This window comes from Juglans regia, chromosome 15 (genome assembly GCF_001411555.2).
Source record: "Juglans regia cultivar Chandler chromosome 15, Walnut 2.0, whole genome shotgun sequence".
NCBI classification, from domain to species: domain Eukaryota; kingdom Viridiplantae; phylum Streptophyta; class Magnoliopsida; order Fagales; family Juglandaceae; genus Juglans; species Juglans regia.
In genome coordinates, this window is record NC_049915.1 from 14,080,013 (window position 1) to 14,224,191 (window position 144,179).

At 35.6% G+C, this 144,179-nt stretch overlaps 8 protein-coding genes across 13 annotated transcripts in view; 4 read left to right on the forward strand and 4 right to left on the reverse strand.

Moving 5' to 3' along the window:
- Positions 1-41,468: 41,468 nt before the first annotated feature.
- Positions 41,469-49,691, forward strand: LOC108986688 (inorganic pyrophosphatase TTM1-like). 2 transcript variants are annotated; one of them, XM_018959390.2, is made up of 12 exons: positions 41,471-41,817; positions 43,259-43,598; positions 44,416-44,530; positions 44,777-44,972; positions 45,092-45,205; positions 45,318-45,491; positions 46,379-46,573; positions 46,765-46,887; positions 46,954-47,066; positions 47,241-47,358; positions 47,711-47,983; positions 49,213-49,691. In XM_018959390.2, exons 2-12 carry the CDS (start codon positions 43,259-43,261, stop codon positions 49,429-49,431), a joined length of 1,980 nt encoding a protein of 659 aa, XP_018814935.1. In that variant the 5' UTR covers positions 41,471-41,817; the 3' UTR covers positions 49,432-49,691. The 2 variants fall into 2 exon arrangements, with proteins under 2 accessions (XP_018814937.1, XP_018814935.1); XM_018959392.2 differs by lacking the exon at positions 46,765-46,887 and having other exon boundaries at positions 41,469-41,817.
- Positions 49,692-60,802: 11,111 nt separating this feature from the next.
- Positions 60,803-84,853, forward strand: LOC108986685 (phenylalanine--tRNA ligase beta subunit, cytoplasmic-like). Of its 3 annotated transcripts, none has more exons than XM_035686037.1 (21): positions 60,803-61,070; positions 61,181-61,504; positions 61,605-61,660; positions 61,796-61,896; positions 68,184-68,313; positions 68,424-68,539; positions 68,991-69,057; positions 70,027-70,068; positions 70,791-70,832; positions 70,974-71,050; positions 71,415-71,541; positions 71,712-71,879; positions 77,322-77,450; positions 77,556-77,690; positions 77,828-77,962; positions 80,005-80,079; positions 82,244-82,351; positions 83,672-83,761; positions 83,871-83,954; positions 84,338-84,428; positions 84,566-84,853. In XM_035686037.1, the coding sequence occupies exons 2-20, from the start codon at positions 61,447-61,449 to the stop codon at positions 84,404-84,406; spliced, it is 1,809 nt and encodes a 602-aa protein (XP_035541930.1). In that variant the 5' UTR covers positions 60,803-61,070; positions 61,181-61,446; the 3' UTR covers positions 84,407-84,428; positions 84,566-84,853. The 3 variants fall into 3 exon arrangements, with proteins under 3 accessions (XP_035541930.1, XP_018814927.1, XP_035541931.1); XM_018959382.2 differs by having other exon boundaries at positions 61,424-61,504; XM_035686038.1 differs by lacking the exons at positions 83,871-83,954; positions 84,338-84,428; positions 84,566-84,853 and having other exon boundaries at positions 61,424-61,504; positions 83,664-83,739.
- Positions 84,854-87,889: 3,036 nt separating this feature from the next.
- LOC108986687 (protein MIS12 homolog) lies at positions 87,890-95,494 on the reverse strand. The gene is made up of 7 exons (XM_035686089.1): positions 95,220-95,494; positions 95,056-95,113; positions 94,550-94,669; positions 89,956-90,051; positions 89,519-89,657; positions 88,289-88,423; positions 87,890-88,171 (listed from the first exon to the last, which is right to left on the reverse strand). The coding sequence occupies exons 1-7, from the start codon at positions 95,339-95,341 to the stop codon at positions 88,110-88,112; spliced, it is 732 nt and encodes a 243-aa protein (XP_035541982.1). The 5' UTR covers positions 95,342-95,494; the 3' UTR covers positions 87,890-88,109.
- Positions 95,495-95,648: 154 nt separating this feature from the next.
- Positions 95,649-98,973, forward strand: LOC108986686 (plant cysteine oxidase 3). Of its 2 annotated transcripts, none has more exons than XM_018959384.2 (5): positions 95,649-95,891; positions 96,266-96,417; positions 96,761-96,923; positions 98,198-98,413; positions 98,571-98,973. In XM_018959384.2, exons 1-5 carry the CDS (start codon positions 95,684-95,686, stop codon positions 98,696-98,698), a joined length of 867 nt encoding a protein of 288 aa, XP_018814929.1. In that variant the 5' UTR covers positions 95,649-95,683; the 3' UTR covers positions 98,699-98,973. The 2 variants fall into 2 exon arrangements, with proteins under 2 accessions (XP_018814929.1, XP_018814930.1); XM_018959385.2 differs by having other exon boundaries at positions 98,198-98,397; positions 98,570-98,973.
- Positions 98,974-102,949: 3,976 nt separating this feature from the next.
- On the reverse strand, positions 102,950-117,580 carry LOC108986691 (putative disease resistance protein At1g50180). 2 transcript variants are annotated; one of them, XM_035685887.1, is made up of 3 exons: positions 117,462-117,580; positions 105,238-105,878; positions 102,950-105,150 (listed from the first exon to the last, which is right to left on the reverse strand). In XM_035685887.1, the coding sequence occupies exons 2-3, from the start codon at positions 105,821-105,823 to the stop codon at positions 103,169-103,171; spliced, it is 2,568 nt and encodes an 855-aa protein (XP_035541780.1). In that variant the 5' UTR covers positions 105,824-105,878; positions 117,462-117,580; the 3' UTR covers positions 102,950-103,168. The 2 variants fall into 2 exon arrangements, with proteins under 2 accessions (XP_035541780.1, XP_018814938.1); XM_018959393.2 differs by having other exon boundaries at positions 102,950-105,878.
- Positions 114,461-116,915, reverse strand: LOC108986690 (probable disease resistance RPP8-like protein 2). Its single transcript, XM_035685888.1, has 2 exons — positions 116,822-116,915; positions 114,461-116,734 (listed from the first exon to the last, which is right to left on the reverse strand). The coding sequence occupies exons 1-2, from the start codon at positions 116,892-116,894 to the stop codon at positions 114,753-114,755; spliced, it is 2,055 nt and encodes a 684-aa protein (XP_035541781.1). The 5' UTR covers positions 116,895-116,915; the 3' UTR covers positions 114,461-114,752.
- Positions 117,581-131,325: 13,745 nt separating the features above from the next.
- Positions 131,326-132,039, forward strand: LOC118344690 (ethylene-responsive transcription factor WIN1-like). Its single transcript, XM_035685802.1, has one exon. The coding sequence runs from the start codon at positions 131,326-131,328 to the stop codon at positions 132,037-132,039; it is 714 nt and encodes a 237-aa protein (XP_035541695.1).
- Positions 132,040-144,047: 12,008 nt separating this feature from the next.
- The window catches only part of LOC108986695 (senescence-specific cysteine protease SAG39-like), a 1,537-nt gene continuing 1,405 nt past the window's right edge, over positions 144,048-144,179 (reverse strand). Inside the window, exon 2 of the mRNA XM_018959406.2 lies at positions 144,048-144,179. This exon is cut by the window's right edge and continues 615 nt beyond it. The gene's annotated coding sequence lies outside the window, so the exon portion shown is untranslated.

A 144,179-nucleotide genomic window follows, 5' to 3' on the forward strand; every position in this document is an offset into this window, starting at 1 on the left:
AACCTCCAATTCTATTTGAGCATCCTAGTGCTCAGTGATTCTATTATCATAAAGCTCATTTATGATAAGACCAATAAAACAAAATTGATTTACCACCGTGCGTACATCCTTCAAGTCTTGACAGAAGAACAATGGGGAACTAATCCCTTCACTCCCAAAAGACTTTGTGCCACTGACTATTCCTACAATTGTTATGACTATATCAATGCTACGAACCGATTCATGTTCTTCCAAGTTCCAGATATGTGTCATTCTTGGTTTCTCAATTTTAACAAAAAGTATAAAGGAAAATTACCACTATGGTTCCTTTCATGGTGGAACCTCTATGGTATACTTCTTGAGAACTTCTCTGATATCCTAGCAAAGGCTTTTAAGTTTTACTGCTAAGCTGGATCGTCATATGGCCAAATTTCCCTATTGTCTTTATTTTTGCAGGCAATACAAAATTCCATAGATCATGAAATGAAATTCTGAAAGAAATGGCGATATTCTAGTTTGGCACTACTTCACAAAATGGTGGGACAAATATCCCTATACCCAAAACATTATTGACTATGTAATCAAAGATTTCCCACAGACTGCACCTGATCTTCAGAATGCAAAGGAATTCCCTGCTATCACACATGGCTCCCCTACTTCCACTGGATATCCCCAAATTCAGGCCCCTACTTCACCAACTGCTTCACAAAGAGGAACGACTACAAGTTCATCCTCCACTAAGAAATTCTCTAAGTCCAAAAAGAAGACTAATGTTCTAGAATGACTTGATAAAAAGGATTTAATCCAACTGCTTGAAAGATCTCTGCAAAAGTCTCATAAACATGATAATTTCTGATGACTCACAATCAGAAGCATCATCAAAGGCTTCAGTACCAGATCCTTATTCTAATACTTTTGGACATGACTCAGAAGAAACCCCAAGGTTATCTGATGACGATTGATCCATTATCACCATAGAAGAAGACAACCGTCCCCTGGATTGATTGAGTCTACTTTTGTCACATACCAAAGAAAAGTTACCGTCTCAAAAAGACTGACTAGCCGCCTTTGTCGTATTCCTATCACTTTATGCCGAAAGTAGATGCTCCGCAATCAATGCTGAAGACATAATGATGATACTACTTTCACGTGATTCAACAATAATCTCTATTGTTCACTCATGGCTTCATTTTACTATTGTAAATAGGAACTCCTTGCATTATAAAAGGAGAATCTTGCTTCCAAATTAGGCAGAGCTAAATTTTGAAAGCTTATTCAAAACCCTCTCCTATTCTCTACTTCCATCTGTTTCCACCATGTGTAAGTTATTGTTAAACTTATGTTATTGCAAATGAAGACTACCTTTGCATTTATCTTATTTTCATTAACTACTGCATGCATGCATATGGTCGGTAAAACCGCCTGCATATAACTGTGCATAGTTAATAAGCGGAAATAAGAAGTATGCAGAAGTAGAAGAAGATTACAATAGCTTTTCTATTATATTTAACATGTCAGCATTTGATCTTGCTAAATACAATAAATGGATAAAGTTATCATGTATTGTCCTAAAGTTCAATTGTAGGTACCGATCATACATCACAACTCGTGAAATCTATAATCATCTCTAATTATAAAGATGAATATATATCCAATCTTAGTATAATATATCAAATCTGATTTCATTAGCATTAAATAGAAAATGGTTGACGGTTAACGATCAATGATCGTATCTTTCTACGATCTTGACTAATGAATACAATCAAATTTGATCGACTAGATCACGACAATCACAATTTCGTTAGTAAGACTGTTCAACTGGGCCGGGTTTTTTTTCCGGCCCTGTCCGGAACCCAGAAAACCGGGATCCGGCACGGATTTGATCCGGGCCGGAACCCTGGTTGAAAAATCCGGACCTTTCCGGCCTGGATACGGGTTACAAACCCGGGTACCGAGTTTTAAATCCGGTACCCGGGTCTTTAAGCCTCCTAAGGAAAACCCCGAATCCGTCTCTGTCACTCTCTCTCTCTCGTTACGCTTGCAAAAAACCCTAAGTTCATGCCTCTTCGTCGCCGCGACCCCATTGTTGCTGCCGCATCTCCGTCGCCGTCAGCCTTTTCCTAAGTCCCTGCCTCCATCGTGACCCCGTGAGTCTACTCTCTCTCTCTTTCTCTCTCTATCTCCCTCTCTCTCTCTCTCCATTGGATTTCTGGGTTTGGCTTTCCAAGAGAAAAAAGTGTCGAGTATCTTTTGTTGAGTTTGGATTTCTGGGTTTCTCCGTGTATCTGATCTGGGTTTGGATTGAAAATTATTTGAGTATCTTTTGTTGTCTAATGGATAATGCTTCCTCTTCTACTCAAGTAGTTCTGATTGATTTCTATATTGTTGAGTTCATTGAACAGAATCATGTATAAGGTGGGTTTATATGGCAGTGATCGTGTAATAATTTCTATATTAATATCTAGGGTGTGATATTATGTTACTTTCTTGTCAATGTGAGCAACTAGGAAGACACAGTTCAATTTTTCCCTTAGAAGACATTATTTATGTTTGTTTTTCCAAGCAGGTTTTCAGTTTTTAGTTTCAAAGAAACACTTTTCAGATTGTGTTCCAATTCATCCTACCTACCCATTTTCATAAAACTTGATAAAAAGCACCTCCAAAACATTCTTTGGACCATCAATAGTAAGAATATCTAACACGCTTGTAGTTTAGCAACAATTATTTTTAACAAGTATTGGATCTAAAAGAATTACAAGTTATTTGTATTATGGTATCACTTATTAGTTAGAAAGTTTAAAGTGTTTTATTATTAAAAATCTTTGTTGAATCGGGTGATTTGTTAGATTTCAAATATAACTGTGTAGCACCTGCTTAATAAATATTGGGAGGGGTCACTAATGGACATGTGACTGCCTGCTCTTCATTAAAAAAAAAAAAAAAACATTATTGTAATATCACGTCGACTATTTCCTTTAATGTAATAGACAGCCTCTGTTTTACATGGCATTTTGTGTTAATCATACGGGGGACATAAAGCAATCTGAAGACTAATAAGTGCAAAAATGAAAGAAAGGTTTTTATTTTTAATAAAGAAAAACATTTTAAGCTGTTTTAATGCCTACAAAAAAACTGTTATCAGTTCTTTTTGCTAGGGTGGCTTCTTTAGAACTGGGTAGTTTTAAGTTTTGAGGCTTTGCTAATGCAAAATTTGCTAGTGGGGTTAACTCAGAAATGAACCTCCTTGAAGCCAAAAAAGACACTTGCCAAACAGACTCTTGAAGCAAAATCTGCAGTGTTAATGCTACATGATATCAGCAGCATCTGGCTGCAAAAAGACTGATCTGCTTTGTAAATTCAACATCCATCCAAAGCTGAATTTGCTTAGCTCTGCAATATATGACAACAAACTGTATCTAGATCAGGGTTCCAAACTACCTAGCAGATCAGGGTTCTCTTTATTTTATTTTTTGGGTAACTTGGTGTACTATAATATGGGTATTGATCATATGAAGAAGGTGTACAAAAGAAATGATATGGGCTCTTGGAATTGGGCGGCTTAAGTTGGGCTTGAATAGGTTTCTGAAAGTTCTAATTAAGATATCTCGAGCCCAGAAGTGAAATTGGGATATATTGGGCTCATCTGTTGATAATGTTACAAATCCCTAGATTTGACTGAGCCCAACCAAGCTCATGGCCCACTCGACGAGATTCTGTGTTTTCCTCGATATTCTTTCCACTCCCTCGGTTCAAAAACTTTGGCATTGAGAAGGGAATGGAATCCAGCTACTACTACATATAAAACTGTGGCATCGAAAAGATAAATTATTATAAAAGGTAAATGTTTTGTACAAAAAATGAATTATATAATATTTTATCAAATTTTTAATGTTGTTCGTAAGGAGAAAGGAATTAATTACTTTGTACCTTCAATTTGACAGATCAATTTTTTCTTCTGCACTCTAAACACTTACGTGCGTACGTACATTTGTCTGGGAGATAAATATCAACAAGTACCCTTTCAATAATGAACAGGGCTTTATAATAAAGGTGCATGTTGTTTGTTGAGTAAGAGAACTAAAAATTTAAATTTATTGATACTAGAGTTTATTATGTTGAATGTTAATCATTAGAATAATCTATGTTTGATTATTTATTATATTGTGTTTGGTATTTTTTATTACTCAATAACAGATGGAAGAATATTCTATGAGTTGTAATGTCGGTACAATCCAAGAGGTTGGTGGTGACTCCTCATCTATTCCAGTAGAAGTGGAGGAGCATGGGAGTCTTCTAACTCATTCATCCACATATACACAAGAGACTACTCATTCCATCCCACCTTTACCCAAGAAATAAAAAAAAAAAAAAAACTTAGTAACTAATTGGTGATTTGGGAACATTTTACTAAAGTGCAACATATTGACCACGATAACCCAAAAACTCAATGCAATTATTGCGCTAAGCTTAAAGGAGTTGGAAAAAGTCAATCTAGTGTTAAGAGGGATGCAGAGGGAAGAGTGTATAGCCCACAAGGTATAGTGAAGTATGATACAGAAAAACTTAGGGTGTCAACCGCTAAGTTTTTTATTAGGTATGAATTGCCTTTTAGGCTAGTGGAGTATGAATGGTTTGTTGAGTTCGTGACTGATTTAGAATCTCGATTTACTTTGCCATCCCGAATCACTTTAAAAATAGATTGTATTAAATTGTATAACGAAGAGAAGATACAATTAAAGAAATTATTAGATGGTCAAAGAATTTGTCTTACCACCAATACCTGGATGTCGGTGCAAAATATGAATTACATATGCATTACCGCACATTTTATTGATTGTAATTGGAGATTGTATAAAAAAATACTTAAGTTTTGCCAAATTCCTGACCATATGGGCGAAACTATTGGGAGGGTGTTAGACTTGGGATTGCATGAATGAGGTGTTGATAAAATTTTGACCATCACAATTGACAATGCCTCCTCAAATGATGTTGTTGTTGATTACATAAGGAGAATAATAAAAGACAATGATTGTACTATATTGGGTGGTGAATTTCTTCACATGCAATGTGTTGCCCATATATTGAATCTGATTGTTATGGACGGCTTGAATGATATTTATGAATTTGTAACAAAGATTAGGGATGCCTTCAGGTATGTGAAATCTTCGCCGTCAAGATTTGCGAAGTTCAAGGTTTGTGAACCCTACTAGTAATGATTGGAAAAATGCACGGATTTTTGTAGAGTTGTCAAAAATCTTTTATGATGTTACATTGAATATTTCTGGTTCTTTATATGTGACTGCTAATGTATATTTTGAACAATTTTGCACAATTGAAGATGTATTAAATGATTTGTGCTTGAGTAGTGATATTATCACTTGTACTATGGGCATAAATATGAGAACTAAGTATGACAAGTATTAGGGTAGCACAAATAGGTTCAACTTAATGATATATGTCGCTTTTGTGCTTGATCCACGATACAAAATGATGGTAATGAAGTTTTGGTTACAAAAGTGTAAAGGGTATGAGTTGGCGGATAAGATAGAGGATAAGGTTAAACTCCTTTTAGACTACTTGAACAAGCAGTATAACACATTTTGTGTGGCTAGTGTGGCTCAAGGGAGGCCAAACACTACTAGTGGGGGGGAGTTCTAATGAGCTAACACCGCCTCCGACTAAATTTCAGATCATGTTCTCCAAATTCTTTGAGAAGCAGGGTGTTCAGGCGTTTAGATCGGAGCTAGAGAGATATTTGTCTGAGACGTGTGTAAATGACTCGCTCGGTTTTGTTATCTTAGATTGGTGGAGAGTTAATGCTGCCAATTATCCTGTCCTTTCTGAGGTAGCACGTGATGTGTTAGCCACCTCCATTTCCACTGTTGCCTCGGAGTCTACATTCAGTACTGGAGAACGAATATTGGATCATTTTAGGAGTTCATTGTCTCCGAAAACTGTAGAAGCCCTCATTTGCACCCAAAATTGGTTAAAGACCAAACCTGTCGACATCCGAGAGTTGGAAGAATATGTAAAGTCGATGGACCTTGAAGGTAAGTTTGAAACTTGAAATATTTTTTTAATATCTATGTATCTCGGTTTATTATCTATCTAACTCATTTTTTTAATATTTTTTTAGATGATCATCTAGCTTCATTTTTAACAGAGGATGCTGTGAGTCTCTCTTCCCATTGATGCTGAAAAAAAATTAGAGTAAGTACTTTCTTCTCGCATAATTAGCCAACTCTTTTATTTGTATGATCAACAAATTTTGTTCATAGCAATTTATATTTTGTAATTAGTATTTTCTTTTTTTTCAAGTTCCCTAGTTTCGCATGACTTGCTGATGCAATTAGTAAACACTTGAAAGACACAAAAGCAGTTGAATAGATGACAATTTCAAACTTTCAATTGAAGCATTTTGTAATTTTCATATATTATAATTTTGTGTTTTGTAATGTAATTTAATTTAATATATAATGAATTACATTATTGCATGCATTTTACATGATAATGCATGGCCATTGAAGGTTAGAAGCAGTAGAGGTTAGAAGTACTACTACTTGATCGAACACTTTTAACAGTAGTATCATATTGGAATATGGAATATATTACATGTACATGATCATCTAATTTCAAATTATATATATATATATATATTACCAACTTTTTAGTAACATAGGCCTTTAGATTAAAAAAAAAAACTTTTTGAACTTTATTTTTTTTCTGAAAAAAAAAAGATATTGTAGGCTTTTATTTAAAAAAAAAACCCGGGTTGAAGCTGGAACCCGGATTTCCGAGTTGTAGAAACTCGGGTTCATCTGGGTTTCGGCCCTGGTCATAACCTGGGTGTACCCAAGCCAAAACCCGGCTCGGGTATACCTAGAAATCCGGTCTGGAATCCGGATGAATAGTCTTATTCGTTAGCATTAATTAGAAAACTGTTGACAGTTAACTATCAATGATGACGTGATGTTATAACTAATTAGGTTAGTCAACAGCACATGAATGGCTTCAATTATAAAGACAACAAAATGTGAAGTTGCCCAAACTTAATTGATCTTATCAATTACAGCCCTAAATGATTATGATAACGGTAAACGATTAACAGTCTTGTATTAATAAATATAAATGAATCGTTAGATGTTAACTTAATTCTATTAGTAGTAGTAAATAGAATTATATACATATAATGATACACATATAATAATGATGAACAATGTATTAAAATTCAAGTAGTATTAAATGTTAAGTCTTGGAGTGGGTATTTCCATTAATTTACTTGATGAATTAATATTCTCCTAACATCATATATAAAATCTACCAAATATTTTCTGCAGACAATATTATTTACATATCATTTGAAAGAAAACAATATCCATCATTATTGTAGCAATATATATATAAAATAAAATAAAATAAAATATATTTTCATGTTTAGAAAACTGTACTTAATGCATTGAATAGTTTAATCACAATTGAATCGCGTAGTAAGATTATAATTTGGTTTCTATAGATGGATTATTATATTTTCCATAGGAATATACTCAATATAGTTTTAGAGATTTTTTTATTTTATCGAAGAGCCAGTAGCCACCCACATAGTTTTTACAAAATAATGTGAATCTAAATTCCTTTAAATAAAAGTAAAGTGTGGTAGAAAAACTTAAAAAATCCCAAAAGTGTAGCTGTATTTCTTCCTTTTTTATTTTCTTTTTTTCCATCTGTCTTTCTTTTATTCAGTTATAGGATTTGACATTATAACATGCACGGAAGTGTTTGGTCTACTACACTCACGATTAACTCAAAGAAACAAGATCATAATTATATATACGGAATAAGGCTGCCGGCTAACAAAACTAGAAGAACTTGTTGATCAATTTGAGTGTATTTGCTCCATTTAATGATTTTATTTTACCATGAACTTAATAGATGTGACGTCTCCAACCTCTGTTTGGGATTTAGGGAATGTTTGGAAATAATTCTCATCTCATCTCGTTGCATCTCATCTCATCATATCTCATTCACTTCCCAAACATAATTAAAAAATAAACACTTTCAAACTAATTATTACAATATTTTTAAACTAATCATTACAACTTTCTCAAACTTTCAAATAAAAACAAAAAGCAATTCAACTTTCAAATTTCAAAACAAGAATAATATTAAAAAATTATATTCTAATAATATTTGAACTTTATAATTTTTTTTATTCAACTTTTTTTCTCTAGCTCCTTCTCCAAAATCTAAAAAATACTTAAGTTAAACTATCTCACCACTATTCATAAACTATTTTACTAGTATTCATAAAATTCTCATCACATCTCATTCATCAAGCATCCCCTTAACGGAGAAATCGCATTCAGGAATTGGAGTATGATCTTCATAAACTCCTCCAAGTCTAACTCCCTACTAATCTACTTCATCCAAGTGGGATTGTTCTTCTTCATAACTTCATGTCATAGTTTCTACCATTTCGGGTGTGAATGGTAGTTGGGACTATCAAGATAAGATTTTTGCAAATCTCAGTAAGTTATTGTGATACCCACAGTTCACCGCTTGAGATGTAATGGCGACTTGGAGCGTTGAGACATGCAATACATGATTACATATTTCCGTTCATGACAATTAATATGCAATGCATTCTAGTATGCAACTAGCAATATGCAATAATTGTTGCGGAATAAGAGTGACTTATAAAAACTTTTATGCCAGAATTAACTAAATATCTCAATAGATCAATTAACTATCAATAGATACTGCCTTACTTAAGAGGTCCGCATAGTAAGGCATAAGTTCAAATATAAAGTGAATCTCCTTAGTAAAAATATTGTATCAAATTCTCTCAGTCAAATCAATGCTCTCATCCGTTTTATGGTGTATAGAGCCATGACTATAATTACTAAAATCAAATCCAGCATTCGCTTAGGGTTGGGCTCATCCTCAACCATTTAAAGTCAACGGTTCATCTTGTTCATTGTATGCTAGTCCTGACATAACTTCTACCGTTTTGGGGGGAATGGTAATGGGACTACCACAGTGAGATTCTTTGAAATTTCAGTAAGTTAAATAACCAACATGCACTGAGATATGATATGAATGATTAATGATAAACATGAGATGCATGCATGACATGTAGAAAAGTCCATATCTATCTCCCATCTAGATTTCTCAACATTTTACAAAAAAAATTTAATGCACATTTTCTTGTAGAGAACATTTTTCACTTCATCATTTCAAAAACATAACATTTCATCATTATTAAAGCCATCATTAGCATAACGTATGGTATCGTCACAACTTCCCTATATGCACTATGAGTACCTGCTGGTGATCGTAGTACAATTCATGTTGAAACTACATCTTTGTCTGCAGACATCGTAACCCAATGCACTGGTATCATAACATTTCATCATAACGTATGCATACACCAATATTAGGTGTTATATACGACTTCACTCTGGCATTTTTTAAAAAGAATCCATTCAAAACCCATTGACGATTCTTTATCAACCTAAGGGTTATCATATCATTTTTACTCACTCCAGAGTGGACAGAGGAGTTTCACTAAGATAATTCATTATCCTAGCCTTTGAGATCGTGACAAAATTTATTTTCATGCAATGCTTGATAAATATATTTCATGACATGTGCGTATATCGTATATTTCATGAAAAATAACATTTATAGATGCAATATGCTAAAATGGTGAGAATTTCATGTCATGTAAGTAATCAAATTTTCAATGATGTTTCATATGATGTTTTATGTTCAAAATGACATTTATAAAATAAATGTGACGCTTATACAAGAATCATAAATAAATTATTTAAGAGTAAGTTATAACTTACTAACTTTCCGAGTACTTAGGCAAATGGTGTGGCTGTAATAAAATTTATTCTAAGTTAATAATTGTAAAACTAAGAAAAATGTTCATAATCAAAAGGGTTCAAACAATGATATTTGAAAAATTGCTCCTACATTTTTTGAAATTACCACTTAGGCCTTAAATTTTAACTATTTGCATTTTGGCCTCCCAAGTTTCACAAACCTCATATTTTCCATGTTCTAAATCCATATATGACCTTAGAATTACAAGAATTTCTAAATTCATCCAACCCATGGCATGCATATTTGGGCCTTTTTGTGATTTGAAGCCTATAACCTCTCTGGATGCATGTGTGATCAAGTTTCATCAAGTAGCAATCCTTAAATCTGATCTTGGAACCAAGTTCATAACTTAGGTTTAGGTCACACAAGTTTATCCCAACACTTATACATTGAATAACACTAGGCTTCGTTTGGTTACTAAACCTCTCTCAACTCATTTCAACTCATCATTATAATTTTTTCAAATCTCAACACAAAATATAATAAATAATTCAACTTTTTCAAATCTCAAAATAATAATAATATTAAAAAATAATATTCTAACAATATTTTATCATCTCAACTCAACTCAACTCAACTTACTTTAACATCCAAACACAACCTAAATCATCATAAAACCTTCAAACCGAGTGCATGCATGATGTTTCTAGCTTCGTTTTGCCAATGAAAGTTTTAAGACCTAAATGAATCATGGATTACAATCCATAACCTGATGATAACTAGTTTCTAAATGTTTATAAGGCCATACTTGAGGAAATAGATCACGATATGCCAATGTCACTATCATACAAGTCGAAACCAAATGCTTAGATGATCAACACAAGATAATGGCTTATATACCTATTATGACATGTTGTTTTCCTCAAATTTAAAACTTCAACCAAATATTCAAGATGCTAACTACACTTAAGATAACATATAAAGACATGTCATGGCTAAAGTTTCATACCAAAATAATTTATACATGCAAAACTTCAAATCTAGCTTGAAATGCATCACTTAAAGTAAAACCTTTTATAACTTAATCAAATCCTCATTCTCATGCCATAGTTCAAAACCTAACAGGTCAATCTAACACCCAACAAAAGATAAGGCAAGCTCACTTACGAAAAACGTGACCCTTGAGCACTCTCAACTCACTTTAAGAACCTCACTCAAGCTACTCGGCTCCAACATTTTTTCATACTTTGAGTGTTTTTCTCTCAAGAATACTAGAGGAAGGCTAGGGAAAGTTGTGTGAAGAAATGAGGGCTGAAAAGAGGTATTTATAGGACTCTATAGAGGGGTGAGGGGTGAAGGGTACACGGCATGGCTAAAGGGTGTGAGGTCATTGGTGGTTGTGGGCAGTGGAGGTATTGAGTGCATTCTTTCCAGTTGTGTCATGGCTTGATTAGTTGAATAGTGGCCTAAACCTTCATAATTACCTCAAGGTCAAGTGCTAGAATATGGACATAGGTGCAGGGCTGAGTAGTTCCTAAATTTTAGACAAAAACCACAAGGAAATACAAGTGATGGCCGATAGGTTTGGGGTTTCAAGGTTGTCCAGATTCTGAGTGTCCTTTGTCCCATTCCTTTTGTTTTATTTTAGGGCATAATTACCACTATTTAGTGGCTTTCTCAAGTGGGTAAAGAGGTGGTTTGAGTGCCAACTAGTTAAGCATAAGCAGAAAATGAAAATGAAGCTTGAATGTGGAAGGGTTTTGGTCAACATGAGCTACTCCACATATCCATTTGCGAATCAGTTTTTAGGCTTATAGAAGGGGATTGGCCAAGCTTGCAATTGGGTATTTTGGAGAAAATTTTCAGAGCTAAAATTCAAGGCTATTGGCATGTGGAGGGGGTGTTTTTGGTGCAAAAATATTTTTGAAAAAGTCATGGGCAGTTTGGCTTGGTCAAGTCCCATTTCTAAGATGAATAGTTGGGTTTTTGGCTTGATTTATGGGACTATTTTTAGCCAGCTATTAGGTCTTGTTTTTAGGGGATATCATAAGGTTTGAGTGGTGCAAAAATATACTTGAAAAACTCGTGGAAGGGGCATTGGTTTTGGTGGGTTGTTGAAGGGTTGCATGGTTTTGCACCCTTGCTGATTGGTGGGTTGTTGTAGCATTGACATGCCTTTGCTTCAAATGACGTGGGTTGGGTTAATTCTAACCTTCAAGGGTTGTCTAAGAGCGATGCAAAATAAGTAAAAAAAGACAAAGATTTCAAATCTAAAATTATGAAGAAAAGATTTTCAAGAAAACTATGCAAGTCATTATGCTTGAGTTACTATTCATGGGAGAGATGAATAGTAATTCTCAACCCAAGTTAGAAGCCTTACCATTGTCGAAAGTGAACCCTTGGGGCATGTGATTGGGGCTTGGGTAAGATGGAAACCAATGGTATGGTGTGACCAATGGCATGATGTAAGTTGGTCTCTAACCTACTCTTCGATAATAACTATATGATGATGTATAAACAAAGCATTCATGTATAAATTTTGATTTTGAGCATGAACTACCTTGCATTTATCGCATGAGTATTTGGATTCTATAAGGCATGTGATGTTTTACATATTCAAGCATTTTGAAAAATTGACATGTTCAAAAAGTTATGATAATTCATGCAAAGTTTGATTTCTTAAGCAAAAACACATGTCATTCAATATGTTTGTCATATGCATAGCAAGAAAAAAAATACTTTTATCACGACCCTAAATATTAGGATGGGGAAGTATCCTAGTGGAACTCTTTTGTCCATTCTGAAGTGAATACAAATGGAGGTGTAACGTCTGGGTTAACTAATAATAATCAACGAGCAATGGTTAGATCCTCTTTAAAGGATTCAGGGGTAATTGTCATATGTAAATGGTACATAGGGTCGGGTACAACTATGAATAAAAGTATGAAAGTTTAACTATGCATATATGATGAAATAAATCCAGCAGGTACTCACAGTGCAAAATAGGGAGTTATGATGTTACCATATGTTAAGGAAGATGTTTTCGAAAGAAAAGCAAAAGAAAAGAAAAGAAATGCAAAACTCTATTTCTTTGAATAAGTGTTCTCTATAAGAAAATGTGTTACATTGATCTGGAAGTTATTCAGAACCTGTTTCTACAAAGAAGTCTGAATAAACAAAAGAAAAGTATGTTTTTTGCATTCATGCATTTCCTATTTATTATTTATCATGTTTATGTTATCTCATTGTATGTTGGTTGCTAAATTACTGGGATTTTCATAAAATCTCACCCCTTTATTTTCTAAACTACCACGATAGAAGTTGTAGCAGGACCACAGGATAGATATGGACGTGAGTCAGCTGATTTGGACCATAGAGAATGAACTGGACCTGGACCGGCAGTTAAAGATGATGCTCATGTTTATAGAGATGGCCCTGCATATCATTCAGGTCATCAGACAGATGCTTTGAATAAGAGTCTTATAAAGCCCTAACCAAGAAAAGAATAAGGAGATATATATAAATCTCCATTTGTTAATGTTTAAAATGTAAACAGTCCTACGAGGCTAAACTATGGTTATCAAATGATTATGAGGTTATGTTTTAAATATTCTGGTGCAAAATTTTTATGAGCTTGACTTTTCGTTGCGAGTATTGCATACTACTAAATTAATTGTAGATTACAGTGCATGTTATGAATGGGATGCGTGACCAAGTGTTGCATATTCTGACGCTTCAAATCTCTGCCAAGACACAAGCAAAGGTTGGGGGTATCACAAGAATCACACAATGAGTTTAGTTAAAACTATTTAAGGATTTTAGTATTTTATTTTTTTAGAATAACTACCAAGAAGCCAATAGTGGTATGACACTTGGCATTATTGATGGGCTAAGCTAAAAGGCTAAGTGTTGGATGGATTTAGAAGTAGCCCAAGAATGGCTTACTTAGGGCCCTAATTCAGGACCTCTGCTCTGATACAATGTGAAATCACCACTTGTCTAAAAAATTTAAGCTAATGAGAAGAGGTAGATTTAATTATCTGTACTATATTCTTAATACTACGAAACAATATGTTTAAATTCTAATCAAATTTTCTCAATAATTTCTATATGAAATAAGATGGGCTAACAAACCCATGATCGATAGAGAATTGTAGGTGAAGGAATAAAATTATACACTAATCCATATTTTTGGTGTCTTGTTCATTGGTGTAGGAGAAAATGGGACTACATACCTGCACTATTTCTGATATAAAGACGCACAAAACTACTGATGATCAAAAGCAACAAGCTAGAGATTTCAAGCTTGTTGTATGTCTATATATGTTGAATCAAAGACAAAGAGATGGGATTTGCAAGGAACAAGGGGCGATCATCTCCAGCCATGACAACAACTATTCTTGGCTCAACCTCTTCCTGAGTCCTCATTTTGGTGGTGGTTCCAGGCTTTTCATTCGACGGCAAGGCTGCTGCAGGAGGCTGTTCGAGCATGCGGCAACGAGAGCAAGCAAGGACGAGCACCGCAACAGCCATGACTAGGAAAACAAAGGCAAGAGCTAAGAAAAGGTATGGGACTGGAGAGTCTGAGGACCATCTCAAGATGGCGTACCTAGATATTGTTGGAGTAGTACTTGCTGCTGTTGCGGCGACCATCCTAGCTAGCTTGGCTTTTTCCTTGATCTCCAATGAAATGGGGTTGCTCGATCTTCTTAGTATATTGATCTCATTCATATATATTGTACTTTTTGACAGAATTAAGATAAGTTTCAGTTAATGGAGTACTGGTGCAAATGTTCTAAAAGAGGATTGCATCCTTTTCTCCTAACGTGTTGTCGGGAATCAAAAAGAGGATTGCATCCTTTTCTCCAAACGTGTTGTCGGTAATCTATAACTTATCTGCTAAGTCATTCTTGAGTACTGCATAAGAGAAATAAACGCACAAATTAATACATAGAAAGTATTTAAAAATTTTCAAATAACATTAAATGATTACTAAATATTATAAGGTCTACTTTATGTATCTATCTATCATTCGTTTGAAATTCTTGAATTCAGATAAGGAACTGAGCATGTATTTTACCATAAGATGAGATGTTAAATGGTAGAAGTGTTGTCGGAAATTAAATCTATTTATCTGCTAAGTCGTTTTTGAGTATGAGAGAAATAAACACATAAAATAAGTAAAGAATCATAACACTTAGTTCAAACAAATGGGAAGTATTTAAGATTTTCAAATAACATTAAAAATGGTTAACAAAATTCTATAAAGTTTGGTTCATGTATCCATCTGTCTTTCGTTTGAAATTCTCGAATTTAAATAAGGAATTGAGCTTGTATTTTACTGTATGATGAGATTTCAAATGTTAAAAGCGGAAGGAATAACACATTTATTTTGCTTTGGAATAAGCATATATATATATATATATATATACATATATATAGAATCTATGGGTAAACAAGAATCAAATTCGTAAAGAAATATTTCTCGGTCACATACTGAGTACGTAATTCAATAAGTGGGAAAAGGAAGATGGATTAATACTGTATGATTTTTTTTTTTTTTTTTTTTTCATTTCTCTTATAACAAGTATATGATGTATAGATGATAAATAGAACAATTCAATTAGTTTAATAAGAATAAAATAAAATAAAAAATAATTTTAAAATATCTTATAAAGTATGTGATTACTGTAGTGTGGTATGATAAGTAGCATCCCTCGTTTGTTGATGGGCGATTACACAAACCCATTCAGCCTATTCCGAATCGATCCTTTCTTTTATTTAATCCGATTTGTTTTTTCTGGAAAAGGAATCCGGGTGTTGATCGGATTCTTATTCCTTATATGGATTAATCTTACTTTAAATTATTTAAACTTAGTGTATGCAAGCTCCGACTATTCTATTCGATTTGTTGGAGAACATGAGTACTTCCAATAAAAGAAAAATGGGGAAAATTATTTATCTTATATATTATAATTTTATAAACACTAATAAATATAAAGTTATTTAAATTTACGAGTTTATGCGAGTTGAGCTGATTTATTTAATAATTAGTTATTATATTGTTTTTACGAACGGCTAATTTAATAAACGAGTTGAGCCAAATTCGAATTTGACCACCTATCCAATAATTTTATATGTTTTCATGGACTCTAATTTCCATGGACCAATTTCGAATTCTCAAGTATGATAATTAGATTATTCAATTCGTATTCATTCTCAACTATAACATATTTGTAATGTGGTACCTAAACTATTGCTTTTTAGATTACATCAACGATGATAGAGCCACTAGGCCTCGTTTGATTATGTAGTTCAGTCGAGATGAAATGAGATGTTTTGTTGAAAGTTGAATAAAATATTGTTAGAATATAACTTTTTAATATAATTTTTATTTTAAGATTTGAAAAAGTTGAATTGGTTATTATATTTTGTGTGGAAGTTTAGAAAAATTATAATGATGAGATGAGATAATTTTGTACATCCAAACTGGGCCTAAACTGTTGTGTGTGTGTAATGAACCCCGCTAAATGGGTCCGACCTAAGTCAAATAGTGGAGCTGGAGAAGTACTTATGTAATGGACAAAGCGGATGGGCTCATATTATGTAGTCTTTTAGTGTTAAGTTTGTCTTCGTAGACGGGCCGAGAAAGTATTCCTTGGGCCGTTAGTGATATTTAGTCTACTTTGTTTAGTTGGTATTCCATAACTGGCATTCGGCCTTTTTGTTTGTTGGCCCATGGCCTTTGACGTTTTGCTAGTCTCTATTATCTTGCCTATCAGTATACGAGGGAAGAAGAGGCAGATAGGATATTTATCTTTGAATTGCTAAATTCTGGAATGTATTTAGAGGTAGGTTTGCCTAGAACAATCCTCTATCTTTTATTTGAATGAAGTTTGATTGACAGTAGCCTTGTTCATCCTCGTGGGTTCATAACAGTGTGTTAATACTTGAGAATCATAAACAATTCCTTACTAAGTGTCCAAACGTATCTTCTAAGTTTTGTTGGCTTGATGAGGCCAATCTCATAGCTTTTAAAAAGGCCCCTTATCTATGCCCACAAGAAATTAAACTCCTTCAACTTGGTACAACCTAATCAAGTTGGACAGAGCGGACATAAAAGCAGCTGGCCCAAACGGCAAGGGGAGCCGAGAAGACGGCAAGAAGAAGTCCCGTGATGCAAAGCGCAAAGAAGAACAGCCCACCCGGGGTAAAGCCGTACAGCATATCCACACCAACCTGGCTGTGGAGATCGAAGGAGACCCGAGCCTAAAAGACGAACAACGGTGGGACTTTAGCCACCCTAAATATTGCACCTATCACAAAACCAGCAGCCACTGGATGGAGGACTGCGTCCCGAGGAAGCGGAAGCTAGAAGAGATGGAAGCTCTGATAGACCAGCGAGGTGATGAAAGGCGTGGCTCGTGGTACGACAACCAAAGACAGCCACGGAGAAGCAAAAGCCCTGACAGGAGGAGGGCCGACGGGCGCGACAGAGCAAGTCCAAGACGAAGGAGCCCAAAAAGAGAAGAAGGCCCGGTGGGAGAAATACGTACAATAGTAGGAGGATACGCAGGAAGAGACGTCACCTCATTGGCAAGAAAGGCCCATGCTAGAAGAGCCAAATACGAGAAGGTGTTCACCGCATACAGGGCAGCCCTGAGCGCTAGGAGCCACGCTAGGGAACCCGCCATAACTTTCAGCTAGAAAGATGGGGAAGGAGTTTTGTGTCCCCATGATGATGCCTTTGTCGTGATCGTGTAGATCACCAACTACTTAACCAGGAGGGTCCTAATAGACAACGACAGCTTGACAGACATTCTATATTGGGAAGCATTCGTCCGAATGGGGATCACACCTGACTGGTTGTGTCTAGCTCTATCCCCGCTCGAGGGTCTTACCAGGGACACATTCCAACCAGTTGGGGCCATCACCTTATCCATTTTGCAACAGCTATGGTGGACTTCCTTGTAGTAAAAGCCCCCTCTGCCTACAATGCAATCCTGGGGAGACCGACCTTAAACCACCTTAGAGTGGTGACATCCACCTATCACCTCAAAATAAAATTCCCGACCCCCATGGAAGTGGGGGAGATACGTGGCGAACAGAAGCTAGCGAGGGATTGTTACGCTCGGGAGCTGAAGCCCGACCCTGCCAAGGTCCGAACCCTCGGGAAAGCACCCGAGGCTGCAGCTCCGCCCCAAGCATAGGAAGAATGGGGGACCAGGAGGGCCGCGAACCACCCAGTTTATGAGGAAATTTTTTGTTTAAGAAAATATGGGTCCGCCCAACCATGTAACATTCGAACATTTAAATGAAAGTATGACTTTGCCCCTGTTCATTCTTGTTGTTAGAATATCAAGCGCCACAAGCCCAGTCCCTTGGCTGGCCGCAATGCATTGGCTAAGGGCAAGAGCCTCCCGAGCTCTCTCCTTTATAGCCAGTCGGGCACAAGTCACATCACTCACCGACCTTCGTGCAATGCATGGTCGCGATACGTTGGCTAAGGGGCAAAGCCTCCCAAGCTTACTCTTTCACAGCCAGTTGGGCATAAGTCCATGGACTTGCTGACCTTTGAGCACCACAAGCCCAGTCCCTTGGCTGGCCGCAATGCATTAGCTAAGGGCAAGATCCTCCCGAGCTCTCCCTTTTACAGCCAATTGGGCACAAATCACCTCACTCGCCGACCTTCTCGCAATGCATGGTCGCGATGCACTGGCTAAGGGGCAAAGCCTCCCTAGCTTACCCTTTCATAGCTAGCCGGGAACAAGTCTGTGGACTTGCCGACCTTCACACACCACAAGCCCAGCCCCTTGACTCGCCGTGTTGCATTGGCTAAGGGCAAGAGCCTCCCAAGCTCTCCCATTTACAACTAGTCGGGCACGAGTCACCTCACTGCCAACCTTCGCGCAATACATGGTCGCGATGCATTGGCTAAGGGGCAAAGTCTCCCGAGCTTACCCCTTCACAGCCAGTCGGGATCATGTTCGTAGACTTGCCTACCTTCGCGCACCACAAACCCAGTCTCTTGACTAGCCGCATTGCATTGGCTAAGGGTAAAGGCCTCCCAAGTTTTCCCCTTTACAGCCAGTTAGGCATGAGTCACCTCACTTGTCGACCTTCGCGCAATGCATGGTTGTGATGCATTGGCTAAGGGGCAAAACCTTTTAAACTTACCCCTTCACAGCCAGTCGGGCACAAGTCCATGGACTTGCTGAGCTTCGCGCACCACAAGCCCGTCGCGCAAGATCAGGGCCTCCAAGATAGTTGATGACCAAGCTCTTGGCTAAGGGAATGTAAGACCACACAGATCGGACGGGAAACTCTTGGTGGTCATGTTCCCCCTCGTGATACTCTCATCCTGAGCTTGAAACAAAGAAGAACTTTCAAGACCAGTCTTTGATATGCGAGTGGCGCAACTCCAAATTGGCGATACGCCTCCCAGAGGTCGGGACTAGAAGCTGCACACAGCTAGGAATTCCCTGGCCGTTAGATCAGGATACTCCTCTTGGCCAAAATTTAGGACCCTCTGGTAGATAATACAACTCGCCACCAGTAAGCGCCAAGCGTTCGGGTGGAGCTGAGCGGGGGCCAACCCCAAGAAGTTAAGCACGTCATGGATAGGGTGGCAGAAAGGTAGCTAGAGCCCATTCGTAAACATCAGGGGATAAAGGGCCATGAGGCCCCCCATCCCGTGGGCATCAACAGGAGCTTTGCGAGGTCAGGCACCTCCAACTTCATCGTCGAGGGAATGTTGTACTTCAAGTGAAACGCCTAAAGGTCGTCAGTAGTGACCGACAAGACCCAATCCTTTCCAATGAAGTACAGCGGCTTGGAGGCCGAAGAACCTTTCGATGCCATTGCAACAGAGAGGGAGAGGAAGCAGTAAGGAATTGAAGAGGAGCTGGGAAGCAAGGACACCAGTAAGGATGGAAGACAGGGGAGGCTTCAACACAAAAAATGCGAACAGAGAAGAAGGAGAGGAGAAAGGACAAATGACGGAAGAGAGGGGCTTGTATAGGCTTGCGCGTGACCGAATGAGCAATTGATGTTATGGGTTAGTGACCTCGAGAACGCTAGGCGGCGCAGAATGGCAGAGACATGGGAACCTGGTAATGGACGCTTGTTCTACACCAACCAATGGGTGCCCAGGGCGTAAGCGAGCGTGACTTGCACAGCCTACCCATCGAAGACAAAGGAGTTTCGAGGACCCAAACGGCAGGATCCTAGGAGTTAATGACAGGGTCAAGTGGCCTTGAGAACCCCAAACTGCAGAGGATGACGAGATACGTGGGGACGCTAGGAAGGAGATGTCAGCACTAATGATGGGCCCAGCGCATTGACCAACGTGCGCCAACCCTCCAACTGCAAGGAGACAAAGCGACATGTAAACTGAGGCGAAAGCAGGAGGTCTAAGGAAGCCCAAAGACTCGAGACAGGCGAGTGAGAGTAACGAACCAAGGAAGGTACCCAGGGGAGGGAAATCTTCTGGAAATTCCCACAACACGCGTGTGCTAGGAATTCGCAGGGTAATGTGAGGGGAGAAATCTCCAAGGGCCAGGCCAAGGCCTAGGAATTGGCTCTGACCCAGGCCCACATGCAGGACTTGGGACGGGCAGGGGCAGACCCGGTAACCCAGGAGGCCCAAGAGAAATGGCCCAAGACAAGAGCTCCAGAAAAAGGACATGAGACCGAGCCATGTGGCTCCCTTGGTAGAGGTGCCCCTAACCCTGACACAACGGAACGACCTGGCACCCAAACACACATACTATCAGAGGTGTCCACATCCCTGGCATAGCTATCAAGATAGCACGGGAGGGAAAGTAAGTCTGTTCGGTATGGCAATGCCATGTCACATTCAAGCACCCTGGGGTCAGTACAGAACGACGCACCCACCTAGGTGTCAGCAACAACCTAGGGCGGACCTGACAAGTCTGACCAGGGCCAGGAAGTTGACAGGGACGAGTGATCCGATATGGATCCGCACACCCACCACATCCATTTCAGGGCAGACCCCATTTTAGGTATAAATACCCCTCTTCTTGCCAAGCAGGGGTTACTCTCTAATTCTTCTAAAAGATCACATTGCTATTTGATTCTAACACTCTTGTTCTCTATTCATCTTCCACAACCTTAGACTAACTTGAACGTCAGAGGTGCCACGGCCCCCGAGCTCCCCCGTTTTCCTCCTTGCAGAGAAGAGCCCGAGCACTGCCAGCGTGGAGTGGCCCAAGCACGCAAAACACGACATCAACACCAACATTTCCTTTATCTTCCACACTAAATTCTTCCCATGGCTTATCATGTGCAGACTGAGGTCATGTTATGGCAAAATTCAATCCATGGCGACCAATGTACCTACTCTTTTTTATTCGAGCTTGTGAGATTATTGGGGGTGAAACTGGCATTTAATGCAAATAAAAGACTTAAAAGATGAGAATAAGAGGCAGCAAGAGAAAATAAAAATAAAAATAAAAATAACCTAAAAGGGGAGGGCTATGACAAAAGGGAGAGAGACTTCACTTTCGGCTTCCACATCTTCTTCTTCCTCCTCCATTCTCAATTCTTTAATGTAATAGAGAGTTTAAGAATGGAAGAGTGGATGTATCAAACACTATTTTTATAGTGAATTTTACACTTCATACTGTGGACATGGGCATTAGTATAAAATCTTTCTGCCTCAATTTTTTTTTTTTTTTTTTTTTGCATTTGGTATATTTATCAAATCATGGATGCACACCACAACCACTGTAGAAAAAGCATGGTCATGTGATCAACTATTGGCTTTTGCTCCAGGATAATACACCAACAGAATTAGTGGAGATAAGGAGTCTCTCCTCTCTCCTACGGAATGGGAGCCTGAGGTGGAGTAGTGGGGTCCACTAGATTCTAACAGAATTCAGGTGGTGTGTGTGAGTGCGGGGTGGTGGTGAGTGAGTGAAAAAGTGACAGAGAGTGAGTGGAGTACGGTGGAGGGAATTTTTTCTGATGGTGTCTGCTGCTTGGAGGAGTTAGGAAAATACAGAAAAATTCAGAGGGGAAGGTTCGAAGAATGGATGATTTAGAAAAGAAATGGAATAATCTACATCTACTGGAAGATGAGGAAGCTGCTATAGTCTTTAATGAAGCTGTTGGAGAGGAGATTTCATACAAAGGGGAATGTAGCCTGGTGGGGAAAGTGTGCATGGACAGAAGAATTAGCAAGGAGGTGGTGGAGAATACAATGAAGAGAGTATGGAAAATAAGTAAGCCTGCAAAGTTTCTAGAAGTAGATAGTAATGTATTTACCATCACATTTGCAAATCAAGCAGATAAATATTGAGTATGGAGTGGAAGACCATGGTCTTTTGACTACCATCTGCTTGCGCTGAAACCCTTTGAGGAGGATACACCACCACAGAAGCTGAGTTTCATGCAGGAACAATTCTGGATTCAATTTCATAATCTACCTCTATCTTGCATGAATGAAGATAGGGGAAGATAGTTGGGTAACACCATTGGTGAGGTGGAGGAGGTGGATGTGAAAGTGGATGGGGAAGATACCTGAGGGTCCTAATTGTGATAGATATTCAAAAACCACTAGCTAGAGGCAGAACCATCAACGTGAAAGGAGAGAGGCTATGGATTCCTATAAGGTATGAAAAGCTGCCTAGATTCTATTTTCTTGTGGTTGCTTAATTCATGGAAAAGGGGTTTGTTTAAGCAAAAGTGATGGGGTTGAACAGTATGGGGTATGGCTTAGAGCAGATATGAAAAAAAGGAGAAAAAACAAAAAGAGAGAGGGATTATGGTAATCTAAAAAAGAGTGATGCAGGAGAAGAGGGTTGTAATGTACATATGGAGGAAGATGAAGCAGGAAAAAAAGAAATAGGAAATGAGGGGTTAGCTGGGGAAAAACCTTCTGAGATGGAAAATAGTTTGTGTGAGTCTGAGTTTGAGGAAATAAGTGGTAAGGAAAAAGATGAGGAAGACAGGTCTAATGAGGAAGTGCTGAATAAGGAGAAAATAGATGAAGCAGAGATATTAATAAATGGGGAGGGAGTAGTGAGGGAAGGGATAAGAAGTGAAGAGGACGCTAGAAATGAGGTGGAGGAGCAAAGGGGAGACCTGAATGAAACGATACAGGATTTGATTATCAAGAAGGGTGAATGGAAGAGAAGGGCTAGAGAAAAAGGAAAAAAAGTAATTAGAATTGGTGAATGTTTTGGTAAAAAAAGAAGTTATGAAGGTGAGGAGGGAAGAGAAACAAAAAGGCTGAAAGTTAAGAAACTAAGCAGAGATGGTGATGAGAAAGACAACAATTCCTCAAAAAGCATGGTGGTGGCTGTTCAACAGCCCCACCATTCCCAATGAAAATCCTTAGTTGCCAAGCCCTCGGACAGTTCAAGACCTTTGCTTTATGGTGAAGGAAAAGGACCCAGATGTGATATTTCTTATGGAAACTAAGCTGAGAAGTGAGCAGTGTGTGAGAATGAAGAAGAGACTTGGCTGTGTGGGTTGTTTTGTGGTGGAACCAATGGGGAAGAAGGGTGGATTAACTCTATGGTAGAATAACAGAGTTGAGGTAGAGATATTAAACTTCACACAAAGGCATATTAGTGCCTGGATTTCAAGAGAAGGGTTTAAGGAAAGATGGCTGATGACTGGATTTTATGGTCACCCTGAAACTAGCTGAAGAAATGAAGCTTGGAACTTGTTAAAATCCTTAAAACCTAGGTCCAATCAAGGTTGGTGTGTTTTAGGGGATTTTAATGAAATTACTTCAAATGATGAGAAGATGGGAGGTAGGCCAAGATCAGAGAGACAAATGGAAGGGTTTAGAGCTGCTCTAGAAGAGGGGAAGTTATTTGATCTTGGGTGGAGAAGGAATAAGTTTACATAGAGTAATAAGCACGAAGATGAGACATTTACAAAAGAGAGGCTAGATAGGGCAGTAGCCAATTCAAGGTGGTCACAAATGTTCAATGATCATTGGGTGGAAGTGCTGACAGGTAGAAGCTCAGATCATAGGCCAATCCTATTGACAATGAAGAAGCAAGGTGAAAAGGCTTGGAGGAAGATGAGAGTTTTCAGATATAAGGCTAGTTGGACCAAGGAGGAGGGCTGTGAGGAAGTTATTAGGGGTTTGGCATTCAATGCAAAGGGATATGCAGCACCAAAGGATACAAGCTAAGCTAGAGTCTTGTAAGGTAGGCCTTCAAAGGTGGAGCAGACAGATCAAGTTAGAAAGAAAAAAAGATATTAAAGAGAAATCTGAATTACTAAAACAGCTTCAAGACTCAGAGAGCAGTCATAATGTTGAAGATAATAAAAGGGTTCAGAGGGAGTTGGGGGCACTACTTGAGAAGGAGGATCTTAAATGGAAACAAATGGCCAAGAGAAACTGGTATGTGATGGGGGATAGGAATACTAAATTTTTTCATGTGTGTGCATCTCAGAGAAGAAGGAAAAACGTTATCAAAAAAGTTATGGATGAGCAAGAACAAACTTTCAATAACCAAGAAGACATTGAAGGGGCATTCAATAATTTTTTTAAGAATCTATTCACCTTGACAAGGCCAAGTGCAGAAGACATAGCAGTGTGTGTGCAGCAGGTGGAGTCTAGAGTTACAAGTGAGATGAATGGAAGATTAATCAAGCCTTTTAGTAGATTGGAAATTGAGGATGCTATCCAACAAATGGGTCCTTTGAAGTCACCTAGCCCTGATGGTTTTGGTGCTTGTTTCTACCAAAACCATTGGGACACTATAGGTGAGGATGTCTGCAAGGCAGTGTTAAGTTTTCTCAATGGTAATTCTCTGATCTCTTCTATCAACTTCACTTGCATAGCACTAATACCCAAAATAAAGAGCCCTTTATATGTTACTGAATTTAGGCCTATCAGCCTTTGTAATGTCATTTATAAAATTGTTTCAAAAGTGCTAGTAAATAGGCTGAAAGGAGTTCTATCGAATATCATCTCATCCAACCAGAGTGCTTTCATACCTGGTAGGATTATCACTGATAATATTATGGTCGCATATGAGGTTTTGCATACTATGAAGGTGAGAAAGAAAGGAAAGAAGGGAAGCATGGCCATCAAACTCGATATGTCAAAGGCCTATGACAGAATTGAGTGGGTCTATTTGGAGGCTATAATGGAAAAATTGGGCTTTTGCAGTGAGTGGATACAACTGATTATGAGATGTGTTTCATCTGTCAGTTACTCAGTTTTGGTTAATGGAAAGCCAGGTGAAAAACTCTATCCCTCAAGGGGCCTAAGGCAAGGGGATCCACTTTCCCCTTACCTGTTTATCATGTGTGCAGAAGGGCTTAGTACTTTACTTAATAATTTTGATCAACAAGGTGTTACTAGAGGAGTTTCAGTTGTAAGAGGGGGGCTGAGAATCAATCATCTACTATTTGCATATGATTGTGTTCTATTTGGTAGGGCCAATGTGGAAGAATGGAGAAAATTGAAAGGGATACTCAGCACATATGAAAGAGCTTCTGGTCAATTTCTTAATAAGGATAAAACAGACATGTTCTTCAGTTCGAATACTGATACAGAGACTAGAAGACAGGTCTTAAGGGAAGGTGGGGATATGGTGAAAGGGAGTTATGAGAAATATTTGGGGCTTCCTACTCTGGTGGGTTGTTCTAAGTATAACACATTTAGGTGCTTAAAAGAGAGGATCTGGCAGAAGATAAACAATTGGAAGAACTCCTTTCTTTCATGTGCAGGGAAAGAAATCATGATTAAAGTTGTTTTACAGGTTGTTCCTTCCTATACTATGAGTGTCTTTAGGCTGCCAAAGAAGCTTTGTACAGAACTGAATGGTATGCTAGCTAAGTTTTGGTGGGGCAATCAGTAAAGAGAAAGTTCTATTCAATGGAGGAGTTGGAAGAATATGGGGCAGTCAAAAGGAAAGGGGGGATTGGGATTCAGAGACATAGAGATCTTTAATACAACCTTGTTGGCAAAACAAGGTTGGAGAATGTTGCAGAATCCTCTTTCTCTAACTGCTAAGATCTATAAGGATAAATACTTTAGACATTCCTCTCTATTGGAGGCAAAGCTGGGCTACTCACCTTTACTGATATGGAGGAGTGTATGGGGTTCTCTAGGCTTATTGAAAGAGGGATTAAAGTGGAGGGTGGAAGGTGGGAGATGGTAACAGGATTAAGATATGGGGTCATAGATGGTTACCCACCCCTTCTTCCTTATGTGTGCAGTCAGCAATTACTTTTTTGAATGAAGATGCAAAAGTCAAGGAGGTTATGGTTGAAGGTGAGAAGAGATGGGATGAGAACTTAGTGAGATCTATATTCACAAGAGAAGAGGCAAATCATATCTGCTGCAATCCCTTGTGTAGAAAGGAAGGGGAGGACAAGTTGTTTTGGGGGCCTAATAGTAAAGGTTTGTTCAGTGTGAAAAGTGCTTATTATTTAGAACAAGGTAGATTAAAAAGGGCACAAGGGAAGGCCTCAAAAGAGGCAGATTTAGATAGTCAATGGAACCATATGTGGAAACTGAACTTACCTGAGAAGTTGAAATTGTTTATGTGGAGGGCAGGTAATGATTTGTTGGCTACAAAAAAGAATTTATTTGTTAGAAAAATCAATGATAATTCAAAGTGTCCCATATGCCTCCAAGAGGATGAGTCGGTTATGCATGTTCTTTGACAATGCCCTGCTGCAAATGATGTATGGGAGGGGTCTCTAAAGATTATGCAGAAATGGAAGAGAGAAGATGAAGTAGATCTACTGAGTTTATGGGGGAGATTGTCACAAAAGCTCTGCAATACTGAAATGGAGGAAATAGCTACCATAATGAGAAGCCTATGGATCAGAAGAAATGTTTTTATATTCGAGAAGAAGTTCACTAGTCCAAGTTGTGTTATCAGATCAGCAAAGGATGCTTTGAATGAGTTTCATCAAGCTCAGTTTCGACTAGAGGGACATGAGGGGAATAGAAGTGCAACAAGAGAGAAGAAAATATGGCTTCCACCAGAACAGAATATGGTCAAGGCTAACTGGGATGCTGCATTAGATGTTAAAGCAAGGAAGATGGGAGCTGGGGTTATAATCAGAAATGAAAAGGGAGAGGTTATTGCAACTTGTCTTGATCAGAAACATAATGTTTTTGAACCAGCTCTAGCTGAATGTTATGCTTTGAGAAAAGCAATGGATTTTTGCAAGGACCTTAATTTTGAGAAAGTAACATTTGAAGGTGATGCACAGGTTGTTATAAACGCTGTGAATGACCCAGTTGAAGATCTATCTTTAAATGGCAGTATCATTGAAGAACTGAAGACAAGAGACACTAATACAGTAGCTCACAGGCTAGCAAAAGCTGCTCTAAATTCAGAAGAGGAGAAAGTGTGGATAGAAGAAGCTCCAGTTTTTGTTTTAAATAGTTTACATTTTGACAAACACTGTATGGATCAGCAGTTTATATAAATGAATGAAGAATGGTTTATTTCAAAAAAAAAAAAAAAAAACAGAATTAGTGGAGATGGATACTCGTCCTATTGACTAGACTATTTTCCAACCTTTTGACAGGGAGTCATGGGTTAATCAATTATCTAAAAGGTTTGATTTAATTAAATCCTTAATCCTAACATTTTATTGCGCTAGTTTCGAGTCCAACATTTACAACGGTCTATGCTACAAACATACACTAACCAAATGGTAGAACCTCTTTCTTCTTTCTTTTTTGTGACTTTGTCACTCATTTATCATTTTCAATGTCTTAAAACTAAATTCATATCTAGTACCAAATCATTATAATCCAACTTATAGATTACCCTGTCTGTGATTTACTGAATCATGGAGGAAATAGGTGGAATGAGGAGTTGGTGAGGGAAGTTTTCATAAAGAAAGAAGCAGATCAGATATGCAGTATTAATTTGAGTAAGTTGGGTTCAGTTGACATTTGGGGGCCTTCTAATAGAGGTTACTTTACTATGAGGAGTGCATATTTTGTAGAGCAGGAGAGAAAAAGAGCACAAAAGGGCGAAACCTCTAGGGAGACTTGAAATGGAAGAGCATTTGGGGATTGAAGGTACCAAGAGGAGTTAAAGCATTTCTCTGGAAATTGGGGAATGATCTGTTAGCTACAAAGAAAAACTTATGGAAAAGGAAAGTGGTGGGGAATGCAACCTGTCAAATTTGTGGTCAAGAGGAGGAGACTGTTATGCATGTTTTGTGGCAATGTGCAGCTGCAAGAGATGTATGGGCAGTCTTTTAGAGCTGTTCAAAAGTGGTCCAGTGCAGAAGAAAAATTTCTGCTGCTATGGGGAAAGTTTATGGACAGATTGACTGATGAGGAGTTGGAATTTGTGGCTATCTTAATGCGTTTGATATGGCCAAGGAGAAATTCTTTTATTTTTGAAGATAAGTTCAAAGATCCTGGGTGTCTAGTAAGAACTGCTAGAGCAATGCTTGATGACCTTCGAGAGGCTCAAGTGAAGGAGAAGGCTAAAGAAAGTTTGTTATCAAATGGGGAAAGTGGTGGTAACAGAACTAGTCAAAGATGGCTAAAACCTATACAAGGTTTCATCAAGGCCAACTGGGATGCTTCCTTTAGTAAACAAAGCTCGGGACTAGGTATAGTCTTGAGAAATGACAATGGAGATGTTATGGCTTGTGCTTGCTATAAAAAACAACCAGTTGAAGATCCTATTGTGGCTGAAACTATGGCACTTTGGTATGCAATTGAGTTATGTAATAATCTTGGCTTCAACAGAGTAATTCTAGAAGGAGATTCTGAGGTGGTGGTGAAAGCAGTCTATATTGAGGATGAGAATCTGGCTTCTATTGGCCATATTATTGAAGATATAAGATGGTTTTGAAGGAGAGGAGCATCAAGAGTGCAGCATACTAGAAGAGAAGGAAATGAGGTGGCTCATTTGCTAGCAAAAAATGCTTTTAATTTTGATCAAGAGCAGATATGGACCGAGGAATGTCCAGATTTTATAGCTTTACAAGTTTTTAAAGATTCAAATTGTACTGTTTCAAACTCAGTTAATTGAAATATATGAGGTTCTTTTGATTCAAAAAAAAAGAAAAACTTATAGATTACTCCTTTCCATGACTCGAACTAATAATATTAGCTTATCTAGAACAAATGTTAAAAACCTATAAATTTTAGAACTGCTGGATATTGATTTAGTTAAATCGTTCACTCTTTACCACAATGGTACAAGGAGATGAAAATAAAGCTTGTGCCTTATAAGAGGGAATTGTTCCTTCCAGAAAATGCTCATGAAATTGAGGTCGGGAACCTGTCCACAACCACAAAAATATTAGTCTTTACCTTCGAATTAGCTAAATCCAAGATAAAAATTCATTGAGATGTCCCCTACAAGTGTATATTCTATGTTTTGTTGGCTTGAGGCCAATCTCGCAGCTTTTGAAAAAGCCCCTTATCTATGCTCACATGAAATTAAACTCCTTCAACTTGGAGCAACATGATCTTGTGAACCAGGCTATGAAATGGTTGAACTTTCCTTCCATCCCAGTCTCATGATCTTTCAGTTGTAAAGTCGTAATCCAATGAAATTCACAAGCCATGCACTTCCATTGAGATATGGTAGTGTCGATGTTCTGTTCCAAAACTATATCGAGACTTCAAAGATCATTAAGATTTAATAGACAAAAACTATACGATTATTAAACGTATGTTAATCACTCTGGTGGACAATCTTAGAGTCTCGCTCATCTTTGAATGCCGGTGAAAGTCGTCTTTGGGTGGCCGCTCTTAGGTGGCCGGCGGCAGCCACCCAACCGGGCAGCTCAGATCGAGCAGCCCATGGGAATGGCCATCGTTAGCCACCTCTTGGGTGACCCAAATTTAGACTCTTTGAACACATATATTTCTTTCCTCTTTGATATTTCACTTTATTGTTTTTGTTTTCCTTAACTTGTTGTAGAAATTTGTTTTTATTTGTCATTTATCTCTTATTATAATTTCTATCAGTTTGTTATTTAAAATTGTATTTATTATTTAAATTATGTGAGCTTACTTTATATAGAACATAATATATGTTGACCATGTTTTTTGTTTTTTGATAAACGACTAACTTTATTCATAAAGACAATTAATGTATCAAGGACGGCTAGTGCATTTTTTTCCTAGAGCATGAGCAGCTTTATTCTTTGCCCTTCCCGTGTCCTTCATGCACTGACCATGTATCAAAAGTTGCCAATATTGTTCTTGTATCTGCCACAAGTATCCCAGTGCAAGTGCCATGTTCTTATGAGCTTTGGATTCCATTGACCACTTGCATTGCATCACCTTTTAAGATTATGTTCTTGAAGCCTAAAGCTCTGCAAAATATGGTGGCTTGAAGAGCAACATATGATTCTACTAGCAGAGGGTCAGGATAACGATCTCTCTTCATTCTCATAGTTGCAAACACAGCACCTTCCCCATCACGAATAATGACACCAATTCCCACCTTAGAGCATTAGTAGTGGCTTAGCCATTCCTTAGCTAAAATTTAACTAGGAAATTTACTTTTTCTAATTTAGCTATCCACTTTTCAACAACATCAAATGACAAACTCTCTAAATCTATCACTATTTTATTAAAATATTGATTTTGAAATTTTCATTTATTTTATTTCTAATGGTAATTGAAATATTTATTTGTTATTAAAAAATTGCACATTACTTTTCTAACTTTCAAATTATTCTAACGGATATAATTTTCTAATGGTCTTATTTTTCGCTCACTTTTATATTTTTCTAACGGTCATATTTTTTCAACATATTCTTCTAACGGATATATTTTTTAATGATCATATCTTTCCGACAGATATATTTTTTTAATGGTCATATTTTCTAATGTTTAAATTATTCCAACGAATATAATTTTCTAACGGTCTTATTTTTCTAACGGTTATATTCTTCCACTATAAAAAATAACTGAATTTTATTAACTTCAACTCAATTAAATTTGTAAAATCATTTTTTTCATTTTCTCCCAATGGATTGTTTGCTTTTTCAAAAAATGTCACTAATTGATTCAGATTCTGACGAAGAATTTGACATAGCGAAACACCTTATTAAGGGAGAAGGTTCAAGCTCACGTGGTTATTCTAAAAAATCATACAGATTCATAAGGCTGCTGATCTGCCAATCTATCCTCACAAATACTTTCGAATGAGGTTTCGAATGAGTCGTTCTCTTTTTCTTCGTATCCAATCTGTAGTAGAATCTCATGAACCTTATTTTTCCAGTGATGAGATGGCTCTAGAAGGTTTGGTTTTTCTTCTCTTCAAAAGATTACAGCTGCTCTTAGAGTACTTGCATATGGTGTTACAGCTGATTTTATGAATGATACTTGAAGATTGGAGAGACTACTGCTTTAAGAAGCCTAATTTTTTTTTTTTAAAGCAGTTGTTTCACTTTTTTGTGAAAAGTATTTAAGGAAACCTAACAATAATGACATTGCTAGATTGCTTGCAATTGGTAAGACACGTGGATTTCCAAGTATGTTAGGGAGAATAAATTGTATGCACTAGAAGTGGATAAACTGCACAACTGCTTGGCATGATATTTACTCTAGTCATATCCACGAACCAACAATTATTTTAGAAGCAATGGCTTCTTAGGATTTATGGATTTGACATACTTTTTTTGGATTACCTTGATCTCATAATGATATAAATGTGCTTGATAGATCATTTATATTTTCTAACTTTGTTCGAAGGCATACTCCGACTGTCAATTATACAGTTAATGGTCATAACTATGTAATGAGGTACTATCTTGCTTATAACATATATCTGCAATAGGCAACATTTGTTAAAACCATCTCAACTCCCCAAGGAAACAAGAAAAAAACTTTGTTGCAGACCAAGAGTTAGTAAGGAAGGATGTGGAACATACTTTTGGAGTGATTCAAGCACGATTTGCTATAGTTTGTGGTCCTGCGTGTTTTTTTCACATTGAAATGCTCAACAATATTATAATTGCATGTATAATTTTAAATAATATTATCATTGAAGATGAACGGGCTGACAATATATCTGAAGAGTTCAAATGTGAACAGTTGGCAGAAAGCACATATGAGCAAGTTTCACCCGGTCCTACAACTGAATTTAGTGAGTACATTCAATGTCATCATGATATAAGAGATAGGAATGCCCATTGTCAACTCCAAGTAGACCTCGTAGACCACTTACAGCAACTATATAACGAAGCATAGGATTTTATCATGTATGATTGTAGTAATGTTTTACTTTTTTCTTTGTACTATCATTTCCTTGAAGTATGTTCAGAAGAATATGTAACCATTTCTCTCATACAAAAGAATGTAGTATGGTTTTTTTTATTTATTTACTCAAATCTTGCAATGACCTTTTTAATGATTAGTCAAACCCTAATAATTTTTAATTATTGTTTTTTTTGTTCTATCATTAAGAACCTCATATGTTCAACATAAATTACTCATAAAACATCAAATAAAATGTATGGTTCAAAACATCAAATAAAATTTACTCCACACAAAAAAAAAAAAAAAAAAAGCCAACAAACAACTAGCACCCAAAATAGATGACAATTAACCCAAAAAACATGACAACTAGTTTATCTTAGCACGACTTGTAAGGATCTTCATTTGTTGTTGAAGATAGTATTCTTGTAGCATTGGAGGCATGACACTTGTATTAGTCGTCATAATTATTTCTTCTTGCCTAAGACTCACTTCCTCTTGCCTAAGACAAAATATTTGTTTGTCATGCTCACGTGATTCTTGCATAAGCGCGATTTTATTCTTTTTCCTTCATCTCAAAACCACATATTCCTTCATCCAAATCCGTTATTTCTTTAACATTATCCTTAATAGTCAAAACCACATATATTCTTTTGCTTATTAGTAGTACTTGAACAAATAATATAATAGTCAAAACCACATCTTCTTCGCCCACTAGAGATTCTTGTGCCAATCTTAGAATAATTCTTATGGAATCTTTAATATAATAAATTAGAAGTAATACCTTTCTATATTTATAAGATTGAAAAGTATATCAAATTAGACAAAACATACATTGGCATGAAACTAAGGAACCATAAAAGAAAAGATGAAAAACATACATTGTCTTGCTCATTAAAACCACTTTGATGCATTCCTTCAACTTGTGTCAAGTAACCACAAAACTTATTTACGTGTAGTAACCACCAATTCATTAGAGATGTGTAGTTACGTGTAGTATCAAGTTTCTTGTTTTCTTCAAAGTATTTATGAATTCTTTTATATAACATTGCATGCTTTTGATCTTTTCCTTGCACCGCATCTAAGGAAACTTCAAGTCATCCCTCCACAAGCATCAAATCTTCCTCGTTACTAAAATTTGTACCTCGTTGTGATTTTCATCCAATAGGTTCAACCTCAATAACCTCAACTCGGGGTGGAGATAGCTGTTGTTCATTTATCTCATTTGTGGAATCTGAGAAAAACTCATTGTTATTTAGAAGATTTGTGAAGTAGAAATCTTGGAGAGTTCTTGAATCTATTCCCATTAGAGATGTATAGTAGGCAAGCTGAGAATAGAGAAAAATCTATATCAAGTCTTTCTTAGTAATATACACAAACACTTGGCAGGCAATAATGACAAAGGAGAGAAATCAGCAAACAACATACCACTCTTTTCTACAATGGTAATACAAATTTCAAGGTAGAAATCAATGGTCCAATACCTATACACAACGCAAAGGAGCCACATATAAAATTAGCACACTTATATGGCATAGATTGACTATCTCTTACTTATATGGCATGAGTACATTATCAAATTGGGTAACTATAGATTGAGAGTCCAAGTAACCAGAAGAAAACAATAGCTCTGAGACAATGTTTAAAACGTAAACTCGACAAGTCAATTTTTTTTATAACAAAAAATGTTCACCAGTTTCACAAACATGCTAAAAGGACCTTGGGTCACCAATCCTTTTAGACATGCATATATATTGAAGGAAAAACTTTTGGTCCCAGATATATAATCTCGAACTACCTTACTACCCCAATGATTCAATTTTTTTTTTTTAATTGTTGTATGCTCTAGGTATAACGATAAATAATCACACCAGAGGTGGAAGAACAACTACAAAAATCATATTTCTCCCTAGAACATATTAGAGACTCTTCTCTTGCTTGGCATGCTAAATTCTTAAAAAAAAAAACAGAGATAAAGATAACATACCAAATTCAACTCATAGCATCTAATTTCAATTCCAATTCTACAATACCTCAATATAAAACAATACAATCAGACCCCACGAGGGGAATCGATCATGGAGGGCATGGTCTTATTTTTCTACACGCATGGGCATGGGCATGGGCATTAGAAAACAAAAATTATATGTTGCAAGCATCAATAACAGAAAACACAAGAAGGCAGACTGCTCCAAAGAAGAAGAGAAAGAAAACCCCACCAAAGTGCTTGTTTTATTCTTGTTTTCTTAAAAAATAAAATCCTGAGGCACAAGAAAGTGAAGAACGTGATGCCAAAAATGGGTTTGTTTTATATTATAAGAATTTAAAGCCTAAACACATAGCATAGAAGAAGAAGCAGCAGTTGAGGTGTGAGGTCAATTGGGTTTCTTGAGCTCTGCAATTATTGGAAGCAAACAAGGAAAAAACAAAGAAAAACGAAGTGGGGAAGAAAAATGAAGCAAAAAGTTGTGGACGGCATGGGCTTACCCAAAGGTGATCGGCGGCTATTTTTGTGGTTGTCCGATGCTTTCAACTGTGAACTTCAGATGTGTGTTTTGGCCAAATGTGAACTCAAATGTGCATTTTGCCCATATGGTAGTGCCAAAAATCCTTTGAGTGGGAAGAATATTTTATGTAAAACAAATATAAATGGCCAGCGATTTTGGTTGGCTACATTTGGCCAAGTCAAAATCCAAATGCTATAATTTACTATACATTTAGAGAGTTTGATGTGGGTTTTTTTGAGCTAACTAGCTAAATCTTGGCTAAATTTTAATTATGTCTAGTTCACTACTAGTGCTCTTACAACGTATTTTATTCAAGGCAGCATCCCAATTTAGTTTGAAAACTCCATAAGAAGGAGCCTCCCAACTATCATTCAAAATTTATTGTCTAGCATCAGAACCACTAATAGGTTGTTTATGTTATCTAAGCTCTTCCAACAGATACTAGGATCGTTGTACTCTGGTATTCGAATGTGTGAAAGTTTCCTTGAAAACAAATTCATTCCTTCTTTTTCAGATTTTCCACGATATCACAGCAAACTCTTCTGTTTCTTCATTGTCTAAAATACTAAGCATTGTCTCCATTATGTCCTTGAAAGCCTACATTTGCATGATACTTTTTTTTAATCTTGTTTGCACACTGCCCCCACACATCTCAGGATGAAGTACATTCCTAAAGAACATGCTTCACTGTTTCATAATCTTGGTTACATATAGGGCACATTGGATTTTCAACAGCTCTGCTTCTAAGAAGATTGGTTCTATTTGGGAGGGCATTTAAACTGGCTCTCCACAAGAAGGTTTTGCTTGCATTTGGAATGGCCAGATGCCATATCTTTGTCCATTCTTCCTTCTTTATCTGCAAATTTGAAGATTTGCCTTTGATTCGATCTTCAAGCTCTCCTTTAAGGTGATAGGCACTTTTTATAGAGAATGAACCAGTGGCAATGCCTGTCTAGATCAGTTTATCAGGTCTGTTACAGGGGCTAATGGGTATAGTTTTGATAAGGCTAGCTTCATGCTTTTAAAAAATTATATCCACCAAAGACATATTCCAATGATTTGTTTCTTTGTCAATTAGATCAGAAACCTTGATATCAACATGGAGGAATCTGGTTGAGCATTAGGGTTTTGAAAGAATTTGGTTGAGGGATCCACTTATCAGACCAGATACTGATAGATTCACCATTTCCTATTCTCTAGAAAATACATTCTTCAAGAAGAGGCCTTGCAACCATGAAACTTTGCCGTATGTAGGAAGGTCTACTTCCTAGCTTTGCTTTTGAGAATGTAGTTGCCTAGAAGTATTTTTCCCTGAGAACCTGCGTAGCTAAAGAGTAAGGGATTTGAGCAAGTCTCCAACATTGCTTTGCTAGCCTTAATATATTGAAATTTGCAAAATTATAAACCCGAGACCTTCTAAGTTCTTTGCTTTCCTCATTTGATCCCAACTCACCTAATGAATTTTATTATCCTGAGCTTGCTGACCCCACCAATAGTTATTCATCAACTTATTAAACTCTTGTAGTAGATGCTTTGGAAGCTTGAGAATTCTCATGCAGGAAGTGGGAATGACTTGAATAACTGACTTAAGCAATATTTCCTTGCCTGCTTGTGATAGGAACTTCATTTTCAGTTAGTCAATCTAGTTCTCACCTTATCAAGTAACCTTCTAAAAGTGTTGGTTGTAGATCTCCCCACAAGTGCTGGCAGGCCCAAGTACTTTTCGTAGGAATTAGTAGCTCTGATGCCTACTATGCTGGTGATGATTTTTTTGGTTTCTTCACTGGTGTTCTTGCTAAAGAAAATGGAAATCTTATCTTCATTCAGCCTTTGACCCAAGACTTTCTCATATGCATCCAATAGATTGAATAGTCTGCTCCACTTCAAAGAACTTACCTTGCAAAAAAGTAAGCTATCATCTACAAAAATAAGGGGTTAATATGAACTTGATCCCTAGTCAAAGGAAGGTCAGTCATCAAACTAGACTCTTAAGCTTTGTTAAGAAGATTGCTGAGAGTTTCAATGCATAAGATGAAGAGATAGGGTGAAAGATGATCATCTTGCCTAATCCCCCTATATGGAGTGAAACTTTCCTGTGGGATTCCATTGATGATAAGGGAATAAGAAACTATAGAAACACACTGCATAATGAGGTCGATCCACCTTTGAGAAAAACACATCTTCTCCATCACGACCCTTAGAAAACTCCATTCAATCATGTCGTATGTTTTGCTCATGTCAAGTTTTAGAACCATGAAACCCTTTTTACCTTTCATTTTGGTTTTCATTGTGTGCATGGATTCAAAGGCCACTATCACATTATTAGTTATAAGTTTGTCAGGAAAAAAATGCACTTTAGGTAGAGGATATGATATCTAAGAGTATAGACTTTAATATGTTGGCCAGTACTTTGGTAATGATTTTGTAAAATACATTGCAAAGACTAATATTTATGTACTCGGTTACCTTTGAAGGAGTTTTTGTCTTTGGGATGAAAGCAATGTACGTATCATTTAGGCTTTCTGACCATATTCCACCATTAAGGGTCTCTAAGGTCTGGTTTGGTTTCATAAACTTTTCAAACCATATCATCTTATCTTATCTCATCTCATCTCATCTCATTTGTGTAACTAAACGAGGCCTAAACAGCAGAACACGCTCCTGGACCAACTGTTTCCAAGTAGTTTTGGTAAAAGACCGCAAGGAAACCATCTGGTCCTAGAGATCCTAGAAGATTCATATTAAACACAACTTCCTTGACTTCTGTGGCAAAGAATTCATGAGTAAGAATAGCATTTATATCATCTATTACTATGGGTTCTAAGGACAACATACATGATTCTATACCTTCTGGCTTGGATGTAAAGAACAGCTTCTGGAAAAAATTTTGGAATGTGTTACTAATCTCCATTGGCTCTTTGGTAGAGTGACCATCTTCATTTGTAATTTTGTGGATGGTGTTTGTTTTTCTCCTCTGACTAGCACACTTATGAAAAAGAAGGGCAAGTTTGGGGGATGGGATGAGACACAAAATTATCATCTCATCTCATCTCATCATTATACATTTTTCAAATTTTCATACAAAATATAATAAACAATTTAACTTTTTTAAATCTCAATACAATAATAATACTAAAACATAATATTTTAAACACTAAAAATCCTCTCATTTATCTTTGTTATATGCTGAGCTTGCAAAGAAATAAATAAAGGACTATGATATGAGCAGTTGGCAGCAAGGTTATTAACAGTATGATTTTCATACAAATTCATCCATACTATGTTTCTTAGAGCATGATCAAACCTCTCCTTTGTGAAATCACCACCTTCTTCTCTGTTGTTTCTCCAGGTGAATCTGTCCCCTAGGTAACCTAGGTCATTGAGACCACATGCCTCTAAAATGGCTCTTAAACTTTCCATATGACTATATGGCCTTCTAGCAACACCAAACTTCTCATTCTGTTTGAGAATTTCATTGAAATCCTAAACACACAACCACGGTATATTCTCTTGAGGCTTAAGAGCTTGAAGCAAATTCCAACTTTCCTTTCTTTTAGTTGTAACATGATTTCCATAAAAACATGTGAACAACCATTTTCTCCCTTCTTCTGGCAAGGTGATAATTGCATATATGTGTCAATTGGTAAGAGATTCCAGATTCACTTCCAACTGGGAATTTCATAGTAGAGCTAAACCCCCACTCCATCCTCTATTATTAACAACAAAACTATTTTCAAACTTAATCTTGTTTCTAATCATTTCCACTTTTTCCCTACAACATTTAGTCTCAATAAGAAAAACTAATTGTGGGCTCTTTGTTTTTACCAGAAGGTGAAGCTCACGAACTATCAGAGAGTTCCCAAGCCATCGACAGTTCCAACCTAAGCAATTCATTGTTAGTGGTGGGGCTACACAACAGCCTCCACCAATCCATCCTGAGTTATTTTCCTTTCAGAAGTGAGCCTAGGTTTTGACTTCTTGGGAATAGGACTGCAATTTAGAACATCAGAACCAGCTACAAAGGAGCTTTTCTTTGTCTTCACACGTGGGTATTCTTTAGTCATTATAGCCTTATCAGCACTTTTAATATAAAGGCCCCTGGCTTTTCTTTTCCAAGTAGAGACTCTAGTATGTTGATCAAGTGAAATATTATAAATCCGATGGAGATAGACGTATTGGTCTACCAGAACTTTTACCCAAGGAAGATTTCTTTGGATTAGGAATTGGGGTAGGATTAGGGGTGTAAACTCAAACCAGAAAACCGGAAGACCGGACCGAACCGGACCGGTTTTACCGGTTTTGAACCGGTCCGGTCCGGTCCGGTCCGGAACCGGTTTTTAAAACGTAAAAACCGGCCGGTTCCGGTTCCGGAATTTTTTGGACCGGACCGGTTAATTAAAAAAAATAAAAAATAATATTTTTATATATAAGTTTTATACAAAATATTTTTTATATATTAAATATTAATATATATAAGTTTTATATATAATGTATAATTATAAATTTTTATGTGAAATTTTATATATAACATATATATTCATATATGAAATAATTTCTTATTATAATTTATAAATTATTACATAAAATGTTAATACTAAATCACTAAAAGTTTATAACTAATACTAATATATAACTTATAACTATACCAATAGTCTAATATTAATACTATTATATAGTCTAATATATTAATAAAAGTATAAAACAGTTTTTTTTAAATCAAATTTTTTTTTTTATAAACAAATTTTTAATGACAAATTGTGAAATTTACATTTTAAAAAAATCGGATCGGACCGGACCGGAAACCGGTAAAACCGGAAGTACAGGTTTAGGAGGGTAACCGGTGCGTAATCGGTTTTGAAAAATACAAAACCGGTACATACTGGTTCGGTCCTAGATTTTATCCAAAACCGGACCGGACCGGACCGGTTACACCTCTAGGTAGGATCTCTCAATTCAAAGTCCACTAGAAAAGGAATATTCCTCGCAACCTCATATTCTGATTGAATATGTGTAATAGCACAAGGGGAAGGTTGACTTACCTTAATAGGATCACAACTAGTTTGGGAAGGAAAGACTTCCCTCTCTTTTTTAAATATCCTAGTTTCCTAGGATTCAGCTGAGGGAATTACTAAATCTTCTCCCCTGACTTCATTTGATTGCGCCTCATTCCTCTCTTGTTGGTTGGACTTTTTTTTCCCATCATTTATGCTACCCTCCTCATCGGATCTCCATTGCCGACAGGAGGTTTGAGTGGTAGATTCCGATGTGCCCCCATATTTTTTGGCCTCCATACCAGAAGAACGAAGGGAAGCAGTAGACAACCATTGGCCATACTGGTCTTGAGATTGGAGACTTGAATTTTGTTTGATACATGTTCTATCCTTGTGCTTCAAAATACCACAATTGGAGCTGAAGTTTGGTAGTCTTTCATACTTAAAACTAATCCACATCTATTTGCCACCAATGTTCAACAATCTACCAAGAAATAGAGGCTTTGATATATCAAGATCTACTCTAATCCTCTTAAACTTTTCCCAGTCGAGGCCCTCATTATCAACATATACATTGAGTACATTTCCAATAGCTGATCTAACGAGAATACCCATCTCTCTTGTCATGCCAGCAAATGGAAGATTATGTAATTGAACCCAAGAAAGTACACATGTAAATTGAGTTTTTGTAAGACTTTCTCCTTGTCATAAAAGGTGTTGAAATTCCAACAGAAACATGTTCTCTCCCACCTCTTTAAAAGTAATCCAGCCATCAGAATTACAAATCTTGGCCAAAGTTGATTTGAATACCTCTTTATTCACTATTTTCTCATTAATGATCAAAGCGAGAAGACAGTGCTTTCCTCTTGTCTATGAGATTTGGCAATATCTTCTGGTAGTATGATCTCTAGTCTTTCTTCTTTTGTGAGTTTCAAGCCTTCCCACAATTTTGTTATTTCCGCCACCATTCCGAGAAACTCTTAAGACTAGAGTCTAAGGCATCGTTTGTATTCGTAACCCATCTCAACTCATCTCATCTCATCATTACAACTTTCTCAAATTTCACACAAAATATAATAAACAATTCAATTTTTTTTAATTTCAAAACAACTTTCTCAAATTTTCACACAAAATATAATAAATAATTTAACTTTTATTCTACTATTCATAAATCATCTCAATTCATCTCTGAATCTAAACCACTCTTAAGATACAGAAGTTTTGTTAGAGCAAAGCAACAAACCCCACCCTTCATAGAAGGATGGAACATATGTTGACCACGTTAGGAAGCTTTTTTAATGGATGGCAACATATTTCCCTTTTAATTATATTTTCCAAGAAAAAATATTTAAAATTGATACAAGTATTTATCTTGGAAAACTTGCAACTTCTTGGGATATTATATATCTAAAACATTTTAATTATCCTCCATTTAACTATTATTCTTTAATCATCGTTTAAAATAAATTAAAATAATTAATAAATAAGTAAATAATAATATAACTATTAAATACTAAGTAGCGATTATAGAAAGATGATAATTATAAAATTAATAGATAAAGTTTTCTTATATAATATTCCCAAAACTTTTTATAAATAAATATTCACATAATATTAAGATAATACTGCCTTTGATATTATTTCAATTTTCCACATTTCGTTATCATGAAATACTTTTTGAAATTCAACTTCACTTCATAAAAAAAAGGATAAATGATATACGGCTATGCACAATTTTCTTTTTAAAGTCTTTTTAAATAATTATGTTTTAAATGAATGGTATTTATAAAATAATTATAAAAATAACGTATTTCTTATAAATATTTTTATTTTTAAACATAATTAAATAAAAAAATTGTAAAAAAAATCAAGTTGCTGTGAAAAATATGTTCCACTTGTCAATGGCCGTACCGAAACAGTGCTCGTACGTTCCATACTTCCACGACGGCAGTCTCTTTGTAATTGGTGGCAGCCAAAATCTGTACAATCTATCTCTAACGCGTACTCTTTCTGTTTCGATCTATGACATCCCACCACGTGGGCTTCCTCGCTCCCCCTCCCTTCCTGTCGTTACAAAAATAATCACCATAGCTACAATAATCCCGAGATCCCCCTGAAAATATCCAGCCCCCCAACTACCCATTTTGATTTCATGAAGCTCCAAAAGCACAGAGGACAGAGAGTTTATTTTTTCAGTTTATAGAGCTTTGTTTGCTTTAAGGAAATCGTATTCACCGACCATCCGTTTTGGTTTCAAGAAGCTGCAAGAGCACTGAGAACAAAAAGTTTCTCTTTTCAGTTTGTAAAGGTTTGTATGCATTAAAGAAATCATTTTTCTTTGGCTAGTTTGGCATACAGTTTGATTATGTGCGGTTTGGGTATGGAGATAAGATAAGATAATTTTAGATGAAAGTTTAAAATTGAATAAAATATTATTAAAATGTTATTTTTTAATATTATTATTATTTTAAGAAAATTAAATTGTTTAATATATTTTGTTAAGAAATTTAAAAAAGTTGAAATAATGAGACTGAACATTTTCGGAGCCTAATTCGAAATAATATGTTGATTGAAGATCTGACTGTTATGTGAATTTTCTCTACTCGCTTGCTTGGTCTCTTATGGGATAAAAATGTTACTGGATGTCAGTTAGTTCTTCTTCTCTGTTTTCTTTTTTGTGTGTTTGTGGATGGGTAGATTTTTGGAATGTGCGTCTTGAGACTTTGTTGCATATTGATAGTTTTATGGAGGAGAATGTGAGTTTTAGTATTGTCTTAAGACGTCTTCCGAACGAGGTAGGATAGTTTTTTGTTTACTTCATTAATTGCTTTGACAAATGGTGAAAACATTCATTTCAAGATTCAATTTCATCTTGATTAATTCAAGATGACTTAAAGAAATGTATCTTTTCAATTCACAAGTTCCATCTATTTCTTTAAAACCTTTCAATGTTCTTGCATTTCTTAATGTATGTGTTTCCTTGAACCTGCAATCTAGTGTTGAAGGTTGCATTTTCTAATCCCAGCCGACTAGGTCTAGAAGAATTCTGACTCGCTGATACAGGAAACAGGATGAAAATCCCAATAGTATTCATACTAGTCTATTGTTACGATCTCACATCGATTAAGTATTAAATTGGTTGATGGTTTATAAGCTCCTAGGCTCCCTTCCCTTGTAAGCTAGTTTTTAAGGGTGAGTTCTACCTACTGGATTCATAACAAATGGTATCAGAGCCATCCCACGTCTAAAGTCATGTTGCGACGGTTGCAATCGTGCGGCACAGGGGATGATGCCGGCATGGCAGTGTTCGCCCGGAGTTAGGAAAAGACTTAGCGCCCAGCTAGCCCATGTGAGCGTCGGGACCGCCGTGGACGTCAGCTGTGGAGCGTGTTGGTTGTTACAATTCCACATCGACTAAGTATGGGATTAGTTGATGGTTTATAAGCTTCTAGGCACCCTTCCCTTGTAAGCTAGTTTTCAAAGGTGAGTTCTACCTAGTGGGTTTATAACATCTATGGTGCATGTGGAAGCTTCATGCTCCCCACATACTCATGCACTCTGATAAGTATGCATCTCGATGTTCAATTTTGAACTTTTACATCTTAGCCTTATATAATATTTCATTATAGTTTTGAGTTATGCCGTCTCACTAGCAGTTTGATTTTGTATGTTTAAACACATTTTACTTTTGACTGTTTTGTTATATCTACTTAATATTCTCTCTTCGAAAATATATTTTGGGTTTTTAGATGGCTCAAGACCCTTCTTCTGGTGCTGAATCACCTCGGCGACGTTCTGGTCTTTTGCGGGATCAGGTCCAGCTGGTTAAAAGAAAGGACTCTGATCGCCACGAAATTGTCCCAATCGAAGATCCGCTGTCATTTGAGAAAGGTTTCTTCATTGTAATTCGCACATGCCAGTTGCTGGCTCAAAAGAATGAAGGCTTAATATTAGTAGGAGTTGCAGGTCCTTCTGGGGCTGGGAAGACTGTGTTCACTGAGAAGGTCCTCAACTTTATGCCCAGCATTGCTGTCATTACAATGGACAACTATAATGACTCTAGTCGAATTATTGATGGGAACTATGATGGTAAAGTTGAATCTCTTCTGATTTATTACTTGAACTTTTATAGTGGAGTGATCAGCATTTTTACTTCTGTGGATTTCGAGTATGGTCTTGAAAATCCTTACAGGCATCAATTTTTCTTTAGTTTCTCAAGCAACTGCATTTTTCATTCTATCGGATTCCCTTTGAGAAGACGACTGAGCGAGTGACAACCAACAATATGCTTTACTGTTTCTACATATGGTTGGGGATCTCCTTAATGACTAGCAGAGTTGGTTGTTAGGTCTTCATAGTCAGTAACATTGACAAAGAATACTAGTACACATAAAATTGAATTTTTGGGATATCTCTAAGCATACTATGGGCTATTCAGATTAGTATCTGTCTAAGCAGTTAATCCTGAACATAACTTGCATTATTGATCTTACATCCATCTTTATCATTCCTCCCTCCTCTCCACCTCCTCTTAGTCAATCCCACTTTCTTGAGTGGCAAATCATGGATACATAATTAACATTCTCATTCACCAAGTACTGTGGCTATTGTATTCATCTTTGAAATTTCTTATAAATGGATTTTATTCTATTCTCTTCTTATGTCAGAAAAAAACTTGAGATTCATTTAAGTTGAAAAAAATTTATTAAATACTTTTGGTGAAATATGCTGCAGACCAATGAAATTTTGATCACTTGTATCACAAAATGTTATACATTTTTGTAGCTGTTCTTAAAATATAATTTTGTCCTGAGGTTATTATTTGCTTATCATTAAAGATAATGATTCAAGATGAGAGAAGGATTCATGGAAGATGATCTCTAATTATTGTCCTGTTTTGTGACAGACCCACGCTTGACAGATTATGACACATTGCTTGAGAACATACGTGATTTAAAAGCAGGGAAACCTACTCAGGTCCCAATATATGATTTCAAGACTAGCTCTCGCATAGGTTACAGGTTGTGTCTCGCTTAAATCTCTCTTTTCCATTGGACTATTGTCTAGGGTCAGTGACATCTCCACTTATTCTGCCTACACAGAGGGAAATAAGACAAAGAAATAAAAACTAAAAATGTTTTCACCGTCAAGGTTTTTATTTAGAGTCTTAAAATACTTGGTGGTTTCATAAATTTATAATTTAAACCTGCTCAATCAACATGCATGGCTCATTTCTCATTGCTTGGTCACACTGATTCTTCTTATAGGACAGTTGAAGTCCCTAGCTCCTGCATTGTGATAATTGAAGGCATCTACGCCTTAAGTGAAAAACTGCGACCTTTGCTAGATCTTCGTGTCTCTGTCACTGGTGGAGTTCATTTTGACCTTGTCAAACGGGTTTTACGGGATATTCAACGTGCTGGCCAAGAGCCTGAAGAAATAATTCATCAAATCTCCGAAACAGTATTTTCACTGATTCTGCATTAGATATTTTGCTTACAGACTTTGACAGAGTTTGGAACTAAGTATTGCAATTTTAACTCATCTATAATTGTTCTCATCATTTTTTTTCTTGTACACAGGTATATCCCATGTACAAAGCTTTTATTGAGCCTGATCTCCAAACAGCACATATAAGAATCATCAATAAGTTTAATCCTTTCACTGGATTTCAGAACCCCACTTATATACTAAAGGTGAACCTTTTATTAACCAACCTGGAGTTTTTATGGTTAATTTGTTTTTAAGTGAATCATGATTTTGTTTGTTTCATCTGACTCTTGCACTGAGTGCTTTGAACTTTTGTAGTCAACAAGGGCTGTGACGGTGGATCAAATCAAGGCCATTATTCCTGAAGAACATAAGGAAACTGCAGAAGAAACATATGACATATATCTACTACCACCAGGTGATGATCCTGAAGCATGTCAATCATATCTGAGGATGAGGAACAGGGATGGCAAGTATAATCTCATGTTCGAGGTAGGGATACTGCAAAATCATGCTTCTTTATTGCAGGGATTATTTATTTATTTTCATACTTTTAGGCTTTTCCTGTTTTGTCCCTCCTGCAATTAGTCAACTGTTGTACAATTGATAAAATATTGCACTTCTTATAACACTACATTATGAAAGGATATCAGACATCCAGTGGTTAGTTCATATTTTCTTCCACCTCCAATCAAGAAAAAGAAAAATGAATCTACTTGTTCCGTCTTGATTTTAGGTTTTATTTTATCATACGAAATTGGATGCTATCACCTGATTCATCATTTTATTAAACTTCTTTGCTGCATTGGCTGTATCTTCTCCCCTTCACCTCTTGCTTGAGTGCATTGTTAAAGCCTCTGTACCAGATTTCCAGAGGTAACACATCACGTCACACCTTTTGCTCATGAAGAGTGTAGTCATAGATATTATTACAAACATGGAAGCTTGTATGTAGCATATACGTTACATTATACCTAAACGCTCCCCTCTCCCCCCGGTGCATGTACTTGTTTCATATGAATTTAATAAAATTAAGTAGCTTTTAGTGACTATATCTTGATACTCTTTTTTCACTCTTCCTGCAAACAACAGTGTGTAAATTTGTGTTCTATAACGAGATTCTAACTTTAAGGAATTTTTGAATTTTTGGATATTTTGCAATTGTGAACACTTAATAAGAAATTATGTTGACTTTGTGATTCCCTTTAATGCCATAGAACATGAACAATCAATATTGTAAAGGGATAATGTTCTTTAGTGGCTGATGGAGTTTGCTTGAATGTTCTCCCTTGATGATTTAAATTTTACAAAGGGACCTATGAAGACTGAAAAGTGCCTGAAACTTTAGATTTCTGACAAATCCTGCTTCTTGTTTCCAGGAATGGGTTACAGATAGTCCATTTATAATATCACCTAGAATCACTTTTGAGGTTAGTGTTCGCCTTCTTGGAGGGCTCATGGCCTTGGGGTATACAATTGCGACCATCCTGAAACGGAGTAGCCATATCTTCTCTAATGACAGGGTGAGCGTGAAAATTGATTGGCTGGAACAACTTAATCGGAAATATGTTCAGGTATCTACCGATTACTTCATTCCGTTGTTCGAGTTGACTTGGAGCCTATTACGCCAATTCCCTTCTTTATTAGCGTTGGGTTCTTTTGTTTTGTACCTAATGATTATGCACGAGTTTTCTGCTTCAAAAGTTTCTTAGTTGAATTTCCAAAGCTAGCATTAGTCTTTATTTTTCCCTTTTCTGGTGTTAAGGTTCAGGGAAGAGATCGTTTACATGTTAAGTATATCGCAGAGCAGTTGGGTTTGGATGGTTCATATGTTCCTCGAACTTACATAGAACAAATTCAGTTGGAGAAGCTTGTTAATGATGTCATGGTATGACTTCCAACTGAGCTTGCAGATATCTGACGTGTTCATGGTCCTGATCTGATGAGTTTGCAGGCATTGCCAGCTGATTTGAAGACAAAGCTTAGCATAGATGATGATTTTGCTTCAAGCCCTAAAGAAGCCCTTTCACGAGCCTCTGCAGATAGGAGAATGAAGTATCTCGATCGGTACTCTCTAGTTCTAGCAACAATTTTATGCTTCAGCAGTCTGAGATGGGAAGAAGCTCACATGTTCTCCCTTTGGTCTATTTATATATTATCAGTTTTTGGCTTAAAAATAGGCCCAAAACTATTTAAAGTTTATGAAAGTCTGCTCTCAAAATACTGTTACATTTTCGGCAGATCACACTCATACTCAAATCGACGGGACAAGAACCTGCCCAAGCTGACAAAGCTTTCTGTTAACAACAGAAGGTTTGATGGGAGAACCCCAGAATCACCTGCAGCACTTGCAAATCCAGTGAGTATATGTCTGATTTTAGAGTTATCCGATGCTATTCTATTGGTATTTTCTTTGACAACTTTGAGCTTACCGTTCTGTTGTCTATAAGCTAGAAACTATAATAGAAGGAAGGAGGGGCAAGATTATATCAAGTTTTCCCATATGTCTTTTTGCCTTTTTAGTATAGAGGAGTTGCAAGACATGGTATCACCATCAACCAATACCATTGGTGAAAATATATATACCTTTGCTTCAGATTGGTTTCTGTTTCCTTTATTGCCCTTTCCTGGTTCTGTTCTTTGTATTGCCTTCATGCATCAGTTTACACGGCATTAGTTTCGCTCATCAATTTATTTTTGGTTTCATTTAGGGAGTTCTCACTCAACTCTCAGAACAAATTTCTACACTGAATGAGAGAATGGATGAGTTTACATCCCGTATTGAAGAATTGAATTCAAAGATCTCTATCAGGAGAGTTTCAGCTAGTCAACAAAACTTGGCTCTGCAGGCTGAAGCATCCAATGGCAATGGACCCACTTCTCTTTTTGCGACTGGCTTGGGGAATGGTTCATTGACTGGGTCGATAATGCCCAACTCTTCATCTTCTTCCCAATTGGCTAGGGAGTCCCCACTAATAGAAGAGGTAACCTAAAGAATATCATCTCCATCTTTTTACTTGGTGAGGGGCAAAAAAAAAAAAAAAAGAGAGATAAATGACTGTTGTGTCACATAGCACTTGTAAAGTTTCGTTAATTAGTCTTTTAGCTACCTGGGGTAAAATAGATTAGGAAATTATAAACAGAACCGTCCTGAAAACAAGAAAAAAGAGAGATTATTTTATCAAAAATTAAAGAATACTCAATATAAGATCATCTTTTATTATGTAAATAAAATAATTATTTTTAATTGAGTTAGTAGCTCTCTCAACCAAAAAATGTTGGAAGTTCTGGTTTGAAGATATGATTTGTGCTCCCCAAAGAAAAAGACAAAATAGAGAAAGTAAAAGGATTAGGAAGAGGGACAAAATAGAGAGGGGTTCGGATGATAAGATGAGTGTATCAAGGACAGACTTTGCAAAGTGGAGCGGTAAAGAACATTACCCTGTCAGTGTAGTACTAAATTATACCTTTTTCATGTGGGTGTGAATAACATTTATGAGATTACATTGAATCTCCTTTCACAAATAGCAAGTGAAGCAGACCTTCGGGTCAAATTATTATCGATTCTTTCTGATCTTGATATATACTTTTTTGGAACACTAGTCAGTAGGAACGACATGTAAACTATCCCTAATAAGTGAAAGAATGGGCGTAAATAAATATGAGATTCAATTCATTTATACTGATAGAAGGAACACTCTTTTGGATGAAAGTTTTTTTCTTCTTCTATTCATTTATGTGCAAACAAAACGTGTAAGAATATCATTGTCAGCCTAATAACCTTACTAAGTCACCACATTCGAGATGGAAACTTGTGCTCCTCTTGTCCTCTTCCATCAGAAAATTGACGACAAACAAAAATGACTGATGCTGCTAACCATGATGTATTATGCATGATGAAGCGTGGCTTTAAGCATCTTGGGTGTTGGCTTTTCTTGTTCTTCTCTTCATCCTCACATAACTGAAAGTATGGGGCACTAAGATTGGATAAATTTGCTTTTGGTTAAATGTTAACTAAAGTGAAACAGATCTCTATCCATTTGATTAAATCGTATATGCCCCAAGTCACAGAGGGTCTTCCTTGTTATGTTGCAGTGGATGTCTGATCAAATACAAATTCAAGATGATTGTCCATAACTGTTTGTATCTATGCCACAATTCAAGTTTAATATTCCATGCACACTTTTGATTATGGTACCTGTTTCCTGAACAGATACTTCTTATTACCCGGGGACAACGGCAAATCATTCATCAACTGGACAATCTGACCACTTTTCTCCATGAGTACAGGGGAGAGAGATCACAACATGGAAGAACAGATCATACAAACAGAGTGATTGATGCCGATTCCATCAGCTTCCCTCTTATTCTAACTTTGGCAATTGGTGGTTTAGGTGTCCTTTTATTCAGAGGTTTGGCATCTGAAAAATAATCTTCTTGCCAAGCTCCTCATTTTTCAGCATCCATTGACATTTACACGATCAAACTTTAGGGCAGAGAGAGAGAGAGTGTGTGTGTGTGTGTGTGATCTGATCATTGATAGTTCCATAGTCCCAATTTCTGGCACTACTTGGGCAAATCAAACTAGTATTATCCTTCCTTGATAACTTGTAGAGTTTATGTTGTTCGTCACAGTTTCCTAACACAGTTTCGTCAAACTAGTATATTATTACTTGAATGATTGACGATATACATACTATTTGTTTGCAACTCTGTTTAAAATAAAGGGCAACTATGTAACATTTGAAATTCAAATCATCGAATATTTTGTATTTTTTATGAAATGACATGTAAAATAGTTAGATAAATTTCAATATTCAAAGTGCTCTCTCCCTTACAGCATTAGCTTTGAAGTATCCAAAAAAAAATCAAACATTTTTCTATTTTAGATGAAAAATGATATTTGCCGTATTAAAATGTGTAATTTTCACGCACTCTTGTGAAAAGAGTAGTTAAATCTGAGACTTACATAAAAAAAAATTCTAGAATTCTTTCTAGCCCTCGCAATCAAAGTAATTATAGAATACAATAAGCTGATTATATATCCAAGAGTGAGAGAAAGGGCTTCATCGTGCTTTAAGATATGGCCATTATGTTAGTATAACACTATAACCTATATTTTTAACGATGAATTCCGCTTTTTTAAAATGAGTGTACGTGGCTTGCATTAATTATGACTATATCTAATATTATTCGATTTAGTAATGCTTCATTTTATTCTAAATTTTATTATTTTCTGTCACGTTTGATGACATAAAATATTTTAAATAGTGATTTACGATCACAAAGAATAATTAATTACGACAATATCTTGGATGAAGAAGAGCATTACTTTTTGGACACATCTTGGATCAACCCCGTGGCTTTCTCATCTGTACAACACTTTCATTAAAAAAAAATATATATATATATATATATATATATAAGGAAAAAAAAATTATAAAAAAACTTAGTGGATATGTAAGTTTTTTGTGTGTACATTTAATATTTTTCTTACTTTTTTATCATAATAAGGCAAGGCATACAAAAAATGTGTAGATGGTAGACAAAATGATTCCATTTTTTTTTCTCTCCATACGATTTGTCCTTTCTCAGTGATAGTTGATCCTCTTGGAAGTAAAATCTTTTGAATTATCAATGAAAGGTGGTTGATGGGTTCGCATTGTTGAGAAAGGCAGTAAGGCGGTGAAGGAGCTTGTATTGGATACCTCACTGAGAAATAGATAGTGAAGATATTAGAGCAGTGCCCCCGGTCAGAAGAGGAGTTTATAAGAATCTCTTGTGATGGCAATAGTGCCTTTATAGTACAAAGCAACACTAATATATATGGGAGGTATTTGACAGTAATAGAATATAGTGAAGGTAGGAGATGAGGTATCCTCATCATCCCTAAAGAAGTGGAAGGGCAAGGATGGATAAAGATGACCCTGGAACTTATGAGAAAGATGGCCTTGGAACTTAGGGAGCTATATGATAGTGCCTCAAACAACGCAATGAGGAATAGTATTTCAAGTGTGCCCAACAGAGAAGAAGAAGATATAGAAAGAAGAGCATTACAAAGAAGAGAAGATGATAAAGAAAAGTTTCCAATAGCATAGGAGAGTATGGTGGCAAGAAGATTGTATGAGACAGTGCTGGAAGGTCTGACAAGGGTGCAACATCGTAACAAGGGCAAAAATGAAAATATGGAGGGTTGGTTTGTATACGTTGGACAGAGTATACAAAACCACCAGAAAATGACATATTTTGAATTTGATGTGATTCAAAGCTCCAAGGCAAACATGTAAATGGCAATTAACGGTTGTGCAAGAAGCGTGTCCAGGGACCTCAAATATCTGAAAAGGCATTTGTTAGAAGTGAAAGAGATAGTGAATAGGCTTATAAGGAGAGTGGTCGACAAGATGAGCCATAAAATAGACTTGGGCAAAAGCAAATGGGACAATTATAGAGTTCTGGCTCTTTGGACTCAAACTTGGACCAGGAATACAAATGGGCCACAATATTCACGAGCCAAGAAAGAGAAACAAAAAGTCCACTGGTGGGTCAAACCTGGGTTGGAAACCGGGTTGTCGTCTAGAAAGTCCTCGACGCCAATGACTCTTAGGGAGAGGGATGCACAAAACTCATCGCTGGAGCACGAGTAGGTGGGTGGCACCCTAGCAAATTCTCTGTCGGTGATAACGTTGGTGGTAAACGTAATGGCCATAGAACGCACACCCATCGCAAGAAACTCATCGAAGCCAAAGATATATTGGACAGAGACATCATAGAACCGACTGATAGAGGTATTCGAGTGGGTGGCTAGTATCCCAATGGAAGAGGGGGTGGGGGCGGCACCAAAGCTTAGAAGAATTGATGTTGGATTGGTTTCTAACGCATAAATTATTGCCCAAACTGTCGAAACCTAAGGGAACACTTATGTATCAACCCAAAATGTGCCTTTCTGTGGAAATGTAAGGCTTTTTTTAGCCTGGGAGAGGTTCAAACAGAGGTAGGGCTCTATGAAAGGCATATCACAAGGGAAACATAGTTTACAGATAATGTGATAATTGTGTTTGAACTGGTTAGGGCAGAGGAAGAGCATTGGCTATTGCTCGGTCCTATTTCTGACAACTTGGATGTGGTACAAACAAACCCCCCCTCTTTGTCAGTGAAGAGGGTTATTGGGATGAACCAACTCCACTGTCTTCCCTACATCCAAGTCATAATAGTAGCATCCAGGTCTTCGATTGGGTTATCTACAATGCAAAAGAGATTCAAAATTGTGTAGGGATCTTGTGTGATGGCTTCGAGGACCAATTCATAGCTCTCCTTGTAGCTATAAAGGTAGGATAGACTCATTCTAACTCAACTGGGAAGCTCACTTCAGTTAAGAAGAGAGCTAGAGAATTAAAAAGGCTTGATTGGACAATAAATGATGGAGTAAGAGAGATGAGCTCGAACCGTGGAAGATCGAATGGAAGGGCAATGGAGAGTTTTTATAAAGCCAAAAATTGTTTCATGGAATGTAAAGGGGCTAAATGAAATACCTCAACGTTAGAAACCAGCTTCGTTAATGGAGAGTAGATATGGTATGCTTGCAAGAAACGAAGCTTAAATTTATCCCCCTATGCATTATTAGGAGCTTGTGGGGTTGTAGTCAAGTTGGGTGGTATTACTTGCCATCCAATGGAGCATAAAGAGATATCTTAGCGATGTAGGACAAAAGACTAGTGAAAAAAAATAGAAGATTTTTTGGGAGACTTTATGGTGGCTTGCTCATTTAAGAATGTTGTAGATAGATACTAGTGGACTTTCGCTAGTGTTTATGGACCTAATCTAGATCGCACATGAAGCTTATTATGGGATGAGCTATTTGGAATAAGCAGCATATGGGACTTACCTTGATGTATTGGTAGCGATTTCAATATTACTCGATTCTCGAGTGAAAGATCAAGTGGTTCTAGCTTTACCCCAACAATGGTAGCATTCTCTAACTTCATATTTGAACAAAATTTATTGGACATTCCTCTTGCAGATGGCTCCTTCACTTGGTCAAGCAACCAAGAACACCTCTCTTGGTCAATGATCGATAGATTTATAATATAACCAGAATGTGAAGCACACTATCTAGACCTTATTTAAAAGAGACTCCACAAGTTGTGTTCTGATCATTTTCCAATCCTCTTTGACTGTGGAAGTCTTCATGGAGGCCCAAAATATTTCAAGTTGAGAACATGTTGTTGAATGTAGAAGGATTTCTCGACAGAGTCCAACAATTGTGGTCTTCTTACTAATTTCATGGAAACCCAAGCTATATCTTGGCTTGCAAATTGAAATACTTAAAAAAAGATCTTAAGATATGGAATGAGCAAGTGTTTGGTGATGTGGAAGGCCAAAAAATACTCTCTTTGAGGAACTCAAGGGACTGGAGGACATGAAAGGGGAGAGGGAACTATTTGAAGTAGAAAGGACTTGTAAAATCCAAGTGACTGCAGATATTGAAAGAGTTTTTCTTATTGGAAGAAAATCTTGGAGATAAAAATCGTGAGTATTATGGTTTAAGGAAGGGGATAGATACATCAAGTTCTTTCACCGGGTGGCTAATTCACATAAGAGAAACAATGCAATAGAGACGTAGGTGATTGGTGGGGTGGCTTCCTCCAACCAACCAAACTGAGATCATATATCATATTATCAGTTACTATGAGAATGTGCTCTCAGAACAATTTTCTTGAAGACTTAAATGGGTTTGCTTTTGAAGTTCTTGATGCGCAGGGAACAAAACAACTCGAAATGCCGTTTGAGGAGTTAGAGGTCAGGCAAATACTAAAATGCTTGGTAGGTGACAAAGCTTCAGGTCTAGATGGTTTCTCTATGGCTTTTTTTCAAACATGTTGGGAAGTGCTTAAAGACGACATGATGGGTTTTTTCATAAATTTTATGAACATGGAAGGTTTGAAAAAAGCATAAATGCAACTTTTATAGTCTCATATTGAAAAAGCCTGGTGTTGTAGAGGTAAAATATTATCGTCCCATTAGCTTGGTGAGCGGGATGCACAAAATTCTCTCCTAAGTAACAAATGTTTGGATAGTAGACTCAAGTCGGGAAAGTCGGGGCTTTTTTGCAAGCTGGATTTGAAAAGGCCTATGATCATACCAACTGGAGATTCTTACTCTACATGGTGTACTTGGATCCATCGTTGTATCTGTACGACTTGTTTCTTTATATTGGTGAATAGCAAGCCAAAATGCTTCTTTAAAAGTTCACGAAAATTGAGACAATGTGAGCATTTTTCTCCGCTACTCTTAGTTTTTGTGATGAAAGCTTTTAGTAAGATGATTTCAGGTGTCGTGGAGGGTGGGTTCATATATGGATCCTTAGTGGAGGAGGCAACTACTAGCTCTCTCAACATCTCTCATCTATTATTCACCGATGATACCTAGTTGGAAGAAGATGTATTTATTTAAAGGTGGTAGGGTCATCCTAATCAAAAGCACTCTCTCCAATTTACTAGTACGTCCTCTCATTATTTCTCTCTCCGCCAATGTTTATGAGGCGAGATAAATGATGAGTTTAAATTTCACTTTTGGGCCACATTATGCTCTCCCATTATAGAAGGAGAATTGAGTATTCAAAACTTGACATCTTTCAACAAAGTCTTGCTTGGCAAATGGTTATGGAGATATCATTATGAATATGAGCCTTGTGGAGAATTGTCATTGAATTAAAACATGGACAACCATGTAGAGAATGTTGTTCTAATGAGATGAATGAGCCTTATGGAGTGGGCTTGTGGAAGCATATAAGAAGAGGTTGTGATACATATGCAAGAAATATCCACTTTACTGTGGGTAATGGATCCAAGGTCAAGTTTTGGTATGATGTATGGTTCGGCTATAGGGCACTCAAGGAAACTTATCCACAAGTTTATGTTCTAGCACGGATGAAAGAAGCCTCGATTGCAGGCTTACTAATCATCTCCAATGGGATTTTTCAATGGAATCTTACATTCCTTAGACAAGCACAAGATTGAGAAATTGATGTTTCTTCGACGTTATTTGATATTATGTATTCCACCCATTTGTCGGGAGGAGTGGAAGACAAGAGATTTCGGTGCCCCTCTAAGAAAGGGATATTCATAGTTCTTTCTTTCTTACCAAGCCTTGACCACACGCAATAAAAATTCATTTCCATGGAAGAGCATTTGAAAGACCAATGCACCTCTAAACGCAACATTTTTTGTATGGACGAATTCTTTGGGGAAGATCCTCACTCTAGATAACTTGAGGAAACACCAAATCATAGTCACGGATTGATGTTACATATGCAAGAAGAGTGGAGAGTCCATTGAACATCTACTACTTCATTGTGAGATTGCCATGACTTTATAGAATGAAGTCTTCACTCGGTTGAGACTAGCTTCGAGAGGCATTCGAGGCAACTCTCAAATAGCATTCATATGGAAGATAGTCTCAATATGCCTATGGAAGTACATTTGGAAGGATAGGAATAAACAAAGTTTTGAAGATCATAAGTGGACAATGGATAAGCTTAGAAACTTATTTTTTTAAGAGTAATTCTACATACAACTGTGAAGTGTACAACTATCACATAATCGCTTTGAAAAAAAGTAGAGTCCACTATTAAAAAATTAATTTTTTTCATGTGGGTTTCATATTTTATTCACTTTTTCCAAAACGATTACATGGCAGTTGCACAATTTACGGTTGCAAATATCTTTTTTTTTTAATATTTTACTCTATTGGTCGATTGTAATGATTTTTATGAATTCCTTATATCACTAAACTAATATGCTTAGGTGTTGTTCTTGTATATGTCTCGTATACTTGGGCTTTTGTATACCCTTTTAATCAATAAAACTTTGTTTACTGATATTTTTTTTTTATCATAATTGGGGCACATCTCACTGTAACAACCCGATCCTAAATTTAGGTCATAATAAAAGTTTTATGTATTTTTTTCATATAGCTATAAATATTCTATTATTATCATTATTGTTGTTATTATTATCATATTTTACATTTATTAATTTTAATAATTTCTATATATGATTTTGTTTGAAATTAGTAGAGTTTTGTTTTATTATTAATAATTATTACTAGATTTTTATCAGATTTTAGTTTTGGTTTGAATTTAAGTCTCACTTCATTCTATCTCCAACAAAGCCTCTTTTTAAACACATTAAACCTCCAAACCCTACGTCTCTCAGTTGATGATCATACATATATATATATATATGTATATATATATGCATACGCAGTAGCTCTACTGCATGAAGAAACCTCACGCCGCAAACTGAGAACTATTTCAAGCCTCTGCCCAGCCACACTCAGCCTCCTGCCCAGAGTATGCCGACGCCACCATTGACCACCTCAAGGGACGACCCACGCAGCCCTGTCTTGCACCCATCGAACAGAGCACCGTTAAGGCCGCGACTCGACTACAGAACCACTGCGGCGACCCCACTGTGCAAACCATGCATGGCCGTGAAGGACCTCCGAGCGCTGTCACATACACCACATTGCGGCCTCTTTAGACGAGCACCTTGATGCAACCTCCGTTCTACGTAACCAGCCACCAGAATAGCCGCCCCACAAGCCACGACCACCACCTTGCAGAAACCGACAACACTCCTACACCACCATCGCCCAGCCGCTGAAAAACCACCAACAAATACTCTGTTTTACTGCACCGAAATAGAGGAAGAATTCTTTCCACCGTGAGCCACAAGCTAGCCACCCACGTCGCCAGCTCCTCCGCGACACATGCCACCTGCACAGAGATCACCGTCGGACCACCTCCCGTCCGCCACAGAAAGCGTCAACCAACCCAACCCCGTCGCACCCACTCCCTCTCGGTAAGCTTTGCTGCCGCTCTCTCTGTCACTTTCGGTTGCTTTTCGTCTCCCTCCCTCAGCATTGCACCACCACGGGGACCCTCCAGATGCGCCGCCATGACCCCCGCCTACCGCCTGCCGCCAGAGCCATCGTGCCGTGCAGCCCTCTCGGTGAGTTTCGGACCATCGTAGGACCTCTCTCTCTCTCTCTCTCTCTCTCTCTCTCGGTGTCACACCACAACAGAGAAGCCGCTAGTTGCGCCGCCGTGACCCCCGCTTGTCGCCTGAACCGCCGCGCAACCCATCTCCATCGCATACTCTATCTCGGTGAGCCCTCTGTTTTCTCTTGCACGACTTCTCCTTATGTTTCTGTCTGTGTGCCATAAAACCACCATGAAGCATTGTTTCACAACGGGCCCTTGGACCTTATGTATGCTGGGCTTATTTGATAAGCTTGTGTTTTAAAAAGTAAATTGGGCTTGATCTTCAACAACTGTTTTAGTATTTTTATTGGGCTTAACATTAATATTTTTAAAGATGAGTTTTTACTTAAGTAAATATATTAGTCAAATGCTTATTTTATTAAGAAAGTGTTTAAGGAATTTAAAATGTGTTTTGAAGTATATTATGGAGCCTATTATTTTAGTTAATTTTCCTTTGTCTATTTAGTAGAATTTAATAAAATTATTATGTTAAGAATTTTATAGAATTTATTAGATTTCCTATAAAATTTAATAATTATGTTAAGAAATAAAAAACAATTAAGGAATTTTTAAACTGTTTTATTTATTATTAATTAGATTTCAATAGTAATTGGTAAGTGTTTAATCTTTTATTTTAAATACTTATAATAGATTTTGATCTATTTTATGCTATTAAAGTTGTAAATTTTAATATATGTTAAGAATATTTAAATGTTTCTTGTTTAATTATGTTAATTATAAAAAAGGAAACCTATTTTAAGAATTGAAGTTTTTATGACTTATTTTTAATAGAATTGATTATATCTCAAGTATTATACTAAATTATATTTTAAAAGTAAGATTATGCTATTAGTATTGTAAATAATTTAAGATATCAATATTAATTAATTTTGTGATAAATAGAATATTTATTTGATTATGTTCTACGATGTGAATTTAATTAAGTAGGATATTAATACTTATTCGTTTCCAAACAGATTTAGTGATAGTTATTATTGCGTATAGGTGTCGATTTACGAAGTGATATTCAAGAAGAAGTGCAGCGAGGTAAGTAATTTGATCATAAATTAGGATCATCACAGTTTAGCTTATGTATAAGTATTATTCAAGTCAGTTCATTTCCAACCAATTATTTATGAACCGCTCATGTCATGTGCAAGCATGTCATTCAGCATAGCATACGATCATGTCATTTCGCATCATATTTAAATTCAGAAATTATGATTATGTATGTAATATGTCATGCATCTCATGTGTATAAGACATGTAAGCCATCTTAAATTTAAGTGTAAGATAAGATCAGATCAGTTAATAAGATGACCATTCAGATGTATGGTACCAATGCAGTTCAGTTTCAGGGTGGATGTGCAAGCCACGAACTTAGTCGTGGTCCACCATAGTATGCTAGAATACTATCAGCGGTTCCCCTTGCTGCAGCGGGATGTGGGGCCGGTGCACAATCTTGCACACATGGTTAAGTGTGTTGGCCAATAAGATAAATTAGTCAAATCAGTCAGTTAAGTCAGTTAATTCAGATAAATCAATCATGCATAGCATAAGCATCAGTATGAATAGTCATGAATTTTAAGCTCAACATGAAAGTTTTTATGAAAATCTTATGTTTATTACGTTTACGTTGTGATAGATTTCTTACTGAGTTTTCGACTCATTTTAGTTTGTTTTCATGTTTTTAACCACCCAGGTGAGGATGATGATTACGAGCAGGCAGCCCAGGAATAGAAGGAGCAGTTAATTTTAGTTTTAGGCTTTCTAAAATAAAACATGCTTTTATGACATGAATTTATTCAGTTTATTCATTTAATGTTTCTAGAAAACATTTTTATTAGACAGTTTTTCTACAAAATAAATCCTAATTTCAGTTATTAAATATTAGATCTCTTGCTGGGTTTATTTTATGAAAAACACGTGACACACCTAGCCTACGAGAAGGGGGTGTTACACTCACTTATAGAATACGATGTGGTTTTGAAGAATATGAGTAAAATGCTAAGACTCTAGCTCGCATGACCGATGACAGAAATATATGCATGATAGAGAGAAGAGAAGCGAACACCAAGGCAAAACGAGATAGGAGTAAACAACTTGCTCTTGAGAAGAAGTTCTAAGATGAAATTACGAAATTAGATTTTGCTAGCATGAATGCAATGCAACAAGAAGTCTTCAAAATGAAATTTACAAGACTTCAAAGAATAAGTCTGCAACTACATCTACATCTGAGGATCCATTCACACCTTTTGAAGGTGTGTAACTTTTCGTCCAGCCTACGTCGACGTTGTAATTAACATTAGTAGATATTTAACTACACTTTGCCTAATTCTAGTGGCTGCCCAGCCACATGTGATGGAAATACATGTGGCTGGGCAGCAATTCTGTAACTAGATGTGGTTTAGGCACTTTTAGTTTTGTGATTGGGCATTATTTTTATTTTTCGTGATGGGTTGATTTTTGGTGATTATGCTGATTTTGTGATGGGCTGAAATGTTATTCCCAAAATGTAACATTTTGCGATTGCCCTTACTTCAGTATGATTTTGTGCTGAAAAAGTAAAACTAGATGTGCTGATTTAGTGATTGCCCATAGTTCAGTCTCTATCCATTATCTTTGTTTTTAATTTTTGGTGACGAACATTGTTTTAATTACCTAATGTAGATTGTAACACTTTTTGAATTGAGTAATTTTAACACTGCTGCTGCATCTGAGTAGATCTGCTATTCATGAAAGCTTGGACTTGTTTCTATTACAAGAAAGATGGTGAAAGCACTTTTTTTTTTTGGGTAAGTGGAAGTTCTTGTTTTTTTCATCCAAGTGTTCTGTCAATGAAGTGTTTTTAAGGTATGGCTTGGATATAAAAATGGTTTCATCTCATTTCATTATTATAATTTTTTTATATTTTTATATAAAATATAATAAATAATTTATTTTTTTTTAAATTTTAAAATAATAATAATATTAAAAAATAATATTTTATTTAACTTTTAATTATTATCTAAAATCATGTTATTTTCTCTCCCTATCCCAATAGAGCTCAGGCTATTTTGTGGAATTAGAACACTCCAGAAATTGGCGAATTGGATTTGTTTCTTGCATCGGAGTTTTTATGGGTCTACCGTCTACCAATGAAATTTAAGCACTTTTTTCCCTTACAAATATCCATTACTACACTAGTTAAAAATAACTTGATTCTGTGAACCAAGAAAATGAAATCATCAGGTAGAATTGCAAAGTGAAATGATTTGGGTTTCGAATTTGAGATTTAAAAAATGTCTCAAATGAAATTTTTTTTAAATACGTGATTAAAAAAATATTTTTTAATAATATTATAAATTTTTTTATTGTTTAAAAATATTTATAATGATTAAAAAAATACATAAAAAATAAATATAAAAATAAAATACACTGTCCAATAACTTCATTCGAGACATTTTTTCGATTGTTTTAACATAACTCAATTGCAAAACATGTTAAAATTAAATTAAAAATAATATTATATTAAATTAATAATATTTTATTATTATTTTGATTAATATATAAATTTTGAGTGGAGTAATTAAGTAGTTATTTGAATAATGAGAAGAGATGATTTTAAAAAAATTAAAAGTTAAATAAAATATTATTTTTTATATTATTATTATTTTAAAATTTTAAAAAAATTAAATTATTTATTATATTTTAAATAAAAAATTTAAAAAATTATAATAATAAGATAGATTGTGGGCGTTTTTCTACCCAAACCTGAAACCACTCCCGAATGTAAAATCACTCGTCATGCAAATTTTGATTTTGCATTTGCATGATCGAATGACAGTGCCTTAAAGCCTTCGCTTTTTCAGTGCGTCGTTACCCTGATCCATTGCCATAAACTTCGAAACCCCTTAACCTCTGCCGTGTCCCCTTTTCTCATCCGTCCGTCGCTGCCATCATCTGCCACCCAACGATTGCCAGTCTCGATTATCGAAGGCTAAAGCCCGCTGCCATCATCTGCGTCTGCTTCAACGATTCGAATCGAGGTCCACTTCTCTCCCTCTCCCTCTCTCTGTGTCTACAACTAATTTGGTTTCACTAACCATCTTTCCCAATGGTTATGTTAATGTACTCGTTTTTCCTCGTGTAATATCAGAATATTGTAATAGTGTCCGACATCCGCTTCGTTTTATGGAGTCGGAAACGGAGCCGATTCTAAGTGAATCGAAGTTGGAGGCCCGACTCGGCCTCCTATTAAGTCAGAGTCGGTGTCGGTGCACAATTCAGCCTGGGCAAAAGCGATCCTAAACAAAAGCACTAAACCTGACCAACCCCTTGACCTTTTGGTGTTTTTGAAACGCATTCTTATCCCATTTTCTGCTTCATTGCTAAGTTGCAGACTATCTTCCTGAGTTATCAACCATGCCTACTATCAGCGTGGGAAGGGATCGACTATTCGCAGCCCTCGGAAAAACTTACAGTGAGATTGATGATTTTTTTATATGTATTTCCTAGCATTTTTCTCTTTTCGAAGGAAATTTGATGAAATGGTTATGCTTTTTTTTTTTGGAATATCACAGCGCAGGAAGAGTTCGAAGACCTTTGCTTCAGGTTCGGTATCGAGCTCGACGACGTCGTAAGCATTTCGTGCACTCTTTGTCCTCTTCTCTCTCTCTCTCTCTCTCCTTTTTTTTTTTTTTTCTTGTTAATATTAATGATTTCGAGATTATTGGTACTTTTATTGAGAATATATTTCATTTGGCTGTCCCAGACTACCGAGAAAGCCATTATTAGAAAGGAAAAGCATTTGGAAGAGGAGGAAACCGGAGAAGACGAAGAAGTTATCTACAAGATTGAGATCCCTGCCAATAGGTATTTTACTATTTCATATACAAAACGTAGTTGTTCTTTTTTATAAGTATTTTTATTGGCATTTTGAGGGTGGACAAGCACTCGGCAATGAGTTTCTTGCGAGTGCAATTCGGGTAATTCAAGGGGCAAACTGAGTACACCGGAAAATTTCTAAGTTTTAAATGATAGCAGAGAATTTACATTTACTTATTATTAATTATAGGTTTATTAGAATATTAAATTTTCAAAAGTAGCTATAGAGTTGCTACAGAGTTTTTCTTTATATTTGTTCAGTTTGATTGGTTTTTCCTCTTAAGTGCTACAAATTTTTTTTTTGTTCTCATTAAATAGTTTTTTGGCTTTGCTTATTATATAATTGAGTCGATTTAGATTGGGTTCACTTGTTACATTACAGTTTTTAATGATCTTTTATACTCTTGATTTTTCTTTAAAGTTAACTGTACTCTCTATTTCTTTTTTCTAAGGTGTGTAAGTCACTTTGCTTATTTATGATAAGTTTATTTTAATACAGGGATCTAGTAAAATTTTGAGTTTCTTAACTTGGTTTAATTGATTGACTTTTTTTTTATCGTTAAACAAAATTTTATTGTGCAAAAAGTAGACAAAGGCCCGAGTATACGGGACATATACAAGAGCATCGCCTATATATGCTGGTTTAGCGATACAAGGAAGTGTTCCTTAGGACTTATAATGTCCTTTTTTTTTTGTAAGTAATTAATCATTATTGATAAGCAGAAAAGGCTCAACTCAAGTACATGAGTATACAAGAGACACACCTATTTAGAAGGTGAAAAAGATACAGGAACTTATAATTTCCTTTTCTAACATTCATAATTATTGTTTTTGCTTCTTGCATACTATGCTCTACTTATCAACAAGAAAACTAGAAACAAAAATCAGGGATATGCTTAAAATTTGAGTTTCTCAAGTAAAATAATTTCACAATCTTACCTAGAAAAAATAAAATAAAAATAAAATAATAACTTTTTTTTTGCATTGCCCACATTCCTTGACTTAACGCAGTTGAGTGAACTCAATTTAGGCCTCGTTTGGAAACCCATTTCATCTCATCTCATCTTCTTCCCAAAACCCAATAAAACATTTTAACTCAAACCATTTTACTACTACTAATAGATTTTTCATCTCATCTCATTCTCCAAATGAGGCCTTAGAAAGACTGAACTGAGAGGAACTTCCATTTATTATTTTTCAATACCCTATTCCTTTGGGAAGCCTTTATAGATTTTAATGGGCTCAATTTTCATGATTTTATCATATCTTTTTCTATTTCTAGTTAGGTGTTTCTCTTGTAATGTCCAATGTATTCAATTTTAAAAAGGCCATATACCCTTTGTGTTTTACTTCACAGGTATACCCATTGTGTTTTTCTAATATAATATTCTATTACCTATCAAAAAAATTTCTATTTGATTATAGCAAAAGCAATCCCCGAATCTTACATTCTTAACTTTTGTTCAAGTTTTCAATTTTAAATTTACTCCCAAGATTTCATAATTTTGTCAATTAGGTCCTTCCGTCATATTTGCACTAACTAAACTAATGGAAGTGCTTTCATGGCTTGCCACATTTCCAATTGGATAGGTGGCATATCACATGGACTAATAAGAAAAGAGAAATACTTTAGCCACAAAGGAGTTACACAAAAGTAAATCCACAAACTGACGTGGCTTGGTGCAGTACGTCAGATTGTAAAGTTACTTTTAATGTAAAGTAGATCTAACGGATCACGTGAAACCATATCAGTTTGTGAGTTTACTTTTGTGTAATTTTTTTGTGTATGTAGCAGTTCTCATAAGAAAAAATATAAAATTGTTTAGAAAGCTAAAAGTCATTTAAAATATTCTAAAATCATGTAACAGATCCAAAAATTAAATAGGAATGTCAAAACTCATGAAAACCTAGTTTTTAACAATAAGTAAAAATAAATCAAAACAAAGAATGAAAAATAAAAGTCCAATATATTTTAGAAAAAAAAATTAAAAAATAAGAAAGGCAAAAATATGTGTAAGATCATACAAAAATATATGAAAATATAAAAAAAGTAAGTAATATTTTTTTATAAGTAAAAATTTATTAATACAATAGGCGTAGCCAAGTACACTGGATGTATACAAAAGAAAACACCTAGCTAGGGAGCAGAAATAGATACAAGGAAGTCATGAACATTAGCCCATGTAGTGGCAGTGCTGGCCAGCTGGACAAATATAGGAGGCATCTAGCTAATTAAAGCAGTTTGGAAGATAATTCCTATATGCATTGTGTGGTGTTTGTGGTAAAAGTGCAATGCGCGGACGTTTGAAGACAGAGAGATCGCTAGAGGAACTTATAGCTTTATTTTACAGTACTCTATGTACCTGGGCCATTGTTGTTGATTTCAACGTCATGGATCTACATGACTTTCTTATCTCTTTTTGGCGCCTTCTTAATTAGGGCATATAGTTGTTCTTGTATTTGTATTGGGCTTTGCCTAATTCTTTGACCAATAAAATTTGTTTACTTATAAAAAAAAAAAAAAAATAGCCCATGATAGGGAAATGATCCGAACAAAGCCCAAGAGGGAGAAATGAGAAACCTATCCATTCTAGACCAAACTTGGGAACCGGGTAAGGTTGAAGCCACCACCAATGCACCAAGGCATGTCCCACCAATCCAGATTTGGCCCATAAACTCTGGTAAAGGCCCACTCGAGATCATCTACCACCTTTTATAGAAAAGCAAACCACTGTAAATTCCCCAACACACTTCTCAATACCTGTAAACTTTGAACGATCCTATGAGAAATATACCTTAGTCCCCGGTTCCAGTTAAAATCTTGGGCTTCATAATACAACTGGTTCTGCCCTCCCTCTATTCTTCCCTCGACTTGGACTACCTTCTTTAGTGTCGTAGTTGATTGCCCAAGTAAGATGCTTTAACTCATCGCTCTTCTTAGATCTTGATTTTGTTCCAAGTGCCCCGCCTCAATTCCAGTGAATAGTGCTGTGAATTGGTCCTCAAATCCTTTGCATGTAATCCCCACGCTTTGCTATATCTCGTTAATCTTTTGCAAAACTCAATCCGATGATGAATCAGCTATATTGTTGATTAGTGGAAGAGATATCAGGGGGACGACATCTTCCACAGACGTAGCTCCAAATTGTATACTAGGCCCTAAATATTCCTCCTCACAAGGCACCAATGACAACCCCATCATTTCCTCGACACCATCTCATGCATACTAATCCCTCACCTCCTCAATAGCGCCATTGTTGTTGTCACTACCTTGTCCAAAGCTATATGTTGACCCACAAGGTGCTTGAAGAGGTATCGAGAAATTGGTTCTCTCCATCATGGGTGTTGGGGCCATTGTCACCATTTGAAGTTTTGGGTTGGCTGCAGACTCAGAATCACCCCCAAGTCTCGGTGTGGGTGCCGTCATTTCTTCGTAGACAACATTGATTGGGCGTGCACAACTCTTCGCTGATCCTTTCTTTGCCACTCTGACAGACCCTAAATTTCCCCCAAGCCTTGGTGTTCACATTTTCCTTCAACTCCGGCGTGGGTGTTGTCGTTTCATTAAAGAGAACACTGATCAGGGGTGTAGCACTCATAGGCGAACTTTTTCGTGTCACCCATGGTGGAGGGCACTCCATTTCGGCAGTCTCTATGCTGACCCACTTCGAATATAGATGACCTGATTTTCCTTTTGACCCATCACACTCTCTTGGATCTGGATATTGAAATTGGGCCAAACCTAACTTTTTTTTTTTCCTTTATCCGGTTTTATAGAACTTGGCCCATCTCTTATCACACCCAGCCCCACTCCTTTGTGTAAATGACTTATGATTTAGGCCTATCTTGGGCTCCCCTTTATTTGGCCTTACAACCCCATTACTAGCTCTTGAACATAAGACAAGTTCCGTAGATAACAAGGCAACCGCTGCCTTCAACTTGACAAGCGGGTTTTGCATCTCTTTTAGTGTATTGTGCATCTCTCTTCCAGCCATACTGCCATTGCGAAGCCCCAAACCATCCATTGTTGCGTTAGAAACGATTCTTAAGCTTTCGGAGGAGTCAGACCTCTTCTACCTTGGGTTCTGTCCATGTGTGATCTGGAGAGGTTTCAGACCAATTTCACAATTCCCCTTCTTGCCCCTAGTATCAAACTGAGTCACCGAAGCATGATCCGTATTCTGAGCTTCTGCATATGATTGCCTCACCACCGTGGATGCACTCCGTCTTTTTGCTTTAGTTCCATACTGTTGTTCCCATGACTAGATGTGTTCTTCTGGCTTTCTCCCCATGACCTGTTCACCATTAATGCAGAAAAACAGAGCAGCGAATTTGTGTAACTTGACAACAAATTTCTCCCAACCTAGACCTTCATACCGTTCCGATATGACTAGAACACCTTGCCAACCTCCTTTGTCATATTCGGTCACAGTTAAAAATCTACCATGCATGTTGGAGCGTCGTTGAGCCACGAAGGCTCTGTTTCCTTCGTGCATGTGTTTTATGAATTCCAATTGTCTTTCCGCCTGAAACACTACTTCCACTATAGCCACCAGCCACCCTATACCACAATGACTTAGAACTACAGACCTCCAAACCCTTTGGTCTTCTCCACAATTTTTATTGAGGACCTCCATGCTTCTGGTGACCCATAATAATCTGTGATCTAAAATAAGAAAAAAAGGGAATGAAATAGAGAACTATTTCCAGCAATCATTAGATTGCCTAAAATAGCGATCAGTGCACCCATTCCGTACGAGAGACTAAAGAAGCAATCTTTTTTCTAACTGTAGCAAACTGAAAACTCCCTCCTTTTTCCACAAGAATCTACCATTTGATGTGAGGATCAATAATTTCACATCCCTCTTGTTTCCAAATGCAATTGTTGCGAGTGTCCTAAATGGAAAAGTAAAAAAATGAAACCCCAAAATAGAAAAGCAAAATAAATGCAAACAAAAATCCAAAAACTAGGTTGGCGTACCAAGTGCAAAAAGATGTTTTTTTTTTTTTTTTTTTTTTTTTTATAAACACATAAAACTAGGTTGGCGTCCCAAATGCAAAAAATAAAAAAAGGAAAGTTTTGTAGTGCCTTTTTACTTCATATAATTTAAATGATTTTTTTTTTTTTTTAAATTTAAATGCCTTTAATATAATTTAAAGAAAAGCAGGGAGTTACAACGTCTTTTTTGGGCAATTAACTACGTCGCTAAGGGTGGTACCTCAACTAGAGGGAAGTCAAGGGAGGACATTGTGAAGACAGGGAATCAAGGGTTTGGGGTTGGGTGTTCGTGTAGAGTTTTAGTTCTATGAGAAACAAGGGTTGGGGACCAGTCTGGTATATTTTGGGTTGTTTATTTCACAGGCTTTTTGGGTCATTAGGGGCTTTTTAGGTCATTTTGGGCAAGGTGTTTTCTTGTATACATTCAGTGTACTTGGTTTTTCTTTTGATATATAATATTTTTTACTTATAAAAAAAAAAGATTTTTTTTTACTTATAAAAAAAAAAAATTTAAATGATTTTATTTATTTTTTTGTTAAAAAAACTTGAGAAGCTTTCTTCATATAATTTCAAATGAAGGTGTAGATGATTTAGATTTTTATTATTTTTGTATCTTGAATTTTTAATTCCTTTATGTTTTTAAAAATTGGTTATTTTAAATGTGTTTTGCAGTTTCTTTTTTACTTCATATAATCTTTTAATGATTTTGGGATTCAAATGTTTTTTCTTTCAAAAACAATTTTGGTACGAAGGATCTAAATGATTTTTTCATATTTTTAAACAATTTTGTTATATTTTTATTCTTTTTTAGCCATGTGGCATGCTGCATGTCCATTATTGGATGGCATTTACAATAGTTTAGGAGAAAAATATGGAGGGACCTGATTGATGTAATTGTAAAATCCAAGGAGCAAGATGATAAAATGTAAAACTCAAGGAGCAAAAAGGCAAATGTGCAAAATTCTGAGACTTTATAGTTTTTAACCTTTATTTTATGAGGGTAATTAAAAAAAGAGAATTGGTACAAACATAAAGGGATTTTACAAAAGTAAACCCACAAACTGACGTGGTTTGATACGGTATGTCAGATTGTAAAGTTACTTTTATTGTAAAGTAGATTTAATAGATCACATGAAGTCACGTCAGTTTGTGGGTTTACTTTTGTGTAATCCCTTTATAGCTTAAGTGTTTCTCTTAAAAAAAAGCAAGATAAATTCAAATTGTTTACTCCTTATTGCTTATAAAAAATCTAATTATTTTGTTTTGACATGCACAGATATGATTTGCTTTGCTTGGAAGGAATTGCTCAGGCTCTTCGAATCTTCAGTGGCCAGCAGGAGATGCCGAAATATAATGTGGCTAACATTAGTAGAGAATCAATTATTAAAATGCACGTGAAACCAGAGGTTGTTTATCCCCAAAATTCACAAGCCCATGATCGAATATTTTTTCTTAAATTTTTATTGTGACAGCTGATTTTCTTGGGGTATGAACTCTTCCTTTTCTCCGCTTGCAGACAGTTTCAATTCGTCCCTATGTTGTTTGTGCTGTTTTAAGAGGTATAACATTTGATGAAGGAAGTTATAACAGCTTTATTGATCTCCAAGATAAGCTCCATCAAAACATTTGCCGGTAATGAATCCTAACTCACAGCTTCATTTATAATATGTAACTTGGCATAATTATTATCTCCAAGAAAATGCTTTGAACCGATAAAAGTTGAAGATTTCTTTTTTGATTAACTTTTGATTGTGTTTGTCCATTAAATCTAGACAGAACAGGGTTTATTTATTATGTTTTATGCATGGTTGTTTAAACGATATGCAAATAACACAAGCATCAACGAGTGTGCACGAAGTTATGAAAAATCTTATGAGGTTATATATTAAACCTTAATTTTGACCTAAAGTTTCTAAAGTCTTTTTTGCTTATGTAGTTTTTAGCAGATCCCCACCATTGGCCAAAACTAGCATATATTTGTTACATGGCCCAGAGATTTTATGTCTGGAGCTTTTATGTAAAGTTTCTTTAAAGATTTTATGTAATCTATCATTTCACTTGCTTGCATTTGATAATTTTGTAGCCGAAGAACCCTAGTTGCCATTGGAACTCATGACTTGGATACATTACATGGCCCTTTCACGTATGAGGTAGTTTTCTCCAATATTAATTCTTCTTGTTACAGTATGTTATGTCTTGGTTAATGTGTTATGGCTGAACACATGTGGGCAGTTAGTTCTTTTGTTGATAATGTCTCTTTGGAATGATTGGCGGGAGAGAAATGATAGAAGCTTCGAGGACTGCAAGATAACAATGGATGAGCTTAAAGTTTTGTTTTTTAACACATTGATCTTATGGGTGGAGCCATTGTTTTTAATCGGCTTAATGCCTATGATTTTCTACTTTCGGTTGTAAACCCTAGTTAGGTACTTCTCATATACACTTCTTGTGTACTTGGGCTTTGCCTCCTTTTATGAATAAAACTTCTTGATTACCTATAAAAAAAATCTCTTTGGAACGAAGGGAGAAGTTTCGGCCCTAGGTCAAAAGCTTTTGGAGACCTGTCACCCCTTTGGCCCTTCAATACATATAATCTGCTTGTAAAGAAGACGCAACCATCTAATTCCAGTTGGAAGTATTCTATGTGGCTTGTACTTTTTGAGTTTGTAACTCCTTATTGTCCCGTGGTGCACTTGCAATAAACTCCTTGCTGAGGGCCTGTGCACCCTTGAGATTAGTTGGGATTTTGTTCTCAAACATCCAGTGCCAATAAAAAAAAACTCCTTATTCTGGATGGTTAGATTAATTTGTTGATCACCTTTTTTACTTGTCCAATCCTATGTCAGGACATGCGGCTTTTATATTGTTTGTCCGATTGTTGAAGATTTTCCTCTCTCTCTCTCTCCTTTTTCAAGTGTTTAGTGTGTTTAGCATATCCACAAACATGTTTGCTTTGGGAAGTTATTTCTCTCATTTTTGTATGAGGTTATAAAAAATTGTACGAGGTTATTCCACATTAATTTGCTTAGTTTAAATAATACTTGAAGATTGTACGAACTGAAGTAAGAACATCTACTGCATCAGTAACTTACAATTTCACTCTTTTTTTTTATTTGCAGGCTTTGCCTCCTTCAAGTATAAATTTTGTGCCACTGAAGCAGGTAACCTTCATATTTTGATTCAATTCTTAAACACAGTCCAAATATATTGTTACTTTGTCAGAATCAGTGCTACCTGATAAAGTCATGAGAAACAGTATTATACAAAATGAGCACATAGGCTTGTGACTGAGCTTGTGACTGAAAAAATTACAGAATGCTTGAAGGGCCTTCCCTAAAATCTCTGTTGAAGAAAGACGTATTTTCCTGGGTAAAAGAAAATTGGATTCATGTAGCAAGCAATAGGTTTCCCTGTTGTTATTCAGAGTTTTAAACCAAACTTGTTCCCATTGGTTTATTGTACTTGATATATAAGCTATCATTTCTTCTGCTTTGGTGTCCCTTACAAAGAAATTAAATCATGTGGTTGACAACTTTTAAACAAAGAGAGTTTGTGTCTGAAATAAGAGCTCTTTTGTGTTTTTTTTTTTGTTTTTTTTTTTTTCACGCGACTTTTTGTTTTCTCTTGCACGCTTCTCATTTGTCCATGCAACTTCAGTTTTTTAAACTAAATCTTCTTATTAAAAGGTACTTTTCCCCTTCTCTGATTGACCAGAGAATCTGCTGATTCATCGGAACTTCCTATACTTTTGTAGATGGCAGTGGTCTAAGAAAATTTGCCTTTATCATGCTTTATCTTCTTTTTTTGAATGATAAAATAGTGTGAAGTTGCAGTGTATTATGTTAGAACTGATTGCTTAAAGCATTTTTCTTATGGAATTTAGGTGAACAATTTCAGAGCTGATGAGCTGATGGAGTTTTACAAAGTGAGTCTTAGATAAAGATATTGGTGATTGCACCTACATTGCCTGTGCACGATTCGTAGGAGCTTCTATATTTTACTTTATGTTGGTTGTGGAGATATTAGAATATAATTTCTTGATCTATGTTTAATCTTGATTTGGCAGTCAGATTTGAAACTGAAGAAATTTTTGCACATAATTGAGAGCTCACCAGTGTTCCCTGTTATATATGACAGTAACAGGTATGATGATTTTTTTTCTTATACGTTTTATGCAATTTTAAGGACTTTGAGCTCTTTTACCTGCCATTTTAATTAATTGTTGTTATTTCTTTATTGTTCTATCATTTTCCTCTCACTTTCTTGTCTTAAATTGTTGAAGATATCTCTTCTGAGGACATTGAGTTCATACTGTTCGTTTTACTGAGAGTACTGGAAATATAACTATTGTCTTTATTGAATTTTCATGGAACAAGAAAATCTTTTAGCCTATGTACATGCTCTTAAATCCTTTTTATACTGAATGAGTAGTTGTAGGTATTTATGTGCTCTTAATCTTTTAAATTTTGTCTTTTTCTTCCCCCTGAAAATTCTATTTTTTATGCAGAACTGTTTTATCTTTGCCCCCAATTATCAATAGTGCCCATTCAGCTATCACTCTTAAGACGAAGAATGTGTTCATTGAATGTACTGCCACTGATCTGACAAAAGCCAAGATTGTTTTGAACACAATGGTAACCTGGAAATTTTCAGCTGCTTTGGATTTTTTTTTTATTGTTAAACAAAAATTTTATTGATCATGAAATAAACAAAAGCTTGAGTATATGGGACATATACTCGGCTGCTTTAGATTTTGATTATGGTTTAGAGTTGATGAATGAATGATTTTCTTCTATTGTCCTAGGTGACAACCTTTTCAGAACAATGTGAAAGGAAGTTTGAAATTGAGCCAGTTGAAGTGATATACTCAGATGGGAAGTCATATATTTGTCCTGATTTGTCTGTCTACAGCATGGAAGTCTCTCTGTCCTATATTACTGGTGCAATTGGCGTCCCCTTGGATGCTGTCAAGGTATTTCAATTTCTTTACATTATATGTCTATTTCTTGATAACTCCAAGGGGTTGGCCCAAGTGGTGAAGGCTTTGGTCTTGGGGTATCACTCCCTTCAAAGTTCAAGGTTCAACATCTCATGGGTGTAAACAATCTTTTGGGGCCACATCCCCTGGTGAAAAGTCAGCGATCTAACAAGTTTTGTGTAGGGAAACTTCTGAGTGCGGTGCACGAGACCGGGGTTTACTTTGTAGGGGTGGGTCTGAAGGATCCTGCCTTGTAGAGGTTCCCGAATCCCCGACATAAAAAAATGTCTATATTTTTTTTTGATAGGTAATAATTTTATTCAAAGAAATAGGCATAAGCCCAAGTACACGCAACGTATACAAAGGAAACACCTACAACTTCCAAAAATGAAAAGAAATTGACACTAGATAACTAAAACAGATGTAGAAAATTATCCTCCATTACAAAAGCTTTAACCCAAGAACTTAAAGTACTGAAGAAAAAATCCCTAGGATCTCCCAATGAGCGTTCTTTATCTTCGAAGCATCTCCCATTTCTTTCAAGCCATATGCACCACATAAGACAAGGAGGAATCATCTTCCAAACTCTCGCCGCCTTCTTACAGCCCTTCAAACCCTTCCACCCTACAAAAAATGTCTATTTCTTGATTTATGAAACCTTAAATGTGCATTCAAGGCGGTGGCTGTTATTGATGCATGTGTGTATGGGAGTGCTCATTTCTTATATATTTAGTTTTTAATTTACAGTGGGGCTGGTTAGCTGTATTTTTTAGTATTTGAAAGTTCTTTATTTGTTTGGTCTTTATACATGTCACCAACCAACAACTTATATTTGTATATTTTTTGTTGATGTTTGTTTTCCACTATAGCTAGATGCAAACGAGTATCTAACGTTCTCTCACTTGGAAAAAGATTTTGTTTTTTGATTGGCACTGGGTGTCCAGGAATAGCGTCCCAACTAATTCTAGGGGTGCACATGCCCTCAGCAAGGAGTTTCCCGCAAGTACACTTCGGGTAATTCTAGGGGAAAATCCTCCAGTCTGATGGCCCTTAGAGATTGTTTGCACCCAAGGGGATTGACATTGAAATCTCTCCCAATACAACATGGCAAATTCCACCAACTTATTAACCCACCTTTCTTTGATGAAGAACTTAGCAACCCACCCTAAGGCATTTTACCTCTCTGTTTAATCGTTTTGCATTCTAAAATAGTATTTAGGCTTCTTAAGAAACTAAGAGAACCCGTCCCCTTCATTCTACCCTAACTAGAGTCATGGACCTTTAAGTTACGTTTGGATGTTGAGATGAGTTGAGTTGTGAATAGTAGTATTTTATGGGTCCCATTGAGATGGGTTTAACTTTTTTAAGTTGAGATGGATTGAATTTTTTAGGTTAAAATGTATGAAGTAGGTTGAGATGAGTTTTAATTTTTTTATGGGAAGTTGAAAAGGTAGTGGGTCCTATCAATGATTAGTTTGAGATGAGTTGAGTTTGGTTCAATAACCAAACACAACCTTAGTATCTAGATAAAACAAGTTAGTTATTTTTATTTTTTGATGAATAAGAAGTTTTTTTTAAGATAAGTAACAAGGCAAAGCAAAGTGCACAGGAAGTATACAAATACTAAACCTAGTTACAAGTCAGTTATTTTAATTCTTTACAACCTTTTAGTATTTGGTGTATTTCTACTCGCCAAGTCTTGGACACCTATTAGCTTTGATGGCAATGGACCATCCATATGCTCCTCGTCAAAAACATCACATGAGATTCCCACTAAGTGCATGAAGGATTTAACTTCCCGTAAAACCCAATTCGAAGGTATTGCATGCCCATCCTCAATAGCAAATAGATATTCAAGGGTTCGCAACTCAAGGGCTCATCTCAAGTATAGTGATTCACTACAAGGGCAGACTCACAGTGTTGAAGCGTGTTTGGTCACAAAGTGCCAACGCCAAAGTATTTCACTTACCAAAAGCGAAGCACATTTATAAAGGCTCACATTAAGTGTGCTTTTTGGCACTTTCCTTAGTGAGCTTAAATCTCAACAAGTGCGCTGTTGTAGTTTTTTGAAAAAATATAAAATAATGGAATTAACTTTTAGTGTTTATTTGTACCCCTTTTTTTGTCCTCAATAACTACTTTAGGATTGCGTTTTATTGCTTATGTTAGTTCCAATGTCAAGACCTACAATATTCGTGCATTTTCGGTTATTGACCTTTGGGTTATTTTGATTCAACCGTGTACTTCGGTTGTGGCTATCAAATGTCACGGTTGTGTATATTTTGTAAAGTAGAGAAAAGTATATAGAATGCTATGTTTAGTAAGTTGATCACTTGAGTGTCATGTTGCATATGCTTTAACAAATTGAGTTAATAGGCTAAATATATTCCTATATTTTTTTAATTTTTTAAAATATTTTATTATACATATATTTTATTATAAAGGAGTGCTTTACTTCAATTAAGCCACAATCTTTCACTTTTTTAGGTTATAAGCAATGTTTACGCTTATATGCGCCCAACTCACCAATACCAGGCCAAGACAAATATAGCACTGATACACTACCTTTCTGAGGTACCTAAAGCACTCCCAACCACTTGAGAGAAGTCAGCATCCTCCCCCTTGCTTGGGCAATCTGTACCTTTTGGCCTTGCCGTAGAGGAACCAAAATCTGGAAAGACGTTCTCCTTAATTGTGATATACATCCAATTTGTTCCTTTTGGCTTTGTTGCAGCATCCAGTAACCCTAAATCATCCTGTAACCCTAAATGGAATTGTAACGCCACAAGGGAGGCCCAAGCTACGTCTGAGTCCTAATCCCAAAATGACTAGTCAATGATACAATTGGAGCCCCATTGGAATCATTATAAAAAGCAATAACTTCTCTCTCCCAAGCAATGTGGGATCCCATGCATGACCGACAAATTAGTCAGTATGAGGTATTACAATCTCTCCCCCCACTTTTAAATTCCCAACGTCCTCGTTGGGCCATTCCATCATAGGTGACACTATTCAAGTTCCACATTTCTGTTTGGGATAGACTCTGATACAAATTGTAACGCCTCAAGGGAGGCCCAAGCCACATCTGGACTCTATTTCAAAATGACTAGTCAATGGTACAATTGGAACCTTATTGGAATCATTATAAAGAGTAAGAACTTCTCCCTCCCAAGCAATATGAGATCTATACACCACCTATACATTCATCGGTCAATATGGGGTATCGCAATCATTTGTAACGCCCTAAGGGAGCCCCAAATCACGTTTGACCCTACTCCAAAAGGACTTGTCAATGATACAATTGGAGCCCAATTAGAATCATTATAGAGTAATAACGTTTCACTCCCAAGCAATATGAAATCTCATACACTACCTACACTTATCAGTTAGTAAAGGGTTTCACAATCTCCCCCCTTAAGTTCTTAGTGTCCTCGTTAGGCCATCTGATCATGGTGGCAAGGCTCAAGTTCCACACTTTTGGTTGTGATATGTTCAAATAGCATTTGTAATGCCTCAAGGGAGGCTAGAGCCACATTTGAGCCCTACTCCGAAACGGCTAGTCAATAGTACAATTGGAGTTCCATTGGAATCATTATAAAGAGCAAAAACTTCTCTCTCCCAATCAATGTGGGATCTCTTATACCACCTACACTCATTAGTCAATATGGTGTATCATAGACTTTCAATTGCAATATTCGATCATTGATTAATGTTTGATTTTTGTAGAATCACCTCTCTCTGAGAGCCTTGAGTTAAGAACCACCCTCGGAATCAGATCAAACTGAGGTCATTTTTTGATCTTAGTATCAGTGACGCCTAATTGCAAAGAGATGAATAATATCATCCACTTTATTCTCCTCGTCAATTTCCTTGTCTCCATTCTCTGTTTCAGGCATATTATTGATGCTACATTTTGTTACGAACTTGTTTGTTGTTGCCCAAGGGTGTCACTTGTTTGTTTGTTGACCCAAAGGGTGTCACATGTTTTCATAAAACCAATAAAGAACACATCTCAAAAATTTTTTTTTTCAATAATTCTAAAAAATTACAGCAACTTTACTTACTAAACATGCCCATCAAATTCTTGTTACCCATTGTCAATTTTTATATTCTTCAAAGATCAGTCTCCATATTTTTTGAGTATCATGGAACATGTTTATAGACATTGAACTCCTTCCTATTCTGTTTGAACTGTGACTCTTAATGAGGGTACTAACATATGTAAGAAAGTGGGACTAATAATAAACATAACTAGATCCACGATCTCTGATTTTTTTCATATATATATATATATTTTTCATATATATATATATATTTTTGATAAGTAAGAAGTAAGTTTCATTGATATGAATGAAAGATAGGCATAGCCCATGTACACAGGGAGTATACAAAAGAAAATGCTTAAATACATTCTAAAAGAACTACATTAAAAATAAGAATTCATTCACATTGTTTCCATTAAAGACAATAGCTGAAAACCATAGGAGTAAAGTGTGTAGAAAAAAATTCTGAAGCTCCACTATTGTTCTCTCTCTATCTGCAAGGTACCTCGCATTCCTCTCCATCCAAATACACCACATAATGCATAAAGGTATCATCTTCCAAACTGCGGCCACCTGGGGACAGCCTTGAATACCCTTCCAGCAGGCAAGCATATCAGCCACCTTTGACGGCATAACCCAAGCAACATTCACTCTACTAAATATCCCATCCCATCCCACAGCTTTCTTGTCACCTCACAATGCAATAAAAGATGGTCTACTGATTCATGTTATATTCTTGTCAGTAATTTGTTGTGTATACTTTATAGGGTTTGCACCTGATCTACACAAAATTAACCATGTCATACTTTATTTGAAATCTTAAACTATGTTCTGTTGGAGGGATGGAAAGTAGGAGGGTTGGAGAGGGAGAGAAGGGATAGAAGGTAAGACAGACGATTCTACCTCCACTTCATTTTGTTTGGTTGGCAGGGTAAGGGGGAGGGAATGATTATAGTTAAATGCGGGGTGAGGGTAACATTGAATTTTATTCCCTTCTATTTTTTTTATAAGTAACTTTACTCACTTTTGTCACACTTCCTCTTTTAGCGAAAAAGGAAAACAAAAGAATAAAACAAATAACTCTCCCCCCTCTCTGCCCTCCGATCTTTCTGACTTTGATTGGATTGTAAACAGTGGGGCAGGTGGAATTATCCTCTAGATTTGCTTTCCCCTAACCAAACAGTGTGACTTGTGCGCCCTCTCATCTTCTTCAGAACCCTTTCCTTATTCATTGCTCCCGTAAAACCTAATATTAGATTAGCAATCTGCTAGTAGCTGTCATGTTATGATGTGGATACTTTATATTTCTATATGTTCAGTGACAGTAACTACTCATATGCGAGGGCTTAGCTTGTTTTTGCTCTGTCTGCTCACTGTCTTTCCTATCATGCAGGTCACTAGTTTGTTGAATCGGATGCAATTGAGTGCTGTGCAGTCTGTATCAGGTGATGATAGCTCTGATATTACTGTATCTGTACCCCCAACTAGAAGTGATGTTCTTCATCCATGTGATGTTATGGAGGTATTAATAGTACTAAAACCTGGTCATTTAACTAATGCGTCTTTTCTGCACCAAACATGTTTGTACTTGTATTTGTATTGACATGGCGTGTTTTTCGTTGCTAAGGATGTTGCCATTGCTTATGGGTACAATAATATTAAGGATATTGCGATTGCTAAGGGTTACAATATTTCAAAGGGCAGGGCTGTGTCTTTGAGGCCACTGCCCCTGGAAGAGTTTAGTCATCTTGTCAGATTGGAGGTACAGAGCCAATAAGATACAAATAGGATTGCAGCTTTTTCTTGATTAGTGATACCGTTCCTTGTATACTTTTATTTTTTTATTGCATTCTATTTGTTTAACAATTTTTTTTTTTTTTGGTTTGATTTTCCCATTAGATGGCAATGTGTGGGTTTACCGAGGTCTTGTCATTTATTTTGTGCTCACACAATGATAATTTTGCAATGTTAAATCATGAAGATGACGGTTCCACTGCAGTGATTATTGAAAATCCTCGTTCTTCTGAAAATGAGGTTTGTATTCTCAATCTTATGTGCTTAATTATACTCTGATAATGTGGATTTTGCTAGTATAATTTTTGGAAGGGTATGAATGTTGTATATGATTGTTGTAACTTCTATTGATATGATACCTTTAATTGTCTCTTTACTCATTTTAGGTGCATTCTTTTTTGAAAAGTCCTCTTTTGCTGTCCTTATGCTTGCTATATTTATTCTCTCTTTGTTATGAAGACTTTTTTTGAACAAAATCAAGACTTAATGCATATCATGAACTCCTCCATTTCTTTATAAGGCAATTATATCTTTTTTAAGTCATTTGCCTCCGCTTTCTCCTTCTGTTTGTTACTTTTTTTTATGCTAGTTGTCTTGTGTGGTTTAAAGATTTTCTTGAAAAATTCTAAAATCTTTTTGAGAAATTGATTTTCTTTTGTGCTTTGTAAAATTGGTAAAACCTGTAGAAAAAATGGAGGACTTATAAAAAAAAAAGTGGACTTATAAAAAAGAAAAAAGAAAAAAGTGGTGGTGTCCACTGAATAGATGCTTCTTGTGAAAATTTTTCAATGCTTTTTGGGGGGTTTTGTTGTGTTGTGTTCTTTTTAGGTTATGCCAAGGCAAAGGATTAAATGAAAAAAAGTTTGGATGTTTGGTTGATAGAAAAAAGTCTGCTATAATCTAAAAGACATTTGTAGATTTGTTAGCTGGTTAGGTGTTCCCTTTTCAGTTCCACCTCTGACCTTTCTTTACCAGTAATATGTATTATTGATGCACAATGCTCATATAAGATTGATACTATTACTGTTTACTTATAAAAAAAAAAAGATTGATACTATTACTGTTATTTATTTTTATACTTATCTTTACCATTGTTTTTTGACCGATCAAAAAAAATATTTATTTACTTACATCTAAGGTGATCTTTTTAACCTTTACATCATTCAAAATTTTGATGAGTTCCATATTTTGTCAAACTCACTGTTGTGAACCTTCCGTCCTAAGATTTGTTCCATATCAACAACGTCATTGGGGTTGGTAGCCAACCCTTGCACACAAACTCTCCAAATTATGTTTTTATTTTTTATTTTTGATAAGTAAACCAAATTATATTTTATTGGCATTTATTTGGAAACTTGTTTAAGTAATGCATTGCTATCCTGTCCACGCCCAATGAGTATGAGATTAGGATGCATCACTGCATGATATGCATGTTATAACCAGAATTGTGTGTGGATTGTTTCACAAGATTGTCTGTATCACAATTTTAAGTTGCTATTGAAGTGGCTCTCCTGATTTGGACTTACATTTTGTCATTAAGGTGCATGCATTTTTCGCTTTAACCAAATTAACTACAGGATCTTAGAGTGCGTCTATAAAGCATTAACTACAGGATCTTAGAGTGCGTCTATGCTTTATAATTAATTGGGAAAAAATTCACAAATCCCCTCAAACTACCATTGCATTGCAATTACCCTTAATATCAATTTTGGTGATCACCTCCTCAAACTACTCAAAATTTGCAATGTACCCCACCTCATAAGAACTTTGACATAAATACCCTTCGTAAAAAGTTTGAAAAAGAAATCTCAAAACCAGTAGAAGATATAAAAATACAAAATAATTATAGCAAAGTAAAAGTAAAAATTAAAATTAAGTTTCAAAAATTTTGAAATGTAATATTAGAAACGTAAAAAATGAAAATCATTTTCAAAATAAAGTTTTGAAATTTAACTTTTTTTAAATCTTTATGAAATTTTAATTTTTAATTTAACATTGGATTTGGTCAATTTTTAGAATTTTTGGGTGTAATTTTGTCCTTTCAAGTGGAAAGGAGGCACATTGTAATTAGTTATTAGTTTGGGGGTGATTGCAAATTGGGTGGTAATATGAGGGGGTTTTGTGTGTTTTCCAACTAATTAGTATATTGTTACCAACATCAGTAAACTCTAGGTTTGCTTCTTGGTTTACTTGGTTTTCACTGTCATTTATTTCTTTTATCTTCGTTTGTTTTCTCCACCTTCTTTATTGATTTGAAGTTTGACACATTGTTTCATTTCCAGACTGCTCGTACCAGTCTTATGTCTGGTCTATTGAAAACTGTTGGACAGAACAAAGCCCATCCAAAGCCCATAAAGGTACATTGTAGTTTCTCAATAGACTATTGATTTTTCCGTGGGTGAGTCTGACTGTGCCCATGTTATTAGGTAGTCACATTTAGTTTGTATTATGTTAGACGAGTTGTGAGCATGTAGGGTTAATAATTTCTGAATGGAAAATGCTTGGGTGCCCGAAGGTGGTGACCAAAGCATGTGACTGAACAGTGCATTTGCCTGTTTTTAATATTGCCTTCAGGCATAGTAGCAGGACTCTTTCTGAATTGTGCATAGCATTCAATTTAGTTAGGCCATTATTCTTAGTTCTAGTTCTCTCTTTATGGAATCTTATGTTGTTTCATTGTCGTCAATAAATACAACATTTGTGGATATAAAATTTACAATCTTTTGTGTGATTTTTCTCTTCATGTAGCTGCGCTGTTTAATCATGTCATAAATAAATATGAAAATTTTAAAACTATTGAATTAAATATAACATCCTTATATGTAATCTTCATACGCCAATGGACAGCGCTAGCATTTCTTAAAAGCCATGCGAGTTGCTTATAGCAGTAATTGTTGAATGTAGGGATATTAAAACGATTATTGTTATTTTGTTATCTGGGGCTTCTAGGATATTTTTGAAGGCAAAACCCACTCAATCCGAAAGTGCCAAATATCGTGCCCACAAGTCCTCAGCCAACCCCCAATGTAGTAGAAGATGATCAACACTTGCCTCATCCTGTTTGCACAAACATCACCACTCCATTACTTTGATATGCCTCTTTTGTCAAATTACCCAGGGTTAAGATCTTTCCCAAGACCTCCATCCAAACAAAACCTTTGAATGTGCCATGCTTCTCTAAATAGACTTCCAAGGAAATGAAGAACCAACTAGAGTGACGAGCGCATTGAAGAAGATTTCACCTCGGATGGATCTCCAATATATGTGATCATTGCCATCTATTCTCCACCTAAAGAAATACAGCCGGCCTGAAGAACGAAGAGAACAACTTTATCACTCAATCTTTTTGTTGATCTAACAAAATTAAGGTTCCATTGGGGCAAGCATTATTCAACTGAAGCCTCCTTACAATGGAATGAATGAAATATCTCCCAAAAGTCTCCTTAACTTAGCCTTGAAAGTGGCCTCCGATTGGAAGCCCATGTACTTTTTTGGTAAGATGACACTTTACAACCCAGAATGCCTTAACTTGAATTCATCAGCATTCCTCCCCACAAGAAATCAATCTAAAACATCTCAAAGCGTTTGGCAACACCAAGGATAGGGAAGAAAGACTAGAAAAGTTGGTAGGTTAGAGTATTCTTGGTCAGAGTAACTTGCTCGCTTTAGTTACTTTCACCTAAGTGATGTTCCATCTATTTTATAGCACCACCCAAATAGATGGTGCCTTCAACAGCATCCCATGTGGGAGACTTGGATGCTTCATGGGTAGATATGACACTCTACAGCCTAGGAAACATGTCAAACTGCCAATATTATCCACCACTCTAACTGATACTAATTCTGACTTGGCCATGTTGATTTTTAGCTCTAAGTTTGCTTTGAATCATAGGAATAAAAGACGCAAATGATTGATATGATCCTATAGTCTCTCAAAAGATTAAAGTCTCACTACTGAACAAGAGAGGAGACAGGATAAGCTCTTCATTTGTCTAATCTACTAATAAACTTGATAGGAGCCCCTGTTCACAGCAGCTGACAGAATTCACTTGGCGAATCCATTACCAACCAAAGAGTAGAGCTGTCTCAAGTTGTGAGAGCTGTTAAAGAAGCATGAGGGAGTGCTGTTTATCAAAGCTGAAAAAATCGCCTTAGAAATATAATTTTCTATCCACTCACACCATCTCTTTCACTCGATCGTATGCATTCTTCATATCATTTCTGTAGAGCACACCTAGAAACCCCAATCTAGTTATGGTATTGGACATTCTTTAGCTATTATAACTGAGTCTAAGGTGTTTTGCCCCTTAATGAAAGCATTATGTGATCTGGGTGTATTTTCACCAACGCTATTGTATTAGCTAGAACTTTTGAGATGATTTATATGAAGTGATCTCTTATCATTATTTCTATACATTGGCTTAATTTTTGTATCTTCATCAGGCAAAGTAATATTCTTCTGTCATTTTATCTATTGTGCATCTAACAACAAAGTTCTCCTATTTCTAATTTTGTCTCTAGATTTTTGAAGTTGGTGATGTAGTGCTGTTGGATGAGACTGGAGATGTAGGTGCAACAAATCGTCGCCAACTTGCTGCACTATATTGTGGTGCTACTGCTGGATATGAGGTGCATTGATATCTTACTCAGTTTAATTATTTTATATTACTAATCATAGTTGTTTTGAATGGCTAATCTCAGTTTGTTTTATGGTATTGGAATTTTTTAAAACATTGGCTCAATCCGTCCACATTCATCTTCATCTTTTAAAAAAAAGTGGATATTTTATTCCGGTTCATTTATTGTTTGTTACTCGCATTTCTGGCAATTCAAGTTTCTATATTTAGATTTTCACCTATAAAAGAAAAAGCTGTATTTTCAAGTTGGCTTTGTCCGAACGAGAGTTGTGAGCATTCAAACTGTGTTGGCCTTGAATCTTAGGGCCCATTTGGATACTTAGGATATCTCAGTATATTTGTGAATAATAGTAAAATAGTTTGAGTTAAAATGTTTTAATGGGTTTTGGGAAAGGAGAGAAAAAATTGAATAAAAATATTATAAAGTTAAAAAATTGTTTGAATATAATTTTTGAATATAATTTTTGTTTTGCAATTTGAAAAAGTGGTATTGTTTTTGTGTTTTGTTCAAGAGTTTAGAAAAGTTATAATGATTAGGTAATGATTAGATAAAAAAGTTGAAAAGTTGAAAAGTTGAAAATTTGAAATTGAAAGTGTTTTGTGTTTGAGTGATGTTTGGAAAGGAAATATCTGAGAATACTTGAGACCAATTGTGTTCCCAAACGGACCCTAAGTTATCGTCAAAGCAATGTTCCAAAATCGAGACTTGATTTACAATTCTGATGCTGCGTCAGTATCTCTAGGGAAGAAGGTTTTTCCCTTTTGGACTGCTGCTTTAGGAGGCTTTTAACTTTGGATAATAGAAACCAAAGGATGTTTTTGTGATGAATAGTTGGCATGTTCTTATAAAAAAAAAATAGTTGGCATGTTTAAATGTAGCAAGTTCATTGATCTCCTGCTGCTTCATTATTCCCTTGTTAAGAGAGCTATGATCTCTTAGTGTTTCCTTTGGGCCATAGGGGATGCCTCAAGAGTGGTTGATGGGGTACTGCTTGTAGCAGTCTCTTTCCTTGATTTTGTAGATTGTGGATAATTTAAACCTCATTATCAAATTATTTGGGGGAATTTTTGGATACATTATGTATGTGTGGGGTCTCTCCACTTTTTAATATAAGTCACCTAATTTATATGTTAATTTTTTGGATGGATAAACTCAACCTATGTTTAATTAAACATATCATTCATGTGTGTATGTAAATGTCCTCTGAAGAGAATTATTATCTAAAAAAATGTCTGCATAAAAACTGTACATTTATGTGTTACATGTGAAGCATTTCAACAGCGTGCCTAAATTTGAACTTAAGATTTGCAGATAATTCATGGGCTGGTGGAAAGAATCATGGAAGTGATTGGGCTTGTTTCACCTAATGACAATACAACCTACTATCTAAAGCCATCTAATGTAAGGGCTCGTCTCCCCTCCTGCCCATTGCAGTTCCTATATGTATATTTTTTTTTTTTTGGTATTAGTGCTTGGTGATGATGTACCTCTGTCTTGCTGTCTTCTGAAGGAGCCTGAGTTTCTTCGGGGTACACAAGCTAGCATCATTTATAAAGGGAAGCAAATTGGAACTTCTGGAATAGTGCACCCTGAGGTAATTATTTTTCGGTAAATAGAAACTCGCTGGTTGGTGTGGAAAGCATATAACCAGATATCTAACCTATATGACTGGTTTTCCTTTCTGCCCAACCATTCCAATCTGAGATGTTAGAAAAAAGTTAAACTGACCATTGTCTGTTGTGGTCAGTTTATTTCTGATCAGTTTTGTGGAGATAATTAGAAATCTTTACAGGAAGCAAATCATGTTAAATGATCTTTGTATCATTCTGCATTTCCGTCAGAACATTCTTTTTTGCTACTTTAACCAACGGTTTCTGGCATTTGTTTAATTGAGTCAATTTGGAGACGGCTTTAAACTCTTTTTCATGGTTATTTGAAATGACAGTCAACTTATTTGAGAATATGCTGTGGCTTTAGGTCTTGAACAAGTGTGACATCCCTGAACCTTGCTCCTATTTTGAACTCAACATCCAGTGCTTTTTGTAGGATTTATTTTGTAACAGCAGAGGTAAGTTTCTTGATCACTTTGTCCTTTTAACCTTTTCTGGGTTCGAAATAAAACTGAATATATATCATCTCTGACTCTCAGTTCTTTAGTAAGTTTACTTGTTGCTTTAATTGGTTTGTGTTATTTAATAACTACAGGAACATTGGCTTCGCTTCGATTACTCCATCGTTTAGTGGCTCTAGTGCCAGAAATTACCATATCCAGGGCATCCATTTGCAAAATACTCTTCTGGTTGTCTCCATTTTGGAACCATGTATGATGATGGGGATGGAGGAATATCATTCCAATTGCACGGTATTGTGGGGGGCTTTATTTAAGTTGATTTAATATATATATATATATATATATATTGTGTTCATATTGGGAATATTTGATGTGTATTGTTGCCTAACTTTTATGATTGATGAAGAAAAGATTTTGTATCCCGCTTTACATTCTACCGAAGCTTCTGTTTTCCAGATTCCCGTTTGATGTCATGGAGTAATGTTAAATACAATCGTAAAGTATACAAGTATCGTAAATCATTTTAAAAAAGAGAGATTAATTAATAATTTATTTTTTCATATAAAATCTTATTTATTATTTTTTTTTAAATGATTATAGGACACCTATACACTCCCAATTATAACCATCATTTCTCGATGTCGACCCCTTTTACTTGCCGGCTTTAGGGTGGGATAAAAGATGACTCTTTTCAAGTTTTTGTCGTTTTGCAATAAATTCGTACTTTGTCATAATATTATCTAAAAGCCCATCATGTAAAACGTCAGCTTGAGAATGTCAGCCAATCCAGCTGAAGTAGTTGGAAGTTGATGTCTGAGATCTGAAGGAAAGCATTCAAATCTCGGAAACTAAACGATGTTGAGCTCAATTTGAGAAATCATTCAGAGCAACAAAACTTGGAGCACTGCTTCCATCAGCACAACAATTTCCTGATTTTGGTTTTGGGGCTTTTGTGAGTGATGGTGAAAACTTATAATCACTCGTACTACCGTAAAGGAAAGTCAAGTCCTTAAAAAGAAGGTACTCAAAGCTTCAACTTTCAATGATCATTTCAGTCATGTAAAAAATGAAGAGAAATGATATAGTTGTGGAGTATGTAAGTATAGTAAAAGTGAATAAATACGAGATTTATAAGAAAAAAAATTAATTATTTAATAATGAATTTCATTTTTTTTTTAAAATGATTGCACGATATTTATGCACTCCATAATTGTATTTTGCATTTCTTGATTCTTTCTCCATTGTTGAAAAACCTCTTTTTATTCTCTGCTTGAGTTATTCTTGTACCAGTCAGTATCCTTTTTGAGCATCTCTTTGATATTTTCAGTCTTGATCTATTGATCATTTGATTCCGCTTCATCACTTCATCTTTCATCATTTTCAGTTTGTGTTTTTAACCCTCTCTAATTCTATACATTTGGGCATCATCTTGTATAGAGCTGCTTGGTCTACCTCTTCTTGTTTTGCAAAGATTCCATCAAGGAAAATGTTACATCTTACGCCATCATCTCTCTTATTCTACTTGGTTGATTAGGCATCAATTTAACCCTTAAATTGATTATTTTAAAAAGTAATAGTTAATCTATGTCAGCAATGGTGCAAAGGGAATGAGATGAAAGTCTAGTACGTAACATAACTCTTCTGTCAATATAACCCCCAACATCTTACACCTCATTTCACAAACTCAATTTCTCTCCTCACAATACAAATCCCATTCAAATTAGAATCTAAGCCAAAAGTATTGACATGGTCTCCGACTTCACAATGGTGCGAAGGGACTGGTAAAAGGTACTGTATCATTCATTTGGAATTTCATATACTGACTTTACCGTTGAGGTGGTGGACAAAAATGCCTTTAATCTTTGGCTTCTCCAAGCAAATAAGATAAGCAACAAGTTTTGAATCCTAGGCCCTTGAATATATGCTGAGGTAGCAACTGGTTCTCAGAAGGACTTGGCCTCCGGGACCATTTGGGGATAGGAATGGAAGATTGGTGCTTAATCACTCTGGATGTACAATCTTGTCTTAGGTTGCATTGGGTTGTAAGACTCAGCTGAGCTCAGTTTAATTTTAAGCTGAGCTCAGTTTAGTTTTAAGCTGAGCTCAGTTTAATTTTAAGCTGAGTCTAACATCTAAATACCTAACTCTCAAATTACTAAACACATCTCAACTTAAAACTTCCTTACACATAAGACCTACAACTTTTTTCAACTTCACATAAAAAGTACTAAACTCATCTTAATATCCAAATATACTTTAAACTCAGTTTAGATTAACCCCACATAACTGCCTCTATTACTCAACTCACTACTATTCATAAAGAACTGAGCTCAACTCAATATCCAAACGAAGCCTAACTTTTTCACAACAGTAACAACAAAGGTAATTGGATTTGAGCAGAGGTTGTTGTGAACTAAGTGGTTTCTCAAGAACCAAATACAATCTAGGGACACTGGGACAGTATGGCAAAGACTTGCAACTGATGAGACTCCTCTGTATGAATCCCAAAATATATTGATGGATTTCGAGCTTTTTTTTTTTTCCAAAACTGGTCACTGATTATCATCAAATGTTGGAACTATTTAAATTTTAAAGGCCATGGAGACTGCCTCCACAGGATGCAGGAGTTTATCTTAGAAAAAGGTGGATAAGCGATCCCTCTTCCACGTAAGGGACAGAACAGTTTTTTTTTATGACGGGGAAACCGCCCCACAGCAGAGACCTTAGGGACAGATACAATATTCATTACAGCAGTGATCTTGAAAGAATGCTAGAAACAACTTTTCCTATGAAGAAATTTAGTCGGGTTTGCATCGTAAGTTTTTCTTTTCCAGACCTCACTCGGCAAAGAATGATTGGGGAGAACTTGAATTGGAAACTAGAGCTGCTCAGGCTGATTTGACGGAATACTGACCAGAAGCATGGTGAAACCATTTATGCTGGTCTCCAATTGTCGATAAATTATATTGGGAAATATGAATCTCCAGAATTTTAGACTTGAGTGAGAGAATGCAATAAGATGTTCTATCTTCAAGGTCGTTCCATCTTCAGTTCTGAAACCTTGTTGGGGTCTAGAGGGTAAAGTTGGAGTTTCAGAGATGGCAATGAAGGAATCCATAGATCAAGCTAAACTCTAATAGACGGTTCATTGTTACAAGTTTTGGGGTGAAGTGTAGTTTCTTGAAATCAAAACTCCACAAAGTGGTTAGTAAATAGATAAAATGATGCGGACATTAGAGCATCCGTAACTCTAACCCATATTGTAGTTACCTATACAGTTTGTCCATATCATCCATGGGACTATTCACATATTTGAATTTCAAGCACCAAATTTGTCAAGCCAAAACTTGAGGAACCAAAGTATATTTTAGCAAAAGGAAAATTAGTAAGATTAATTGATGAAAGCTATGATATGAATATGCTACCGAACTTGATATGGGCTCTAATTAGACCTTTGGTAGTAATTTTTCTTTCTTGAGGATTCTTGAGTCATTATTGTCTAAAAATTGCTTTATCCTTACTGATCAGGGTAAAATGCATGTGTTCATAGCATATGTGATTAAGCTTACAACCGTATTGATTTATTTAGAACAATCACAGAAAGATAAAACTAATAGAATCGGAAAATACATACTAACGATTACCATCTGCAGTCCATGAGTGAGGGAATACAGATGCTTACAATTTCTTCATTTCAGCTAAAAATTGTTGGAGTTCTTCCAACTTTTCAGTTGTTGAGCCTGCCAAAAAAATTAAAAAAAAAAAGTGTCTCAGCACAAACATGAAAATATTCTGTCCCTAGAGGTAATATTACTTGCAGTAGGACCAAAAGAACATCAACTTGATGTAATTGATACCTTTGCTATCCAACTTAGACAAATCTCGGTTTGGATTATAAAACATCTCTGCTTTAGTCTGTTCAGTCCCTACTGATTTGCCCATTTTCAACTTTAACATTCGTGTCCGGAGTTCTGATGCAGTTCTCACCATCTCTGCATGAAGGAATAATATATAAGAATTTACTTATATATATAAAAAAAAAAGGAATAATATATAAGAATGTGTCTTCAAAAATGTTTGGGAAACATTTAACAAATAAGTCTTGAAAACAATTAATTAACAATAATTTAAAACCTAAATGTAGAAAATCTTCCATTCCACTATCATCAAAATGCTAACAGCAAGATAAATAATATTAATAATAATATTAAAAAAAAAACCTTCCAATGCAGAACCAATAGAGGGTGCAGACAAGGAGGTATTTCTTTACTTTGTAAGTTCTGAATCCAAGCTCTACCCCAACTTGACCCATCCCTTCGTAACCCGAGTGAAGCCCAAAGGGGAAAAACAGCACACTCGTAGGGGAAAAAACACAGAAAAAAGACAACCTCAAACTGCAGTATCTCAGAGAGTACCATCAAATTTTTACTTAGGGCAGCTTACAACAGGTATTTCTGCAATTGGAGGAATGTTCACAAGTATTTGATGGACATCAATAAAATAATTTTTCTTGAAGGGGAAAGAAGATAATAGATTGAAGCAGCATTAGTGCCTCATTGCACATTGGCACAAGTTTTCTATAACCACCTGGTTGGCAATTGAGACTTTCATACAAGTCTTCAAATGGTCCCAACAATTATGCCAATAAAAAAATAACATAATAATACTAAAATATTCCCCCTAACTCCTGGCTACTTAGACACAAGTGCATTTTCCAAAATTTCTGGAAGTTGTAATAATGTGATAATAAAAAGAAATCTTCAGAGTGTAGCAGTTGCTGCAGGATCTCTCTGAGTAAAAGGAGATGGTCCAAGTGATTCTTGTCGATTATCAAGTGACTAGGATTTTTATGTAATTGACTTCAGAAGATGAACAAATATGGAGATGGTAATTCATAATCAGGGCATTCATTGAACAACTAAACTCAAGTTTATTACTAAACTCAAGTCTCATATTACCAAAAGAATTTACTGTATTGTAAGATTAACTTCATAACACTAACTGTTATTGTGCATGAATAAAATTAAAGTGGATGTCACGCAATCTTAAATAAAGAAAATGTAGATTTGGAAAGCTTATCTAATTACCCTGGAAGAAGTCATGTGCAGAATTTGTCTCGTATAGTTCTAATGCCTCGTTGACAATTCCAGCACTCCGATTGCTAGAAGCACACAGCTTTTCTAATGATTGGAACTCACGTTCGAGCACAGCAGACTCCCTCCCAACCTGTACATCATATACCCATCAAAAGGGAAATATGTGGTTTTTTTTTATTTTTTTATTTATTATGCATCAGCTACTATTCACTCTCACACCCCACACCTATAGTTTTTTCATAGGGTATGGAGGTGTTTTTCATAGAGTATGAGGGTGCTTTTCATAAGGTGTGAGGTGTGGGGTGGTGAATAGTAGCTGATAAGAAGAATTTTTCTTTTTTTTTTTTTTTTTTGGGGGGGGGGGGGGGGTTGATAATAGAAAAAAATACAATTGCATGCAAACTTGCAGCATGCTGGATAGCTTTTACCACAGTAAGTTTGTTCCTCAAGGATTCCAACTGTGCTTCAAGATCCGTATCACAGAGTGGTTCTTCACACATCAAAATGTCACCGTTTGGTTCATCCTGGGAAAAAGATTTATTTTAATGTTTGACGAGTCTTGATATAAATAAAGAAAGTTTATAGCACAGAAAACTATAATTAACTAAAATGTGGTGTAAAGAATATGATTACTTGAGCTTAGAACCACTCCTTTGATACCTGTCAACTGACCAATTGTCCAAAAAGTTTAAATTGATCAAAAGAGGATAACTTAGCCATTTGATTAATATTTCAAAAAGGTAAAAACAACGAAGTGGTCTCTTTTCCAGAGCCAAAAATCCATGGGATTCTGAAGGTTTATTTGGAAGGTTACGGTACGAAAAAGCTCAAGTATTCCAATATCCAAAGAAAACGATTACAAGAAAGAAGAAGCTTAACAGCTGTCAATGGTGGTGAATGATATAACAAAACTAGTAGTTAGGGAAAACAGAAGGAAAAAGGAAAGAAAACGAGAAAGCTTCATGTTAGAACTGCATGCTCTTCATAAACCAGAACACTCAACTTTTGAGTTTTGACTTGATTTCCCTACAGAACTATGACCTTAAAACCCAGCTCCTAATTTGACTAACTGATTCAAAAGATGAAATAAAAAGCATAGTTAATAACACCTAAAATCTATCACTGGAATCCCTCTCCCTCTCCCTCTCCTCTCTCCCCTTCTCTGAAAACACACTTTACACACCCAAACCCACTTCCAAACATGGTAGGCAAATTACCACTTTTGACACAATGTACCCTCAGACTACCAAAAAGTTATAATGTTCATAATCTTGATGATCAGAAGGGGGATGTACATTGCAACATTTTCATAGTTTGATGGTTCAATGTATTAAAAGTGGTAGGTTCGCCAAATTGTATTACCCCAAATCATTGATAAATATCTGCTAACAACACTTCATTCTAGAACAAAAAGCCTTCTTAAAACTAAGACCTCGTTTGTTTTCACAACTCCTCTCAACTCATCTAATCATTACAACTTTCTCAAGTTCCCACACAAAATAAAATAAACAATTCAACTTTTTCACATAAAAAAACAAAAATAATATTAAAAATATATATTCTAACAATATTTTATTCAATTTTTAACTTTAATCTTAACTCATCTCATCTGTGAAAACAAATGAGACCTAATTGAACACATAGCTTTACTTTCTTATTTTCAAAAAGAATATATCTTCTTCTCTGGCCATGAAATTTCTGTGGCATCACTTTTATAGCAAACAAGAATACTAAATTACACAAGGATGGTCTACTGAAGAAAGTTGATGATAACACAATATGTAACCGGATCAGATTTCTTATACAAAGCATATCATGTTTTTTTTTTTTATTGGCACTGGGTGTCAGAAACAGCATCCCGACTAATCCCGGGAGCGCATAGGCCCTCGGCAAAGAGTTTCCCGCAAGTGCACCTCAGGTAAATCAAGAGGAAAATCCCCCAGTCTGATGGCCCCGAGAAATTGTTTGTACCCAATGGGATTTGAACATTAGACCTAGGGGAAGCATAACCCCAAGCCCTAGGCCTTTACCACTTCAGCCAACCCCTAGGGGTTTATACAAAGCCATCTGATACAAAGCAAAATGGCTTAGATACCCCTAAGCCATTTTGTAAATTACATGATATGCTTTGTAAATTACATGATAGCACAGGTCGAGATCGAGTTTATCTATAAGCCATCTGATACTGCTAACTTTAGTTTCGAGGAGCTGCTTTTGTAAGCCTCCCTTTGATCTCAATATATATCTGAACCATCCAATTTTAGTACTTATTTTAAGTGATTCAAGTGCCATCTGGCCCATCCCTTTAAATTAATGGTTAAATATCTTGATAGAAGTTCATGGAGGTGAAAAGTTCTTGAGCAGGACTGAAGAGAGATATGTACAACAGATTATGGTAATAAATAGAACATTGACAACAGAAGCACTTTTTGTAGATAGAAACTGTTATTGTGAGCATTTTAATAGTAAATACTAATCAAATTATCAAGTACTTGAAATCTAAACCTAAATATATTTTTTTTGCAGAACAAAGAAAAAAGAAAAGGGGCTTTATTAGGCCATTTAAGTTGACAAAAGGTCTCTTTGATTGGTTCACCCTCTCATCTGACCCAAATCCAAGTGCACAGATAACAAAATCTGATTAATTAAATGGTTCACATGTCATCAAGGAATACCATTAAGGAATATCAATTGGTAGAAATTTGCAAAAAAAAAAATGGATAAATTATTTTTCTTGTACACTCAAATGATTTGGTTGACTTCAAAGAGAAGTCAGAAATGAAGCATTTGATCAATTTTCCCCTTCAACATTACCTTTTCTATTCATTGTATCCAATGCAAATAAATCAACCTTAATGTACCCCAAAGTCCCCAACCCATCTTTTTTTTTTTTCCAGCCCATGCCTCCACCTTCTCTTCTTCCCTCCTCCTCCTCCTCTTTGGCGGGGCGCAAACCCACAGCCACGACTGGCTGTTGTCTCAACGGAGACCCACGGACTGCACAAACCCATGGCCAGTCTATGGGTCTCCATATCTTTTTATTTTATTCTCTTTGTTTTCTTTTTTTTTTTCTTTGGTTTTAGATATTTGTATATCTTTTGGATTTGTGTAGTTTTTTTAGATCTATAGATTTGCAGTTGGATCTGTGTTTTTATAGCTGCGATATGTATTTTTATGGTGTTTTTGCCTATTTGGGGTTTCAAACGTCGGACAATTAGGTGATTGTGTGTGGCCAAGGGAGAGGTGGAATATTGCCACCTGCCCAAGTGGGGCCAGGGGCAAGGTGGGGGTGCCACCCACTCAAATAGGGTGGGTAGCACAATGAAGCATGAGATCATCTACTCCAATATTCAGTCCCCCTAACAATTAGTTTGTCAATTATGCTAATAAAGGTGATGCTTCTAGCACATATGCAACGAAATACTTATCCAAAATATATATATATATATGCGACAAAATCAATCTTAATGACCATGAGGCAGAAGCATCAAATTTTTTTTTTTTTTTTTTGATCAGTAAATAGGCGAAGTCAAGTAAACAGGACATATACAAGAGCCACGCCTAGGCAGGACTGCCTAAAGATACCAGAAAATCATGTATGTTCATGCCATTAAAGTCTATTACAATCGACCAATGGAATAAAGTGTGCAGAAAAAAAGTTTTAAGCTCATCCATTGTCTGTTCACGATCCTCAAAGCTCCAACCGTTCCTCTCCATCCATATGCACCTCCATAGACAGGTCGGTATCATCTTCCACATAGCTACAATTTGAGAATCACCCCGGATTCCTTGCCAACTGGCCAAAAATTCAACAACCCTTCTTGGCATTACCCAAATGAGTCCCACTCTCGCAAAGATATCGTATCATAAACTCATGGCTACATCACAATGCAATAATAGATGATCCACAAGATTGATCACTTTTCTTACACATGCAGCACCAATCCAATACAATGAAGCGGTGTTTCCTTAGATTATCTAAAGTGAGAATCTTCCCTAACGAAGCTGTCCATACAAAAAAAGAAGCTTTTAAGGGGCCTCAATCTTCCATATGTTCTTCCATGGGAATGTTCTTGTAGAGTGTGTCACAAGATACTTATAGTAAGACTGTACAGCGTATCTCCCCTTCTTGGATGGTGACCATATCGTCTTATCCGCTCCTCTAGACATTCTACAAGTGTGTAAAAGATTAAAGAAATCTGTAAATGTGTCAATTTCCCAATCTTGGACGGCTCTAAGGAAAGTGATGTTCCATTGGGGTGAACCACTAGAGAGATTCATAAGCTCAGCAGAAGCATCAACTTGATGGGGTTCCTTTGAGAAGATAGAAAATACAAGCGATGCAACAAATCTTTTTCTAGAAAGAATGTTACCTAGAAGAGTAATGCAATAGACCATATTGTTATCCCACTATCTTCCCATTATGTAACATGTGACACTTTTCATCATCCTTGGATCATCCTTCATATTTTTCAAAGAAAAATTCAAAGGTTGATGGGCTATACCACAACATCGTAGTGGAATAAGAGTGAGATAAGAGTGTAGTTTGTAGAATTTTCCTAACTAAAATGGGGATTGCTGTGGAATGAAGAATGGGAACAGGAAAGTGGGCATAGGACTGTAGTACAATGCCATAGGCTAATATATAAATTGCTCACATAGATTGATAGAATAGATATTATAATGTGATTAGTGAGTGTTACCCTCGCAACAAAAACTGATGTGTTACCCTCGGATAAAATTATCATTATAGTCCCAATAAGGGTAGACAAAGCTAAAATGGCCTGCGAGTAGTACTAGTCCATAAGTAACATCCTAGAGAAGAATTTGCATGAGGACACAATGTCTCAGACAAAATGCAATGGTACAACTCCCCAATCAGTCAACATCCTATGAAAACACTTAACAGTTTACAGCAGTTGAAACTAACGGAAAGAAAATAAAGAAGACAACACAACAACAACAACAAAAATATTATGATTGACCAATGCCCAAGTGCACCAATTAGCAGACAGAACATACAGCTTTCGGTAAGGAAAACCCTTGAGGAAGAGCAAAGCAGTGTCGAAGACAGTACTTCTCCCACATAGCCAGCCGCTTATCCAAAACCGACTGAACAATACTCCGTACAGTATCAATACCCTACAGCCATCCAAAGAAGCAAAACAAATCAAACACTTTACACGCGAGAACAAGCAATTACAGCCACATTGAAGTTTTATTAGCAGTTGACATTAACTATTAAAAAAAGAACCATCACTTTTCGTAGTAGTGATTCAAAAGTTTCCGTCCGGTACATATGAGTAAACTCCAGCCTTTTTTTCTCAATTTAATAGGACATGCTTCAGCTTACACAGCTAACCATTCAACTCACTAACACTAAAAATGAAATTGAAAAAGAAAGCGAATAGAAAACCAAAGTAAATTATGTTGGTTTTACAGAATGAGCAACTACGAAAATATTAGCAAAACTTAAAAAGAAAAAACCGGAAAAAAAAAAAAAAAAAAAAAAAAAAAAAAAAAATAACCTTGGTTAGATCTTCGGATCTATCGGTGGCGTGGGTGTTCAAACGGTTCGAAGCTTGTCTGCAGGGTAATCAAGAATACATATTCAGATTAGCAAATACTACAATGAAAGAGAACATTGCTAATCTAGATTGAGAGAGAGAGCGAGAGAGAGAGAGAGGCATACTCGCGAAAGAAATGGAAAGCGTCATCGACCAAATCGTCGACGGTGTTTAGGGTTTCGTTGATGAAGAGTTGGGGGTTCAGATTCAGCGACTCGAATATTGCCTCGCTTTCGCCGCCTTCCATTCTCCCTTACTTCCACGCACACATACTAGTTTAGTACAGAGAGAGAGAGAGAGAGAGAGAGAGAGAGACTTCGTCTTCACCTCGGAGAACTTTCCCGCCAAAAAGGAGACAAGAGAGGAGCTTCTGGTACAGGACAATGACAAAGGAGATTTTCAAATTTAAAAAAAACAATTTTTTTTTTAAAAAAAAAGGGCAAAACCAACTCAACCCGGTTCGGACCGATTTGTTCGGGCCGGGTTGTACTCCTTCTGGTGGGCCGGTGGCTGTCACTCTCTCTCCCTTTGTCTGTCAAGTTTTTAATTTTTTTTTTCGTCCGACTCTCAAATCTCAATCGAGGCCAAAATGTTTTCAAAATTCCAAAAAGCATCCGATAAGGTGACGGTATTTTTGCAAATCAAAGACAGTTGCTCCATGTTTCTGAGGCACCTAAGCATGACCAAGAAGACGTCCAAAGTCCAGGCTCTCTACGACCTCTGCAGCAAGACCTTCACGCCCTCACCGACACCACTTCCCTCTTCTCAAGCTGTCCAGAGGCTCTCTTCTCTTCTGGGTTTGTCCCAATTTCATCAACTCCATGAATAAGCATGGTTATTACATGTAATTTTCCAAGGTTTTGTTGCAGTTTGCAAAGTTCGGCTCAATTTCGTTTGCTTTAAATAATACATTTGATAATAATGTTGTAGGGTCATTTTGGAGTTGATCTTTGGAATTTCAGTTTACATGAGAATGAAATTAGCACATAATTAGACCCTGATGCTGTTATGAACCATGCCGAATTTGTATTTGGGGAATCATTTAATTGATTGGTGGCGTCAATGTACTGTAGCCATTTCTAACCAAAGATTTACTAAATGCATTGGCAAATTTTATGACATTAGATTTTTATTGTGGATTCTGACCTCATTCATACTCATTATTTAATAGACACAATAGGACCAGCTGATCTTGGGCTTAAAGAGGAACAGTCAGATGATGATCGAGGACATGGAATTTTCGGACTTAGCCAGCTAAACAGGGTAGCACGATGGGCACAACCAATAACTTATCTGGATATTTATGAGTGCAATGATTTTACGGTATGCTCTAGCATTTTCTTAATCTTCTGGATGAAAAGTTGTTGAAGCTTGTAATTCCTTGTTCTCACATTAGAAGTTCCTAATACTTAGTTTTCCAATAACAAAACTTGAAGTATGGCTGTGTATCATTTTACCATTTTTTAGTATATATTTTCTCATTCATTGGAAAAAGAAGTCCTTTGAGGAATTTTGTTTGCAGATTGATTCTTAAGATCATCTGACAGCTGATTTTGGAACTGCCTGTTTGCATGCATTCGCCTGGGGTTTATGTATGGCTTGTGTGTGTGTTTGTAAGCAGCTGTTTCAAAATATATTGAGTATGATGTTTTTATTTCATCTGTAGATGTGTGTATTTTGCTTTCCTACTTCCGCAGTTATTCCACTACATGACCATCCTGGGATGACTGTTTTTAGCAAAGTTCTCTATGGCTCCTTGCATGTGAAAGCTTATGATTGGGTTGAGCCTGCCCAAATCCAGGAAAGCAAGGGACCAAGTTCCTTTCCAGGTCTGTGTTCTCAGTTATTTCAGCTTGTGAGGACATACAGTTACCAAAAAACAATTCTTGCTTGATTATTATGGATATCCCATCTAGTAGTTGCTTTTATGAAGTCTCTATCCTACTTTGAGAAATTATCTGAAAAGGCTCCTTTGTGTAACTCCCTATTACACAAAGGGTCTCTAATCTCAGAAGTCACTGCATGATTAACCACTTTTATGGTCATGTTGAAATGATTGGGGACCAGAATAAGCTCAGCTTGTTATCTTACTTATCATTAACCGATTTAATTGGTCATGTTGAAATGATTTGGGATCAGGATAAGCTCAATGTGTTACCTTACTTATCGAAAAGGAATAGAAGTGTGAGCTCCTTGTGTAAAAGCATTTAATTTCTTTTCAAATACCATTTTCCGGCCAGATAAACCTGATGGACACGTATTACACCAAAAATAGACCTAGTATATTGTTGCTAAAGGTTAACTTGATTCGTTAATTTTTTCTCTTTTTTTCCTTTTACCTCCTTAACTCAGAGCTGACAGTAGGAGGTATGCAATTTTCTGCTTGAGTAACACAAGCACTAACAGAGACATTATCTTCTTAGGAATTTTGTTAGAAACGGTGAAGATGGGATTTCATTATTAGTAGTGTTGATATGATTAAAGCGTTCTCTCTCTCTCTCTTTTTATGTATTCTACTCATAATGTCTCAGCTCAAATTGTTGGCTCATTGCGAAATTGATTTGTGCCAAGCAGTCGTTAATAAATCAATCAACGGGCTAAATTTTATGCCATCAGTTTGGGCTGTCTTTTTTATTTAGATGGTCCTACGGAAAATACCAGCCAGTTAGATGACTGTCACAGTCAAATGAACTTCTGATGACTGTACTGAACACCTCATGGTGAAATTTGGGCTTGACTCATCAACAATCACTATTGCATGACCCTCCTGTGCACCTCATGGTGAAATGAGGGCTGGACTCATCTACAATCTCCCTAATTGTTGTAATCACCAGCCCATGGCCAATCTTTGGTCTGCATGTCAGATTTGCATGGCGACCACTTACTGAAAGAGAGAGTGATTCCACTCCTACAGGATGGCTTTTTCTTTTATCGTGAATTAGCCAAATTTCATGAGATGGACATGTCCTTTTTTACTTAGGAACCAAAAAAGTTGTAACATGTGAACTTCTTGAAGGAAAGATAGTCCCATCCCATGTTCTTGATTTCAGGATGTTAAGGGTCAATAATTTGAAGTTTTGATGAAAGCTTCTTTCATTTGCAGTTAGATTGGCAAAGTTGTCAGTTGATAAAGTTTTAGCAGCACCATGTGAAACAACTGTTCTGTACCCAATGAGTGGGGGTAATTTGCATTGTTTTACCGCACTCACCCCTTGTGCTGTGCTTGACATCCTCTCACCTCCCTACAGAGAGGCAGCAGGCAGAAAATGTTCTTACTACCATGACTACCCATACTCAACCTTCCCATACTCAACCTTCTGTAAGTAACTTGAAGTAACCATCTTACTTTTTTTCTTTCGCTCCTTTTGCCCTTCTACAATATGCACATATAACTCAGTAATTCATACTTTTTTTCCTTATTTTATTACATGAAAATGGCAACTAACTTGAGTGAGCTGTTAAACATATTACTGCAGCAGCAAGAAATGGAGCTGGTATAATTAATGGAAAAGAAGAGGACTATGCATGGCTTGCAGAGGTAGAAACACCAGATGATCTCTATATGCGCCAGGGAAAATATGCTGGCCCAGCTATTCAGGCATAGCCCTTACCACATCCAGTTGGTAGGTAGCCCAAGTTTCTCATTGCTTTCAGTTCAAGTTTTGGACTGCAGCAAATGTTATTGCCATGGTTACTGCCAGTCTTACAAAAGAGGCACTAAAATGCTGATGAAGCGTGCTTTATAGATGATTCTCCCCTATATTTTCATGAAGAAATTTACTTGAGATGTAGAATTTTGTTCATAGAACCGTAACATGAATTGAATGAGTAATCTCTAAGCTAGTATGCCATTTTTTGCAAGGGTTTTAGCTACACCAATCATGATGTTACGTGTGTCATTGGCGTTTCTTTATCACTCAGTTTTGTATATTATGCTCTTTATATACACTCATACACACACACACAGGTGTAATTATTTCAGTCCACCCTTGTATCTGCTAACAAATCTGGTCTTGCCCCAAATCTTTCTTCCAGTTTTGAACCCACCTATTAGAGCAGGTGTAGTGCCCTGTAAATTTTACAACGGAGAGAGGAGTCACTAGGGCCCACTAATTATAATTCCAAGTCTATCTCAAGAGGAGATTTATAAATAAATTTTAGCCCTTTAGGTGGGATCCGTGAAGCATTATCGTAAGCATACCTCACAAGGAGTATTATAACAAAGCCTTGTCCATACTCTCTAAACAATAATATTTCTTCTTCTTCTTCTTCTCCTCCTTTATTTATTTATTTTGAGTGAATTTAATATAGTTGATGATGTGGTCTAGTAGGTAGAATCCCAAACCTATAAGCCTTTAGATAGAACTTGAAAGTTAAATTTGACCCCATCCCACATGTCTCATGTTGCATATCCACCAACGCAATTATGCTAGAACTGTGGGGGCGGCACAGGCCTCCAAAGGTTCTGAAAGACTGAAACGCTAGAAGGGAAAGTTCAAATCCAATGCATTGCCTTGGATGTTTATGCTATGGAGGAATAGATGAGGATAAGGAGGGAACAAAGTGAAGGAAATGAAATGAGGAAACCATGGGAAGCCTTGACGTAGTGTTCAGAAGGAAAACAAATCTTGTGCGTGTGGAAGTAGTTGGAGGGCCTGGTTTTATATAGAGAAATGCTCGAAGTGCTGTGAACATTACTGCAAACAGGTAACAAATTCATGTGGTTATTGAATTATCAAATCATAGGTATCTGATGGATTGGTCTGTAGGGAAGCGGCCAACTGACAGATGATCAAGTCAGTTTTAACTAAATGATAGTCAAGTTTCTTTACCATTGTTGGGTTTTTTGGTAACAAGGAAAGTGTGGTTAGTGGTGCGTGCTGAACTTGTTTGATTAATTTACGAATACCTGCAGATCATGAAGGTGCATGGTCAATTTGAACTTTTGATATTTTGATCAATTCGAGTACCCTGGTGAGTTTTGTTGGTAAATCAACTGCATCTGATTCCCAAGCGCGTTTTAAAGAACATTGTGATCAATCCCCCTTCTAGCCGGCCCCATGACCAAAGAGTTCCAACTTCCATGTGTACATTGAAGTGCCAGAGTTTGATACTGCTATCCTACTTTAATTTTGCATGGGTGCACACATGTGAAAAGGGAGAGTATCCATTTAATGCAAATTGTGAATTGTTTTGGTCATTTGTGCTTCTAGAAAGATTATATACTCAATGGATAAGCACCAAAATAAGCGAAGTTTCGCGATAAATGATACTCCATTTCAAGCGATGGAAGAAGATCATCCTATCCTACATAATTAGATAGCATAAGCATTACTCTCTCCATTCTTTCTCAATTTTGGGACAAGACAATTTCTTGTGAGTAAAAAAATTATTCTGGATTCTAATACGAGGGGTTTTATATGAATTTGGAGGCTGAGAATTGGATACATACAACCGGCGTGCGCAACCCACATGTAACCGTTGACGTCATCTATCAGAAATTAAAAAAAAAAAAAATTGAGAAGTCGATTGAAATGCAAGAGGGAAGATTTGAGAAGTTGAAGAAGCATTTTTCATTCCATCTTTCATTATATCTATTGGAAGAAAAAAGTTGAAGAAGCATCTCAGAAATCAACTGACAAACGCACCTAGAATCTAACCCACTCTTGCGGTCAATTCCTTAAAAGATAGGACTCTTGATTCATCCTTGCTCAAATAAAAGCAGCTTGCTCCTTTGAGATTCATCATCACCCATTAAAACCTAGGACTTAGATTGCTCTTGCTGTTGGACTTTGTGTCTTCCTTGTAGCATTTTTAAAGCACTAGAGATTTAGAAGAAACCAAAAGATCAAGATGGGAAGCTTTGCAGGAAGTAAAGATGTCTCTCTTTCCCACTTAGACCCTTTAGTTTTGGAGCTCAATCGCCTATAGAATTTTAAACTCTATCAGGTTGTTTTTGGATTCGCAAGGATGATTCAGGTGTTCATGATATTCATCTTACTGTAGTGTACCTATATACGTGTACATATGCATCCATCATCTTCTCGGCAATCCTTGTCTTTTGGAAATGATTTATTTTTCTGCATAGAATCTAACCCAATAGACTGAAAGTTGACTGGCACCCAGGGCTGAAAAGAAGTCGACTGAAACACAGTGAGAGAAGCAACGAAATGGAGAGAGAGAGAGGGACAAAGAAATTAAAAATTTTATTAAATGGGGGGCCGGTTGTGTGCCGGTTGCAACAAGTATTTTTGCTCCTATGTTTAGAGAGGGAGAGAATCCGTTCACTTCCAACTGCAGTCTGTTGTCTTTGTTAACAGAATCACTACCATCTGATGTATCTCTGATTCCTTCCCCTCCTAGATCATGCAAGAAAGCTCTCTTTTAGGACCACTGATCTTGTGTTGGTCTTCATGCCCAAACCCAACCTCCTGATTCTAACTTGGTTGTTGTTCATGTTTGACTTTTTTCCTTCTCTGTACTCTTCTATTAATAACTAATAAAAGTTTGATTTGCTGAGGAAGAGAAACAGAATGATTCCAGGGGTTTGGTTTGAGCATTGCATGACCATAATAATGCAGAAAACAAACTTTCATTCCTTGCTAGGATTCTGAATCCAATTGTTCACAAGGGCTGAGGATATGGAAAAACCAGAAAAGATACTGGTTCAGGTCTGGAAGTAGGTGACAGATCAGAGCAGAAATTTGTTGTTCACTCAGGAGACAAAAGTAATGTCAAGTCTAAATGAGACTCGTGGTAGTAATTATCACCTAGTGCTTAAAAAACAAATCTATGCTGATTGGCTCAAGCAAAAGTTCATCAAGATTTTCCTACATTTACTTGGTTTGAAGCTCAGATGATTGAACCCATTATGACTACTCAGATCCAGTAGCTTAATACGCTTCCAAGTTCCACAAAAGTGTCAATCAGGCATGGTAAATGATATGCATGGAAATAAAAAAAGAGTAATGCTAGATACAATTTTAGGGTACGTTACCTCCGTGCACATCTTTGAAAAAATATGATTTACTATGAAAAAGTTAGTTTTTTCATGCGAGTCCCAAATTTTTCTTACTTTTTTTAAAAAAAAAAAAAAACGTGCACGAGACTTGCAACCTATTAGGTAAATCATTTTCCAACAAAGAATTCACGACCAATTGTATATGTAAAGCCCGTAAATAACATAACTAACTTTAATCTAACCATTTACTTATAAAAATAAATTACAATGCAAAACAAAAATAGCAGCTGACGGCTAAAGGTTAAAGCCTAAAGCCTCAACCCTAAGAGGGAAAAATCTTGAAATATAATGTTTTCTATAGTTTCAAGAGAAGCGGCCCAGCTAGTGAGGCTGTGTGCGAAATAAGTGATATTTTTTTTATAGTTTTTGTTGATTAATTATGAGGAGAAATTATTCGAGGATGTAATTATAAATTGCATGATATTTTTCAACTTGCAATGAAAAGTTGTATCCCAAATAGTCAAAAATGGAAAAAGTGCCTCTGCAAGATGAAAACTATCTTCTTCATTGTAGCAAGATTCTGAAGTAGCAAAGTCCAGCTGAAGAAGATTTGCATGCTTGCAAGCACTTGTTGGAATAAAAATTAGTAAACAAGACTTGTTCACTCGCCACTCGCCTGAACTTGACTTGGCCTCGTTTGGAATCGAAACTCATCTCAACTTATCTTACATCACTCATCATTACAATGTTTTCAAATTCTCACACAAAATATAATAAACAATTCAACTTTTTCAAATCTCAAAACAATAATAATGTTAAAAATAATATTTTAATAATATTTTATTCAACTCATCTAAAATCATCTCAACTCATCTCTGAATCCAAACAAGGATATCCGTAAACGCAGCAGTTCTTTGAGCAAGAGAACATGAGATCAACTCATCTCCTTGCCTGCCAGAAATCTTATTCCTACAACTTGTTTAATTATTTGTTCTAAGGTAATTGAAAACATTACTTGCCAAGAAAAGAAAAAGGCAATAACATGGGGATAAAACCAAAACAATAGTAAAGCTAAGATACATATGACTCAAGTCTGTAGCAAAGATGTTTTCCTCAAAATGGAAGTGAATGCTTAATTCTATACCAGTTTTCACCCTGACGTTCTTGAATCTTCATTTCAATATCAGCAGGCATATATCCCAATCTTAAACTGCAAAGACTACTTACTGGCCATAGTCCTCTTGGAACAATCTTCAACCGCTTGCATTCAACAATCTCTAATTCTCTCAGACTGCACATTGCCTTTTCTGCTATTTGCCACCTCTCTACTATGAAAAGAAAAGAAAGTTTCAAGATCTGCAGTTGTGGAAAACCACCGCTACTGCAAATCATTTCTTTTCCAACATATGATGACTGCTTCAATTTCAGAACTCTCAGGTTTGGCAGCTTCTCCAGCTTCTCCATGGGGTCTTCAGTCAAAAAGGAGTTTTTTAAGGACAGCTCGGTGAGGTTTGGTGGAAACTTTTGTGTCTTATTCACAAGTCCTACTAAATGCAGCTTGTGGAGATGAGTGTGAGATGAAAAATCCAACTTTGGGATGGCTGCAGCAGGAGGACATAATCCTCTTGCGTGCAACTTCAAACAATGGAGACCCTTCAGGTTCAAAATCCACATGCCTAAAGCTTTTTCTTGCAACTTTAGTTCTCCGCACAATCCTAGTTCTCTCAGGTTGGTTAGCTTGTTTAAAACATTCTCTACACTTTCAGTCCCATTAATGGACAACCCATGTAAGGTTTGGAGATTTGGAAGAAATGTTCTAGAGGGTGGTGGGCTTGGCACAATCTCCCTAAGTTCATTGAAAAATAGGTGTCTTAGTTGCTGCAGTTTGATAACCACAGCAGGAATAGGACTGACTAAAGTTGATCTCAGATCTAAAGTCTGCAATTTCACAAGATAGCAAACTGATGAAGGGAGTGTTTTTAGCCATGTACCTCTTAACCCCAAATACCTCAAATGAACAAGCTTTCCAATAGCTGAGTCAAGCCTAGCTATATGAATGCCTTCTAAGTCAAGAACTCGCAGGAGTTTGAATTTCTTCATTTCTCTGAAAACGGGTTCATCAAGGTCAAAGCACAGTAAGGAGCGGACCTTTGAAGTGTTTTTTAATGCAGGGGAAACTCTGCAGTGTACAGAAAGATGACGACCTCTTGTAAAGGACTTAAGTTTGACATCCTGATGAATGACTTCAAGAAATCGATCCTCCTTAGCTTTTGACATTGCAAATTCCCTTAAAAGGTCATGTATACTGCATGTTTTAATTCTTCCATTTGATTTCCTAGCTGCAACCTGAATCATACTCCTTCCTATTAGTTCCTCCAAGTAATCCTCTGCAACATCTTCCAATGGTTCTTGGCCTCTTGGCTGTACAAATCCCTCTGCGACCCATAACAAGATCAACCTCCTGGCCGAAATCTCAAAGTCTTCAGGAAAAAGACCCAAGTAGAGAAAACATGGTTTCAAGTAGAATGGTAAGTCGTGATAGCTTAATGCTAAGATGTCAGCACATAGAGTTGGGTCTTGTGTTAGCTGCCAATGCACACTCTGCAACACTTTGAGCCACTCACTGTAGGATGCTTCTTTTCTGGACAGGAGACCTCCCAATACTACAATAGCAAGAGGTAAGCCCCCACACTTTTTCACAATCTGCCTGCCAAGCTCTTCAGACCATGGAGGTAAAGTTCTTGTGGAGTTCCATTCTAGGCACACCTTTTTGGACAACAATTTCCAGCTATCTTCATCACTAAGAAGGCATAGCTCGTGTGGCGGGCTTCTTGGATCGGCATGTAAAGCAATATCTTTGAAACGGGTAGTTAACACTATCCTACTTCCATTCTCAGGATCTGGAAAGGCTGCTTTGAGATCATCCCAAACTTCTATTTTCCAAATATCATCAAGCACTATGATATACCTCCTCTCCTCCAAGAATTTTGACAAGAGTTCCTTCAAATCCTCGTTACTCATTGTGTCAAAGTCTGCTTTTCCAAGCTCCAATATTGTTTTGCCTAAATATTGCAAGATCTCCTTGACTCTATATTCTTGAGAAACATAAACCCAGGCACAATAATCAAAATGCTTCTTGATAAAGCTAGAATGGTAAATCTTCTTGGAAAGTGTAGTCTTACCTAGGCCTGCCATGCCAATGATTGAAATTACTGATCGCCGCGGCTCCCCATGGATCACTCTTGCCTCCAACATCTTTATGTCTTCCACCAAACCAACAGTGTCCTCTTCACAATCATGAGGAGAGGATCGTCTCTTCTCCCGAAGCCTACCAACTGCAAGACCTGTCACTTCTCCCCCTCTCCCTAAATTTTCAATTCCATAAGTTCCTCTACTGTAATTGATTTGTTGAATTTTAGTTTTGACCTTATTGATCTGCCTGTTGATCTTGTGGCGAGCTATGAACCTGCCCAACATAAAAGGGTGGTAGTCAAAACACATGAATTTTCTCTGTTGTGCCATTTTGAGGATGTAGATGTCAATAACATCATCACTGTCATAAGCAACATCTCGAATGTCTGCTATCCAGTTTCTAATTCTTTCATCACCATCTTGCTTTGCATCAGCATCTTTAAGAAAGCATTGGATTCTCCTCAATTCGTCTTCGATCCATTCAACTTGTGTACTGACTTTTGACAAGGAAACAGCTTCATCAATGAGGTGGGTTGCAATTCTATCTAGTACCAAGGAAACTATGTACTCTGCCATGTTTAGGCTAACTTGTCACTGAAAACACAACGGCTTGGAGATTCTCACAGTTCACCAAAATCCAGATGTCTGCTATTTTGGATGATGAGGTCTAGAGATATTAAAGTGGCAAACCGTGTGAAATAGCCTAATAGTCGATGGGTTGGTATTATACGAAAGGTATTGTTATACATAAACTATTATTCACCCTCAACACCCCACATTTAATAAGTTTTTCTTTTTTTCTTTGCGAATTGTGAAGATAAATAGTAGTTAATGAAAAGAATTATACTATATAAAATGGAGTGTATTATTTGAAGAATAATACTATATACAGTTATAAACTGCACAAACTCTGCACAATTATTTTAAAAAAGAATGGAGTTCACAATTAAAAAATTAATTTTTTTTTCATTTAAATATCATATTTATTCACTTTTTTCAAAAAAATTATGTACTCAACGATTGTAAATAGCATTTCTCTTATTTGAATATAAATTAAATAATCAATTTCTTTCTTTCTTTCTATTAACTAAAACTTTTGAGTCAATTTTTTTTTTTTTTTTTTTTGAGAAAAAAACTTTTGAGAGTACCGGATTTGAGGACTAACTCTACACTTCACTTCTATTTAATTAAATATTCTATGTAGGTTCAACTTGAAAGAGTCAAGTCTACAAAGAATATTGAAACATAAATTTGCTTCTCTGACCCTGAATCAGCTCTATAGTTTCCCTTCACAAGCAAGAAGCCGTCAACCTTGACATGTACTGCTCCAAATTGAATAAGTGAAATTGAATCAGACAACTGTCTATAATATTGTATGATAACTACTAATCCAACGTTGATGTTGATGTGTATCTGATCAAAGATGAAAAAAATGCCGACTTTGAATGATGTTGCCAAGAATTCAAGATGCTAAAATTTCTCCTTTTCCCATTGAAAAATCTTGATTTTTTTTTCTAACTCCTATTTTATTGGTCTTTCTGCCACTGGGACGTTCTAACGTGGGTCTGGTTTTTTTAAACACATCAAATAAAAAAAAAAACCTATTTTTTTTTTAAAAAATAATATTTTATTGAATTGTATAAAAGTAAGCTTTATAATTTTTATTTTATAATTTTTTGTTTGCTTTGATTCTATCTTTGTTTCCAACAATGCTTTGTGTTTGAGTTTTGATGTTAATAAGATAATTCTAGTGATGATTATTATAAGTAATAGTCGTATTATTAATGTAATTTTTTCTTAATGCCGGATGCCAACAATAAGGTTGAATGACCCATAATGGTGCTTGATATATATTTACGTGATTTGATACTAAGGCTTACGAAAACAAAGTTTACTATATTTAATGATTTTACTATTTCTCGAGTTACTATGTTCTCAAATATATAAAGGGTGAAAATGAAGGTTTTTAAAGAATTTGAAAAGGATGCATATGCTGTATAGAAGTCCAGAATCTGGAAGCTTCCTAGAGAGAGAGAGAGAGAGTTCAACTTCATTTATCTCTGTTTATATAATTTCTTCAACTTGAAGTCAAATCTCTTACTTTATATCTTATCCCACTATTTTAACTCGAGTTTTGTTGCATATAAGTCGGTGTGTTAACATATTATTTATAATAAGATCTATTATAATTTTTTTAAAAAAAGAGTAATGATATATCCACGATATTTTATACAATATATTATATATATTTTTTTAATAAACTTCATTTCATTCATACCAAACGTTCATTACAAGCCATATCAGAAGTAATCAAACTTGAGATAAAAACAGGATATTCTTCAATCCAACAAGTAAAATTTTCTATGTTTAAAGTAAACTTAGCCAAACTATGAGCAACCAGATTGCCCTCTCTACGAACGAATTGGATCTGCCAATGCAGCAACTCACTCAAACTACTCTTCACATCTTCCACAACCTGCCCATACCAAGCCCAGCAATCTACATCTTCTTTCATAGCATTGATTAATATAAGTGCATCACCTTCAAAGATCACTTTGTTGAAACCATCTCTCTACATACTTCTATAGTTCTTCTCAAGGTAATGGCTTCAGCTATCACTGCTTTGGCTTTCATTTTCTGTGGTTCACTAATTGCAGCCATGACCTCCCCCATACTGTTTCTGATGATAATTCCCAATCCCACAACACCCTTTTGCTCATCTATTGCCGCATCAAAACTTGCTTTCAACCATCCATCTTCAGGTTTCTTCCACTGTTTGATGGTAGACACAGGGCCTCCACCTTTCGAGTTAATTTCAATATTCTTCAAAGCTTCTCTGAAACCATCTAAGGATTGAAAGGCCCCTTCAATAACCTGTGCAGGACCAGAAAAAACACTTTCAAAAACAAATTTATTTCGTCTATGCCAAATACCTTTGAGAATAACTGCCACTTCCTCTAATAAACCAGAGTTTAGTTTCAAGCATAATCTATCCCATAGATCCCTAAAATCCTCTGCCATAACACTCCATTTCTACAGACCACTCCCCTTACAGGCTCATACATCATTCATGGTTGTGCACTGCCATAAAGCATGTAAAATTGTCTCACTTCAGTTTTACAAATTGGACACTTATCATTTATCCCAACACTTTTCTTAAGAAGCAAAGCTTTTGTAGGAAGAGAGTTGGTACATGCCTTCCATAGAAAATGTTTTGTGGCCCCTGGAATGTTTAAAATCCATAGTTTTCTCCACCTGTCAGCTTCTTTCCCTCCTCCCGAAATCTCTCATTCTTCCCTTCTCCTTATGTCTCTTACCATGTGATATGCACATTTAACATTATACTTCCCATCAATGCTATGCATCCATATCATCTTGTCTTCCCCTTCTCTTTTGCTAATAGGCATGCTACAAATCAGTTCAGCCTTCTCAACATCCAAGTGGTATCTAATTAAACTCTCATTCCACACCTTTAATTCTGGGATAATTAAATCTGAAACCCTTGCCTCAATCCCTAGTGAAGAGACCAGAGATTGAACACAATAAGATGAAGGTTTGGGTAACCACCTATGTTTCCAGATCTTAATGCTTCTTCCATTACCCACCCGCCATATTAGTCCTTCTTTAGTGACCTCTTTTGCTGCCCACACACTTCTCCATATAAAAGATGGAGCATTGCCAACCTTAGCATCCAAGATACAACCATTTATGTAGTATTTACTGCGGTACACCTGTGCCACTAATGATGTAGGGTCATTTAAAAACCTCCAAACATTTTTACCTAATAAGGCCACATTAAATCCTCCAACTTTCTAAAACCCAATCCTCCACTATTTTTTGCCACTGCCAAACAGTCTCAGCTCTTCTAATGGATCCCTTTTCTGTCCTTATTTTTCCCCCACCAGAAGTTACCCAACAAAGCTGAGATTTCTTTGCACAGTCTTATGGGAAGTTTAAAAACATTCATAATATACGTGGGCACAGCCTGTAAAACAGCTTTGATCATGATCTCTTTTCCTGCTTTGGACAAAAAGATATTCTGCCAACTACTTATCTTTTTTCAAATCCTTTCATTTAAGCTTCTGAAAGTATTATATTTAGATTTACCAACTAGGGAAGGCAATCCCAAATATTTTTCAAAACTGTCATATGCCACAGTACCTGCATCACTCCCAATTAGTTCCTTACATCCACGATTTGTGTTAGGACTGAAAAACACTAATGTTTTGTGTCTATTAAGTTTCTGCCCAGAAGCATTTTCATACTTTTCCAATAAAGACTTAACATTGTGCCATTCAGAATTAAGGCTTCTACAGAAAATCACACAATCATCTGCAAAAAGCAGACGATTGATTCTAAGATCCCCTCTAGCCACTTTAACACCCCTTATCTGCTTATCCAATTCAGCTTGATTAAGCAAAGAGCTTAAGCCCTCAGCACATAAAATGAATAAACAATGGAAGAGAGGATCCCCTTGTCTAAGTCCACGATTTGGTATAATAATGTCTCCTGCACTTCCATTCACCAAAACCGAATAGCTCACACTCCTAACACATCTCATGATCAAGTCCACCCACCTCACATCGAATCCTAACTTCCCTAAGACAGCTTCGAGGTAATTCCACTCCACCCTATCGTACACCTTTGACATATCAAGTTTCAAAGTCATACTCACATTCTTACCTTTTTGTTTTGTTTTCATAGTATGAAGCACCTCATATGCTACTATAATATTATACAATATATTATATAATAATATGTTAAATAAGGAGTATTTTTATAAAACATTTTATAAAAATAACATAATTTTATAAAAATATCCCTTATAAAAATAACATAATCATTTTCCTTGTAAAAAATAAAGCTCATCTTTCAAACCATCGATTGGTAGGTATCATTCCCCTATTAGCTTTGTTAATGGGCTTACTGATGGGCCGAGAGCTAGCAAATTTTATACCCAACACATACAATCGTATTTCATATATAAAAAAAAAGTTTATTTTCTAATCACATACACTACAACATTGGTCCATACATTTCTCACACCAAAACAAGAGGTCCAGAATATTTTATTGCATGGGATTAACGTCACGAGACTCGTGTGGATTCCATTTAAGATCCAAATTTACGAATAATCCACTCAAGTAATTTTAATTAAACATGTATCATGTGATAAAATAAAATAAAAATTATCTATACAAGCTGTTTCAAATAAATAAATCTCGTATAAGTATTCATAAAAAGTAAATCTCATTTAAAAAAAAAAAGTATAAGAAATAATATTCCAAATTTGAATCCTTGACCACGTTCCCATATTAATTTGAGGGTAATAAATGAGTATTTACTGTTCAAAACAACAGATAAAACAACCTTCAGATATGTAAAGACAACATGCATGCCTGTCTGTGTATCTACGTACGAACGTATATAAATGAAGCAGTTCTTACAACTAGAATGTGGATGAGGAATCAATCAGACAGACATGATGGCTTGTCTCATAACTCCAACAAAACAAATCTAATAAACATGAGTTAATATTCTAGCTAGTATTCTCAAACTGATGCATGTAAATTTCAAATCAAATTATGATATGATATGTAAGTACTTTAGTAGGTTACACAACGGTTTAAAATTAGTATAATAACTCAATATAAAATAAAGTTGATGGTAAAAAACAATTGAGTTGCAATATTCTAATTTTAACACACCCAACACACCATGTATTGAAGTCATGAGTCTCACAATAACGAGAAAGTATTGATTTTTTTTTTTTTTTTATAATTATAATGGGTCTTATAATAAGTAGTGTGTTGACATAAGAAGCTTATAAGTTACAAATCACTGGGTTATAAACAAGCAATGCTACTCAATAAGTCGCTTAAGTTCGGCTTGGTCAAACTTGAATTCGCTTGATTCATTTACTAAAAGAGACGTTCATGAATACAAAATTATGTTCGATTATTAAACGATACAACACTTATAAAGTTCAACTCAACTCGCACATATTAACACGCGTGTTAACTCGAAGATAAATATTTTAACCACAAAGAGATTATATAAAAATAAACTCATAAAGTGATATGGTTTGATATGGTACCTTAGATTATAAAATTACTTTTATTATTAAGTAGATGTAATGGGATCGCATGAAACTACGTCATTTTATGAATTTACTTATGTGTAATCTCTTTGTATTTGTAATACTTCTCTCGAGTATAAATGTGTCTGTCACTTTTTATAATTATAATGGGTTCCATAACAAATGGTGTTTTAGACATACAATTAAGCTTATAAGTTGCGAAACTCGAGTAAAAATCGTGAGGTGAGTCAAACAAAACAGCTGAAGGTCCTGAGAATTTTGCAGTCCTTGGGTTTTCTATTTCAAATTTGAATAGGGAAGGAAGCCAAAATTAGGAAAGGGTAATGCACGTTGAATTAAAACAAAGACGCCACTACAACCCCCGCTCCGAGTCCGGTCCCGCTAGTGTAAAATCTTGTATTTTTTTATTTCACTTTTTTGTATATGTATTTTTTTAATATTGTAAAATATTTTTTAAAAAAATAAAAAAATTATAATATTATTAAAAAATACTTACTTAGTCACTAAATAAAAAAAATATATTAAAAAAATTTTAAAAAAAATGTAACGGAACCAGGAGCGGGACCGGTAGTGGGGGCTTTAGCTTTATCCAAATAAAGACACTCATAATGTGACAAATGCCATAGATTAGGGTTTTTAGTTTGAAGTGCCCTCGCTCCCTAATGGATGGAGTTAGAAAGAAACGTGCATGGGGTGGAATTCTTGTTTATTTTTGGGGTTTTGAGGAGTGAGTTTTTGTTTGTAGGCTAGCTATTGGATGTATTAATAATGTATGCCATGATCTGTGGAATTATTTGACCTAAAAAATTATTTAAATTTTAATTAATAAACTATTCACATAACAACAAACTTAATTATAATGTCATGATCTCATTGCTTTGGTGTTTTTGTAACTACTTGAGCTAATGTACTACAAGAAGCCAAAAAGAAAGGAATTTAAAATAATAATTTTATCCTTAAATTAAATACAATTAGCATATGTCCAATAAATTAAACATCTCTTAGCCCCAAAAAGGTCTGTAACCCTAAAAATTATAATAAATTCTAACTCCACAAAGTCTAATAAAAACACTCGATAAAGGTTTTTAATTAAAAATATCTCTAAAAAATTAACGATTTAATCAGTTTCGTGTAGGAAAACTTTTGAGAGTACGGCGTACAGAACCGAAATTTACTCTGCAGAAATGAATTCGAACGGCCTTGCTTTGGAGAGGTTCTCCACGTAACAACAATAATAATAATAATAAAAAACAATGATTCCAGAGGTTTGGTTTGAGCATTGCATGACCATAATAATGCAGAAAGCAATAGTTAGAATGTAATTAGGTGTTTTCTTTTATATATTTTCTGCATATACGGACGATGTCTATTTCATTAGTATGAATAAATCTTTATTACTTATAAAAAAAAAATAATGCAGAAAGCAAACTTTCATTCCTTGCTAAGATTCTAAATCCATTTGTTCACAAGGGCTGAGGATATGGAAAAACCAGAAAAGATACTGGTTTAGGTCTGGAAGTAGGTGACAGATCAGGGCAGAAATTTGTTGTTCACTCAGGAGACGAAAGTAATGTCAAGTCAAAATGAGACTCGTGGTAGTAATTATCACCTAGTGCTTGAAAAATCACATCTATGCTGATTTGCTCAAGCAAAAGTTCATCAAGAATTTCTAACATTTACGTGGTTTGAAGCTCAGATGATTGAACCCATTATGACAGCTCAGATCCAGTACCTTTATCCAGAAGGGAAGGTTGAGAGATTGCCCTTTCCAAATTTCTTTTTATTAAAGGTTGAGAAATAGCTCTTTCTTGCCCTTGAGGTGATCTGAAAGCTTCACCAGCATATCATGCGCTTCCAAGTTCCATAAAGTGTCAATCAAGCATAGTAAATGATATGTATGGAAATAAAGAAGAGTAATGTTAGATACAATTTTAAAATGTGTTATCTCCGTGCACGTCTTTTGACAAAAAATATGATTTATTATGAAAAAATTAGTTTTTTCATGTGAGTCCTAGATTTTTCTTTAAAAACTGCAGGAGACTTGCAACCTGTTAGGTAAATCATTTTCCAACAAAGAATTGACAACCTATTATATATATGAATAATATAACTAACTTTAATCTAACCATTTACTTGTAAAAATCAATTACAATGCAAAAACAAAAATAGCAGCTGACGGCTAAAGGTTAAAGCCTAAAGCCTCAACCCTAAAGGGGAAAATTCTTGAAATATAATGTTTTCTATAGTTTCAAGGGAAGCGGCCCAAATTGCATGATATTTTTCAACTTGCAATGAAAAGCAATGTTTTGAATATCGTATCGGATGTCGTACTGGTCAAGGCACTGGAACGAAATATTTCGATACCGGTACCGTTTCGAGATAGTGTTTCGGGATAACGTTTCGGGATAGTCGATATATAAATAAATTATATATATAAAAATATATAAAAATTATATTTCAAAATAATAGTATATATATAAATAAATTATATATAAATACATATATATAAAAATTATAAATAATTTAGTCTGAATTATGAGTTAAAAAATAAGTTTGTAGTTTGAAAAAACAAAAAAAAAAAAAAAACATACAGGCCAAACTATCGGCCGGTACCGGCCGAAATATAGGTCGGTACAGGTCGAAATTTAGTCCGAAATGGCCGGTACGGCCGGTATTTTAACCGGTACGGAACAGATATAGTACCTGTACCGGCCGGACGGCCGAAATGAAAAATTTCGGCCGTACCGGCTGGTACTTTATGAAATTTAAAACACTGATGAAAAGTTGTATCCCAAATAGTCAAAAATGGAAAAGTGTCTCTGCAAGATGAAAACTATCTTGTTCATTGTAGCAAGATTCTGAAGTAGTAAAATCCAGCTAAAGAATATTTGCATGCTTGCAAACACTTGTTGGGAATAAAAATTAGCAAACAAGACTTGATCACTCACCACTCGCTCGAACTTGATTTGGCCTCGTTTAGATTCAAAACTCACATCTACTCATTCTATCTCATTATTATAATTTTTCTAAATTTGTACACAAAATATAATAAATAATTCAACTTTTTCAAATGTCAAAACAATAATAATATTAAAAATAATATTCTAACAATATTCTATTCAACTCATATAAAATCATCTCAACTTATTTCTGAATCCAAACGAGGATATCCGTAAATGCAGCAGTTCTTTGAGCAAGAGAACATGAGATCAAGATTACTCTGGTGGCCCCTTTTCTCCTTGCCTGCCAGAAATCTGATTCCTACAACTTGTTTAATTATTTGTTCTAAGGTAATTGAAAACATTACTTGCCAAGAAAAGAAAAAGGCAATAACATGGGGATAAAACCAAAACATTAGTAAGGCTAAGATACATATGACTCAAGGCTATAGCAAAGATGTTTTCCTCAAAATGGAAGTTTATGCTCAATTCTATACCAGTTTTCACCCTGACGTTCTTGAACCTTCATTTCAATATCAAGAGGCATATATCCCAATCTTAAACTGCAAAGGCTAGTTACAGGCCATAGTCCTCTTGGAACAATCTTCAACCGCTTGCATTCAACAATCTCTAATTCTCTCAGATTGCACATTGCTTTTTCTGCTATTCGCCACATCTCTACTGAGTAAAGAAAAGAAAGTTTCAAGATCTTCAGTTGTGGAAAACCCCCGCTACTGCAAATCATTTCTTTTCCAACATATGATGACTGCTTCAATTTCAGAACTCTCAGGTTTGGCAGCTTCTCCAGCTTTTCCATGGGGTCTTCAGTCAGAAAGGAGTTTTGTAAGGACAGCTCGGTGAGGTTTGGTGGAAACTTTTGTGTCTTATTCATAAGTCCTACTAAGTGCAGCTTGTGGAGATGAGTGTGAGATGAAAAGTCCAACTTTGGGATGGCTGCAGCAGGAGGAGATAATTTTCTTGCATGCAACTTCAAACAATGGAGACCCTTCAGGTTCAAAATCCACATGCCTAAAGCTTTTTCTTGCAACTTTAGTTCTCCGCACAATCCTAGTTCTCTTAGGTTGGTTAGCTTGTTTAAAACATTCTCTACACTTTCAGTCCCATTAATGGACAACCCATGTAAGGTTTTGAGATTTGGAAGAAATGTTCTAGAGGGTGGTGGGCTTGGCACAATCTCCCCAAGTTCATTGAAAAATAGGTGTCTTAGTTGCTGCAGTTTGATAACCACAGCAGGAATAGGACTGACTAAAGTTGATCTCAGATCTAAAGTCTGCAATTTCACAAGATAGCAAACTGATGAAGGGAGTGTTTTTAGCCATGTACCTCTTAACCCCAAATACCTCAAATGAACAAGCTTTCCAACAGCTGAGTCAAGCCTAGCTATATGAATGCCTTCTAAGTCAAGAACTCGCAGGAGTTTGAATTTCTTTATTTCTCTGAAAACGGGTTCATTAAGGTCAAAGCACAGTAAGGAGCGGACCTTTGAAGTGTTTTTTAATGCAGGAGGAACTCTGCAGTGTACAGCAAGATGACGACCTCTTGTAAAGGACTTAAGTTTGACATCCTGATGAATGACTTCAAGAAATCGATCCTCCTTAGCTTTTGACATTGCAAATTCCCTTAAAAGGTCATGTATACTGCATGTTTTAATTCTTCCATTTGATTTCCTAGCTGCAACCTGAATCATACTCCTTCCTATTAGTTCCTCCAAGTAATCCTCTGCAACATCTTCCAATGGTTCTTGGCCTCTTGGCTGTACAAATCCCTCTGCAACCCATAGCAAGATCAACCTCCTGGCCGAAATCTCAAAGTCTTCAGGAAAAAGACCCAAGTAGAGGAAACATGGTTTCAAGTAGTATGGTAAGTCATGATAGCTTAATGCTAAGATGTCAGCACATAGAGTTGGGTCTTGTGTTAGCTGCCAATGCACACTCTGCAACACTTTGAGCCACTCACTGTAGGATGCTTCTTTTCTGGACAGGAGACCTCCCAATACTACAATAGCAAGAGGTAAGCCCCCACACTTTTTCACAATCTGCCTGCCAAGCTCTTCAGACCATGGAGGTAAAGTTCTTATGGAGTTCCATTCTAGGCACACCTTTTTGGACAACAATTTCCAGCTATCCTCATCACTAAGAAGGCATAGCTCGTGTGGCGGACTTCTTGGATCAGCATGTAAAGCAACATCTTTGAAACGGGTCGTTAACACTATCCTACTTCCATTCTCTGCATCTGGAAAGGCTGCTTTGAGATCATCCCAAACTTCTATTTTCCAAATATCATCAAGCACTATGATATACCTCCTCTCCTCCAAGAATTTTGACAAGAGTTCCTTCAAATCCTCGTTACTCATTGTGTCAAAGTCTGCTTTTCCAAGCCCCAATATTGTTTTGCCTAAATATTGCAAGATCTCCTTGACTCTATATTCTTGAGAAACGTAAACCCAGGCACAATAATCAAAATGCTTCTTGATAAAGCTAGAATGGTAAATCTTCTTGGAAAGTGTAGTCTTACCTAGGCCTGCCATGCCAATGATTGAAATTACTGATCGCCGCGGCTCCCCATGGATCACTCTTGCCTCCAACATCTTTATGTCTTCCACCAACCAACAGTGTCCTCTTCACAAGCATGAGGAGACGATCGTCTCTTCTCCCGAAGCCTACCAACTGCAAGACCTGTCACTTCTCCCCCTCTCCCTAAATTTTCAATTCCATAAGTTCCTCTACTGTAATTGATATGTTGAATTTTAGTTTTGACCTTATTGATCTGCCTGTTGATCTTGTGGCGAGCTATGAACCTGCCCAACATAAAAGGGTGGCAGTCAAAACACATGAATTTTCTCTGTTGTGCCATTTTGAGGATGTAGATGTCGATAACATCATCACTGTCATAAGCAACGTCTCGAAAGTCTGCTATCCAGTTTCTAATTCTTTCATCACCATCTTGCTTTGCATCAGCATCTTTAAGAAAGCATTGGATTCGCCTCAATTCGTCTTCGATCCATTCAACTTGTGTACTGACTTTTGACAAGGAAACAGCTTCATCAATGAGGTGGGTTGCAATTTTATCAAGTACCAAGGAAACTATGTACTCTGCCATGTTTAGGCTAACTTGTCACTGAAAACACAACGGCTTGGAGATTCTCACAGTTCACCAAAATGTTTTATGCTGGTATATGCTGCATTCTTTGAGACTTTCATGGAGACTTTCAGGCTGTCTTTATCATTTATGGTAGTTGTTTGGTGCTAAAAATAAATGCAGAAAAATTTTGTGGCTGACCAGAATCCAGATGTCTGCTATTTTGGATGATGAGGTCTAGAGATATTAAAGTGGCAAACCGTGCGAAAATAGCCTACTAGTTAATGGGTTGGTATTATACGAAAGGGATTTGTTATACATCTACTATTCACCATCAACACCCCACATTTAATAAGTTTTTCTTTTTTTCTTAATGAATTGTGAAGTTGAATAGTAATTAATGAAAATAATTATATTATATAAAATAGAGTGTATTATTTGAAAAGTAATGCTATATACAGTTATAAACTGTACAAACTCTGCACAATCCTTTTAAAAAATAATAGAATTTATAATTAAAAAATTAATTTTTTTCATATAAATATCATATTTATTCACTTTTTTCAGAAGAATTATACACTCAACGACTGTAAATATCATTTCTCTTATTTGAATATAAATTAAATAATCAATTTCTTTCTTTCTTTCTATTAACTAAAACTTTTGAGTCGATTTTTTTTTTTTTTTGAGAAAAAACCTTTTGAGAGTACCGGATTTGAGTACTAACTCCGCACTTCAAGTCTACAGAGAATATTGAAACATAAATTTGCTTCTTTGACCCTCAATCAGCTGATCTATAGTTTCCCTTCACAAGCAAGAAGCCGTCAACATTGACATGTACTACTCCAAATTGAATAAGTGAAATTGAATCAGACAACTGTCTATAATATTGTATGATAACTACTAATTCAACGTTCATGTGTATCTGATCAAAGATGAAAAAAATGCCGACTTTGATTTAAAAATTTCTCCTTTTCCCATTGAAAAATCTTGATTTTTTTTCTAACTCCTATTTTATTGGTCTTCGATCACATCCAACTCCTATTTTATTCTTTTATTTATATATTATAGTGATTTTATTTTTTATTTATATATTATAGTGATTGATTTTATTTTTTATTTATAGATTATAGTGATTTTATTTTTTATTTATATATTATAGTGATTTTATTTTTTATTTATATATTATAGCGATTTTATTTTTTATTTATCTATTATAATAATTTTATTTTTTATTTATATATTATAGCGATTTTATTTTTTTATTTATATATTATAATGATTTTATTTTTTATTTATATATTATAGCGATTTTATTTTTTATTTATATATTTAGCGATTTTTTTTATATATATTATAGCGATTTTTTTTATTTATATATTATAATGATTTTATTTTTTATTTATATTTAATAGTGATAAATATTATAGTGATTTTATTTTTTATTTATATTTAATAGTGATAAATATTATAGTGATTTTATTTTTTATTTATATATTATAGTGATAATATTTTTTATTTATATATTATAGTGATTTTATTTTTTATTTATATATTATAATGATTTTATTTTTTATTTATATATATCATAGTGATTTTATTTTTTATTGATATATTATAGCGATTTTATTTTTTATTTATATATAATAGTGATAAATATTTTTTATTTATATATTATAGTGATTTTTTTTATTTATATTTAATAGTGATAAATATTATCGTGATTTTATTTTTTATTTATATATAATAGTGATAAGTATTATAGAATGTTTGTGAATAGTTATGAGTAGAGATTGAAGTGGGTTTGTGGGTCCCATTGAGAGTATTTTAAGTTGTTTGGCATGTGAAGTATTTTTAAAAGTACGAGAATACTTGGAAAGTGTTGAGAATACCTTGATAGCCAAACATAGCCTTAAGCTGCTGATCTACTGCAGCATTAGCAGTAGTACCTGGAACATATGTCAACAACTTAGGAGGGCAGATTCCATAAAGAGCTTGAAATGGAGTCATACCAATAGATGAATGCATGGTAGTGTTGTAACACCACTCTGCTATTGGTAACCAAGAACTCCAATTCTTTGGCTTGGTGCCAATGTATGATCTCAAATAGCCTTCCACACACTTAGTCAAAGCTTCTGCTTGGCCATCAGATTGGGGGTGATATGCTGAAGTAAAAGCTAAATTAGTTCCTTGCATCTCAAATAATTGCCTCCAAAATTTACTAGTAAAGACCACATCACAATCAGATACTATGGTTTTAGGTAAACCATGAAACTTAAAAACTCCAGCAAAAAACACCTCAGCTACCTTGCTAGTTGTATAAGGGTGTGCCATAGGAAAGAAATGACCAAACTTGGTTAATCTATCAACTACAGTGAGAATAATAGTCATTCCATTGGAACATGGAAGGTTTTCAATAAAATCCATTGCAATATCCAACCAAGGAGTCTGAGGAATAGGTAATGCCTGCAATAGACCTGCTGGGTGTGTTGTTTCATGCTTATTCATCTGGCTAGTCTGACACTCCTTGACTAATCTTCTGATGTCCCTTCTCATAGCAGGCTAATAAAAATCCATATGTGCCTTCTGTATTATTTTATAATACCCAACATGACCTGCTTCTAGATTATGATGGATATATTGTAAAATCTTTTGTTGAAATGAAGAAGAAGGTACTATAACCAGCTTACCTTTACTCAACAAAAGACCTTGTTGTAGAGAGTAATCTTTAGAAACTGGACTACCTTGCTGTAAAGCAGTGATAATACTGCACAGATCATCAGAAAGAACATAGCTTTGTTTAAGCTCATCCACCCAAATAGGAGTAGGAAAAGATATGAGAGCTAATGTAGCTGTCTCGTCTATCATTTTCCTTGTAAGAGCATCTGCTGCTTTGTTGTCCCTACCTTCTTATATTCAATCCTGAAATCATATCCCATAAGCTTGGAAATCCGCTTCTGTTGAGCTTCAGTTGCTGCCTTCTGTTCTAACAAGTATTTCAATGCATGTTGGTCAGTTTTGATTTTAAAAACTTGAGCAAGGAGGTATGGTCTCCACATTGCCACTACACAAACTAATGCCAAAAGTTCTTTTTCATATGTTGAAAGTAACAAAGTCTTGCCCTTTACAGCTTTGCTGAAGAAAGCTATTGGCTGGCTTCCTTGCATCAAAACAACACCCAACCCCACCCTTGAAGCATCACATTCAATAGTGAACTCCTTTGAAAAATCTGGAAGCCTTAATACAGGAGGTTTGGATACTGCATTCTTCAACTATATAAAGTTGCCTTAGCTTCTTTATTCCAAGAAAAATAAGTTTTCCTCAAATACAGCTTTAAACTGTCCCAGTAACTCTTCAACTTCACTCTGCAACTGCTCCTCAACTCCACAAATTTCCCAAGCCATTACTGCAGCAACCACCCTTGCTGCCTCACAAAAGAGGATTTCAATAGATTCAGTCCAAGTTATACTGCTATTGAATCAGAAACTAAGCCTTGCAAGGAAAGCTTTTTAGCATTCACCACAAACTCCATGGTCATATTGGTAAAATCCCAATGAATAGCCCCCAATGCCTTCAACCATTGGACACCCAATACAATATCACAACCCCCCAGATTCAATACATGAAAAGAAACCAAAAACTTGGTACCTTGAATGCTGATATTTTCTTCACATCTTCCTTGGCTAAGTATTTTATCACCATTAGCCACCTTCACTTGAAGACCCACATATTTGATCACATTCAACTTTGCTGCCTCTACTACCAATGGATCCAAGAAGTTATGAGTACTTCCTGAATCCACCAAGATTTCAACAGAAAATGAACCAATCTTGCCCAATAACTTCATTGCATTACTGTTAGTACAACCAGAGATAGCATTAATAGAAATCTCAAATTCTTCAGACTCTTTTTCAAGAGTTGAATTCATTTCTGGCACCAACTCCTCATCCACTTGATTTTCTTCATTCTCTACATTGCTATCCACATGCAACAAATAAACCTTTGGATTTTTACAATTATGATTGGGGTTCCATTTCTCATCACAGTGGTAACAAAGTCTATTTTTTCTTTTTTCATCCATTTGTAAAGAAGTAACCCTCTTAGCTAGAACTTGATTTCTTGGTCCTCTATTAGAAACTTCTACTGCATTATCAACAACCCCTTTCTCACCACTATTCAGATTATACTTCCAAAGCCTTCTCGAGGATAAAACATACTCCTCTTGGATCTTTGCCAATCCAAAAGCAGCCCCAAGATTAACAGGATTTAACATTTTAACTGGTAATCTGACTTCATCTTTTAACCCACTTAGAAAACAGGTAAGTTTATGTTTTTCAGATAGCCCTTTCAATCGATTAGATAAGGCCTCAAACTGTGACTTGTACAAAGTGACAGAAGAAGTCTGCTTCAATTTCATCAAAGCCGCCATTGGGTCATCATATGCTGATGGCCCAAACCTCACTTGTAAAGCCAAGATCAAGGACTCCCATGAATTAAATTGGCCATAATCCAACCCTTCTTGGTACCATATCAACGCCTCCCCTTCCATATGGTAAGAAGCCACTAACAGCTTCTGATAAAATGGTGTTTGATGGTAGTTGAAATACTTAGTGGCTTTAAAAACCCACCCCTTAGGATCAGTGCCATTAAAATGTGAAAAATCCAAACGTAACCCTCTATAAACTGCACTTTTATCCTCACCATTCCCCTCACGAGTTTCATGATTATTAACATGATTAGATTCAATAACAGCACGTAACATGTCACTAAGTTGATCTAACCTTTCTGAAATACCATTGATTGCCTGCTGATGTTGGTCCAATTGCTTCTGAACCATTTCTTGCTAACCCTTCACTGAACCTCTAGTGCCTTCTGCCATTGTAGGACCGACCACTGCTGATACCACTTGTAAGGTTCAACTTACTACACTTCCAGAATAAGAAACCCAAGGCTCGTAATGCACAAACTCAGAGACTCTCAACACAAGAACTAGCTGAACAAGATTTCATTAGTAAACCTTGTAGAGAATTTTTGAGGAATTCTCAACTTCCAAAACAAACTTCCAAGATTATTCACCACTCAACCATTATTCCTACCTCTGCTTTTATAGAAGCAGATGGCCAACTAATCTTTCTAAAACAATCGTATGTAATAAAACGCAAGAATACAATTGTAAAATGTAGCTATTTATTTACATCATGAAACACAACGTTTCATTAAAGCTTCTAAACGCAGCTCCTAAGAATTAAAACGCAAACACTTTTTTATGAAGATTAAAACGATTTGTTTCATTAAAGCCTTTCATTTCTTGATTCCTCCCGACGGTTGAAGCTGTTGCAACTAACTTCCTAACAACTCATAACAGAATCTCATGGCTTCTCTGGACTGCACCACTTCAAGACCTCTGCCAGGCACCCGTGACAAAGTGCCCATCCCTGCCATGATTTCGTATGGGTCTGTATATCGCAAAATTTGAAGTGCCCATCCCTGCCTTGATTTCGTTTGGGTCTGTCAGTTTACTAGATTATGTTTGGGTCTGTCAAAATGGAAAAAAAAAAAAAAAAAAGTTCTTTTGGGGCTGTCAGTTTATGTGAACCAGAGAAATATAAGAAAAGTTCTTGTTTGATGTCAAAAAGAAAAAATAAAAAGAAATTAAAAAAAAATTATTTTGGTCTGTTGGTTTATGTGAAGAAAAGAAATATGTGGCAGTGGCATACCCCTAATCAGAAAGTTCATTCAGCTTCAGTTCCATTTTACTTGATAAATGAAAAGTAGAGAAAGTCTCTGCCATTGAATGCTTGATAATAATTAAACTAACGCCAAGAAATGCTCTGTTTTAGTTTTCAATCCTTTTTGTTATTTTTTTATCCGACAACATATTGCAAAATTTGAATTTTTAGTGAAGTTGCTTAAGTGCAATATGAAATTTTTTGTTGTCCTTTATTATGTTATGGATAGTTAATTTAACCCCTCTTTATTTTGATATGACAGAAAAGAACGAAGTAGATTGTGAGCTTTGAAGAGTGGAGTGGATTAAAGGTTTGAAGAATGGAGTGGATTGAAGCTTTGTTGCTTTTCTTTATAGTCTTTAACTGAGAGTGGATGTAACTGAGAGTGAATGCCTATGTGCTTTATGTAAATCTGATGTACTAAAACAATCAAGAGCTTTTATTTATTATTCTATGTAAGGCCGAATGTTTTGAATCTATCTTTTTATGTGATTGTCTTAATCTAGTATTTTTTATGGTTTGAAGCTTTGCTGTCCAGATGGTGTTCGAAATATCTATAGCTAACATTTTCATAACATGTCCAAAAACATATACAAAAAGAATACAGATTCACCATTTACATAAAAAGAACAACATTCAACATTTTCATTACATTTAGCTGGAAAAAAGATTAACATTCAATATTTTCATTACATTCAGCTGGAAAAAAGATTACAACATTCACCACATGTCCATTACATTCATTACATTCACCTCCACATGTTCATTACAATAAAAATAACCCACGACAACAACAATACTTTCAAGATTCTACTATACTTCTTCTCCATTGTTTTAAATTTGAAATTTCACTTGCTCAATCACAACACGTTCATGAAGTACCCTCTTGTTCATTCGTTGCGCTAACTCCAACGTCATCTTACAGCAATATGACATAATGGAAAGATCTGACTGAAGTGAATTGGATGCGTGGTAAATTTGCCCCACAATAGAGAGCTGAAAAGCTTCATTCTCCATCCCCTTTTAAACACGTTAATACACAATTGACATAGGCTGCATATGGCTGGCGTGTGAGCACACTAGGGACCAAGGACAGCTGATTGAAGTCAAAGCATGACTAAACTAATGCTACATCTAAATGGCCCTTTTCCAAACACAAAAAACAATTATCATGTGGTAGAGCTTCATTTGAACATCAAAACTTAGCACCCCAACGAAAAAACAACTTCTGCCCACAAAAAAAAAAAAAAAAAAAGTGCTGCATTGTTCCCCCTGGTTTGCAAAGCTAGTAATCAGAAAGATATAAAGGATATATAATGGTCAATTCAAAATATTGTTCAAGGTGCTTACAGGATTGCTAAGGACTATTTTGTATCTTGCACGTATAATAAGACAAACAAACATTGTGTTTGGAGGCAGTAGTTATCTCAATTAGTAAAAGCTGAGACTTTTATTCATAAAAGTTGACACTTCTATTTAAAAGCAAGCATAAACTTCAGAAGACACCTACCCAATAAAATATATATGAGTTATGTTAGTTTACAAATCTTTTATGCATCACTAATTCGTTCCAGGACCCTTGCATTATATTCATAAAAAATAATCAAAATACCAATACATATTAGAAAGTCTGTTGTGGCGGGTTTCTATGTCATGGGTCATGTAAAGCGTCACAATAGTGTAAAGTGGGTCATCTTCTTCAAATAAGGGGACATACAGCTCATAAGCATTTTGGGTAAATATTGGTAGTTCATTTTCAGGATTAAAAAACTCTAGCTTTTCATCCAATACCTCATTTGACCTTTTCTTCAAACACATGTTGTGCTTTCCTTTTAATTCATCATCGTACCTTCCTCTCAACCATTGCAATTCCTAAATACAAACATTCAACACAACAGCTTCTTACATTCCTTGCATTCCCTTATTAAAACAAAACATTCCCTTATTAAAACAAAGCATTCCCTTATATGAACACAGCGCAACCCATCAATGCAAAAATAGATCCACTCTCTGTCTTTCATACATACACAATGCAAAAATAGAGTGCATGGATTGCGCTGTGGATGTAACAAATTCAACTTGGATGCCTTGGTGCCAACGCGAGATTACCTCTTAGAATGTGTCGTCTTCAATGTGGTCTAGAAGAACAAGAAATTGCAGAGCTCAAAGGTGGGCTGCGGAGATGAGTGTGGGCGAGGGTGTTTGAAGAGTTTTGCCGAGAGGTGGTCGAGGGTGGGCGAGGGACTGAGAGGGGAACGAAGGGGCCAATGAGATCTGAAGTGTGAGAGGTGTTTCCTGCTGGGGTCCAATCACATTGTAGCTCAATTGGAAAGCCTACGTGGCACTAATATATTAGAAGGCTGTTTTTTTGGGGGTAAACGGTCGGACCGGTTATAAGATATTCTCATAAAAAAAAAGGTTTATTTTCTAATCACATACCCTACAATATTGGTCCATACTTTTCTCACAACAAAACAAGTGGTCCAGAATATTTATTGCATACGAGACTCGTGTGGATTCCATTTAAGACCCAAATTTATGAATAATCCACTCAAGTAATTTTAATTAAACATGTATCATGTGATAAAAAAAAAATAGAAATTATATGTACAAGCTGTTTTAAATAGATAAATTCCGTGCATGTTTTAAATAGATAAGTTTCGTATAAACCTTTATAAAACATTATTCTCATTTTAAAAAAAATATATAAGAAAGAATATTCCTAATTTGAATCCTTGACCACACGTTCCCATATTAATTTGAGAAAAAATTATATACATAAGCCTCACACTCTTAAACACCATTTAAAAGTATGTGAATTTATTCTTTTACCCTCATGTTTCATGAAATATGAAATATGAAATATGAAATATGAGGATAAAATAGTAAAATCACATGTTTTTTAAATGGTGTGTAGAGTGTGAGGTTTACGTGTAGCATAACTCTAATTTGAGTGTAATAAATGAGCATTTACGGTTCAAAACAACAGATAAAACAATCTTTAGATATGTAAAGACAACATTCATGTCTGTGTACCTACGTTACGAACGTATATAAATGATGCAGTTCTTACAACTAGAATGTGGATGAGGAATCAATCAGACAGACATGATGGCTTGTCTCATTACTCCAACAAAAAAAATCTAATAAACATGAGTTAACATTCTTAGTATTCTCGTAAAACATATTATCTACATCATTTAAATGCATATAAGATTTAATTTGTAAAATTTAAATTTTAAAATTTATCTTTTAAATCAAATTATAACATGTGAATGCTTTAGTAGGTATGTTCTACACACCGGTTTAAAAATATAATAACTCAATATAAAACAAAGCTGATGGTAAAAAAATAATTAATTTGCAATATTCTAATTTTAACACACCCATTAACACACCATCATGCATTGAAGTGAGTCTCAGAACAATGAGAAAGTATTGATTTTTTTTTTTTTTAATAATCATGATGGGTCTTATAATAAGTAGTGTGTTGACATAAGAAGCTTATAAGTTACAAATCATTGGGGTTATAAAAAAGCAAGGCTACTCGATAAGTCGCTTGAGTTCAACTTGGTGAAACTTGAATTCGCTCGATTCATTTATTATACAAGACGTTCATGAATACAAAATTATGATCGTTTATTAAATGATACAACTCTTATAAAGTTCAGCTCGACTCGTACATATTAACACGCGTGTTAATTTGAAGAGAAATACTTTAACTACAAAGAAATTATATAAAAGTAAACACATAAAGTGACATGATTTGATATGGTACCTTAGATTATAAAGTTACTTTTATTGTTAAGTAGATCTAATGGATTGCATGAAACTACGTCACTTTATGAATTTACTTATATGTAATCTTTTTGTATCTATAATACTTCTCTCGAGTAATGTGTCTGTCACTTTTTATAATTATAATGGGTTCCATAACAAATGGTGTGCTAGACATACAAGCTTATAAGTTGCAAAACTCGAGTAAAAATCGCGAGAGGGATCAAACAAATTAGCAGCTGAAGATCCTGAGAATTTTGCAGCCCTTGGGTTTTATATTTCAAACTTGAAAAGGGTAGGAAGCCAAAATTAAGAAAGGGTAATGCACGTTCTAAGGGAATTATAACAAAGACACTCATAATGTGACAAATGCCATAGATTAGGGTTTTTAGTTTGAAGTGCCCTCGCTCCCTAATGGATGGAGTTAGGAAGAAACGTGCATGGGGTGGAATTCTTGTTTATTTTTGGGGTTTTGAGGAGTGAGTTTTTGTTTGTAGGCTAGCTATTGGATGTATTAATAATGTATGCCATGATCTGTGGAATTATTTGACCTAAAAAACTAATTAAATATTAATTAATAACCTATTCACATAACAACAAACTTAATTATAATGTCATGATCTCATTGCTTTGGTGTTTTTGTAACTACTTGAGCTAATGTACTACAAGAAGCCAAAAAGAAAAAAAATTTAAAATAATATTTTTATCCTTAAATTAAATACAATTAGCATATGTCCAACAAATTAAACATCTCTTAGCCCCAAAAAGGTCTATAACCCTAAAAATTATAATAAATTATAACTCCACAAAGTCTAATAAAAACACTCGAGAAAGGTTTTTAATTAAAAATATCTCTAACATATCTTAAAATCTGATCATGGCTGGTCCCTAAAAAATATCATAAAATATGCATAAATATGTTTTTATAAAACTAAAAATTAATAATTAGCCTCGTGAATTATAATTCAAAAGTTCGACGCAAAAGCTCTTAAAAGCTAAAAGATCATCATGTATTTTAATTTTCGAAAACTAACAAGATTGCATGATTTTTCTCTATAACTTCTTATATATTCTAATTTTCAAGTACTCCTTTCTTGCGCAACTTCTCCACACGCGCGTACAACTATTATTTAAAATGAAAAGGTTGAGACGTTGATCTCCAATATTATATATAGAAGAGAAATGATATTGTAGGCGTGGAGTGCACAAACGCCGCACAATTTCTTTGAAAAAAATGATCAGTAAATACGGGATCCACATGAAAAAAAATATATTTTTTTAATAATAGACTTCATTCTTTTTCAAAACGATTGCATAGCACTTACACACTCTACGACTATATGTAACATTATTGTATATAGAATATGTTATACTATACAAGGACGACAACAACAACAACAAAAAAATATTATTATATCTTATGATCATATCATAAGTACTTGGCCTCCAAAAGAGTAATTTACTCCAAGGTAAATTCTCAAGAGTGTCGACCTACTTGGTCAGGATTCCATTGTGACCTTGACAAAGTAGCTAGTGTGACAACTAATGGCATGATCAGCCTTCTTAGAAAGTAGATGTATCTTAATTCTGCGAGATTGCTATGTTTGGTTATTGAAATCAACTTATCTCAAATCATTCTTAATGGGACTCGTTACTTTTTTAACTTCTTATATAACAAAATAAAACTCATCTTAACTTTCTTTATATATTTAAACAACCATCTCAACTTATTTACATTCAAACACATCTCAATAAGACTCACAAAATATTATTATTCACAGATTAACTCAAATCATCTGAAATTGTCTTAACATCTAAACGCAGCCTAAAAGAAAACAAAAATCTTATCACTAGCTACACATGATCAGTCTCAAGAAGCTGCCACAAACTCATTGGATTGATCAGATCTCATGTACTTTGATCATCTGAAGTTGAGAGTATTATTTCTTAGTATTATAAAAGAGGTATTTTGGTCATCATGTTTTCCTTAATGACTAAATTGACAAGTAAAATGAGCAATAAAATATCTCATATTTTACACTAAATGATCTGCACCCGCGCGCAGACAAAAACCATTAATAACTGCAGGTTATATATATGTAAAAAATTCAAAGTGACTAACTAATTAATGAGCAATATTGCGTTTAATTAATTGGGTACGTAGGCACAATCACATGAAATGATCATGAATATAGATCATCTGGAGAAAAAATTCAAGTTCATGTCTAATTTTCCACACTCTCTTAAGAGTACTGTATTTTATCAATTTAATCTGCCAAATTTGTCTCTTCTACTGTTGTCTTGACTGCTAGCATGCATGCAGCTAGATAGGCTTCTCGTCAAACAAATACAACTACAGCATGCTGATACAATAAATCATCATGTGGATGATGAATCCGACAGAAAGATGATGATGATTTGTCTATATATAAATATATATATATATATATATATATCTCAGAACAAAAACAAAGCAGACCTAACAGATACATGAGTTTAAGATATATATACATGCATGAAGAAGAATCAAACAAAACAGCTGAAGGTCCTGAGAATTTTTGCAGAAATATGGTATACTTTATATTATATATACTAATTCAAAGTTTAAAAGGGAGAAGCTAGCTAGCTGCTTGGAAGCCAAAAAAAAAAAAAAAAAACAAGAGGGTACTGCACGTTCTAAGGGAATAACAAAGACACTCATAATGTGACAAATCATGTCATACATTAATTTTTTATTAGGTTTAAAAGGGTGACGAACTTGGAAAGAAACGCGGCTTGTTCTTGTTTGTTTTTGTGCTTTTGAGGAGTGAGTTTTTGTTTGTAGGCTATTGGGCATATGCTATCTGTGGAATTTTTTGGCCTAATTAAACAATGACTTAAACACTAACCTATTCATAAAAAAAAAACTTAGCTATTATGTCATCATCTCATTGCTAATTTGGCGTCTTTGTAACTACTTGAGCTTATATATGTACGTATATATATATATATATATATATATATATATACATTCCACCTCAGATGATCAGCATCTTGGAATTATTTCGACAGGATCAGGTCGGAATATTACTAATTAACTAGATGTTCACCCGCATGATGCGCGAGAAAATACTGTTAATTAATTGTTAATGGCCGATACTATGTATTTTCAAGTGAAATAAAGAGAATTCTTATGATCTGATAGTACTGATGAATCTGAACATGAAACAAAGCAGTAATTAACTCAACTAATCTGTAAAAAAAAATTCTTGAGAGAGCAATATTCAGTCTAAATAAATAACTCTGATCATAAAAATAAAAATATAGCTAGGGTCATTACATGATATATTATATAGTCCTCCTAGCTGTGTCTTCTTTTCTGGGGTAATTATTAGCTGTGTTTAATTGGTTGTTGAAATCAACTCAGCCCATCTCAAATTAGTCATTGATGAGATCTACTACTTTTTCAACTTTCCATAAAAAAATTAAACTAATCTCAACATATTTCATACATTTAAACACATATCTCAACATATTTACATTTAAACACGTCTCAATGAAACCTACAAAACACTACTATTTACAGATCAACTAAGATCATTTGAGATCATCTCAGCATCCAAATGCAGCCTTAGTATATAGTCCAAATAACTGAGTTTCTCTCAAATATATCATTGGCAAATCCGAGATACACAAGTACTCAAAAGGTATCCAAGTACTCTTTCTAATTTTAGCTTCGACTCCCAAATGGCCAATATCGATCTTTTATCATCAATTTACAAAATTTGCACAAGAAACTGATATATATATATATATATATATATATATATATATATAGGTCTCGAGAGCAAATTCAAGTCCACATGATGAGTTTTTCCAAATTCTTTAAGATCGAGCTGGGTATTTTTCAATTCAAATATCTGCCAAATTTGTTTCTTCTACTGTTGTCTTGATTGCTTTGATCTAGTCTCAAAAGTAGTAATATAGATGATACAAAACAACCAGTCTCAAAAGTAGATCATGATGCCTAGTCATGTAGCCATGATTCATATCAGTCCAAAATTATGCAGTACTGAATGTTATGAAATGAAACTAATTGCTTGATTTTTAACAGCAATTAATGCCCCCTGATTGCCTTGTTTGTAGTCCCATACAATTGAGGACTAGAGAAATTTTTCCCCGGGTCACCACATGAATAAAGTGCACTGTTTTCCAGTTATTCTATTTATGTATATGTTCTACTCTTTATAATTTTATATACATTATCAGTTTTGTATATATCTATATATATATATATCTATATATAAAGACAAATCTGAAATAAGACAATCAATCAACTTGCCATTTATCAGGCCCATGCCACCATCATTCTTAGGTCTGATTTATTTGTTCTATAATAATCTCAGGGTTCCTCACATCTGTTGCTAAACAAAACTCTCTCTTTCTCCTGTTCTCATGGACAGCCTAGAGTTTCCATATGAACCTGAGATGTATTCATGCAAAAATCATGCCCCAACACCTCTGGAAACAGAAAAAATCCATGGACAGGAAGAAAAGGTAAGCATGAAGCTCCCAAAGAGAGGGAACAGCAACGGGAAAAGGTATTTAGGGGTGAGACAAAGGCCCTCGGGAAGATGGGTTGCTGAAATCAAGGACTCCTCGCAGAAGCTGAGGCTGTGGTTAGGAACTTTTGACAGTGCAGAGGAGGCTGCCTTGGCTTTCGACAAAGCCGCCAGGCTTCTAAGAGGAAGAAATGCAAAGACAAACTTCCCATGTCATGGAATCGTGGGCACACATGAAGAAAATTGCAGCTTATTGGGAAAGAATCCAAGGCTTTTTCGGCTTCTCCAGCATGCAATCATGAAGAACCATGCAAGATCCTCGTCTCTTTACCCCCCGATCATTTCATGGGAAAATCAGAATATTCCTGGAGATAAAGTCCAGCTTGATTCAAGTTATTTTGATGTGCTTGTTGAAGAAACTATAGTTTGTTCATCATCAAGTGCCTCTGAATCCGGAAGCTCATGTGGTTTCGATCACGACAGAAACAAGCTTTCTCAGCTCTCATTCGGTAGTTCCAAGGTCTATTCCTCTGTGTTTGTAGCTCCTTCTTTCAGTGCTTCTCTAGGGCAAGCAGGAGAACATCAAAAAGATTTCCAAGACGCTTAGTCACTGGAAAGAACATCGCATTCAAACGTGCAAATTATGGACTATCAAAGAATGGCAGGCCAACTAGTGCGATGGAAAAAAAAAGAGTCCTTGTAAATTATGTTTTCCATGTTATTTTCACTTGTAAGATGTTGTCTTCCAGCCTTAGCTATCCTTAGCTATTTGTCTTTGTTCTAAATCATCACATAGAGATTATCTACCTGATGATCAGTTGCGTATGGATGTGGGAGCTCAATTCTAGCTATCAAATGTTATATATATAGTTGGTTGTCTGCAGAATTTATATATATATATATATATATATATATGTAGAAAAATTCTATCCACCATCCTCTTAATTATCATCAGATCCTCACCATTATCTTATTTGGCATCCAATAATTGGATGATAAGGATTAAATGATAAATAGTTTTCCAATCATTTAATGCCACACTAGAGGATCATGATATATGAAAGGATCGATGACGGTAAAAATGATGGTGTGAAGCATTTCTCGTATATATATTTTGTTGCCTTGTTGCAAAATATGTTTTGAGTTTACCCTCAATCATGCATGCAGCTCCCTACCATAGTTCCACTTATTTTTCCTCACTTTTAGGTGAAAAATCCAACATGACGAACATAGTTCCTTTTGATGGATGCAATATTATGATAAAAGATCGATGTATTTCTTTACACGAATTATATAGATGTATGCATAATTTTTACATATATAAATAGATATATCTATACCATTGATCTAACCTGGCCTCTTGAGTGTTGTAGTGGTTTAAAGAAACTCAACAAGGCTAGATCGACAGAAGCACAGAGCCATTATAGCATTACAGAAGAAGACTTTTTTCTTTGATCAAAGAAGGAAATTAAGGAACTATGTGGAGGTTTTATATATATAAATATATATATATATATAAAAGGGTGAATTTATCTAGTACATGGAACTTTTATGCATGAATGATCTAGCCAACCATGAGTGTTTGGTTACCATGAAACTGCTTCCTGGCTCATCCATTGCTAGCTGAAGTGATATATAGGCACTGCTCCCTTTCTCAAAAATTTAAAGAAGAAAAAGAAAAAGAAAACATGTACTACTTAATTCATGTTAACCGCACGTACCATCTATGATCAATTGCAAGTTAATATGGTATAAGACTAAAGCTGGGAGCTAGACACTTCCATTGTATCACTTGACATGCACTACCTTTCCTTGTACTTTAATTAAACATCTGGTATTGACTAATTAATTAGAGATTTATACCTTGATCTATAATAATTAAAAAAAGAAGAAGAATTACATATTATATATATAAACTTCCACTGGAATTCCAAATCTTGAAATCAAGCCAGCCATCAAAACTTTTTATATTACTTTCTAAACCTCAATTAAGTGTTTGGCCAAAATGATAAATTTTTTTCAATAACCCTAACTGATCAATTTGTAACCATTTTTTCTCAGATTAAACCAAAAGGGTAATTAAGGATATTCTAAGATTTAATTATAGTGGTTCATTTCCTTTTTAAAGACTTCTCAATTGGATATGAAACAAGCTGAGAAACTAAAAGTTACTTCATACTTGATTGAAATTAAGAAATTTATTAAGAACTTCCAAGTACTCCAAACATTTTATTTCCATATATAATAAATTTTGGAAAATTCTAGTGGAGCCCCTCAAAGTTACCGCTCAATTATTTTAATTTTTTAATTTTTTAATTTTTTTACTTAATAGTTAAGGAAGTGACTATTAGTGAAATTGTGTATTGTTTTTATTTTTTTTAATGATTAAGGATTGTGAGGGGAACTTTCCCCTCTCAAGAAAGGCCCATAGAATCTCGGCCCAAAAACCTAGTATAATGAGGATCTAATCTAGACAAGAAGCAGATTGTCAACCGAGAAAGGGCATCGTCTGGTCGACGAGACAGTTCAACCTGACACATCGATGGCCTCCCTCGAGAACTGGATATGTGTGGGGTACGCAGGAGGCGTAGAGGACCCTTGATCCATCAGCATCAGAGCATCAACGGCTCTCATAAGCCAAGTTGAGACTCAAGAAACTACCTCATATTAATGACGATGAAAATCAGCACGGAGCCCCGCCACATTTAAAGATTCTGACACTTGGCCATCATGAAATCGACACGGAGTCTCGACGCATTTAAAAATTCTGATAGGGAGAACAGTGCGAGGAGTCCAGGTCTCAAAGCAACGAACTTGATCTGCTCACCAAACTTCTAATATAAATAGCCGGTCCCAAGTACAATAAAGGGCTCTGGTTTTTAAGTTTTCTTACTTATTTACTACACTCCAAAAATATTTACTGACTTTGGCATCAGAGGCTTCCTGGCCTACAGGCCACCCTCTCAAGCCACATTCATCCTTCTCTTTGCAGGGCCCGTCGTGAAGACCTGAGTTGTTAGAGCCTGACCTAAAGATGTGCAAAACACGACCTCAACAAGAATATTAAAAAATTGTTGAAAAAAAGTAGACTAGTAGTATGCTCAACAATAACCATTGGGCGACCCACTAGCATTGTCCATAAACTTTAGCACGATTCCAAGCGGCCTAGCTAGTATGAAAATGTTTAACCCTAATTCAATTTTCAAATATCATAAATCCAACCTTATCTGCAAACATACAAGATACCTGTCTAAGTTTCATCAATATCAAATCTAATCACTATGTGTATCATAAGTTTTTTTAAAAAAATATCTCATATTGTTACAATTTGTCAATCCCCACGTGAACTTGGAGTAAGGCTAGATATAGGCCCATGGTAAGTAAATATTATGCAATCAATTGAAAAAGTAGGGTCCGTCGTGAAAAAAGTATATATTTTTCATATTAGTTATACATTTTATCAAAGAACTTACATGCAAAAACTTGCATACCCCGAACTTACACAAATCATTTTTCCGTTGAGAGAATTACTACAGACACAGAAATTATATAAAAGTAAATCTACAAACTGACGTGACTTCACGTAATGTGTTAGATCTATTTTACATTAAAAATAATTTTACAATCTGACATCCTTCATCAAGTCACATTAATTTATGAATTTACTTTTATATAATCTTTTTATGACTAAAATATTTCTCTTCCGTTAAACCCACCGTGTCTGCTTTTCTTTTTATATATAGCTTTACTTTCGTGTAGTCTCCTTGTTGGTGGGCCTATATTATTGTCTTTGCAAGCCTATATATAACTTGGTTGGGCCTTTAAAGTAAAACATCAAGCAAAATAGCTCGGTAACATGTGATATAGGCCATTAGTACGATAAGATATTATGACGTGGAGATGGGTCCAATTTTTTATGGAGATGTTCTTTCGATTCTCAAGGGCAATTTAAAAAAGAAATACTAAACATATTATACATTTCTTTTTAAAGAAATAACAAATTGGTTGTGAAAAAAATATAAAATAATAAATATTTTTGGAATAAAATCCTAATATACACCAATTCTAGAATGTAACTACTACAAATATAATGTAAAAAACTATAAAATAAAATAGATAGTATATCATGCCCTCAAAAAAGAGTCAAAGCAAAAAATTTAGGGTTAAATACAAAATCATTAACTCCATTTTATGTTTTTACAAAGTAAGATTACAGCTTTCAACTTTCGCAATATTGATATATACCTGATAATAAAAGAACTTGCAATTAAATACCTCAATCAATCTCTTGTTAAATAAGAGAAAATATATTTACAATCGTAAATTATGTAACTGTTGTGTAATCACTTTGAAAAAAATGAATAAAATATGGGACTCACATGAAAAAATTAATTTTTTAATAGTGGATGTAACAACCGTGCCTAGTGCCAAGCCTTTTTTTTTATATATATTTTCGGGTTAAGTATATAAAAAGGCCAGTGGAAATTTTTCGAATATTATTTTATGGGCAGAGATAATATTTTTAAAAAAGTTGGATTTTGTTTATTTGAGTCGGGGTCCAAAATTCAGGAAAGAGCGTTTTATAGATTTCCTTCACTATTCAAACCGTGGACCCAAATTTTTAAAAAATGTGACCTAGCCGATCACCCAAAGGCCCACCAAAACCCAATCCCATGAGAATCAATTTTCAGACTCCACACTTTGCACGTCTTCACCCCTGTCACCGTGTCATGCACGTCTCTCATGCACATCCCCCATCTTTTTTGTTATGATCTAGGGTTTTCAATCACCTCTATAAATACACATATTTCTCTCAAAGAAGTCGCCGCTAGCCATTGCCCAAAGGTTAGTTTACCGCACCTCTGCAAGCCATGGTGATCACCTCCACAAGCCCAACGCCTCACTCACACAACCCATAGCCCTTCTGCTCAGCCACCGCGTGACCTAGCCAAACCACCCAACTCAGGCCGTGTGAATCCCCCTGTTTTTGTTTCCCGAAACAGAGCACCCACCCCTCATTCTCCCCCACCATAAGCAATGCAAACCCATCTCCTAGTCAGTCACGACCCCAACCTGCTCAGCCGTTTGGTACTACCTCTGTTTCTGCATCATCGAGCAGCAGTAGTTACAGAACAGCCCAAGCCACCGACAACACCTCCATGTCACTCTCTCTCGACTTAGTCTCTATCTCCCTCACGTTTTACTCTCTCACCGTGTTACTCTCTCTCTCTCTCTCAGTGCTCCGTCGCGATCACCACCCACCGTCGCCCAGCCGTTGAAAGAAACACCACCCATGAAATACTTTGTTTTTGACCCCCAAAACAGAGGAAGTAGTCTTCCCCGTTGTGTGCAACCAACCTGCCACCCTACACCGCCAACCTCCTCCACGTCATTGCCACCGCATAGAGAGCATCACCGGGCGCTGCACTCCATCCAAGTCCGTCGCTCTCCTCTCGGTAAGCTACCCCCGAACTCACCCACTCTCCTCTCTGTCTCTTTCCGTCTCTCTCTCTCTTTTTCTATGTGAAGTTCCTCTCTCTCTCTCTCACACATTAGTTGGTCTCTCTCTCTCATCACTCTCTCTCTAACTAGTGTTCTACTGCCGCCCCCACCATCGTAAACAACCGCCCAGCTTGCTGCCTTCGTGCCCTCCATCGCTCGGTGAGGCTCCATACGAAGTTATACTGTTATGTATATGAATCTCTGTCATTCCGAAAGAGTCCTTATGTGTTTTGTTTAATCCTTAAAATACCCTTATCATCAGACTAATTATAGGTTTATCATGTTTTGGTCTATATATATTAGTTGGTTTTGTTTTAAATACAAGATTTTATAAAGAAAATAGAGAAAGATTTAAGATATATTATTAGTGATAATATATTTTTAGAAGTACATAGTAAGTGCAAGATTTTATTTTTAAACCCTTTAAAAAAAAAAAAGAAACGAATCAGTCTATTTTATTAAATGAAAATTTTACTTTCCTAACTTTTAATCAGTTTTGTTATAATTATGTTAAGAGAATTTTTAAACTAGAGATGTATTTTTTGTGACATAGTTGTATTTAGTATAATATTATTATGCAATTTAGAAATGACTTAGAGTATAATAGTGAGAGGAATTAAGTGGACATTGATGATTTTAGAAAGAGATGATATATTTTGAGGTTATGAGAATTTTAAGTTTTGAGGAATTAAAATATGTTATTTTAGAAGCTTAGGTTTAAATATCGAAATACGTATTCAATTGAAATTTACGGGAATTACGTGATTATCTTATAGGTGGCGATTAATATTTGTTTAGGTAAGCGGTGTTCCTATGCTAAACTTTGCATAAAATAAAAATGAACTAAGATTGATTTACGAAAATGTGCATGATAGCATCATATGTTTTGAAAAGAAATGTGAAAATAACCTCAGTTATTTATTCTTCATTACTCATTGAACTCTGATGAAAGAGAGAACATTTTTGTCATGACTGGTGTAGACATGAGCTTATTTTTTTATATTATATTTCTGACCTATGCAAAAAGAGCGAATATAAAAATTTGTGTATAATTATGTAAATATGCTTTGGATCTGCTTTGATTACAAAGATGATATGATTTTATTCAGTACTCTATTTGGATAAGATGTGATTTCTAAAAATTTTTGGCATGACTCTCTAATTCTGAATTTGATTATGTTTCTGCTCTATTTAGTTACGGCCCAACTACGGGTTACAATAGTGGATACGGCCCAACCACAGGCAATAATAGTGGATACGGCCCAACCACGGATTATAATAGTGAATACGACTTGCCACGGGTTATAGTAGTAGTCTATGTTTTGAGTGCACACCTTGGTGACAGAGTGATTTATGTTCTGCTTGACTATTTGTAGATGCACAACCCTATCACGGGGGGTTATACATGACCTATGTTCTGATATGATGTTCTGATGATCATCATCATCATTTATGCTATGCTAAAGGATATTTTTGAATGAATTTATTTCTTAATCTTCACTTTGATATTTTGATAACATGTTTTGCTTCCGCTCTCTGAAAATGGAAATGTTTTGTTCTGCATTCTGATATCTGTAAATGCTTATATTTACACATTAGTATATATTTTCTGCTTACTGAGTTGTTGATAACTCACCCCTTATATTCACAATATTTTTCAGATAATTTTGATGCATCAATTGGAAGTCAAGAGTAAGGCTTGATGATCATAAAGGAATAAGTGTCAGATGATACAAGTTTATTGGAGAGTCTTATTTAATAGGTTTATGATTTTAAGTTATTTAATATTTGGAGACCTAGATATTTCTAAATATTTATAAAATTTTTAAATTATCTCATTGAGGTATTTTTTAGTGTCCTGGTATATAAATATATTTTTTGGTTTGAATAAATAGATTTGTACTTTTTGAAAATATTGGAATACTTTAAATATGTTATGGAAGTTAGATTTAGGTTACAAGAGCTAACTCTCCAAACTTCCGGGAATGAAACATTACAGTGAATCTCAATTTTTTTAAAAACGATTACGTGATATTTACGTATTTTATGATTATATATAGAATTACTCGTTAAATAATTATTGAAAAAATTGCGACGTGGCATACTAATGCATGCTGATCTGGCATTTAAAAAAAAAAAAATTGATTTAGCAAGGTGCAACTTCTCTTGTGTTTGAAATTGAAATCGAAATTCCAATTAAATGGAGAAAAAAAAAAAACAGGTGAATGAATGATGAATCATAGATTCATAGCAGCTACGTATCTATGATGTTAGCCTTTGTGACCAAAAGAGAAGATCAAGGAATTAGTGCTATGTTACGAAGCAAAGCTTAAAGCAATGGTGCGCAGGTAAAGTGCCCATTAAAGCTACGCATCATGACAAGATGCCATTGCCATCAGATTTAACAAGATATGTCATGGTGCTCATTGCCACTGTTGTCATCATGATTTCATGTCTTCCCCCCGATCGGATGTCATTTTCATTATCTGCAGAATTATTGGTCTGTTTGATGGGGACACAGTGAGGCCATAGGGATTCACGATCATTCATTATGCATTAAGTTTTTAATTTTTCTTTATTTTCTATAATTTACTCACCTAATTATATACATATTAATAATTAAAAAATTTTATTTACAGTCCTAAATGAAAGACTGTTATTGATGAATAAAAATAAAAAAAAATAAATTGATATTATTATAATTTTAATTTTTTTTAAATATAACTGTATAAACTTACATGAACAGTCTCTATTTAAAGATTGTGTGTAGACTAACTCTTGTTAATATTGGTTTTATATAGTTTTTTTATTTTTGTTAACTTCCATGAAAGCCAAAGCCAAAACAATTCCAGTTCTTTTATTTTTATTTTTTTATGTAAATAAAATCTTCATTTTTCGTGTAATAATAATAATTTTGAGTCTATAATTTGGATATGATGATCAATGCAGAACAAAAGGATAAAAAAGCTGTGGATATGAATATTAGGAAAGTCCCACCACCAACTCCATGAAGACTTCAACTGAAAAGCTCTGCCTCTTATCCACCAAAGGAAATCACATTTATTGCCAAGTAAACTCCAATTGGCACTAGATCTCCTTTTTTTTCTTTTTTTTTTTCCCGTGATGTATCTGTTAGTTTTGAAAAAGCTGTAGAAATCCCATTAAAACTTATATCCAGTAATCTGTTAGTTCATCTATGAATATTTTACTTTTTGAGGGAAAAAAAACTCCAATTGGCACTAAAACTAGTCTACAAGAGTAGCTAGGCATTCGAATTTAAGATCATTGACTTAGATATGATTTGAATAGTGAGATAAATTTTAGATAAAAGTTGAATAAAATATTATTTTTTTAATATTATTATTATTTTAAGATTTAAAAATGTTAAATTGTTTATTATATTTTGTATGAAAATTTAAAAAAATTGTAATGATGAAATAAAATGAAATATTTTCACTATCCAAATGGAGCAGTCCAAAGAAGATTTTGAGAATGAAGTAGTTATAACTTAAAAGAGTTAACTTTTGTTAGTTTCTACCGTTTATTTCTCTCCTAATTAGCCAAAAAAAGGAAAGGAAAAAAGGAACCAACAAGGACTATTTTCCATTATAGTGACAAGAACACAAGAAGCTAAGCATGGCAGCTACTTCAAGTAATAAATCAGCACAAAGAACCAAACAATGGGAACATCCACAGTTTTGTGTAGTTTTCAAAGAGTCTCCCCTCTACTTCTGTAGAATCTTGATACTTGGACTGTTGGATTTTATGATAGAATAACATCAACTTCTGTTTATTTGCATTCTAATCCAGAACATACTCTGCCAACTTGCACTCAACTGTGCTTTTCCCTCACTTTCATACAGAAAATTGCCATACCCACGTCTCCTCCCACTTCAGGACTTCATTTCAAGTGTACTTTTTCCCCTTATCGGAGAAAGAAAAAGGTTACAACTTTACAGCCACCTGCTCAAGAAAATGACACCTAATTGGCAGGCACAGAATCGATTCCAATCATTCTCATTGAAGCCTTGAGATGAGACAAAATGAGTAAAAATTATATATGCAGTCACATTCGCTGTATCATTTTTTTTTTAATATAAAATAACTGTTTTGGCGAATCACATCAGTGGAGTGCACAAAAAGTATGCAAAAGTGACTGTACGTAGCAGAAGAACAACCTTCTTCTCGCTCCTGAGCCGGAGCTTGCACTACCTTCGGGACTTTCAGAATGTCTTCGAAGAACCACAAAAGAACTCAAGACCTCAAAGGTAATTAATTCCAAACAGTAAAGTATAATGCTAATGAAGAGAACAAACCTATTAAACATAAATAAAATATAACACAATCCACTAAACAGCAGCAGCACAAATAAGGGAGGAAAAGGAGAAGATATAATTCACTGCAAACTGATAGCAAAGAACACTTTTTGAGATATTAAAAGTGGGAAATGAACATCAAGCATCCATACCCTTAAGCATTAAACAAGAATCAAGCTTAAAATATAAGCTGATCATTGCGGTTGAACAAAAAGGTAAGCACCAATTGAAACAAAGGCGCATTAACAATTTCTAGAAATTCATTGGTTCTGTGAAATGAGTTAGGGAAGATACAAGTAGTTCTATTTGATACAATTGAATGCAAGATTAGAAGTCAGCAACTATGTTCTTGTTTTTTTTGTGTGTGTTCATTTCATCCACTCGGTAATCATCAGAAAACAATCATGAAGTCAAAAGCAGTTTCATCATGATGATCTTGATATCAACTATTATTAGGGAAAAAAAAAATAGTTTGTTTCCACCATATTGTAGGAAATTAGTACATAAAAACACACTCATCTTGAAAGGCAAGATTCCTCAAAACTGGCTGGATGGCGGATGTGCACAATTCATTCATCTCATAACCTGCAGATTACTCAATCATATATGACAACACAAAACAACACCAACTAGCATGAGAGTAGGAAAGAGAAAAAAAATAAAAATCAAGGCATCTACAATTCTACGAATAAATTCGAATGGGAAAACTTCTCATAAAATCATCATCCCAATAAAATTGCAATGAAATGCTTCAAATACAGCAGAAATCAACAGATGATTTGGTAACTAGAAAATGCAGAGAGATCAAAATCTTCTAGTCTCTAATGTTTCACGATCTTCCTATTTCCACGAAATGGTAATACACAGACCAGAGAGAAGGTACAATGAAGACAACTCCTCCCCTCCCTCCACGCCTTTCTTCTTCTTTCCCATAAGTATAAAAAAATACCATTTTTCTTCATTTGCTTTGCCACAATTTCTCAGCAACCAAACAGCGAATATGACTAAACAAGTCAATAAATGCAAGAGAGATAGAGGATGAGCGCTGGATGCAGAGGTTTATCGACCGATTCATGTTTTGTGCAGTGTCACAAAAAATCCCCAAGAAGAGGTCGATGAACCGCTGCCTCCAGTGACTTCACTCCCACCATACCAAATGCCCACATAAACAAACAAACGCAAACGAAATTACAAATATTCTTTTGACCAGAAACAAAACCCAACAAGGATTTTGATACCACAAAATAGAAAAAGGAAAAAACACACCCGACAAGAACAACAAGAGTAAATGGCTTAAAACAACACAAATCTGAACAAACCATAAAGATCAAATAAAGGAAAAAGAAAAAAAGAAAGAACAGGTAGAGCTGACTTGTCCTTTTGGCATCATCCTAAATAGCATGTACTTATGTAGAGAGAGAGAGAGAGAGAAAGTGAACTGAAACCAGGAATCTGAAGGGTCACCATTGCCGAATGTCTCTCTCTCTGTGTCTCTGCTTTGCAAAGAGAGTGGCACAGTGTGACCTTTTTTTTTTTTAATTGTGTTTGCGATAACATTGAAACTACGGTCTTTAATCCTGTTAAGTTCAGAAAAAGGATAACGCCAGTCGCCAAGCTTGATAATGAGAAGCAGCCATGGCGTGCATGATTGGTCACATGGAATCATCAAAAAGTCTCACTGTTCAGAGTGAGCTATCACTTTCTTTTTGTTTTTTCCTTTCAAGATATTTTGTCTCTTTCACTAAAAACAAAAGAAAATCATTAGATATTTTCCCAAGTGAAAAATGGCCTAATTCTTATTCCATTAAAAAAGTTTAAATCCATTGAGATTGTGTAAAATCACATAGCATACTGTGATGTTTTTTCTAACCAGCATATTGTGATGTTGCAAATAAAAGAAGTATATGAAACATCAAATAATAAATATATTTAAATTTCTTTGTTAACATATCAAATACATCACTGATGTAAAAGCATGTCAGATCAGCTTAGGTAAAAAAGTATGATACCTTAATTTTTAATGGATTTTATTGAAAATGTGAGTAGCTAACTCGAGTGTTATACATACATATATATATATATATATATATGCAGTGTATTTGAGTGGAATGGAATGAGCGTTGCTTTGAAAATAGAGAGCGCACGATAGCAGAGCTTCATATTTATTTTTATACACACTATTGCTTTAATTTTCTGCTATTGTACTTAATTTAACATTTTTAGAATATATTTAAGTATTTTTTTGTATAATTCATATATACACGAGCTATATTTATTTCATTCATATCTGTAAAATTTATATACTTCTTCCTTTATCAAAAAAAAAAAAAACTCAACAAGGAAACATATTGGAAATTGCCATCAACATGACCCTAGCAGGAGCTAGTGAACTATGTTTTAGGCCTCATAAGTCTGCAGGAGGCTTGGGCATCTTCTTCAATATAGACCTCCTTAGCCCATTGGTGCTCTAAAAGACTGTCCTATATCTCATGCAAGTTGGAACTGCTTCTAAGCCTTCACTGACTTGACTTCTGCTGGTAGATTGGATTTGGCATTCCAATTGGATTGGACATAAACATAATTGCAGCTGTCTGCTACAGTTGTGTGAGCCCAAAAAAGGAGCTACAATTTCTCAAAGTATTCCATAATAGAGGAATAGGAAAACTCAGAACATTGACAGGCATTAACTCTGCAAGTGGTTCTTCTTTGAGTTCAACTTTGATCAATGGCAATCATGCAACTTTGATCAGTAGAATTTTTCTTGATTAGCTTCGAGCATAATTAAAGAGAAGCAAGAAAAAGATAAAAACAAGCAAGCAGTTCCATTAATTGTAAATTCCCAAGTGTTTTGTTTACATTTATATGAACTGAGACAAAGTATCATTTCACACTTCTAAGATAAAGCATTGAGGTAATAATAAGAATAAGG

Bases quoted from the DNA above. Each gene is read 5' to 3' on its own strand.
- LOC118344690 (XM_035685802.1), top strand. From the start codon at position 131,326: ATGGACAGCCTAGAGTTTCCATATGAACCTGAGATGTATTCATGCAAA.
- LOC108986691 (XM_018959393.2), bottom strand. From the start codon at position 105,823: ATGGCAGAGTACATAGTTTCCTTGGTACTAGATAGAATTGCAACCCAC.
- LOC108986685 (XM_035686037.1), top strand. From the start codon at position 61,447: ATGCCTACTATCAGCGTGGGAAGGGATCGACTATTCGCAGCCCTCGGA. The intron at 68,540-68,990 runs GTAATGAATCCT...ATAATTTTGTAG, and splicing joins CTCCATCAAAACATTTGCCG to CCGAAGAACCCTAGTTGCCA. The intron at 82,352-83,671 runs GTGCATTGATAT...TAAGATTTGCAG, and splicing joins GTGCTACTGCTGGATATGAG to ATAATTCATGGGCTGGTGGA.
- LOC108986687 (XM_035686089.1), bottom strand. From the start codon at position 95,341: ATGGAAGGCGGCGAAAGCGAGGCAATATTCGAGTCGCTGAATCTGAAC. The intron at 95,114-95,219 runs GTATGCCTCTCT...ATTACCCTGCAG, and splicing joins GCTTTCCATTTCTTTCGCGA to ACAAGCTTCGAACCGTTTGA. The intron at 90,052-94,549 runs GTATGTTCTGTC...TCTTTTTCCCAG, and splicing joins GGTTTTCCTTACCGAAAGCT to GATGAACCAAACGGTGACAT.
- LOC108986688 (XM_018959390.2), top strand. From the start codon at position 43,259: ATGGCTCAAGACCCTTCTTCTGGTGCTGAATCACCTCGGCGACGTTCT. The intron at 45,492-46,378 runs GTAGGGATACTG...TCTTGTTTCCAG, and splicing joins AGTATAATCTCATGTTCGAG to GAATGGGTTACAGATAGTCC. The intron at 47,359-47,710 runs GTGAGTATATGT...GGTTTCATTTAG, and splicing joins CTGCAGCACTTGCAAATCCA to GGAGTTCTCACTCAACTCTC.
- LOC108986686 (XM_018959384.2), top strand. From the start codon at position 95,684: ATGTTTTCAAAATTCCAAAAAGCATCCGATAAGGTGACGGTATTTTTG. The intron at 95,892-96,265 runs GTTTGTCCCAAT...ATTATTTAATAG, and splicing joins GAGGCTCTCTTCTCTTCTGG to ACACAATAGGACCAGCTGAT. The intron at 98,414-98,570 runs GTAAGTAACTTG...ATATTACTGCAG, and splicing joins CTTCCCATACTCAACCTTCT to CAGCAAGAAATGGAGCTGGT.
- LOC108986690 (XM_035685888.1), bottom strand. From the start codon at position 116,894: ATGTTGGAGGCAAGAGTGATCCATGGGGAGCCGCGGCGATCAGTAATT. The intron at 116,735-116,821 runs GTAAGACTACAC...ACGTTTCTCAAG, and splicing joins CATTGGCATGGCAGGCCTAG to AATATAGAGTCAAGGAGATC.